The following is a 121,896-nucleotide window of genomic DNA, read 5'->3' as shown; positions in this document are numbered from 1 at the left end:
CTCTTGACTATGCAGTAATGACTTGTTCCCTAGCTCCCATACATCTTGTGTTGTAATTCCTCTCATGCTCTTATTTGACTGGCATGATTACAGCTCTCGGGATTAAAATCATTAGCAGTAGGTGGTCAATGCATAGGACACAATATCAAATAGTACACCAGAAGAGCAGGACCTCCAATCTGTCTACTGCAATATGGAACAAAACATTCCTACTGATACAGAGCACTATATTCATATATTTATTTTCATATATAAACATTGTATTGTACAGTGTAGACAAAAACTAAATGTACAAATATTGCATTTAAACATTTTCAACAACGATAGACTTCCCCTCATGGCCGTGACCCGTGGCCACTTATATCCCTTGTGTTATATTATGTTGCGACAACCTTTGCAACAACCCAAATCATCACTGAACGTCTGAATGTCCACCCTAGTGACGTGACAAAAGATGGCTGTGCAGACAAAAAGAAGGACAAAAAAACATTTAGTGGGAGGTGGGCGTCATTGAAAGTTGAAAAATAGCAAGTACTGGCACATAAACTTCTCCATGATAATGGCATGGTGGTCAAGAGGAAGACAGTGAATTTTATTATGATGGTTTTGCATATTTCAAGTGTTCACGAGCCACTAGAGCTCAAGCTCTGGAACTTCTCCCGTAAGTTCCTCACCAGATTGCGCTCCGTGCGTTTCCCCGAACTCAGTGCTGCAGACTTCTTGCCACAGTCCAGCCGCTCATAGAGGACGCTCCCTCTGTCTTGGACTTTGCCCTTTCCTCTCGTGGCGAGTTCACGTCCCCCAGTCTTCCCACAATCCTCCGACTTGGCTCCGGAAACTCTTTCCACTATGATGATTTTGTGTTCATTCGGCCCGGTGGCCTGACCCGCTATGTAACAGGTCCTCACGGGTTCTTGGAGGTTCTGCACCTCGTGAAGTGGCAGAGTTCCCAGCATGTGATCCAAGGAGCGCCACCTGCACAGCGAGGGCCGGGTCTGGGGCTGGACGTCCCCGGCGGGACTCCTAACACATCTGGTCTCGGGTGAGTCCGTAAGAGTTCTGTGGGCGTCTGCAGAACCATTGCAGCTGGTTGCAGCATATCCAGCGGGGTTCCACGATGAACTACCGAATCCCACAGTACAGCACTCCAGCATGCTCTCTGGGACCGACCAGCTACGGCACACTTTAGAGCGGCGGGAGGCCTCTGGGCCCAGCCTAGGGTGAATGTATTTGGAGCGCAGCTCCTGAACATCTGGCCAGTGGAGGGTCTCTGACTGAAGCGGGCTTTGGGGGCTGGTAGCCAGGGGCGGACAGGGGGACGTGACCCGTGAACTGGCCCCAGAACTGGACGTCTGGGATGGGCTTGGGGATGGCAGTTCATGGATGGTCACCTGCTCATAAATGTTGAAGGGTGGCGTAAAGCTGGGGTTACCTGCATTCATAGACAATAACAACAAATAGAAAACAAAAAGGTTTCAGTTTTATTCATTGGATGATAGGGATGTAAAAATAAATCTATGTATCATGATGCATCAGTATGAATCCAACTACACTGATCTGTAAAATGGATCATTCATAATTTAATACATCTATTTGTAAACACACTGCTGTGAACTAACACCCCGCTTTAAAGTAATAATCTCAAAAATGTTCATATGAATAAATATCTATTTTGCCACTCTCCATCTCCAATTGATATAACACAGTAGTGATTCTACCTATACACCCAGTTCATGAATGCTTTTACATTTGCTGTCCTCAGCTGTTGTCAACAGTGGTGTCTGGTAGGACACACCCGGGAAAACCATCGGGCACACGGGTGATACGTTTCACGTCACCAGCAGCAAAAGCAGTTTGTTTGGAATGAGTAGACGACTAGCTCAGTAGTTACCATGAACTTTTACGATGGAAAGCAAGTCAATAAAGCGTAGAAATGCAACGGCAATGGTTGCTCATCACCAATAGACGTCGTTAAAACCTTAAAACCTACTGTTAGCAGAAGACCATGAAAGTGAAGTTGTTGGTACCTTACTTACCCCTGTCCCTCCGCTGGGTCTTCTCCTCGAGGACAGCTGGCAGGTTATTGGTGGCGAGTTGATTCTCAGACTCTCTGTTCCTCTGCCTGATGACAGGCCTGTTGTTCTTGATGCGCTGGCTGTACTGGCGTGCCAGCTGGAAAACCTTGTTCTTCATCTTCCCCATGTCCTGCAGGATCTGGTCCTCCTCGATGCCTGATCGGAGGCTTATGATCCTGGGTAGAGGAGCCCGGGCAACCCTGCCCCTCCCGTGACACTTGGGGGTCTTACCCAACCAAGAGTCTAACACATATCCCTCCTCCCTGACTGGGAAAGGTGTAGTGTGCCCTGAGACCGAAGGTTCCTCTGAGACGGGGCTCATTTCGGACTCTTCCAAAATCCTCAATGGTTCCTCCCTGGTCTCGTCATTCAAGGTGTCTGAGTCCACCTGCTCCCCTTCTGCCTCCTGTATTCTAAGAGCACAGGGTGTCTCCTCCCTGGTTTCCGAAACCTCATGGGTTTGCTCAAGACATTCATTCACCTCCATGTCCTGCCAAACCTTGACCATGTCTGAAGCTGGTCTGAACACCTCATCTGTAGTAGAGGCCTCATTGATACTCTGAGATATAACCTCTGGTGTTGTCTGTGGTTTAGGTCTATCGTGGGTTTCTGTTCCCTGATTCTTATCTAAGCCAGGAAGGTCAAACACAGACCAAGAAGTTGGGCGATTATGAGAGGAGCTTTTCTTGTGGACTGGGACGGCCTGGTCCTGGGGAACACAGTTTAACTGGTTGCTCAGTTGCCTGACCAGGCCAGTGGGGATGTAGGAGAGACTTTCCCTGCGCTTGATGCTAAAGTCAGCATCCTGGTCCTCAGCGTGCTCATAGTAGCTCCTGATCTTGTGAATGAGCAGGCGGTCCTGTTGGGAGAGGGTCGACTTGCGTTCCGCCTCCACAAGGAGGTTTGGTCCTGGGTCATGGGCAGGGGCTGAGAGGTTAGCCTCTGGGAGCTGCTGGGGCTCTGGGGAAGGGGTGACCAACACCTGGGTGTCCTCCTGGAGCTGCATGCAGAGGGAGGAGGGGTTGTTGGAGGTCTGGCTGCCCATCTGGGGTGAGGGGCAGGCCAGGAAGTCCTCCGAAACCAGGCTGACACTCCTGGAGAGGCTGCTGAAAAAATGCTCAGCGCCAACACTGGCCTGGTCCAACACAGAGCAAGGCAGGATGTTCTTACGATCAGTCACCACCTCCTCTCCCTCCTCTGACAACTCCCCATTGGTCAGAATACTGGTCTCCGCCAGTTGGACACCAGAGCAGTCATTCTCTCCTTCCTCCTCCTCCTCTCCTCCTCCAATTCCTCTAGAAGAGGTCTCCTCAGGTTCTGAGCCCTCAGCCTCTGGCTGCCCACTGGGCAGGGAAGGTGAGGCAGGGGATTCAGGGTGTTGGGAACGGTCCTGTTCCAGCTGCTCGTCATCTGCCCGAGGGACACAGTCTTGACGCGGAAGCATCTCCACAGCGACCTGGGACAGGATAGGAGAGGGAGAATGTGTGTAGAGCAGGATGAAAGGGGTAATGGAGACATTATAATCAGATAAACCAGAAGCTCTCTCCACCGTCCATTAGGTTAATAGACCAATTCACAGTCAAATTGGCAGGGTAGTCTAAAGCCTCCACAATTTATAATGCATGCCTTATTGCACGTGGCGTCCCCTGCTACTTCATTTTATTGGCCTATTCTCATGCACAGTTTCCAAAGTGTGATACAATTATAAAGACATTCCAGTCAGATTCCCAGATTGATGGCTAATAATTCCACAGTAGGCCGTTTCCATTGCAGAACTAAACGGTGAAAAGTAGCAATTTCAGAGGTTTCAACAATGTCCATTACACCGACGTGACCCCGTTCCCCTCAGCTGCCCGGCTCTGGTGGAGTCTACGTATGTATTGGTGAAGGAGAGAAGCTTTAAGCCGCAGGGAGGAGATAGCAGGGGAGGAGCAGAATAACAACCTGTCGCACACAGGAAGCAGCAGCCGTCCCACTGGGTAACCAGGAGGATCAGGATCTATAAGAACAGGTTGTGTCCCCCAAAATCAAATGTTGCCTCTCCCAATGGGAGCGCCGACAACAGGGTACCAACAGTGGGGGGGGGGGGGGGGGGGGGGGCACTTTCATCTCCAAGATTAAAAAAATACACACCAGAGACCAATTCAGCCTCCAGCTTTCCTTCGATACAAATGGGCTTCATTAAAAATGACTGGGCTTGATGGTCAGGGTCACCTGCTGATTTGTAAACCAAAAAGCTTTGTATGAGGACAGTTTAGTAAATGACAGTTTTATAGGCTACTCTCCGCTCGCCTGTTCACAGATACGACAGGACCAGCAGACATGTAATTACCCATGTCAGATGTGGCTTTCAATGCCTGGAAACGACACTGTGTGTGGACATGGACACATTGTAAACTCATTTCAGGTGATGGGCCACATGTGCACATCAACACCCGCTGACCGCGGACCATGCAGATATAGCCTTTTGTATAATGGTGGTTAAAGACAATATTTGGTTGTACAGGTGTATTATGAAAATTGACCATCTCTGGTCAACGTCATTCAAATCAAGTCCCATTAAGTCCCGCCTCCAAACATCCCATTTAATTCCGAAGCGTCAAATCCCAGAAGCAACGACGAACTCGGAGTGACCTTTCTTGAGGTCTTGGATTATAACTACCTGGTTGACAACGGCCTCTTCCACACAGATGTCTCTTGGTTCCTCCGGCTGGGTGGATGTCTGCGTGTCCTCTCTCGGGGTCGCCTGCAGTTCAGTAGCATCTCTTTTCTGGTCTGCATCATCCTGTAAGAGGCACAGTAGAATATGTATGTAGCCGACTGTGAGGCAGTATAAAAACAAAACAAAAAAAAGTAAAAAAAACACTAGGTATTATATGGTGGTTATTAAAACAATGAGCTAACACTGACTTTGTAATTATGAATAATCAAAAAAGGAAACCTTTTAGGATGGATGATTATCAAAGATCAAAGCTCTAGCCCTAACAATGATCCCTTAATGAGACGCCTCCATTCACCTTTGAAGTCAAAACATCACATCTGAGGACTTATCAAGCCGATGCTACGGTCTATGGAGGACTTCTGGACAATAGGGGACTATTCTTTTTTTCTTTTGCTTTTTTTTTTCCACCATCCAAATCAAATTTAAAAACAAAACAATCATTTCACATTCCTTATCCTGGAACACGTGGTTATTGAACAACAAGAGACCAGACATGGCTATAACCAGACACAGGGCTAGACCAGACACATACAATCATAGCCGACATGAAAACACACAGTCCATGCGTCGAGGGGTGGATGGAATGATGGGAGCGACGACCCCTATGTTAGCGCAGACTAACCATGGGGTTTGGCTTGCGATCACCTCTATACATTTTGAGGACCATCAGGATCGTCCGTTTGAGATCGTTAGCAAGTCTGGGGAGGAGGTTTCAGTCCATGCAGTGAGTTCATGTCGGGGCATTCCACGTGCACAGCAAACGGTAGCTGGTGTTAGTCGATTTTGAGAGAGAGAGAAAGAGAAAGAGAGAGAGAGACACAGACACAGAGAGAGAGACACACAGACAGAGAGAGCGAGAGAGTTGGGAGAGACACACACAGACAGAGACACAGAGAGAGAGAGAGAGAGAGAGAGAGAGAGAGAGAGAGAGAGAGAGAGAGAGAGTTGGGAGAGACATACGCAGACAGAGACACAGACAGAGACACAGAGAGAGAGACGCACACAGACAGACAGAGCGAGAGAGACACACAGACAGAGAGTTGGGGGAGAGAGAGAGAGAGAGAGAGAGAGAGAGAGAGAGAGAGAGAGAGAGAGAGAGAGAGAGAGAGAGAGAGAGAGAGAGAGTCAATGGCAAGCCGGCGGGATGGAGCAGGAAGTGGGAAACCCGTGGTGGCAGAGAGCCTCACCGTTGTGAAGGGAGCGGATAGCAAAGCCCTGGCCCTATAGTGCCAACAGGAGATGGCTGCCAACATGGAGCTGGCAAAGTCGGCTACCTGGTCATCTGCCATCAGAATATCCTCCTTGTAACTCTCCCCCTCCTCCTCCGCCCTCTCCACCCTCTCCACCGCCTCGGTGGGTGAAGAGCCCAGAGTAGGGTCAATGTCACCGGGACCCAGCTGCTCCAGAGAGTCCCTCCCGGGGCCTAGACTCTCCACATCCTCCTCCTCCTCCTCCTCCACACTAGGCCCCTCAGCATGGAGCTCGCCTACGCTGGAGGCCAGCGTACTGACACTAGAGGCCGGCCGAAGGGAGCACCTGTCCCCCAGCAGTGCGCTCTCGCTGTCTGCGTGCTGTAGCGCGAGGGGTCAGAGATGTGGGTTGTTATTGCGTGGGGGGGCAGAGCAAGAGCTGAGCTGTGAATGCAACTGTGCGATTTGGAACGGGACGGAGCGGCTGTAAAAAGGTCTATGAGATATGATGTTTGTCATCCTGCAAGGTTAAAGGGAATGAATGAATAACGTTCAAATACATCCGACATTCAGTGGAAAATCAAGGGTTAGCGTTACTGCGTCGACCGGACCCCGGTGTGAACCGTATCTGACCGCGGCACACTGGAGCTACATTAACTGAATAACTTCTGCTGCATGTGGAAGAAAACACCCTGGTTTTGGAAAAATAAATGGTGTGTGGGAGGCTCACCTTCAGAACGGCTGCACGGACATCAGAGACGAGAGGAACGAGGAGGAGAGGAGAGGGGGAAAACAAACAACAATGTCAGCAACGTCAGCATGTTTCACTTGACTTAACACAACGACAGCACAGCACAGGCAACCGAGAGGGAACACTGAGCATGATAACACAACCGCCGCTGTCAGATCAAAACCTCCCAAAAGACAAGTCACCCCCTCTTAAGGAATTAAGAAAAGCGCCCCTTATTTTCAGATTAACACCGTTCCCCTTTGAAGTTCTACATTTGGCTCATCATAAAGAGACTGAGCATGTAACTGAGCAGCGATCAGTGAGGCAGCAGTTTATCTTGCCTCGGGTCGGGGGGAGGAGGAGGGGCCTTTGTGATCCTTCCTGATTAGATAAATGCCAGTGGGAAAACATCCTCCACTCAAACTACTTGTGATGCAATTAGCCGGGGCTTGATCTCCCTCACAACCAACAATTAGCTGGGGCATGATGACCCGCTCCCTCACAACCAACAATTAGCCGGGGCATGATGACCCCCCCGCTCCCTCATAAAGCGGGCATGATGACCCCGCTCCCTCACAACCAACAGGAGGGGTGGCTGACATGGAGATTACATCTTCATTACATTGGTTACAAACATTTATTTTTATGGAGGGGGGTACAGGGAAACATTGAAGAGGTGAGCGCAGAGATTCTCATAATAGCTAATTAGAGGGGATGAGAGAAGGGCAAGACAAGGCTGAATTTGACTGTTGAAAGGAGCTTGTGTATGACAAAGCCTTTTTCTTCATCTCTGCATATAACTGACTTAATGTCAGAGAGTTGTATGTGTGTGTGTTGATCCTCTAGTCTAGGTGGACTGAGGAGAAGTGGGGTTGGAGGGAGGGAAAGCTTTTATTGTGGCGGTGACCCTGACTAACATTAGCTGCTGGCTTACTGTGTCCTTGTTAATCAATGCATCTGCTTTTTCCCCTCTGAAAAGCATACATACACACATACAGTACATCCTATTACAATACAAGTAGCATAATGTACCAACCCTTTGTGCTCCTCGTGACCGGTTTTGCCGGTTCTAAAAAGGTGAAGAAAATGATCAAATGACAAGGGGTTAGTCACAAAATGGCCACAAATGACACAAATCTCATTTCTGTGGGGACTTCTCCGGGACAAAATAATATGAACTTTGAAATGAATACAATTGTTTTAAACATGAAACTATTATGATAGATATATTTGTAGCTATATTTTAAGGTGTGTGCGTGTGTGTGTCTCTCTTTGTGAGATGATGGACATGGCTAGATTCTACCACCAAAAAAAAAAACAATGGTAAAAAAAACACAAGACTAAACCGGACCCGGACACACGGAGACTGACACATGTGCGTTTCAACAATGGGGAGTCAGTCAGTCAGTTGGTAACCAACATTGGCTCGTATTGGGAAAATTCCTTTTTAAATCTCTTATTTTAGGTTAGGATTAGATGTGAGGTTACAGTTAGGGAGATGAAGTAGGTGGGTTTATAAAATACATTTTAGGACGAGTTCCATTCTCTCTGCTTCAGTAGAGATCAGGCGCACGGGGCCGTCTCACCTGATCTCCTGCGTCCGTTGCGTTTCCCCAGAGCGAAGTGGTCGGCCTGGCAGGACTCCGTCTTCTGCAGCCTCTCTGGGCTGTAGCGGTACTTCCCTGGATCTGGACGGACGGCACAGCGTTTCACTCAGAGCAACCAATTACAAAACCTACAGCCATTTGAGAATGGTTTAGAGATAATTCCCGGTAAATGTAATAGCAGTTCACATTTTCCATGGAAAAATGAATCATCCCACCTTTTGATGATGGCAGCATTTAAAAATAAGAATTATTGTTGTTGTTGTTGCTGTGGCAACAGTTAAATGAGCTGGAACACTTACAGGTGGAATCCATTTCCAGAATGGCTTCTTTTGCCTGGAAGAAAAAGATAATTAAAAATAAAAATAATATTTGTAATTTTATGTTGAGGTGATTGCCTTTCAAGAGCTGAGAAGATTGAATTCCTGCAAAAGTGTTTACCGTTTGTGGAACAATGGTGTGGTGGTTCTCGAGAATAAGCCTCTTAATGTGATGGGCCCAGAGGCGCTTCTCCTCCACGGACTTGGCCTGTCACAAAAACAAGCACTTATCGGTCACAAATGGCCCTTTTCCATTACATGGTACCAGCTCAACTCTACTCTACTCGACTCTACTTTCATGGTTTTCCATTGGACAAAAGTTGTGGAAAGTTCAAGCGACCAAAGAAGACCAAAAGGTGACGTGAAAACACTGCAGTCCGCTGATTGGTCAGAGATACGCAACAGCACCAAGAACAACACCATCATCTTCTTATCAACCAAGCAATGTGCTAATGTGAGAATCGTATTAGAAGTTGATCAATCTAGTGATCTATTCAAGAACACGATTATGTTTTGCAGCGAATCTCTTCAGCGAAGCTAAGCAGGGTTGTACTTATAGGTGAAGTATTTCTAATGTTTGTTATTTGCTATTAAGACGCCTGCTCTGGCCAGACTCACTACACTAAATGGTAAATGGTGCATTTATATAGCGCCTTACAATTTTGTTCCTCACATTCACCCACACAATCACACACCGATGGCGGAGGCAGCAATTAGGGGTTGCTCAAGGACACTTCGACACGCTGCCTGGGAGGAACGGGAATCGAACCAGGAACCTTCCGATGACCAGGCGACCGCTCTACCTCCTGAACCCTGTTCTACACGATGGTGGCCTAATAGGGAAGCAGAAAACAAAGCCTAACTTTACTTTTAACGTTATCAAACTAAGAGAAATGTCCTCCCCTCATCCTAAACGGGTCCTAAATCGATACTAGAGTACTTCCTTGTTTCATGAATGAAGCGGTATACAGACACACAAGTGGCTGTGCAGTGTCAATAACTGCGCCCCCATTGAAGACTTGACGGGGTACTATCTGCAGTGGAAAACGATGTACCTGGTACCAAAAGCGAGTAGAGTAAAGTCGAGTCGAGTTGAACCAGTAGCATGTGATGGAAAAGCCCAAATAATAGAGTCACTCCAGGTAACTGATTAGATACATCAGTGAACAGCATGCAGACAGAAGACACTACAGTGTCGACCAGCAGTTCTCAATCATTGTAGTGGTAGGAACATCCCTTGTTTTTTTAATCCACTTTTTCTCCCCATTTTTTTTTCTTTCGCCCATCCCAATTTCGTATATCCAATTCTTCCCTCCCCTGTCTTGAACGTTGCTAGACTATGCCTCCCACAGGTTGGTTGTAGTGAGGACAGAAGCCTTGCATCACGTGTCCCCTCCGGTACACGAGGAGGCAGCCTGTCGCATCTTTTCACCGCAGCAGCTCGAACTCTCAGTGGCGAGGAGTAACGCGTGGGAGGCTCACGCTGCCCCCGTCACTTCCTGCTTCCGTCGCACCGGCGTCACCAAACCGACCTGTAGGAGTCGCTGTCCACAACGCTAAATCCCCACCCACTGGCTTTCCCACCCTCTAACACTTGCCAATTGTGTTAGTATGAACGACCGGCCGGCCGGTAGCAACGCCGAGAGCTGGGCTCGAACCCAGCGTCTCCTGCGTTAGAGGCGAGCGACTTGCCCACTGCGCCAATCAGCCGCCCGTAGGAACATCCTGTGTGATTATAAATGAAAATTCAAATGAGGAAATAAGCCAATAACAATAAAAGGTCCACCCCCCCCCCCCCGTGACAGAAGCACAGTCTGGAATACTGCCAAGGATAGACACAAAAAGCATAGAGCTTATTTCCATTGTGGTCCTTGTAGGGGGGAGGGGAACAAAGTGTTCAGACATGCATCATACAGACATCGTAAAGACATGCTAATGGTTTCTGCCAGACCAGTGCTTTCTGTTATGTACCTATAGTCATCCATTCTACAGTGTTTGGTATGTACCTATAGTCATCCATTCTACAGTGTTTGTTATGTACCTATAGTCATCCATTCTACAGTGTTTGTTATGTACCTATAGTCATCCATTCTACAGTGTTTGTTATGTACCTATAGTCATCCATGCCAACAGGTTCTGCCAAACCAGTCCTACAGTGCTAAACAGAATGTAAAGAAAGACCTCTGGAACAGTAGTGCGAGACTAGGCTTCCTGTGACGTCTTCCAGCTTCAACATTCAATAACTCGCTGTGCTCTGGACGGACAACAGTGGGCACATGGTTCATATTGACCTGCACTGTGTGAGGCTGCTTGGGATGCTTGAAGTGGATCACGCTGAAGAGCAGAGGGTCCTTGGCGCTGTCGAGCAGCATCAGGGTGGAGCACTGCAATCACAATCAATCATTTACTCTAAAACACCCTAGGCACTGGATTTGACCTTTTACTAATTTTCTTATTTATTTATTTATTTATTTATTTATTTATTTATGCTTTACCCACCTTATTATTGATAAACCTTTCCAAGTAATTAAGTCTTTTCAACATAGGTGCATAGTATACTAGTACTAGTTTTTTTGTAACCACTACATCGATGCAATCAGTGGAACAACATCACTGACCAATATAATACAGCAAGAAGAACCAATGCAGATTTCCCAGAGTACAAAGAAGAATCCTAGACTTCCTCTCTTATAGTCGGTTCCGTACCGATATGTGGGTCTTGTAGACGTAATGTTCCCCTCTCTTCTTGGTGATGAGGAGCATCTTATCAAAGAGGAAGAGCGTGCGGGTGTTCTTGGCCCGCTGGACGTGGAAGGTTCCCTCCAGCGCCAGCTCTCCATAGGTGGTCAGGTCGGGGCCTTTCCAGTTGATCAGAAGAGACTGGATCTCCTGCAGGTGCACACAGACACACACAGACACACACAGACACGCACAGACACACACAGACACACACAGACATGCACACAAACATATCATCAGTCATATTCCTTCTTCATTCATGAAAGAGGGCAAGCTAAACCCTAAACAATTACAGTAGACCTACATCTGCTTTTATTTGCCATCTAAAAAAACAAGCAAAAACATCCAGCCTCAGAAAACCAGAGATGAACTTGTCATTCAATCAATGACTTAAACCAAGGCAAACTAGGAAAAAGCTGCAGCTACAAGCCCCTCACTCTTAAGACCCAACCAGACATTTAATAGCGTTCTTTCTGTTTGGGGAGATAAGATAAAGAAAGAGAGGTGGGGGAGCTCCCACTGCCGAGGCTCAGGGGTCAATACCAATCCGTGCAGGGTTATGGATTTGCTTCGGCCAATTCCTTTTGAAAGATTTTGGGGCTTTAGAACACGTCTGGGGGTGGAGGTCACAGAGGTTCACCTTTATTGTTGGCCAGGCCTCTATAGATGCAGATAGATACAGTAGTGAAGTGAGCTGAGACACAAGAGATGCGAGTGTGCACACACATGTGTGTGTGTGTGTGTGTGTGTGTGTGTGTGTGTGTGTGTGTGTGTGTGTGTGTGTGTGTGTGTGTGTGTGTGTGTGTGTGCGTGTGTGTGTGCATCCACGTCCGTGTGTGTGTGTGTGTATGCGTGAGCCTCTGCCAGTTAATGGTTTATGTCCTTCTTGTATTGATAAAAATAAGTAATTCAATTGCATCTGTCTGTGTGTCTCTGTATGTACGCATGAATATCTGTATCTCTTGTTTGCCCGTTACCCCGACTGTCACCCCGGCTGACCTGCAGTCTGACGGCGTGCTCATGTTTCCTCTTCATGTCGTTGATGTACCAGGCCACGCCCGTCATGGTGTCTATGGCCTCCTGCACCACCTCATAGCCCCCCTCCTCCGGATCAAAGTGCTTGGCGATCTCCTGGTGAAGAGATCAGGACACAGTGAGGATCAGGGTACAGGACAGGCTTGTTGCACACAGTCCCCATCAGAGATCACATCTACTCAGCGAGAGCGAGAGAGAGAGAGAGAGAGAGAGAGAGAGAGAGAGAGAGAGAGAGAGAGAGAGAGAGAGAATGTGTACCTGAAGCAGCAGGTGGTACTTGAGGATCCTCTGGACCGGCTTCAGGAGGTAGGAGCCCAGAGGGAGGGAGCGCTTCAGAGAGGCTTGTCGATCCCTGAAGAACTTGGCGAGGGTCTTGCTCCTCATGCAGTCTGTCAGTGCTGCCACTGAGCTGTAGCGTTGCAGAATGAAGGATCGTTCATCATTTAACGGACATAAAATACACCTTAAATTAACACGCTCAACATTTTGGGAAATATACTAATTTGCAATCTTCTCAGGTGAGAATTTTTTCATCTCTGTATGTCAGTTTTGGAGTTGTTGGAAGTTGTATTTCTTCACTTTTGACTGAGCTAAGCTAGCTGCTCCCTACGGCTTCCAGTCCTTGTGCTAAGCTAGGCTAGCATGCACCTGGATCTCTCTCTGGGGCTACTGGACACAAACTGTCTTAACTCTGGGGAAGATGGCACATTTTTGTTTGTTATTAAATTTAATTAAAATTAAATTTTTAAAATTTTTAAATTTTAATCAGAAATCAAAAAAATTTATTTAACAATTTTAAATGTTAGATTTTTTAATTCAAAATAATTATTTTTAATTTCTAAATAAATAAGAAATAAAATTTCTCTTTTTTATTCAAAATTCTAAAATGCTCCTTGCAAACGTATGGTATTGCCATTACATTTACATTTAGATTTACATTTAGTCATTTAGCTGACGCTTTTATCCAAAGCGACTTACAAGTTCTGTACGACAAGCCATCAGGAAGGGCACAACTCTATCAGCTGAGCAACAATGTTCATCAAAGTGTTGAGTGCTACAGTGTAGGTTAGTTTATTAGGACAAGTGCATGACAGTACGGTTAGTTAGGGTTAGATTTTTTTTTTTTTTTTTTTTTTTTTTTTTTTTTAATTCAGATAATGGTTGAAGAAGTGCGTCTTTAGTCGACGGCGAAAGATTGGACGTGATTCGGCTGTCCTAACTGGGGTGGGTAGTTCATTCCACCATTGTGGGGCAAGGACTGAGAATAGGCGACTTCTCTTTGATGACCCTCCCGGAGCTTGGATAGGAGTAGGTCTGAGGCGGCCAGAAGATGCAGAGCGTAGGGGTCTTGAGGGTGTGTAGTTAGAGACCATTGACCGGAGGTAGGCGGGAGCGGTTCCCTTTGCCGCACGGTATGCTAGGTCGAGGGCCTTGAAGCGGATTCGTGCAGCAATGGGGAGCCAGTGCAGGTCCCTAAGAAGTGGGGTGACATGGGCCGATTTCGGTAGGTTTGAGATCAGGCGGGCCGCTGCGTTCTGAATGAGTTGAAGAGGCTTAGTGGCAGTGGCCGGGAGGCCAGCGAGCAGTGCATTGCAGTAGTCGAGGCGGGAGATGACTGTTGATTGGACGAGGAGTTGGGTGGCTTCTTTTGTCAGGAAGGGACGTATCCTTCTGACGTTGCTCAGGAGGAATCGGCAGGTTCTGGTCGTCGCTGCGATGTGAGCAGAGAAGTTCAACTGGTCGTCGAGGACAACACCAAGGTTCTTGGCGGTCGGGGACGCAGTCACAGCTGCATTCTCGACTGTGATTGAAAGGTCGGTTAGGGGGGAGGATTTGGCCGGCAGGTGGAGCAATTCTGTTTTGCTTAGGTTCAGTTTGAGGTGGTTGGACGTCATCCAGGCTGAGATGTCGGACAGACAGGCCGAGATCCGCACAGAGACGTGGATATCTGAGGGAGGGAAGGAGAGGAAGAGTTGAGTATCGTCGGCATAACAATGGTAGGAGAAGCCATGAGACGTGATAATGTTACCCAGTGATTTAGTGTAGAGGGAGAAGAGAAGGGGTCCTAAAACCGAGCCCTGGGGGACACCCGTCCGCAGGGGGCGGGTGGCCGACAGGGTCCCTCTCCATGACACTTGGTAGGAGCGGTCATTGAGGTATGATGACAGCCATGTCAGCGCAGAGCCAGCCACTCCCATTCCTGCGAGGGCCGCAAGGAGGATCTGGTGGTTGACTGTGTCGAAGGCTGCAGATAGATCTAGGAGAATCAGGACAGAGGAGAGGCCTTTCGCTTTTGCTAAGTGAAGTGCCTCTGTGACCGCAATGAGGGCTGTCTCTGTGGAGTGACCAGTCCTGAAGCCTGACTGATTAGGGTCTAGGAGATCATTCTGTAAGAGATAAGTAGTGCCGGCCGTGTCTTCCTTTTTACCCCCTTGAATGCCGCCACCCACTTCAATGATAGCGTTAAAAACGCATAATCTATGTTTTAAATTATGGCTATGTGTCTAATCTGCCCGTCGCTTATCAATGGTTTGCAGTCAACATTGTCGAAACGTGTTTTTTTTTTTTTTTTTTTTTTTTTTTTTTTTTTTATAAATCGGTTCATATCCTTTTTATAGCATTTAGAAAAGCTATCGTTCTCTCGAAAACTTCAAGAAAATAGAAAGATTCTGTCATAAACGGCATTTATTGGAATATTCTCGAATACACTAGACACGTCGTCATTTGTCCGCCTATTTATGAATCGTTTTCAAATAAACGCTAGATTATCGATAGTATATGTGTACTTATGCACGCTATAGAAGCGAGCTGAGAAATCGATTCTCTTATTTCCTCAACAGCACACATACACACACACACACACACATACGGGACACGCTGTTATGTCAGTGAAAATAACCAGGGGTGCAGTCGTGCACACACGCGGTTACACGGCGTGTTATTCGTAGTCACTCAGGGCAGAAGTGCGCGCAATGATAAGTACCCGGCCGTTGTAGAAAGCTACCCGGCCGGCGGCCGGCACTTGTCACCTAGACTTTGCATAATAATAAGAACCTACGAGAAGGTGGGGGGCTGCTTGATCTCCATTGTTATGCATAATAATCATCTGTTCTGTGCAACTGAGTGAACATGTATGCACGTGCGCGGGAGCGCGCGTGCACGTGGCGTGTAACCAGTTCCCATCATATTACGACTGCACCACTGAAAATAACATAGACTCCTTACCTTAGATCAGATGTTCTCCAAAAAGATTATTCCAATTCCTGATCGCCATTCCAAATATCGATCGCGTTTATTGATTGATTATTGGCTGCTGTAAATATATATTCCAGGCTGCTTTCCATCTCGCAATCACTTCCCTCTTCATCAGATCCCTCGCCAGCATAGTGTAGCCAGTAGGCTCCCCCCCCCCCACAGATCCACCAGTCTAATCGAATGGCCTGCAGTTGCACATGGATAGACGATAGGGGGCGGTATTTTCCCATCGGAGCTCCTAGAGGAGCTGCTGTACCAACGGGAGACTCGGTTGATGAAATATGAATTCAGATTGCTAATAAAAAATAAAAAACGACAATTTGCGTCGTCAGCACTCAACGGGGGGCATGAAATAACGACATAACACGTCGCTGGCACTCAAAGTGTTAACAGACCACATACAAAAGAACATATTTAATGATAATTTCCCCGCTACTCACTTGGGATAGTTGGTGCAATACTGGGTGTAGATCTCGAAGTACTCACTCTGTGAAACACGAGACAGACAAACAGATCAATAGTGTGTCCAGACTGTTTCCTCATAGACCCGATGGAGTCATTATAAATCAGTGTGAGACAAGACAACTCCGCTCACCTTGTCCACAAAGCATCTGGCGACGGCCACAGGGTCGTTCTCACACATGTCCAGGGACTGCAGCAGCTCACTGAGACACACGGGACAAAGAGGACAGTTAGTGGACGGAGAGGACTCAATGCAGAAACCTTTATCACTGGGAAAACAAGAGCTCAGGCGAAGGATTTAAGGAGGGGGTGAGGGAGCGGGCGGGAAGGAAAGAAGGAGGGAGGGAGGGAGCGGGAAAGGGAGGCTGGAAGGAGATGATGGCTAAACTTTTAAACTATTATTGGCTTTTTTTGTTTTGAGCTTCATCTCATTGACTACGAGTCCCTAAAAATAACATCTAAAATGGAGATTTAGTGAAAGTAAAAAAAAAAAAAAGAGCTTTCAAGTTAAATGCTTGTTCTTTGATGTTCCCTTGTACATTAGGTCCCCATGCTTGGTTTCCACTTGGTTTTGACACTGGCGAGACTGCACCACTAGAGGGCGACATACATCGTTTAACACAGGTGTTTTGGACCCTGCCAGCTCCTGACCAAAAAGGTACATTTGGACACACACACACACACACACAATAAGGGAACAAGGGAAGTGAATGTGAATGAAGCAAGCATTCAACTTGGAATCAATACCCATAGTGTCATCAAGGACACATTGTTTTTTCTGTGCTGGAACCCAACAGGCCTACGGTTTTTAGGTATTACAACAGGTCTAGAGGTAGTTGTTAAGTATTACAACATGTCTATAGGTAGTTGTTCGGTATTACAACATGTCTAGACATATTTATTAGGTATTACAACATGTCTAGAGGTAGTTTTACAACATGTCTAGCGGTAGTTGTTACTTGTTATTACAACAAATGTATGCTTTGACCATGGTGATCCTGAACTCAACTACGCATGGCTGAATGAATAGCTTTTTTTCTTGTATTTGCTGAAGGCCATGCTTCTAAAGACTTCGAACAGAATGAGGTTAACTTAACTGCATTCGTACATGGAGAGAAGGGCCACCATGGAAATATACAACAATACAAAAACATGTGAAGTGCAGCCTACAAAAGCTTCTCATCATGATAGGATCAGTGGCGTCCTTTCACTAAAAGGCAAGGTATGGCGAGGAGGGGGGGGGGGGGGGGGGGGGGGGGTGAAGGGGGTTTTTCAGTTGTGCAATAGTCACTTTTGGTGAGTTGTTTCTATACAATTCACTTATATGACATTTAGGTATGACACAGGACTACACAAGCATTTTTTGTATAGAAATGTGTCAACAGACTAAAGCAGGGAACCACAATATTTTGCATATGAATTATGCAGAATGTAATATCATAACTGTCTATTACTTTTCTTGCAATTGAGCCAATTTTCCTTAGGTACGGTTTTGAGGTGTGTGTTCAACAGAATGTAGTATCAAAAACACATTCACAAAAAGTATTGGTTACTGAATGCTGAACTGCACTGTTATAATCACTAAGCCAGACCTTACCTGTGTCCCTGTATCACTTGTCTCTGCTGCCCTTTGATAAAAAAACGTCCCTATGTCCATTTTCCTTTTTTTTGGCATATTTCAGTTAGTCACAGCAAAAGTCACCTAGTAAAAGTGAGATAATTGACAATATCAAAACATGCTAGGGCTGTACCGAATAGTTCGAAGCTTCGTTCATAATGTTGACATTCGAATTCTAAATTTAATTTTTTTTTTTTTTTTTTTTTACATTTTTATTTGCCAAGGTATGGCGAGTGCCATACCTTGCCATACCAAATGGACGCCCCTGGATAGGATACCCACTACAAATCAATATCAAACTCAATCTATCACATCACGTCACATTCCATACCTCACATCAAAGAGCCTCCCTCCGAGCGGCTTGACTGAGATAACAGAAGAGCGGGCTCAACGTGTCAACATGCTCACGGTTGAATGAAAATGTAGTGTGGGCCATTTATTTTGGTCTGAAGACTCATATTTGCTCAAGACTTGTTTGTTTAGAAAGGTGTACCACACGATTACTCGATGAAAGATATTTGTTATGTGTACTTTTCACATGGTGGAGGGAATACTTACTGTCTGTGGTGTATATTCACATTGTGGTTTAAAGTGTGGTGTCACTAATTGGTGGTTTGTGATTGACACACTGTTTCTTTCTGCTGTCTTCCTTGTAATTAAAATGGCTGCTTTCCTAATCAGTTTGACGATGAGAGCCAGAGGAGAGAAACCCCTGCAGGTCAGCAGGGCCAAGCGGAGGTCTGAACGACAGCGAACGAATACAGTTTCCAAGTCACGCAAATCTGTTGGTTGAGTGAATGATACATGACGCAAATCTGGAAGGAAAAAAAGCCCTCTATGGACATTTTCTTTCCACTTCTACTGTGTGAGAATGTCTTCCATTAGCCAATACACCCCAAGAAGGTAGCAGAATGTCATTTCATGTTTCCAGAAAGCCAGCTCTGCTCGACTGCCTCTGTCCCCAATCACCTGTGGAGACTGAATCAGTGTTGCGCCTGTTTTTCGACCCAGCACGACAGAAGAACACTCGCCTCTTGCGTGTCAGTAATTTGGTTCCCCTGGGGGCAATTTCCTGCTAATTGGCACGACTCAAGTGCCAACATTTAGCAGACGTGTGTAACACACCGCCTCCCCCCCTGGCTCCTGCAACCTTGTGTCTCAATCAGGGGGTTTAAAATAGACCTTTAGTGTCATTAAATGCAGTCACTCACTGGAATCTAATTGCTTACAGGAATAGAGAATACTAAAAACCTGTTGAGCTCTCAGTCAAAGATCTTGCAGAACATTTGGCCCCCCTGAATCCAACATCTGTGTCACAATCTGTGTCAAAATCTCTCAATGCAGTCGGGTCTAGATGGGTAAGAATCTCATTGGAAGGCGACAAGCTCCCTTTGGGGCAATATAATGGCTTTCCTTGGCATTGCAAGACAGGCTTCTTACCAGGAGAGAGGAGAGGAATGTTAGTGCGTGTTTTGGCAAGCGGGATGGTCAGTAATAAGCCGTCACTTGACACGACAAAAGGGGCGAGACCTGGCTGCTCCATATTCGCTCTGGATCAATACAGATCATATTTCCCCCACTATCTTTACGTCAAACGTAACAAAAGGTAGGTAGTGATAATAACCAGGTAGTGTCAATAACCAGGTAGTGATCAGTATCAGGCTGGCAGGCGAGCCCCAACACACGCTTATGATTCCTAATGCATCCCTCTATTATCTCAATATAATATACCAACACATGAGTGCAGGAGGGACAGCTCTACTGTACTTAGTGATATTCAAGGTAGTGGAGTGGACACCAACACAGCCATTGTAATTTGACTAATTCCTCCCTGAGCCCAATCTATTGTTGTTTTGTCGCCAATCTCTCTGTTTGGAGTGGGCTTGACATTTTTGTGCCTCCTCTCAGTCCGTACAAATCCCACCGGAGGTCAGTGTCAACCAAGCCGGAGCTCCAGCCAGACGGCCTTGGAATCTATCTGCAGTCTTTTCAAAACAACACCACACAACCAGCAGTCACAGGGTCTATTTAATAGCCATCCACACAATGGTTAGATTCTAACGGCCATAATAGACCCACAGATGGATAGATGGGTCCGTCATCTCAACAGTTTCTATTTTACCATCCGTTTTCTTATACGTGTTCTCTATTCTGTGTGTGTGTGTGTGTGTGTGTGTGTGTGTGTGTGTGTGTGTGTGTGTGTGTGTGTGTGTGTGTGTGTGTGTGTGTGTGTGTGTGTGTGTGTGTGCACGTGCATGCACGTGTGTGTCTTACCTGTTGAACTCATAGATGTCCTCTATATTTCCAAACAGGGCTGACACATGCTCCGGCTGGATGGGGAGGTTGCCTACATCAATGATGTGAGCCAAGTAGTCCTGGAAAAACAACAACAACTGGGATTACATCTAGTAGTCTTGGATAAACAACAAAAACTGGGATTACATCTAGTAGTCTTGGATAAACAACAAAAACTGGGATTACATCTAGTAGTCTTGGATAAAAAACAACAACTGGGATTACATCTAGTAGTCTTGGATAAAAAACAACAACTGGGATTACATCTAGTAGTCTTGGATAAAAAACAACAACTGGGATTACATCTAGTAGTCCTAGACAAGCAACAAAGGCTGGGATTATACAATTCAGATAGGCTGGGATTATACAGTTCAGATAGACTGGGATTATACAGTTCAGATAGACTGGGATTATACAGTTCAGAAAGGCTGGCTATACAGGTCAGATAGGCTGGGATCACATTTCAGATAGGCTGGGATCATACTTCAGATAGGCTGGGATCATACTTCAGATAGGCTGGGATCATACTTCAGATAGGCTGGGATCATACTTCAGATAAACCTTCAACACACTGCTTTATTAATGCATTTATGTGATGCACAGGAGCCTGTGTTTTAGGTGCAGTTCCAAATTCTTGTCAGTAGAGGGAGCATGTGTATAGAGAAAACGTCACCGCTCACAGTGTGAGGTCCATGTGAATGCTGTTTTAACTCCGCTGACATTCGGTTTGTCATCCTAATCATCCCAATGCACAGGCAACAGATTATACAAATAAACTATGTAAAAAAAGGAAAGAGAAGAGGGAAAAAAAGGCTGTGTTCCGTGCATTTGCGAGTGAATTCTGTACTAAAATGAGAGTCACTAATCCAACAAGTGTGATCTTTTTTTAAGGATCCTATTTAAGCATCCTTTTAAGGATTTGTTCCATTTTACCAGGGGGCCAGTCTGACCATTTGGCAGCGGTTCCGCTTCAGCCCAGACCTCAACATTCAGACTGTTCTCCTGCCAAAAACCCAACTCCCTTCGGACCACAGGGGCATTCTGAAGGAGACACGGACAGGAGGTCCAATAGCCACACATGCCCAGCCCTTAGATGACCATTACTCCCTCTTAGCCAATTACACACTCATGTGTCATACAAACAACTCCAACCCAACACAGAGAGGAGCAAGTTGACAGGAGACAAACAAACACACAAGCTGAGACTAAACACGGAGGTACCAGTAAACAACTGTGCATATGCGCGCGCGCACACACACACACACACCCCTTTGATGTGGACACATTCTGCACGTATGGACTCACTCCCACTCTCTCTCTCTCCAACACACACACACCTTTGATGTGGACACATTCTGCACGTATGGACTCACTCCCACTCTCCTCTCTCTCTCCAACACACACACACACACACTCTCTCTCTCTCCACCCCTTGATGTGGACACATTCTGCACGTATGGACTCCCCCCCCCCCTCTCTCTCCAACACACACACACCCACACCCACACCCACACCCACACACACACACACACACACACACACACAGAGAGGTTGGTCAGTGGGCGCAGACTAAGTAGAGTCATCACTTCACACCGAACACTGAACTAAAGCATGTTCTGGTGGAAGCATTCCAGTGCAGTGAGAGCAATGCTGACTGGCATTCAGCGGGGCGTCTCACAGTCTCATGTAGTCATGGTCCTCACTAGTGGTAACACCACACACACACACACACACACCCGAAATGAGGCCCCAGCTGAGTGACCACACAACGTTATCTATGTTATCATGAATGAGTGTCAGCAGAGCGTGACAGCTAGGATGCTGTGGTGGAGAGGTACAACAACATGATTGATTGTACCTCTGCCAGCTACACGTGTAACTGTTAGGTCAAGTTGTACTTTATTCATCCCCGTGGGGAAGCCATTCCTCTGTATTTGACCCATCCAAGCCCCCTATGAGCAGAGGGGCAGCCGTAGACGGGCACCCGGGGACCTGCTCCAGTCGTAATGCCAGTACCTTGGTCAAGGGCAATGGCGGGAGTGTACCTAGCATGCATGTCTTTTTATTGTCCGTCTGTTTAAAGATACACAAGACAGCTTGGCGTCGCATCGTTGCTGTAGGAGTGGAGGTAGCCTGAGTGAGGAGTGGAGAGGGGTCGGGGTCCAGGAGCGCTGTGTTGACAGGGCTCGTCTCGTCAGGATTCGAGAAGCACTCCTCACATTCCTGGTGAGTAGAATGTTGAGTATGATGACTGCTCTGGGTGTGTTCAGGGGGCGGCCATGAGGTGGATGTGGACTAGTGAGGCCAGCTGGGCCACACAGCTGTTGTCGTCAGTACGTTCTATCGATAGATCCAGTGATTTAAAGTCCAGTCATTTAAAGTCGGGATGGACTCAAACCGCTGGTACCGAGTTCAGGGTCAATATCAAACGGAGGAGGATAAATCAGTTTGCTGAAGACTCTAAATGAAATGGGCCAGGTTCCTACTTTCTGTCAAAGTCAGGGCTAACGTGTAAAACATATTAAATGCAAGGAAGCGATTTTATTCAGTTTGTTAGCCGAGATATATTTTTTCGAGAGCTTACTGGTTAAATGTGAAGTTAGCTATGTTCCCACACAGCGGAGCCTATGGAAAAACTAGTTGCTCTCCCCTCGTCTGTGTTGTTTCTCCAGTTGGCGTCAAGATGGAGGTATTTGTGTTGGCTGAGAAGGACTGAGGGCTCAGCACAGTGCCTATATAGGACCGGGGCCAGACCAGGCCCGGCTCCTGTTCCTACCCCTCCTCTTGATGAAATGAGTTGGAGGTCCTATGGACGTCCTGGGATTGTCTGTCAGGACTGTCAGCGTTACCAAGGCCCCAGTCAAAAGACCTTCACAGCGCGGCAGAGCTCACTTTGGGCCCGTTCATTGTGGAAACGGTCCAACTTCTCAAAATTCCAATGGAGAGTCTGTCCGTTTACTCAGCGGGAACATCTTGATTAGAACGTAAGATTCGGGAAGTTGGAACATTTGAACAAGTTCAGGCTTTCATGTTTAGGTAGTAGTAGTAGGTAGTTAGGTAATATAACATTCTTAGTAGTAAAATAAGATTACATGACATCATTCAGACATACCATCGCCCGCCTCCCCAGGAGATCAAAAGTGAATCAAATGTCTATGTTCATTTGCGCAGCTGTGATATGAAGCAAGCAAAGCATAGCTGTACATATACAGCCGAGAACCAGCAAGGACTGGAGTAGGATTGCCGAGGTAGTCGGGTGTTCAGGCCTCCACAGAGTACATTTAGTTAATTTTCGCACATCAGTACCATTTGTAAAACCAATACTTAAGTCATCAGACAACATTATAAACTGAAAGTGTCAGCACTGGTCTGCGTGGAGAGTAGTTTTAACTTTCACTTCTCGAGTAGATTTAACTTCACATGAAGGAGAGAAAGAAGCCTTCCCGAGGTGACACTACAACGATGGTGGAGGATTTGGCCATCTTTCGGATTTAAACCCTGCAGCAGCGAAAGTGCGACTGGAGAGGAGCTCAGAGGACGAGTCCAGACTGGCATAACTTAGACGGACAGACACAGCGGATGTAAGCTCTCAGATATTGAGCGTCATCTTGTGAAATGCCGGGTGTCACCGGTAATGTCGGTGTTGTCCTGAGTTTAAGAAATGTCATGTCTTACCACGGCTGGAGGTGCTTTGGCAGTTTCTGTCCAGGATGTATTTGCTAGTGAGGCGGCGTGGCTCAGGGGTAGAGCGGGTCGTCCAATGATCGAAGGGTTGGTGGTTCGAATCCCGCTCAAGCCCATGTCCATCCCACTGCCGTTGTGTCCTTGGGCAAGACACTTAACCTACTTGCCTCGTATGAATGTGTATGCATGTGAATGAATGTTGGTGGTGGTCGGAGGGGCCGTAGGCGATGATTATTCGCCATGCTTCCGTGAGTCTGCCTCAGGGCAGCTCTGGCTGCAATTGTAGTTTACCACCACCGGTATGACTGTGTATGAACGAATAATGGACTCTGTAAGCGCTCTGGGGTTACTGGGGTGTCACAAAGAGCGCTATATAAATCCAATCCATTATTATTATTATTATTATAGTGAAAATGGCAGAGGAAGATGGTATCAAGCTAATTGATCCCTGGATGTCTGCAATCGGCTTGCTGCTATTGGTGTGAAATACATAGCTTAACACTGATGGTGGTGGGCCTGATCTCTGCCAACGACGAAAGGGCCTACCTGGAAGAGGTAGAGAACCTGTCACAGTGGTGTCAGGAGAACTGCCTCTCCCTGAACGTCAGCAAAACAAAAGAGATGATTGTGGACTTCAGGAGGTCGGGGGTCAAGGACTACAGCCCCCTCAGCATCGACGGGGCACCAGTTGAGAGAGTGAACAGTTTCAAGTACCTCGGAGCCCACATATCCGAGGACTTGACATGGACCACACACATTGACAGTGTTGTGAAGAAGGCACAACAACGCCTCTACTTCCTCAGGCGCCTAAGGAAGTTCCAAGTCAGTCAGAAGATCCTTAGGAACTTCTACTCATGTACAATAGAGAGCATCCTGACCGGCAACATCACCTCCTGGTTTGGGAATAGCACTGCACAAGACCGTAGCAGACTACAAAGAGTGACACGTTCAGCCGAACGCACAATTAGAGGGGGGCTTCCCACCCTCCAGAACATTTACAACAAGCGGTGCAAGGGGAAGGCTAAGAGAATTATTAAGGACTCGAGCCACCCGAACAACTGCCTCTTTGAACTGCTGCCGTCAGGCAAGCGATACCGGAGTCTTATGGCGAGCACAGAAAGACTCAGAAGGAGCTTCTATCCCCAGGCCATCAGGCTGCTAAACGAACAATAATCGCTAAACGAACAATAATCACTATGCAACAACCATCAAATGCACACAGCACACACACCCACACGCACACACACACTCACTCAAACAAACAACACACTGCAGCACCCACTCTCCACACTTTAGATCACACAAACACACTTACACTTTATATTTATTGATAAAGGATTTGCACTACAACTCGTACACCTACTGTGAATTGTACCTAAACTGCACCTCGTCCATTTATGCCTTGCACTATATAGTATTGTATATTAGTACACTGCACAGTATTGTATATTGTATGGTAACTACGTCTACGAACATTGTACATATGTCTAAACTGAACACTGTGACCTCTTTTTTTTTTTCTTCTAATTTTTACTATGTTTTTATTTCATACTTATCTTGTCATGCACAGTCTCTGGAGCGCAACAGTAAGAAGCATTTTGTACAAAAGTATTCTGTACTTCTGTATGACAACTATTAAAGAAACTTGAAACTTGAACTTGAAACTTGATGGTAAGCTACAGTGTATAGCCTATGCTACATAATTAATTCAAGAATATAACTTGAAGTAGGCTTAATGGCCAAAATCAGAATGGATCACCTGTGGAACTATTAAACAGACTAATGGTTCCACTTGCACTGTTAAAAATACCCTTGATGTTGTAGCTCAATGAGTCCCTCATCACTGCCCCGACCCTCCACCACTATCCCAACCCCACCTCCACGTAAATAAAGCATGTTCATATGAGAACTTGGGCCCACAATGTCAGTGCCCATAAACCACCGGTTTATCGGCCATTTTGATGCCATTTTGAAAGCCTTCTAAGTGGACGGCGAGTGGATGGAGCGAAACCATACGCGTCTTCTAGTTTTTAATATAGCTCTATGGTCGTTACTCAAGGCTTCTGTGAGGGCAACTAGCTCCCCCTCGCTCAGCAACACCCCCCCCCCCCCCCCCCCCCCTCCTTCTCCCCCCGGACGCCAGGCACAGCCAGTCAAAGACAAGGTGTGAAAAGGTGCTAGGTAACATACTGTCAGCCCCCGCCGCGGAGCTGTATCGTGTGTTTAAGACATTACACTCGGAATGGAGACGGAGTGGAGTGCTCCCGTTTCTATTTAAAGAACAGACTGAGGAAGATGAATGGCCAGGGCCGAGGGATGAGGATGATGAGAGGGGCTAATCGGTCTGCAAGTTGTTTTCAGACTACAAATACAGGAGATGTGATAAGAGGCCGGCGGGGCTGCTGATCGGAGGAATCATCCTCGGCTCATTTCCCATGCGTCCCAGAGCTCAGATAGGAACGACAAGCGTACACAGGTTCACCCTCATCTGTGACCGCGATTGTGAAAGTCTGAGACTTCTGCCGTGAAAGACCTACTCTGTGTCGCAGTTTTGACTCCGCGTTTGAAGACGTGAGCGCTGGAGTCCGAGATCCCAGACTCTGAGCTGTAAACTTTCACTATAAGATAAACACAAAATGATTTATATGCAATTCTATGGCTACAAAATCACGGGCTATTCCATAATCTCGACATGAACGTGCTAGAGAACTACAGTATAAACAACACAAACTCAACAGTTGTCAGATCTCAAATACACATTTTTCGTTTTAACCACTTTTATTTATTTTTTTGTCTCTGTTAAGACAATAAATGGATGTTGTATATACGTGCCAGACTATAAACAGAGCCTATAAACAGTTGCTTGGAACACAGAGGACTTTATTTGTGCTCAACAACCGTGAAGTCCCATTCCTTTGAGTCTCGGTTCTGGCCAAGTCCAGTAAATCACCTCAGGAAAATGCTAAAGACATGAAGTCATAACTCAACACCAGTCCAAGTGAAACACACACTTAATATACCTATAATTTTGCACTAACAAATCAAATGCTTGGCCCATAGTGAATGCTTGGCGAAAGGTGAAAATACTGAATGGGATACATTGAAGGAGAAACTTTAGTTAGTTAGTTTATAGAGTACCGAGGCCTCGGTTGGTATAAGCTTCGTATATATATCCACTCACCTCCACGATGCTGCGCAGGTCCCTGACGTACATGCGCTCCGTTTCGATGATCTCCATGATGACGCGGTCCACGTAGGTGAGCTTGGGGTTGGGCGCCATGGCGTCTGCAGCGACGGGCGAGGTGGGGATGGCGGTGGCGTTGTTGTTGTTCCACTGGGGGCTGAATACCCCGGGCTCCTGAAGCCACCGGCCCCTAAAGACCCCCGGGCTGGAGCTCTGCTCCCCGGCACCCTCCGCAGGGCTCAGCTCCAAGTCTATATCGTCCTCGCCGGGTAGGGGCGGGGTGGCGGAGGACGGGAGGGCCGGCGTGCTACCGTAGAGACTGTGACCGTCCCGGGACGAGTCCGAGGAGAGGGTGGACACCAGGCTCACCGGGCGCTCGCCCTCGCCGTCCGGGGGCTCCGAGCACAGCCGGCTGTAGCAGTCGGGCCCGAGGCCGCACGCCTGGCCATGGTCACCGTCGGTGGAGAGGGGTGAGCACAGCTGAGGAGATTCTGGAAGGGAGAGAGTGAGAAGTCTTTATTTGTCATGCAGATTAACATTAATGGATGGGGTTTGGTGGTCGCTCGGTACAGTCTGTACAGGGTTAGCTGAAATGGTTGGTGGGTTTATATTGAAGTTGTCCCTTGGCAGTGGCTCAGTGCTTTAAATTGCACTTGATCTTCTTGTGTCTCGGATTCTGTAAAAGGTAACCATGGCAGCCCCTAGTGTTCTTGTGTTTGACGTACGATTCACTTTCAATTCCATCAATTAAAAATTTCAAAACAAAAAACGACTCTAAATTTAATTTGGAGAAAACAACGTTTTCCAAAGGTTTTTCAGTATTTTGAGTTTTAAAGAAATTAAACTCACTGAATGGAAGGTGAATTGATCTGAACACTACCATGGTTACCTTTACAGAATCTGAGCTACATGAAGATCAAGTGACAACTTCAATACAATCCTACCAACCATTTCAACTACACTTCAACAAATAAGGCGCAGTGACAGCAGTTCCTATATGCCCGAGCACTGAGGAGTGCTTTACTGTATAGGGCCTCGCTCAAATCATTACTGACGTGGCCTAATTACATTGCTGCACGTTTGGTGGAAAACCCGGCCATTTCCTCTTGCTCTCCCGGCTGGTGAAGGCATAATCTTGGAAAAACACAGGCAGGGAAAACTGATGGCGAGAGAGAGAAGTGGAGAGTGGAGACCAGGGGCTTTTGTTTATATATCTTTTTATTGAGCTACGTCTGAAATCAAGATAAATGGAATCCATATTCAATTTCACATCCTTCCTGCCCAGATGGGGAATTTTCCCCACAAGTCTTTTTTCTCTCCCCACAAATACATGAAGTCATTGTGGTACGGGCTCCGAGCGCTCTTGTGGCCACTGCACCGAGAGCTCTATTTCCTTAAATATTTGAAGGGCAAAGGGGTCAAAACCATTTGGAGTCGTCTAAAGAAAAGGAGTCTTGTCTGGCGGTCGGACTTCAGACTAATAAATGGGGCTATAGGTGAAACGTTTAGCTCTGGTCCAGCGACTGATATTAGCTGGTGGAGATGGAGGGTGAAATATGGTGTTGAAAGAATACGGAGACACAGCATGTCATGTGATTCAATATGATCATTTATTGGGATCATATTGTGATGAAATTATAATATATATATCAGGATAACATAGTACACAATTCTGTTATCTAAATTGGTTTCAAAATCACCATGTAGATGTGATTTTGCACATGTGAGGAGATATGTTTGAAAATAAATTCTTAATCAATTTCCCCTTTATAGCCGAGCCCTAACATTGTGACCGGTTTGAAACGGTTTACACCACAGTGATGGTGACAGATTCTCAACCTACTCTGGATAAGGCCATCATTTCATGTGCGTCACTAGCAGACAGCCCACAGCTAATAACACAGGCCTGTTTGTTGGAGGGAAAACACACACTTGGGCCAGTTACAGTAGAACCACCGCAGCTGAAGAGAGCGTCATCCGCAGCTTGCAGGAATAGAGTTCCTCGCCCTCTACTCCCGATACAGGTGTAAAACATGCCAATAGTATGCGTAACACTGTGCCGTTCTCTCCTCGGAATTAACTGTTAATGAATGAGTCAAAGCCTTCATGTTAGAACAAGGGAAAAAACCTAAGGTTACTGTCTGATTAATCTATTGACTATTACTAATTGTAGGATTGACAGCATGTGTGCTGCAGTGGCCTCAAACGACCTCTCTCTTTACGAGTAATATTAGTCATTCAGCTGACGCTCTTATCCAAAAGCGACTTGTTCCAACGCTGTGCAACAAATCCAGTAAGGAATACATTTTCGGCAGTCGACAACAAGCCGTATTGTTCGTCTAATACACAGTGCCAAACTCAAAGTGCTTCACACTTGGGAGTGCACAGCGAGCATTGGACAACAAGGATTTCTTTTACAGAGTTACACAAACACACACTTCCTCCTGCCTTGTATCCTCGAAGTTTCCATGAGTCAGAAAACGACTGAGCTCAAGCCCGAGACCCCGTCTCGCTCTGCGCCGCCCCGGTCCACAACAATCACCCTCCTCTGCAGCGCTACATGGTTCCCAGGCCAAGCCTTACGGAGGGAGGCCTGTGAATGAGCTGGCAGCCGGCGGAGGGCCGACCGCTAGAGAGAAAAAGTCTGGTTGAAAGCAGCATGATAAATCACAGGGTTGATACACTAGGAGGGGAGAGTGTGGTGTGGTGAGCCGTTACTCTACTACTACACCACCACCGCCGTGTAGTAGAACTGAGGGCCGCTACATCGCTGGCTGCCCTCCCCTTTACTTTTGGTCTGGAGTTCTACCGAGTCAGGCATCCAAGGATCCCTCCCTGCCTCTACTCTGAAAAGCTGCCGCGCCAAAAGTCGATGCCAGCCGAGGGAGGAGGAGTTGGAAGAGGACAAGACGGTCAGGATGGTCCAAAACACCAAACGCCACAAAACACCCCGTTTCCACACGGGTTACATTTCATTGCTCAGATGCTTGGCCCGTATTCCGTGCACATGGTGTAAATAAAGGAACAAGACAAATGACTGAACAGACTAAACTGTTCCATGCGATAAAGCGGTACTGCAACGTATCTATTTGACTTGTATCCATCTACTCTACAGGGACCTGTTGAGTCACAAGCATTCTACTTGACGACAACAACAACCGCAAGCTTCTGTTCCTTTGATATTACACCCTTAAACATGGCCTCCACAGGCTTGTTCTATCTCTAGCTGATACCACACACACCACTGGGTTAAGGGCCCCAACACTATTTCACTAGTCACCCACAGAGTGGTTTTGTTGAAACAGGCCATGTGGAGGAATGCAAATGACTTTGTCAACATGTGGGTCTAAGATAAGCCGAGTGCTGCTAGCTAGCCCTCTGCGAGGCAGGGCAGAGAGTGTTTCCATTCTGCATGTGGCTTCGGACGAGGAAGTCAAATCTGGCCATCGGTGGTACCGTCTGCATCCCCGATTGACCATATTCACGCAGTGGCCATTTTGCTCTTATGTCATGCTCAGGTTGGGTTCCTTTACACGCTGTTCCCACCTTGGGTGAATAGACTCTTCTATTTAAAAAAGCATAAGCATGAACGACTGTAGAAGAGGATAAACGTCAAGAGTATTTGACTTTACTTTACTTTATTTACCACTTTAGAATCAAACCAGAAGAAAGTCATCTGTGTCCATTCCATCCTTTATATCAGTCAGATTACACGTATTCTCCTAAATTACATATCTGGAAGTACTGAATCCTATTTATCAGACTGCGGGGTTAAATGGCAGAATGTCTGGTTGCTTTAGCATCTGCAAACAGTTATCACTGATCTGTAAAGGATCTGTATCTCCACCCTGGAACTGCCCCCGCCCACTTCTACTGCCCTGCACTACTACTGTCGCCACAGCTGGATGGTACCAAGACATGCGTCAACTCTGCCACATGCAAGGAACTTTCAAGCAGCTATAATGGAAAACAGGTCACAGACTATTACCGCATTCTGAACTGGAATACGACTCGTTTATTTTCTGTTGGTGGGAAAAATATTGCTTGGAAATCACCCCTACAACCCATTCCAACTGGTCATTACCAGTGCTGCTCACTGGCAACAAGCTCAGGGAAAGCACTGTAACGGAAAGCAGCTGCACTGAGGGCCTTTTACCAGCAAAGTAGTAGTACACATTACTTCAAACCGATACATGTGTTCTCCGGAGAACCTATCAATCAGTTAGTGTAGTCAAAACACAACATCTGGCCACGCAGGTGAGCGCATTCTTCCGCATTTCCGTTTCATCTCTCGCCCCCTCGATGAGGGGGATAACAAGGGTGTTCCTCTAACCAACAGCGGCTCTTGTTCTAAACACTTGGGGCTGGCGGAGAGATATTTGGAAAATGCACAGAACGGACATGTACATCACACAGCAGGACCCGCGGAGCACAGACGGCGAGGCTCCAGATGATGTACTCATCAGAGGGAGGAATGTTTCGTCTCCGTCCAGACGGAACACGTGCAGGCAGGAAGCTGTGTTTTTGGAGTAGTCTTACTACATCTGCCGTGTTCAGAGGCGGACAGGATGGCGGCTACAAGGTGTCCAGAACTAGCGGCTGCCGCTCGGCTCCATCGCTAACACACGCTTCCAAACATCCCCTCACTGTATGGAAGAGAAGGTTTTCCATGCAGATTTGCATTCATTTACGATCACCTCCCAGCTTCCCCCTCGGCCTGCTGCTTTATAGTTTCATTTGGGGGGTTAAAGAAACACTCCAACATTTTGGCGCCAAGGCATTGTCCAACTAACACCTCTCCCGAAGGCTAACCGGCCATGTCCGCTTCCATTCATTGTGCTAAGCTAGGCTAACGTGCAGCCAGATAGCTTTCTACTGAACACACAGAGAGGAAATCTATATCTATGGTATCTATTTTATTGTCTCTCTGGAGAAGACGATAAGCTAATTTCCCAAAATGTTGGCATGTTCTTTTAAGTATATGCTCTATCTATCCACCCATCCATACACACACACACACACAGAACTCAACCACTTCAACCGAACACAGAACCCTCATTTGTTTCAGTCCTCCGTCGATACAATCATTAACTCCCAGACATAACCATTAACTAAGTCAAGGCTACAGAGATGGTATAGTATTTGGACTACGTTTCAAACCTCACTAACCCCCGACCAGAGTTCTCATAGCTCCATTGCCTCCAGTGTGACCTTTCTATTATGTTTCTAGTAGTGACCGTCTCGCAGACATGCCATGGCTCGTGGGATCTCATTAGATCAGCTGCTTGTGTTTGAACAGATTATAATTTATTAATGTCGTTGCTGAAGGAGGGAATGGCTGTGCATTCCAGACGTATTCCCTCTCTCACCCCCTCGTTGTCATTCTTTGAATTCTTTGTTCCCCGTTAAGCCCAGGTTAACGTTAACAGACAAAAGGCGTGTTAATGCAACGAGCATGACCTTTCCTTTTCCTCTTGTTGTCCCCCTGAAACACACAGCCACCGTTTCAGCTGCCTATAGGCTACCAGAAGTTAGAAAGGTTGTCAAACGATGTTAATTCGCGAGACGGCGCCTATATTTAAAAGAAAATTGGGCTTTTCAGTATTTTTCACCTACCCCAATTTAGTCGTTATGCCAATTCCCTTCCTGGTCGTTGCGCGCATTGCCCCACTGTCAGCCTGGGGAGGGTGTAGAAGTACCACATGCCTCCTCCGATACATGTGGAGTCGCCAGCCGCTTCTTTTCACCCGACAGCGAGGAGTTTCACTGGGGGAACGTAACGCATGCAGAGGTTCACGCTATTTCCCCCAGATCCCCTCCCTGCTGAACAGGCGCCCCGACCGACCAGTAGGAGTCGCAGTTTACAACGACCAGGAGACATACCCCACCGGCTTCCCACCAGCTAACACTGCCAATTGTGTTAGTAGGGACGACTGACCAAGCCGGAGGTACCGCTGACAGCTTGATTCGATCTCAGAGTCTCTGCGGTGGTAGGCGAGTGCTTAGTCCACTGCACTACTCAGCCGCCCTTAGAGGGGGGGAAGGGGGGCTTTTTTTGACGGGAATGGCGTCTGTGCGAGGAACGAGCCCAGGTGATGGAATAAAGCAGTGCTTTCATAGTGGAGGACAGGTGAGACGTTCACTCAGCGAGGGTCCTGGTGACTAAGCAGCCTGGAGACTGATGTAAAGTCTACCAGTGTTTCCACTTCGGCTTATCAGACCGTTGACACCGCGCAGACGGTTCATAAACTTGTCTGACTATGACATCATGGCTATGTGTGGATGTCATGCAGGGCCTAATAAGGTAGCGCTGCAGGAGAAGAAGAATAAAGCCTCTGAAATGAAGGCCCCAGACACCTGGTTATTAACCTTTCAGGCTACAGCAACATGGACTGTGCTCTCGATCATAGGCTGTCAACGGGTGTTTGTGTGTGTGTGGACATAAAAGCTACCCTTTACAAGGGAAACTCGGACCGGAGTCAAGATAATATTTGCGTTTCTGGCCGAGGAGACTGGTATCAAAGAAACTGTCACTACTGGACACCTCATCCCAATCCACTGTCATGTTCCTTGCAATACAATGGAAATACTTCAAAATGCATCACTTCCTGTGTGGAAAACCGTTTTCCCAATAATATAATCAGAATCAGAATTAGAATCAGATTTTTTTTTATTGCCAAATAGTTTGCACTTACAGGGAATTGGATTTGGTCGTTTGGTGCAACATTAACAGACAGACAATTAAGGTCGAATAAAATAAAGGGTAGAATAAAATAAAATGGAATATAAACTAAGTTAAAATAAAAGTACAATAGAATATAATACAATTATAAAACAAAATCAAATAAAATAGGCCAGGGCTGTACAATTGTGCACGATGTAGTCGAGTATACACTAATTCGAATACAAATAAGAATACAGTGGGATGTAATATTTAACAGGGCTCTGCATCACTTCCTGTGTGAGCATAAAAATTCCCAATAATATAATGAACCCAACCCAAGCCACAACATGTAGCTATTGCGTTAGCCGCGAGTTGCGACACATAGTGGGGTTGAGACCGGCCTCTGCCGGTGAGCTCATGCAAACCAGCTTCCATGTGACCATTATGCAAATTGTACCCTGGACAAAGATCAGTGTATTACACCTTATAGAACTCTTTGATTATACCCCAGTGTCTGTGACAGTGTGACGGCTGTCCAGCCTAAGTATGTAACATGGAACAACTCTTGCACTGAACTCACTGAACAGGCTACAGAGGTGAAGAAGACCGGTGCTTATAGTACGTGGCATGTCATGAGAAGTATTTAAATTACCGTACGGTATGTCTTCTTCAGGACCAAACAACACATAGGTAAGGGAAAACACGTGTTGACAAGTTACCAGTCAGCCACAGATTATAATAATCACTGTGACGTGTTACTGAAAATATGACAAAACCTTTGCTAGTAGTACAAAAGTAACATCTTTGTTACCAAGAAGCTCGGTTGAACAGACTCTTTTAATAAAACACTGTGAGGTAATATTCCATGGTATGTTAAAAACGATGTCTAGTAGACGAAACATTTTCTAACATCCCTGTCTGGGCCTACCTTGAAAACCACAGCGATGAGAGTCGTCCACCCGACTGAGCAACCCGATGGAACAAAGGTGAGAAATTCCGGCAGCTCAGTTTCAGTCAAGTCAACCTTTGATTGCCCTCCGCACCCTGCTATATCATCAGCTACGTTTAACTGCTCTCCCTATCACTGTGGTTAGATGCAGCCTAACACATTATTTTTTTTATATGATGAATGTGCACAAGGACAAAGACACACCTCTATGACTACCTTGACTGCAGTCGGCATTGTCAGTTCATGCATCATCAGCAACGATAAAACGTCCCCAATCATGGATACAGTGAGAGGAAAATGGACCCGGATTAGATGCTGCTGAAGTTTCCCCTTCGCTATCAGGATCTTGTTTAGGGCCTTTTGTTTTCTAACCAAATGAGGGGCAAGGCTTGAGGAAACCAACAGCCCCTATCAGCGTGCTGCATGCAAATGGCCATCCTCAAACTTTTGTCTCTCGACTGACTAACTGAGCGCAGAGAAAAGCAGTCATTCCATTGTCACTCCCAACTTGAGCCCTTGACCCCTTTCTTGCCGGGGGGGCTGACATTTGCATGCGAGTGTCACTGATTAATTGATTTATTGATTAATTCAATCAATCAATCAACTAGAAAGGTTCACTCAGTAGAGCACAAATATCCACAAGGCAGCAGTCACCCATTTATTTTCTAGTAGGCTACACATTAGGCGGGCTTAATTAATTGTAGGGGGCGGAGTCATAGGCGGCGCGTATATAAGGCCAGGGGAGGCAAATTCCGACCCAAATGCCCCAGTCTGTGCATTATTATAGGCAGCCTAGGCTACGATGTGTGTGTGTGGGCTGCTGCAGCCCGGTGGTGACAATACGCAAGGGTCGGCCGACCAAGGTGTCAATATTCCAGGTAGGTGTGGTGGCCGTTAACATTCCAGACTGCAGGCAGTAACCAATCACGCCGCATCATCAAACTAACCGATGCCAGTCTGGTCTTCAAAATCCTCCATGGTCCACTTTCTGATTTTTCACCTCCAGGTTCGCGTGTAGTCTTTTACCAACAAACTTGCAGTTCCGCGTTCGGGTTCAGAACTGTTGTACCGGGTGGCGTCTATTCGAATCCTAACGCTAATTTCCATTACGGACAAGTACATTTAGCAAATCAGCCCTCTCCGTAAGAGCTGCCAAGACCTTGAACTCCATTCCAAGTTACATGCCGCCTGGGCATAACACCGGATCACCTGAGGCCAAGGGCTTGCTCTACGAGGGCATGATGAGACTGAGTCAGAGTTAATCAAACCGTGGAAACTTTTTAGAGCTACTACGTACATTGTTTTCAAAGCATGATGAGATCCAAATTACGGAAAACGTTTCCTTCATTGCCGTCGGCACCGCAACTTGTGAACGGTCTTTCCCAATGAGGCGCATCCGAAACTGGCTAAGAAGAACAACAATATGCGCCAGGAGAGACGGTCAACTCTGAGTCCGCTTCACATTGAAAGTGATCTCACAGACAAACTTAAAGCAGAAAAGATCATTGATGCGCGAAACGTCGAATTTTTTTTTGTTGCATTAAGGTAAGACAATGGTTAATCATATTGGATGCCTTCATTTGAACAATTAATTTGCACTATATGAAATGAGTGGGGCTCGCTGTAGTAGCCTAGTAGACGTGGGTGAGTGTATTGTATGGCATCAGAACCTGGACAGCACCGTTTGCGTGCAAGCAAAAAAGAAAAAGGGAAAATTTTGCACGCTCGCAAACATAAACCAATGAAAGCAGATCTCCCAGCATTATTCCTAGTACACTATTACTGGTATCGGTTGATATGGGTAGGTAAAAATTGGTCATCAGTATCGGCATGAAAAAACACATGCATCCCTAAATGTTAACACTCTCAGCCAGAGATAAACAATAGAGAATTTTTTTTATAAAAAAAACGATCAAAGATGAGACAATAAAGCTTGAAAAAGTCCATTTCCATTGTGGTCCTTTGGCAGGAGGATGAGGTGGTGCGGTGGGGACAGCTAGACAGCAGAAAGACTGAGGAAGAGGAAGCATAAAAAGGCTTTGAAACAGTGACAGGCTTATGGACAGAACATCCGACAGCCAAAAAATAAAACAAGCCCCCACCTGCTCTCTTAGTAACCCTGCATACATATAGCCCCTCCTCTCTGCTCAGACTGACTCACGAGTCCGGACGAGGACATGCTGGAATACAGCGCACAGTGAATCAACACGGCCTTGTGATGTTCCACGAGACACTGACTTGATCATATGACGATGCGTTACGGATATGATCGTCTCGAGAGCGATAACAGATTCACTCTAGTATCATCGCTCTTCCGTCCTCCAGACACAAACGGTTTTACCAGACGTGATTATTTGGAACCACCGACAATAGCCTCTTTTCTTCAGCAGCGTTTTTTTTATAACTTCTCCATAAACATGCTCTTCACTTCCCTGTGACACGCGGACAGAACTCACTGTTACCAGGAGGACATTCCTGATGTCTCTCTGCATCTGGTTCTCTTTACTGTGCAACACACACACACACACACACACACACACACACACACACACACACACACACACACACACACACACACACACACACACACACACACACACACTCCCTCCCTCTCTCTCTCTCTCTCCCTCTCTCCCTCTCTCCCTCTCTCCCTCTCTCCCCCTCTCTCCCTCTCTCCCTCCCTCTCTCCCTCTCTCTCTCTCTCTGGGGATGCCCATTACTAGCCACACACTGAGCTTTCTCCCACCACATTAGGGCATTGTAACAAGCTGGAAGATCCTAGCCTCTAATTGGCTGATTAGTACTTTGTGTTGCTGCCATTCTCTCGCAGCAGGCAGAGGGGGTGGCGGGGGGGGGGGGGGGGGGGGCTCAAACTGGATCTTGAAGCGGCTAGTAATCTGTTAACTTATCCTTTCAGAGCCAAGGGCTCGGCCTCATCCTGTTTGCCGAGGGGGTCAAGAGGGGCATCGCATTCCGCCTCTATATCTTAATGAAGCACCTCCGTCCCTCCGAGAGCCTTTCTCTCACCTTCCCTCCTTGGCACTCCCCCGTCCCCCGTCCACCGTCCACCCCCCCTCTCAGTGGCTGACTATAAGGATGGAGAGTTTGGGGATGAATTCCCTTGGGAAAAACTCCTCCCCACCTGGGGATGGTGAATAGGTGCTCCTCAGGAGGGCAGGGGGGGGGGGGGGGGGGGGGGGGAGCAGAGGACGCCTCTGTGGATTAGGGGCCCAAGTCATGGCAGACCATTATCAAGACTATAGTCTAGTCTACCCATATAACTGTTTGATAGCATGTACAATAGTGCTGTATATACCATATATATATATATATATATATATATATATATATATATATGCATTTCTTTTTTTTGTATCCACTTTTTCTCCTCATTTTTCTATTTTTCTCCCATCCGAATTCTCCCTTCAATTCTACCCTCCCCTGTCTCGAACGTTGTTAGACCATGCCTCCCACTGGTCGGCTGCAGTGAGGACCAAGCCTTGCATCACGTATCCCCTCCGGTACACGAGGAGGCAGCTGTCGCATCTTTTCACCTGAACAGCGCAATCTCTCAGTGGCGAGGAGTATCGCGTGGGAGGCTCACGCTGCCCCCGATACTTCCTGATTCTGCTGTACAGGCGCACCAACCGACCTGTAGGAGTCGCTGTCCACAACGTCCAATCCCCACCCACCGGCTTTCCCACCCCCTAATACTGCCAATTGTGTTAGTATGAACGACCAGCCAAGCCGGTAGCAACGCAGAGAGCTGGGCTCGAACCCAGCATCTCCTGCGTTAGTGGCGAGCGCCTTGCCCACTGCGCCACTTAGCCGCCCACACACACTCACACTCACACTCAGTTATATATATACACATTTGTATATATATCTATCCACATCTGTCTGTACATACCTGTGTCAGTGTCTTTATACCTGTATCACTGTACATATTAATACTACAACTCTGTACATACATCTGATTATCACTATTACTCAGTAGTACTCATTTATATATTTTATATCCAGTTTAATCACCTGTACATTCATTGTATATTACTATTACACTTTACCTGTTGGGGCCTCTTGGACCAGATCGACATTGTAAATAAGAAACCTGTTATCTGGCTAAATAAAGGTTAAATAAATCAAAGATATTGGCACTCTGGTTGGATGCCAAAGTTCTTTTAATTTTACTGTGCTATGTATAATGTATAATGACATTTTAATCGAATCTAATCTAAACATCTTGCAACACAACACTGACAATTAAGCACTTGACTGGCAGCTTGCTTCCTTTCACCTCCCCATTCAAGCCGATGGAGACATTTGAAGCGCTCTGCTTTAAAACAATCCATCGTAATTTGATTAATGTATCTATTTTACGCCTTTTGACTTCAAAATGACTTAATATGTTAATGATCAACTTAAAGGTCAGTAAATAAAGCCCAGTGGACAACAGGGTCTGTGTACACACACACACACACACACACACACACACACACCACACCCCCCCCCCCCCCACTGGCAGTCAAGGTCAAAACAATGTTTGGAAAGCATTGGGGGAAAGTCTGTAGCTTAAAAGTTAAACTGTTTGTACTTGACTTGTGTAAAAGTGAGCCTTTACCTTCTGTATTTAGTTCAAGAAGTTGACTTGAGCCGTTAGATCACTGAAATACTGATGTACTTTTATATATAATGTACTGTATACTGCCAACTCGTATTATGATGGTGAAAAGTAAATACTGTCTAAGGTGAAGTAATTATACATCTCAGGTAAGTGGGTTATTGCATTTTATCTGAAGACAGAGACACGATAGTACGAGATTAACCTTCAAGTATACTTTAGAATTCAACATAGTCATTTACACAGAGAGAGAAAAAAGGGAAGATCAGATGAAGGACTAAATCTGCTCTGGCAGCTTTCAAAACCCCCCTCAGACATCTGAAACCATCCTTCATTCAGTAAAATCCATCAATCTATCATGTCAGTGTAATAATAACAGCATTAAAATAAAGGGCAGGTTTCAGAGCAGCGGGGAATTCCAAAGTGACCGAAAGACAAAAAGCGACTCCAAAAGGCTCAGCTTTAATCCTGTAAGTTCCTCTCTGCACTCCGGCCCGCTTCTTAAAGGGACCCCGCTGTGCCGGTTGACCTCAGTGCATTGGCATGTGATGATCCACTTAGAGAACTCCTCCATTCAACAAGCACCCCCACCAACACACACACACACACACACACACACACACACACCCTCCAATGAACCCTCCAGCCCCCAAAGACCCCCCCCCGCCCCTTCAGGCCGGCCCTGGGTCTATTCAAACTCCCATTTCCTCTGGACAACACACACACAGACACACACCCCCCATCCGGGGGCTAATGACGGTAGCCTGTGAGAGGTGCGAGTCCATTGTAAACGTTACCACCAGGCCGACAGTCCACAACCAGGCCACACAGCCCTGTTGGCACCTCTCCGTAGTGTCCACACCAGCTGACGCTAGTGGATATGCAGCTGTATGTGTGTCTCTGGAGTGTGGAGGAGAGAAGGTCAGCGGGGGGGGGGGGGGGGTCAGTCCAATCACCTCACTAGATAGCTCCTCATAATAACAGCTGCTGCTGCTGTGTGGAGGGCAGAGGAGGAGAAGGCGGAGGAGGAGAAGGGAGGGTCGGCAAGGGATGCGCCAATCGCCTCATTCGGAGCCGTTGATAGCATGCGGTGGAGTCGTGTAACATAACAGAACATAACAACAGAGAGAACTTCATGTAAACACGCTCCGTTCTCTTACAGAGGAGACAGGGCCATGTTGTTCTTTACGCGTCATTGCCATGGTACTGTTACATTATAACTGTATATCGTATGTAACTATCATGTTACTTAACATAGCATACATGCAAAACAACTGAAAAGTCGTTTTTTTTTTGGATTTAAATGAGATTCTAAGAAGCCGTTTGGCAGGAACACTCTAAGCAGAGCGCCTGGAACTAATGTGCTTAATCTACCAGAAGAGTTCTATAGGAGGAATGCTATTGTCCGAGGCAGTAAAATCATTTACATTGAAATAAATGGTTTAGTGGGGCGAGCGCGGGACTTTTGGGGCAAACAATACAACGAAATACAGTCAATGTGCCGCTGTGTAAACCCTACGACCACGGGTGCCTCGTTATATCTAGAGCTACCGCACGATTATGTGCAGAACCTGTAGGTTAGCCGCATAAATATCTAACAAGTTGCCCTCAAGTTTCAGTTAAAGAATGACTTAAGAACCCCCACTAAAAACGGTCACAGCCTACCGCACACCTGAGGCAGCCTGTGATCGATGCCACAGGCGATTAAGCAGTGAAAGAGTTCCAGGCCAGAGGTTGTGTTAACAAGCCCACTCAGGGGTGTGCGGCCGTCCCTGCCGTGGATCTATGCCCACTGGTCTGGAAGAGCTGCCGTGAATGGGGGATGATCCGTCCGTCCCCCCAGATCCCACTTTAAAGCTGTACATTCTGCAGACACAGCCACATTCCTGCCAAAGGGCTAAGTAGGTCAGAGGGAACCCTTATCTTTTGGGCTGCTGTGTGTTTTACGCATTGGTGCCCGGCCTGCCCCAAGTGTGTTGGTGTCTGGGTGAAGTCACCGGTTTTGGGTGGCGTGGGGGGGGGGGGGGGGGGGGGGGTCAACAAACCAGCTGTGACTGAATGAAGTACACTGATTATAATCATACTGGTTTTCCTATGGGGTGAGAAATAACACAATGACAACAATGAAAACAAACGAGCGCACATTCGAGGAAGTTGACAGAAAGTAAACTGAAGAGGAAACGAGGCGAGGGTGTGATTAAATTACACCGGTTTCCTTCCTCCAGTTGCTGAATTCAAAGTGGAATTGGCGAAGAATACAAGAGTGTATAATTCTACCGTACATTTCAAACCAAAACGTTCAAAAGATAACGGGAACAGAGTATGTCATGGAGCAGCAGAGTCAAACTATTTGACCTTGTTGTCTGTCCCATTTCTTCAGGTCATGCATGGTGCCGTTACAAGGTCGCTTGTGGGAAAGATAATCACCCTCGCTTCCCGTCTACCTGAGTGTTCACTTCATAAACCGTCGTGGCTCTTGCGACCCCTAAAGTGTAATCGCAGCTGGACAGTCCCCATAGACTTTTTTTTATTTTTTTTTATTGTTTACCTTGACGCAGAGCTGCGGCTTCCTTTCAGCGCGTGCATTCCTCCTGCCTCTTCTTAACCCAATCCAAACCATCGCCTCTCAGAGACGCAGCATTCCCAGCTGCTCCCCGGGCCTGAGCTAACCCCCCGTTCACAGCAGGGGAGCCGCAATAGTCACACGTCTACTCCAACCGGGTCCACACGACAAATCCGTCTGGAAATATTTCAGCCCAGAGCGCCTCTCTTCCTCGGTAAAGACTTGGAGGTTGTGTGTGCAGAGAGACCCGGGGTGCAAAGTGAGCTGTGAGAAGCGGAGCAAGAGATGCGCACAAATCTTCACAAGAGGCGGCACACGTCTCCCCCCCCCCCTTCCCTCAGCCAATGGCCTCTTTTTGGCCACGGCAGAACCAAAAGGGACAGGTTGGAAAAGGAGAAAGGGAACCATTGACACATTGGCATTCTCCAGCCAAAGTGGAAGCCCAGTGCCAAATGTGTTCAGCAGAGAGTAGAGGGGGGTGTGGGGGGGGGGGGGACAATGCAGACACACAGACACAAAGGGGCCCTGTGTCACTGCCGTGGTGGACTCTGTGAAGATAATGAACAGAGAAATAACATGTAATTTGCGGACGTGCCCCCTTAGCGTAAAGGGTCAGCACCCCTGGTCAGGCTAGGCATAGGAGTTGATTTGGGGGGGGGGGGGTTCAGAGACATTGTGGTTTGATGTTCAGGGATTCAGAAGTTTCAGCTGTGTAATAAAAGGGGGGCTGGCCCAGCTCCACAGCCGCACAAAGAACCACTCTGCTGTCCCAGACTGGGAGGAAGAGGAGAGTTCACTGCTCTCAGCTCTGCCTCTCAAAACCTCTGGATTTCCTCTACTCTGCAGTTTCCAACACTTTTCCACTTACCTATGCTGTACTTTGGCTTGGAATTAGTATAGGGTTGGGCAATATGGCCTTAAAATAATATCACAATTATTCATTGGTCATATGCCCGGCAACCGTATTCATAACAATATGAGAAGAAGGATAATGATCAATGTTTTATTGGGCGATTGCAGCAGCCTCTCTTTTATTCATTCATTTGTGCAAATAGTGACAACATTGAGTCAAAACATAAACATCACCAGCTGCTAAACTGTCCACCACTCCTCGGACTGTGTTTGGCGTTAAGTGGTGGAACAAGTTTCTTGTGTTTTCCAACCATTTTGCTTTGTTGGAGGTCTGACCTCTTGTAGCCAAACCACAACCACGTGTTCCACACGGCCGAAGTAGCTCCCCTTTTAGCCACTAAATCCTCGCCAGACGGCCGACGCGCTGCTCTGGCTCTCAGCCACGCTTGTATCGTTCTGGTGACCAGAGCGCTGTAGGACATTATGCACCGCACAGACACTTTTTCCCCCCCACGTACAAATTTATACCTGTATTATCGTGAATGATAGCGATATGGCACAGCCACCCACTTCACTGTTTAATGAGTCATTTGCCAAGAGGTCCAAGAGTTCAGATAAGTGTAAATAGTTTGGTCAGTCTTACCTTCCCCCATTGGGCCCTGGCTGGGAGCACTGTAGGACCCCTCTGGCATGGCACTCAGGCCTCTGGAGCTTCAGACACAGAAACAGAAATCAGACTCAAATAGAGTCAGACAGTACCTGGCACTTCATATCATTACAGAACATCACAATCACACCATTATTGATATTTGGTTGATATTAAATATGTTTATATATATATATATATAATGGGCTGATATTTTAGTTAATAATAAAACCTTGTGTTGACTGTAGGCTATTCTTTCTCATGAATGCATATCCATTTAAGGAGGCCCGATATACCCATGTATTCCCCATTCATCTAATGCAAACTAGTCTGGGTCTTATCTGAATTCAACAGGGACATTCCTTCCTTTTCACCGCTTGCATAGTTACTCGCTGTGCTGTGTTCACTGTGTGCCCGCCAACCCTTTTGCCGACGTACAGGACTCTGGAGCCGCGGGGTAACTGGGTTTGTGAGACTGTGGCGTGAGCACGCGTCAGGTTGGTGGAGAATAGGCAGAAGTGAGACACCGCAGGGCAGGAGAACGGTCCTTTGGTTGAACCCAAGATGGAGAGGTTCAAAGTGTGATGCCCCCCCCCCCCCCGAGAGAGCGGGTGAAGAGAACTTCTGTCACTGTCGTTTTAGTAGATCAAGTAGATCAAAAGACGTCTCATCATCATCATCTATCAGCACTGTCCGCAAATGAGTCGAAAAGGTCCGCCCTTCCTCAGTGGCATGCATTCCTCTTCTCCCTCATGCCAGGGTGTTTTTTTGGACTTTCTTAATGATGAGGTATGTCACCTCGGAGCTCACCTCAGAGCGCTGCTGGTTTCTCTCACATCACTGCCTTTCTGCCTCCTTACAGCAAATTAACACAGAAGACTGACTGCACTTGAGGACTTGTCTCCTGTGATTCTCGTTGAGCCCCTGGCCTTTCAAAACAATCACATACTTGGGCATAGCTAGATCACAGAGGCAGGAATTCTTCAGGGATTAGGATGGGCATTGTTCCTAGTGCGTTTCTTTGCTGGCCACTGTCCCGAGCCGACAGCCGCGCCGGCGGAGGCCCAAGCCAAACCTGCTGCCATGGGAGGTTCGTCAATTAAGATGCACACAGGAACACTGGGCTGGAATGATCGGCGCACTGAGGCCGCAGCTTCAGCTGTGGATTGCTCTCGGGGTTTGCGTATTAGCCACGAGGCCCGGGCAGCCGTACAAGACAAAGCTATCATTATTTGGTCCTTCTTAAGCACTGGGTCTGACTTGACGAGGCACCATCAATTTTCTTGTTGCATCATCGAGAGCGAACAGGGAAACAGATGCTGTGAGCCTGTATTTTAGGCTTAGCAAACAAAGTGCTACAGGAATGACGTTCTTGAAGATTGAAGCCTCTTCGAATACCTTCTGACCGAGTGGGGGCCAACCCGTTTTCAAGTGGTGAGGAGCCTATGTGAGCTGTGCTGCTCAGGATGAAGTGCAGGCTTTGAAGCTTCTCCCGGTGGGCCGTGAACCAGCGGAATCCTCTGATAATTCTGTGATCCTCAGGGCAAACCCTACTGAATGACCACAACACTATGCTAATCTCTCCTCTGGGCCATATTCCCCGTACCTGGTTCAACTAAATCGATCAAAAGTCCCATTAGCCAGATTCAATTAACCCGATGTTTGAATCCAGGCTTTCCCTGTTCCTCGAACGCTGATTCAGTCTCGTTAATTCAAACCAGACTTGATACTCAGGATAATTGCGTGCGGCCGCCTCACCTGAAAAGACAGCAGGTGTCGATCGCAAAAATCCTGATTCTCTAACGCCATTGATTGATTGATTGAAAACTTTATTAACAGATTGCAGAATGGGTACAATACAGTACGGCTCAATAGCCTTGCCGACAAGTTAAATGCATAATCTATAGGATAATTTTAAGTCCCTCATTACCCCCAATCAATCAGATTATATTTCTTTAAATGTGCCTGCTGGCAGTAGGCTTAATGGAATGAATAATCGAATGAGATCTTGCTAGCGAAAAGAATTAGTTCAACTCTTTCAGAATAAGTAGATAAAAACAAGCCCAAAGAGTATCTAATTCATACGAATTAATAGATACTTATGAGGATATCTGTACTGTATGTGCTTAGGTATCATGTACTATAAATACATGGTTCCCAAAGTTTTCAAGGCGCGACCCCCGAAATACCGTGTCAGAGAGGCTTGGAGGCTATACAGTTTCACTATTAATCAGGTTTTAATCTGTTTCGGACATCATCCATACATGCATTGAATTGATTAACCTCTGGTTTATACCAGTGACACCAGTCATGTCAATCACCCTCTTGTTCATCATCAGATAACAGTGCTTGAACAGATAAATGCATTTTCTCAAATGCATTCATCAAAACGTCAAAGGCTTGCAATTGCTCATTCATTTTCTCAAGTCACGTCCACGACGTCATCAAATCCGTCAAACAGCGCATCTCCTCAGACATTTTAATCCCAGTTACAATATCACAATAACGTGTGAGTGACAGTGATACAATTCAACAATCCACATATTCAGATTTGTCGTAATTCCCATCCACAATCCATGCATAAAGACGCTTCAATTTATGCTTGAATGAAACACAATCCAGGCGCTCCATTAAGCAAATACATCTACAGCAGAGAATATGAAACGAATCAGAGCCAAACGCCCGATAGGTTTCATTCATTAAAAATATCCCTGCGGGTTTCACATTTGCAATGCTCCGTTATTAAAATAACCACATAGTGTGTCACGACTCGCGAGCGCCGTATCCGTATAACTATGACGTGCATTATTTAGGACAAAGTAAATCCATAGGCTGAATATGATTTATTATCAGCATTTTAAGTCTATTATTTTACATTTCAAAAGCCCCCTCTAGAAAAACGAAGCACAAAAACATAATTCGGAATGGTATAAAGTTAGCCAGGTACGAGGAACAGGGCTCTGGTCAATGAACGGCTAAACTACAAATAAGAAGCTCAAAATATGACATAAAAGTCCAGATTTTAAAAGCGTTCTTTTCATTGTATGTGGATCAGTAGTGGTGGAAACACACTTGGAAAGGAAATATCTGTAAAAAAAGATATATATATATTTCAGCCCAAGAAAAATTATAGGTGCATAACTCTCAATCTCAATAATACGCCCAAAACGGAATTCTGCCAAACTCATTATCCATCATCTCCAGTTTGCTGAGCTAAGACAATTCCAAAAATCCCTGTTTTCCTTAGGAGGGAAGCATGGCTACATTAAAATCCTAAAGAAAACACTACATACAGGCTAACATTCATGCCGAACCGGCCACCTGTGCTTGAGCCAACCGGCCATTCCACACAAATGGGAGCACATTTGGTTCCCACAGCTGATGACTGCGTTTAGCCGCAACCTGAACCTCCCATGTGAGAATCTGGAGCTTGTCCCTTAATCGGAGACAGATGCTACTGCAGCCAATCTGATGGCTGTTAAACTGAAGAGCTGCAGTGGATCACTTCTTCAGTCTCCCTATTAGAAGAGCTGATAAACGTCCTTGTCCTGCTAATCGCCAGGGTTTAGATGTGATCCTCCCTGCCTGATTCTAGATTCCAACTTGGCTTTCTCTCTGAAAGAGCAACAAACAGATGACTTAAGGCGGACAGATGTTAGTTGGCCATGATAGTGGACTCTTGCTAATAAAGGAAATTCACATTGAGTCATCTAGTGACTCAACCACAAATGTATGAAAAAAGCCTCACCCTGTGAACATATACAGGCCCATGCACGCACATACGCACGCACACAAACACACAGCCATGTTTTCATGCATTGTGGGGAAATTCCATAGATTTACGTTCATTCCCCAACTCCTTGATCTAATAACTGTATGACTGACTACATGCCTAACCACCCTTACCCTATAACGTCAACTCTGACCTTAGCCTAACACTAACCATAAAATAGCTCCTTTACCTTGTGAGGTCTGGTCAATGTCCCCAGAACGACAAAATAAAATCTTGTTTTCATCACTTGTACAACGGTAGTAAAACAAGGGCACTCATGCGTGCGCACACACAAACAAGCCCACAAATGCATAAAAATGCATGTGCACACGGCACGTCTGCGCACACACACAGTCACACACACACATATATAAACAGTCCATGAACTGAGGCCTTAGCCACGGCATTGCTGAATTGAGAGGTCCCTGGGGAGTGATGACTAACTGGGGCATTTTACACCATTGACAGCCCATCAGCATTATGAGAGAAGTGAAACCTTGAACTAGTCCTCAGAGGTCGACTGTAGAAAGTGAGACTTCTCCTCATGGGCAGACATGCCAGTGTGTCTCCGTCTATCCAGGAAGGATTACATGGGACACAGACAGAACAGGAAGGACATGACATCATCATATTTGTCCATATGAGTTTCCCATTGGATACCAAGAATGCTGCCAATCAAGATCTTTGGATTCAAAGCCTGAGAAAATGTATTCTAATGTTGGCATCTCTTGAGGAAATTCCCATCAATCGCTGCATAGTATTTGATACAGAAGCAGCAAAGTACACATCCAACTATTTGCACATCCATTCTTATTTATCTCCAGTTATTATTTTTTTTATTGATCTTTTTCCACCTCCTTTTTCCTCAGATTTTTCTCCCATCCCAATGTTAGTCATTATGCCAATTCCCAATCCCCTTCCTGGTCGCTGCGCACTTACCCCCCACAGTCGGTCTGGGAGAGTGGAGGCTATCACGTGCTTCCTCCGACACACGTCTAGCCAATCAACCTCTTCTTTTCACCAGGCAGCGCGGACTCTCACTGAGAGGGTGTAACGTGTGGAAGGATCACACTACCCCCCTTAGATCCTATCCACGCTGAGCAGGCGCCCCGACCGAACTGTAGGAGTCGCTGTTTACAACGACCCGGACCCAACCCGCCAGCTTTCCCACCCTCTAATACTGCCAATTGTATTAGTGTGAACGGCCGGCCAAGCTGGTGACAACGCCGGAGCTGTGAGCTGGATTCGAACAGGCGAATCCAGCGTCTCCGGCGTTTGGTGACGAACGCAATCTCCGCTACGCCACCTGACCGCCCATTTATCTCCAGTTATAATGTAGAACACTGATCATACTCACTAGAATACCCACTGTACCTATACATTACTTATTTGAGTCTAAAACACAAAATGCGCAATACATTTCACTCACAAGTGTATATCTGAACAGGCTGTACATAACCAAAAATGATATTTTTACCATAACCATTAAATATGTATCTCTCACTCCTTGCACTCTTCACATCTTTGCACGGTTTCTCTCCTGTTTGCAGCTCATGGGAATGGTTTCAGCTGTATCTAGTCATTCCTTGTTGTGTGTATCTCTGAAGACTGTTGTGCCATTACTCTCTTTTTCTTCGAGAGAACCACCAAACCACTAAATTCCTTGCTTGAATGTGTAAACATACTTGGCAGATGATTCGGATCTGGGCCGTGCACCTCATTCATGCATACTGATAGAAATTCCTCTGCATAACCTGGAACAATTGCCATCACAATGAGTGTTTCCTGGTGCACGACGGTTTGATGAACCGTTAAACAGAAGCTAAAAATAGACGAGAGAAAATGTGCTCCACCCCACTCTCACAGTCGGGAGAGACGGACCACATCCTCCTCCCGTCATCTACCCCCAACAAGGCCCTGGGGGACGAGTCCACCTCGTCGCCTTCCAGTCAGACGCGGTGGGGCGGCTTTCTAAAGACAACCATCAGTCAGGAAGGATGTTTACGTTCAGAAAAGTGAAAAATAAAAAGCCATCCTGGGATGGCAGGCAGAGGTCTAGGGGGGGGGGGTCTACTGGCTGTGAGACAGAGGGCCCTTTATTATTTCAGCACCAGCACTGTGTTTATCTTGCTTGACCTCTCTCCTACCCTCTTACCCTTGTCTACCCCAGTACAAAATACCCTGACAAACAGCCTTTCTCTAGCCGCCCTCTTTCCCACATTACTCCTGCAGTTTGTCCCTGACACAGGGCCTGAAGAGACTTAACGCTTTTCATTCACTGAGGAAAACAATAAAACCCACTTAATTTCAATCAAATCCACAGCTCGGAGAATAGCACGGCTTTAACCCACGACTTCACAGACACCAACCCCCATGAGCTCCTCCTTCAAGTCCACTTGGTAATTGCATTTTTGAGCATGCTGCTTGGATGGGGTGGCAAGCGATCTATCCTGTCTGAACACCCACAGAGCGCCGTGAGGATAAACAGAGCTGCGCTCATGTATAGTGCAATGCAGTTCGGCCAGAAGTAGCCCTAATGGCAGAATAATAATTCCCTGCTGTGGTAAAAGGAAAGGCACAACAATTTCCCCTTCACCACCGACAACCTGCAACCACAGACTCAAGAAAGGCATTTTAGAACGCATACCTGGGACGGGAAAAGCGCCATCTTAATTGGCAAATGACCAGTGAAGACTTCAAGTGCCTAAAACATATCAACGGTAGACAACAAGCCGGGCAGCAATCCGCCATAATGTCCTGCAGTGGCATAAGGGGAAAGGAGAGGGCTGCTGGCTAAAATTAGATGGTCATGATGTTGTCTTCAAATAGAAAGGGAGTGTTGCTCATTTTAAAGGTGCATTGCGCAACATTTGCAAAGCAAGCGGCTCCTTAATTAATGCCTGGTTTGTGGCTTGTTTCAAAGTCTTAGCTGTCCACACTGAGAGGGAAACAAACAAGTCACTTGTGACCTCCCCGGGGTCTCTTAGAACACTGAATCACTCAAGAGCACACACACTCTCCACTCTCCATGGAGGCCAATGTTCATGTTTATCTTTTTACTTTGACCCCTCACTGGAAATGGAATCCTGGCTGTAACCTGCGGAACTTGTACCTTCAGGGGTCAAGTGAGACAAGTCGAGGTCGCTCAGAAGAAGAGAGGAATATGTTATTATAACATTGTTTAAAACAGCTTTGATGTCGCAATGAATAACACTCCAAAACAATGTTATGTCCCGTGGCAACATATCAGAGTGAAAAAACACAAACAAGCACAAGCCACAGAGACTCATGTTCAAGCAACATCAAACTAAGCCGCATTTAAACCACTAAATAACATTGGGCGCTTCGTTGTTGTTCTTTGGTGACTTGTGAAATACTCTAAGCGGTTTAGGCCACTAGTTATAAGCCTGAATGCGCTGCTGGAGTCATTATATGGGTGTGATAAGGAACTTGAGCTCAAGTGTGAAAGTCACCCCAACACTCTGTAGTTCAGACTGTGTCGTCTGGCATTGGCCATCAGCAAAATGCTGCAGCGTACAGAGACTACAGTGAATAATGGACAGTGATGCCAACTCTGATTCCCTCCCTCCCTCCTTCCTCCGAGAGCCAAGACGCAAACCCTTGAGCCGTTTCCTCTTTCTGGGACCACCTGGAAGAGAGTTCTGTTCACTCCATTGAGGAAGTATTTCATCTGCACCGCGGCTAAAATGTCATTGTCTGAAAGGTCGAGCAAGGTCAAAGAAACTAAATGGGACTTTCTCCGTAACAATTGATTGATTTTACACCATTCATTCTCCACAGCTGGTGAGGAAATTCATTGACCTATGAAAAGCCTTACTTTGTCGAATTGGAATGGCCATTAGAAGAGGTAATCAGGGTTTGTTCGGGTCAAGTGTCGACACCATGGGTAAAAAAGGAATGCAAGTAAAGGGGACATGTCCATTGACTCAGTTTCACTATAGAGTGAAATGATCTCCTGTTCACACACAGTCTGGCATCCAGACTACTAGAGCCTGTAGATCCCAGCAGCTGATCAAAGTTCACTCAACAGAGAGTGTTTTTCTTCTTCCAGTACAAACATCACTTATCAGACTGAAACTCATGCCCATGCCAGTGGGTCTAGCCTGACTGATGGTGGCTCGAGTTAAAGACAGATGAGGCAGAAAATATGCCACTATAGACATTTGCGTGAAAATCGACCAAGGGTCTATATGCAATGTAAAAAAATAAAAATAAATCTAAAATTTTGAAATAAAAAAGAACACAAACACACTCTCTTGCGTCTCTATACGGCAATGGGCTGTCATCTGCCAGAAAATAAAGGATCGCCAGCTCAGAGGCTAAATATTGATGTTTTGGAACATGTAGTATGATGTGATTTTTTTGCCCAGGTTTTTCCACATGTTGCATTGCCCAGACCTGGACTGATGTTGTGTTGTAGTAGTACAAAGAGTTAATAATATACACATCAACTGTGTGACACGCGCATTGAAAAGAACTGTCAGACAACTTTACACAACAATCAATCCCGATGTGTTTATCATCAGCCAACAATAATCACAAAATGCACAAATTAATTGCAGTAAGAACATCCCAAGAAAGAATACTTTTCTTTTTGTCTTTTTTTTATAAATCCGCGTGTTTCTCAAAACAAAACGACTTACCAATGTTTACAGGTTTAACTCCTTCTCCCAGCAAGCAAGCTCCGCGCTGTGGTGTAAATATTCTTTCGATTATTTTTTCCAATACATGAGATTACTCCGTTTGTTAACTTCATTTCACAATGTAAAACATCTGAGAAAAGATTGTCATCCAGCCATCCACACTCAACAGCGAGAATACGTCTAGTAGACGCACAGCGCGGCGGACAGAGACCGCCTACTTTAGGAGAACTCTGTGCGCTCACTCCATACCCACTGAGGGGACATCACATTGATTGATTGATTGATTGAAAACTTTATTAACAGATTGCAGAATGGGTACAGTACAGTACAGCTCAATACATACAATTGTTAAGGGGATGCAGACCAGAGAAAGACTTTCGTCTTGTTTACACCAGGGTCCCCCATTTTCAATTCATCATAATTCACATTATATGCCCCCACTGCAGTTGGCATCCATTAGCCATACCTGGCCCGTTCCAACTTATTGCCCACTAATTTAAAAACGAATTTGAATGAAATAAAATATTGGTAGCACTTTGTAAGTAGCCCTATAGGCTGTGTTGTGGTTTATGTACTCACGAGAGCCTGCCGCCCACAACAACCATAGGCTGAGTGTGAACCAACATAATAGATTGTCACCCAGCCATTTGTACATTTATGAGGGTCAGGTCAGTGAAAAGGATGGTTCACAAAGACCTTGAGTGAATCAATTTGGTGGATGTTAATTTATGTGTGGTGAATAGTAAAGGAGCCCTTTGCCATATGCTCTCTGTCTTTGTTATTTTGGGGGTGAACTCAAGATAGCTAGTTTTGTAGGCTATAAGTGGTTTCTCAACCTTTTTGGTGTCTAGGAACCCCCATTTGATAAGATGTTTGTCTCAGGGGCCATATCTGAGAAGGATTATGTTGTTAGATAGGATTAAATCCCATGAGTATCTAGGTGTGGTAACAGTGGAGTGAGTGAAACCCATGACCAGAAACCACTTATGTAAACAAGACATGTCCTGATTGGGTCATTTGAATAGTTGTATGACAGTCTGTCTCAATGCTATGCCTAAATCCTTCACTATATAGTAGGAAACAATGAGAGGTTGATTCAATAATGAACAAAACAGGTAAGACTTTCCATTCTCTACTACTGAGTGTAATGTAACACACATGTGTTTAGGTCAACATCAGCAAACTAATGTCTCCATCTGCTGGTAATAAAGAGGAATGTCAATGTCACTACTCTTCTATTTTGGAACCTTGGAACCGTCCAACTAGAGTCAAGTCAAGAGTTTTATTTGTCACGGCATACAAGTATACAATGACTAATTATACAGTACACCATTTCTCCAAATAGTTGCTTTGTAGCCTACTTCCAGTTTATACAATTCCTTGTACAGGCTCCTAAAGGCACAGAATAAGGCAGCTAGAATTGTCTCGAGATGTGCACACGACTGTGACTGAATTAATTTATACCTACCTACTGCTTTCACCGTCTACAACTGCCCTACACTGTAATCATAATAATCGTAACTACCCACCTCATACTATATAATCTGTATGATAGCATGTACAATAATGCTGTATATACCGTATATATATATATATATATATATATATATATATATATATATATATATATATATATATATATATATATATATACACAACATGTCTGTACATATCTGCAAATAATCCTTTTACATATCTGTAGATACTATATCTATATCTGTACATATCTCTTACCTACTCTTGATTACTACCATACTGTCACTACATACATCACTGCACATATTAATATTACAAATCTGTACATAGATCTGATTAGCACTACACTCCGTAGTACTAATTTATATATTTTATATCCAGTTTAATCACCTGTACATTGTATATTACTATTGCACTGTTACATTTGCACTCTGGTTGGATGCCAAACCTATTTTCGTTGTACTACTTGTGCTGTATAATGACAATACATTTCAATCAAATTATATAGTACTCTAGGTCTAGGGTGGTTGGCTGTGAATAATATCATTGACAAAAGCCTCTCGAGTTTATGTTATAATGTACATAATACAAAGAAACCAAGAGCTATTTATGACCGACTGCATTTGGTGACGGATAGACATTCTGCCAAGAACCTGATGAATTGAAAATGGGGGACCCTGATGTAAACAAGACGAAAGTCTTTCTCTGGTCTGCATCCCCTTAACAATTGTGTGTATTGAGCTGTACTGTATTGTACCCATTCTGCAATCTGTTAATAAAGTTTTCAATCAATCAATCAATCAATCAACAACTACAGGCAGAAATTATGTCTTACCAAGGCCAACATTAGTGCTTGGTAAGAGAGCATTCTCTTCTCAGGCTCGTATGTGAGATAATAGAAATGTGTAATGAGGATATGGTTCATTGTATGTAGGGTGGATAGTATACAGGGCAATGCATTGTTGTACTCTTGTTACTTCAATGTTTTAATGTTATTTTGTGTGTAAAAAGTGTTGAAAGATGTATGAGAATAATTGTGGGTTTTAAATGTTGTAAGATGTATGAGGATAATTGTGGGTTTTAAATGTAGTAAGACGTATGGGGATAATTGTGGGGTTTAAATGTTGCAAGATGCATTGGGATAATTGTGGGTTTTAATAGTTCTACTTGCACAAATGTTGGTCGTTTGCTTCTATATATTAAAGTGATGTTTTTAATGTTGAGGACTGGGCTAATATAACTAAACAAAAACAAAAAAATCTAGGCTGCATATTAAGCTCTAGAGTAGACTATCAGTGCATAAACTATTGGAAGAGGACCTGGCAGAGGATCCTAGCATAAGATGCATACTGTAGGATACAGTTCTCCATGCCTTTGAAAAACCTGCAAGCTCAAACAAGCTGGCCTGTAATACAGAGCAACAAAATCAGTAGTTTGCACACTGTCCAATTTGCTCCCACGGTGTGTGTTTATGGAGATATAATTTCAATCCCATAAGCATCTTCGTTTTGAAACTTTAAAAGAAAAAAAAAAAGTAATCCAAAGCAAACAAACCCATTTTCAGTGAACATTTTATTAGCATGACCATAATACTCCTAAAAAGAGTTATAAAACTATGTACAAGGGCTTTAAAAAGCCTCTAGTAAAAGCTTGAAACAATTGAAAGATTATATTTTCCCCTGGCGAGTTCTTAAAATAAAGGCACAAGCACCCTATCCTATGTTTGTTTCTCAAATACTTTAAACATTTCACTGAAAATAAAGAGTAAAATAGGATATTGCTTCCTTGCAATTCTATATACAACATATTTCTAACAGAGTACATTAACATAGAATAGAATAAAACATTAAAACTGACAGTGGGGAAAAAAGGGAGTGGAAATCTTTCAAGACTATAACCTACATAGACCAGTTTTTGGGGGTTGTGGGGCACGGACAGGGGATGTTTAGGGGGGTATACAAGGTCAACAGCAGATGCCACATATACATGTTTCGCACCATCTAAAAGCTGCGACCATAAAGATTCATCAACAGCTTAGCACTGTGTTAATGTTTTGATATGCGCTTATAAAAAATTTGAAACTTTAAAGTGTATAAGGGCTTGGAGCATTTTGATTAAAAAAAACATATGTCCATTCGCATACTTAAATGTGTAATAGATTGGTGCAGCACATTTTAGGTTGATATCATAAATTACAGATTTGGTGTATTACAGAAACATTTTTGAGACAAGACCTTGAACAACACTCGACACGTTGATACTGTGATTTGGTATCGATAACCTTTGACATCTGGAGATTTCGGCAAGCATTTTCTTTTTTTGACAAACACTTCTTTCTGAAAATGGCTAATTTTGAAAATGTATCTAGACAAACAATACACTCTCTTATTGGCCCTGTCTCTCTAGTTTATGGGTGTTAGGTTTCATGGTGCTGTGGGAGACCTAGAGGGCACAATTGGACATTTTATAGTGAGGTCAAGTAAAAAAGAAAGAAAAATGGTGTCATTCACATGGACAGCCACTGTGAGGACTCGCATGAATGCAGCTGGGCCTCATTTGACTTAGCGCTCTACTGTATGCAATTCCAAAACTGTTTAGGGGCCACAGTATGAAAAAATAGGTAAATATACATATGGTTTTGACCCTTAAGTACATGGCATGGAATAGCATGGATTGGGCACGGATGTAAATGTTAAGACTCTCACGGCTCCATTGAGATTCCATTCGGATGCCTTGATGGGAAAGATCAAGGAACCCCGTTGAAAATGGCACCGCTACTTCACCACAAAACTTTGCTCAACTTTGGAGCAATATTTCTGGTTTCCATATAATACCACTATCTTGGCTCTAGCTTTAATGTTGAGCCTGCTACAGCATCTGAAAGATAGCAATGTTGGGCTCAGAGGGTTAAGAGACTAGTTAAAGAAAAGTACCTAATTCAATACAAGTATTTACATGTTATTCCTATGAACTTGTGAATTTGAATATTCTTCCTGTAAGCAAGAATTCCAAGATTTTAGCAGACCACTGCCGGCTCAAACCACACCCTATTTTCCTTGATCTTCCTGCTGCGATGGAAGCAAGAGTTGTGATTTGAAGGTCAAGAAAAGAGGGTGGGGTTTGAGATCAATTCAATTAACGAAAGACTTGATTTTGAAGGCAAACAGAATCTTTGTTTGAGCTTTTTACACCCAGGTGAGCTGCACTACACAGTAGTGCAATGCAATCAGAAGAAATCATTCATCCGCAAAACACCATCTGTCGCCTTTTCCACCCCCAGTTGATTCTAAATAGTTATACATTCATCAATATGAATCATTGATTATTGTTCATGACTATATAGGAGAAAGTAATGAAAATGTATATACATACAAATCGAACCCTTGCAGAGCAAAAGAAAACACGTATTCCCGCTTTGACTTTAGAGCTTTGCAAGACCATTTTACCCTGAGAACAGAACTGACTGGCAATGTCACTTCTGACAGGCAGCTGCAGAAATAAAATAAAATAAAAAGATATAACATAAAACAGTACATTTCAATATTTCTCTTAAAACACAAACTTCTATGTGCAAGTTATACTTAAAAAAAAGAAACGCAAAAAAACTCAGTTGCATTATTGTTATCATACAGACCTGTACGTGAACAAGATAAAACAAGACTATCCTACCACTAACTCTCTAAAGTTCAAATATAGGAAGTGAACATTACGCTATTAATCAGAGTTTGTTCAGTATACCAGTCCCTCCAGGAAATTTTCAATTCATGTATCGCAATAATGAATGCAAATTCAACCAATCTTCACAATACATGATGCAGGGCCTTGCAAATCTCAGAGATTTTTTGCGTTAACGTAAAAAATACATAGCAAAATGCAGGAATGTAAACACACCACCAGCCACCGGGTGGAAGTCAAAGTTATGGGGTGGTCAAAAAGGATGATGCGATTAATTGTTAAAGGGGACCTGCATTGCAATTCCTTGCACTATTTGGGCAACTTTACACAATTCCTGTGAGTCTATGGAAGACATCTAAGTTTTTCAAAAGAATTCATTGTTTTATATTTCTAATGAAGTACTCAAAAGCATCATTTTTCAGGCTGTTATTGGATGGGCTCCGCCCATAAGCGCTTTCAGTGACAGTCACCCACACAGCATGATACATACGAGAGAGAGCGAGAGAGAACGAGCGAGAGAGAGGAGAGATGCGTCCCGACACACACGCAGTCAAGTTTGTGTGTAAATGCTCCGACGAGGGAGAGATGGTGCACACACATTTTTACACACACTTCTGCATGGTCCCGCTGGTCCCTCTCTCTCTCCCTCCATCCCTCTCTCCCGCTCGCTCGTTCTGTCAAAACCCATTTGAGGAAGTGTTGGGATACACTATGCGCTACAACCATAGAGGGGGCGTTACTGCACATCAGTACCCTTTTCACATCAGCAATACCGTCAAATCAGAACAGCTTAGTTGAGTGAGGGAAGATCTCGTGAACTCGAGACTAGACTGATGAGTCAATATGATAATTAACGACAGACCACATTGATATAATCTCCAATTGCTAGGAAAAGGCCATTTATAATGCATGGGACCTTTAAGGTTTTAAAATGTATCTGAAAATATTAAAGCGTTAATATAGCCCTAATCTTTTGCCAATTCCTGCAATTTTATATATATAAAAAAAAGAATCACAAAACTTTGCAAATTGCATCGCAATCTTTGAGAAAACCCACTGCAAAAATCAACAAATCACAAAAAAGAAACGCAGTGAAATCCTGAAAGGACTGATATACCACACATGACTTGGGCTGCGAGGGGTCACAGGTCAGGGGCCAATGGGGGGGGGGGGGTTGAGGAGGGGGTCAATTGGGTTTGGTGGTGCTGTTGTAGACCAGCCGCTCCGTGTCCTCCAGGGTGGTGACCTGGGAGCCGTTCACGGCCACGCGCTGGTGGCGCTGTGGCTGCCCCTTCTTGCCCTTCAGGTAGCAGTAAGCCAGGACGCAGAGCAAGATGAGGATGGATAAGCCCAGCAGCACGGCGACAGCCATGGTTACTAAGGGAAGGACGGGCAGAAGGAAATAACACACCGGTCACAATTAAAATCCGCTAGAGTCGGAGTAATATCGAAAATGTGCGTTGGTTGTTTTAAAAGAATGCAAGGCTGCAGAGTCCGGATGAAAAGATCACTTGCTAACTGAGCAGAATAGGTTAGCAGAAAGAAAAGGCTTCATTCACATTAGTACCTTTTGAACAGCAATGACCCCAGAGAAGCAAAAGCTGATGGAGCGTAAAATGGCTTTTGAGAGAAGCATTGTCGTGGTGTCTTCACGAAAACAATTAATTACATTGAGAAAAAGGTTTATTTTTCACTTTTAGGAAGGCTAAAAAGGGGGAACACCACCCAATGTAAGAATAGATGTTGTTGTGACTCGGGACCTGGCTCACCAACATACAGCCTGGAAAGGTCAAAGGGTCACAAATGATAAATGCTCAACTTGATGACGATAGTGTTTCCCTTAGCAGCAGGGTTGGGTATAATTTAGATTTTAGTTTCTTTCGATCCCGGTGCCAAAATCAATACTTCGAAAAGCAACAACAACACTGAATTTCTAATTTGAAGTTAATTTGGGGACATGCTTAAATTCATCAACAGGAATCCAAGGAATAACCTTTAGAAACCATAACCAACATTAACCTTAAACTACGGTATTCTTATTTATATTGCAAATGTGGTGGGAGGGTGGGACATCACAGCCAAAAAGATAATTAATAGGTCCTAGTAGGTCCAGGGATCCAGTTCTCCTCTTGAAACACTTATTAACTGAGTTCTAATGATATGTCACACTATCTCGAGTTGTCCAAGCTTCTTTCCTACAAAGTGCAGCTTTAAACTTGGCCAATTGCATCTCTTGTATCATATAACCATAGTAACCCACACTCACTCACTCTGTTCCTTCTGTCCGGCCTCTGAAAGCCTGCAACCAGGGGGACAACCCCTCAGCTCCAACACATGGCCGCACCAGACTGCTTACTGCTGTACAGTGTATTTAGTCTAGCTGTTGCACTTTAGTCATTGAAACTCTGTTTCACATTGAAACTACATTTCATTGGCTGTCCCTGTATCTTCACTCGCTTGTTCTGGTTCAGGATCTTAATTCTGTATTTCCGTTTCATCTGCTTGTGGTACTGATTAATTGGCATGTCTAAGTAAATAGGTGCAAAATGCGACCAATCATTTGCTGCTGTCATGGTCTGTTTCAGTAAAGTGAAGTCATGGGCTACTTGAGCGTTTTATTTTGCTTTTGACATGATGATGTTCTTCTTATTGTCTGTCACATTTGAAGTGCATGAGAGACTGGTTGGCTGGGCAGTAGGAGAGAGAGATGTTTTTCTGCAGCTTTCCCGACCACAAAAGGTCAATTGATGGTCGTTATGCATATGGTGCAGCACCGAGATTAATGTAGGGATTGGGTCCGGGTCGTACCGAGCAAGGTTGGCACCGGGACCACTCTGTGCTCGGTTGTCGTACCCAAACCTAGCAGACAAACAGTCTGACACTGCAAAAGAGAGGATGCCACACATGTGTGATACTAGGCCTTCCGCAGACCTCCAAGTGGACAGAACTCACCATGAACTGAATGAGGCAATGCATGGAAAATAGTGGAACTTACATCTGTAGGCTGACCAACAGCATGCCTTGTATGTAGTGGTGCACGATATATTAAAACAATAAGTTATCATGTTATAACGTGAAACGTTTTATGTTAAAACAATAAGTTATCACGTTATAACGTGAAACGTTTTATGTTAAAACAATAAGTTATCACGTTATAACGTGAAACGTTTTATGTTAAAACAATAAGTTATGACGTTATAACGTGAAACGTTTTATGTTAAAACAATAAGTTATCGGGGAGCTCCAGTAGCTCACCACGTACCGCAAGTGCTATTTCAGCGCCGTGGACAACCGCGCTCGCGCGGATCTGGGGCTGAGCGCGTTCGAATCCCGGACGGCAGCCGTGCCTTTCCCAGAGTGTCTTTCCCCCCCATCTGAACCCTTTCAGCCTGCTCCGTCGGTCGAACTTGACCAAGTATGAATGCGAAGAAAAAGCGATAAACGCTAAAAGAACCAGGTGACTGGTCAAAGTTAAAAAAAAAAAAAAACAATAAGTTATCACGTTATAACGTGATACTGATATTTTTTTCTGTTTCTGATGTGGCAGCAATATGCTTCCGTAGTTATCAGTGAAACTCTGCATTTCACTATTGTAACCAAGATAGGGAGACCAAAATAAACTGAAAAAAGTATCGCAAATGACAATTCTGAGTAGTCCTTGGGGGACTGTATATGATTCTGTGAGATCTAAGGTCAGACTTTATGCCTCTTCTCACCACGCTTGTCCTAAGGTTGTCTCTATTGCAAATTTGATAAGAAATGTTAGTATGCTAAACTATGCTTATCAAAACCAGGTAAAGAGCATTTCACACCAACGTTTAACTGAAAAACGTAGCCTAGGATTGTTTAAGGGCTGGTATAATTTAAAAGAGAGACTCAACATTTATAATTCTCTGTATTAAAAAGTGGAAGTTGCAAGTGCAGAGGAGCTGACCACAGACACCACATGTGATACTAGAGATTCCACAGACCTTCAAGAGTAGAGTTCAACATCAACCGAACGAAACACTTATGTTCTTATGACTTGCGACTCAACATGTATAATGTAAAGTTAAACAATTTGATTAGTAACCGCTAGAATAATAGATATGGAGGTATCGTCAAGGAGATTTGAGTGTCTGTCGATAGCTTGGAATACGCTATACAAGCTTCTGCATTATGAACATAGAGGTCTGTAGATTGTAAGTAAGACTGTAGATACATTAAGAGTTAAAAGTCGATGGCATGGGACTTTAATTAAGGCATATTCAAGTTCCTGGTTTATGGGGACTAGAAGGTTGGTCACAACATGTTGGGGGAAATTCCTAGGACAGTACAATCAATATTTGTGAACATGAGCATTTTCCCAAGAGCTACAACTCATCAAATGTGTGATGTCATCAGGTATAAAAGTAGGGAGCTGCTCCACAGAGAATGAATTGCTGAAGGATCAATTACCTGTCTCGTTCATAGAACCTTGCCGTTCAAACTCCCCCTTTCTTGCATATATGTCTTTCTCTATAAAAAAGAAAAAGAAAAGGCACATTAGCAACTTCACACAGTGCTTCAAATAAACCACGCGATAAGACTTCTGGATTCTGGAGTGGCCCGCGAGCGCACAGCAAGCCCACCTGTTACCCCATTGCAGTTCTTATTACAGGACTCCTTGGTGTCGAATCTGTTCTCGCTCTCGCTGCAGCCGCCATAGTTGAAGCGGAAGCAGTCCTGGTGGAGGGGGTTGTAGTACCACTTGGTGAAGCTCTCCCTGCAGGTGCCGGTATGGGGGGGCTGCGTGCAGCGCACTGTGGGAGGAGGAGGAGGAGGTTAGGAAGAGGAGAGTAAGAGAGGGTGATGGCAAGTATCCACTTGATGGTCGTTACCCTTTATGTCGGCACTTCACGTCTTTGTCAGGGCAAAATAATACAATTCTGTTACAGTGACATATACTGTACATATGTTTAAAGATATGAAAATAATAAGAAAAACACATGGTTAAAAAGAAGCAACGTACTTCACTGGTATGGTAAAAGTAAGTGGTAATATAAACACTATATCAACAAGCTGAAGAAACCAGTCACCTTTCTGCTCATCCAGTGGGATTTGGAGAAGGATCCGGAACTTGTCGTTCACTGATGAAGACAGACCAAAGAAGAAGATATTAAGTCGGGGCAAGTCTTCCCGGGAAACGTCTCATCGCCACCACTGAATGCATTTATAATGCCATGAAAGACAGTTCGTGGAGATTAGGCTGGGTTTGCATGTTAACTCACAGTTGTCACAGTTGGACTCGTCTGAACCATCGGTGCACTGCTGCATAGAGTCACACTCCAGACCAGGGTCCAAACAGCAGCCGTTGTCGCAGGTGAACTGCTCGGCCGTACATGGAGCCCCGCAGGTCTCTATGACACACAACACAGGGCAGAGAATGGTCACCTTTACCAGAGACGCATAAAGGGTCGAACAAATAGCATCAGAGCTGCCACGACCAGGGGGGGGCGCACAGATTCCTTGGGTCATGCCATCGGGAATGCCTCTGCAAAGTGTGCATAAATATGCATGCCTCTTTATGTGCGGTAGGCAGATAGGACATGCCTATGTGTTCAAACGTAGATGTATTTTGGTTGAATTTGTTTATTGCAGTTTGATTTTATAGGTTAGTACAAGAGTGGGTGTAATTGCATTCCCTTTGTTTTTCAAGAATGAAAAAGAATTGGCCATGAGGCCAATAACCTGTTAATAAGGCTCTACTACAGCGGATGATTGGTGGTTGATTTCATTATCTGATTCAATTATTCATTCAAATTAAAAAAGGGCAATTCCCATAACATAAACACGCAGTTGGCAACTTTTCACCAACATTGACCATCCTGCCAGTCTGTTCCATTATATATCCTTTATAATCATTTAATAAAGAAAAGATATGGATGACTGTTTAAAGGTTTCTATATTATAGAAAGTGGGTTTGGCCTCGTCCTGGTATGGATTTGGCAGTCTGAAATGTTATTCAGGCGCTGGAGAAAACTACATACCGGTAGGTACTCCTGAATAGCAACAGGACTTTGTTGACTAATCAATTTGTTGTTTTCATCAACAAATATGTAAAATTGTGTTTCCCACATGCAATAATGCAAACGGACCTCTTTAAATATTATGTTTACCAGAGATGTGCTTATAATTTTTCTGGAAAACCTATTGGCATGGGGAAAAGCACAAAAATCACTCAATCGACCTACAAAGCAAAACTAACCAATGAATTGACTAATACAATGTTTCAAGGAAATTGTATAAAATTGTTGAAAAGGTAAAAAAAAATTCAAATGTCAGTGCTCAAGAAAAGTCTAATCTACGGTAGCAAGTATAATCTACGGTAGCAGACAACTAAACTCAAAATCTCCCTGTGGTTAAACAATAGCAGTGTTGGTCAGACTAAGAGAATCTGTAGAGCTGCTGAACAAAAATGGAGGAAAACTAAAGGTCACAGTTCACTGTGATATATATATATATAAAGAAGCCATGACTGCCTATAACAAAGCAATATTGGTCGGTGGCAAGAAAGGACTACTTTTCTAAGATTATCACAGAGAATGCTGGGAAAAAAAGTGAAGAACTTGCATTATTCTTGAATTACATCAATCAGAGCCAGCATTAGTCCTGATGCAAGCACATCTACCATCTGTAATCAATCAATTCACTTGCATTACATCAACTGAGCTCTAGAAAACTGTCATGTAATGCAACTCCTCCACTTCCTGTATTGACCCTATACCTACAGTACAGCATTTTTTAAAGTGGATATTCTAAAGTATTTAAAATCATGTCATAATATTTTTCCCAGATGCATTCAAAACGGCCGTCGTAAACCCTTACTAAAGAAACCCAAACTAGATGGTAATGTACTGACCAACTATAGGCCGATATTCAACCTTCCATTCATCAGCAAGATACTTGAAAAAAATTTCTCAATCCAAATAAACTCCATTCTTAAGGAAAACAACATAATGGAGGAATTTCAATCAGGCTTCTCAAACTAAACTCGGGTGCAAATAAAGTTTCAATTCTTGTCCTGTGCAGCGTTCAGCATGATTGACCATGATATCCTAATAAATGATTGTCTAGAAAAGTTAGTTGGTCTTTCTGACTACCGGTATATACAGGTTCAGAACACAGCATATCAAAGGGAGAAAATATTAGGCCAGGCTTGGAGATCATGCTTCTGAGAAACATGACACCTACTTTGGAGTTCCACAATGGAGCTGCCTTGGTCCACTATTATTCTCACTATACATGCTGCCACGTGGGGACATCATTAGAAAACACAATGTATGTTTCCATAGCTATGATTCCGGGAGGTTTTAATATAAACTCTCAGCTCATTTGATGCCCATGTCTATTTTGTGTCTATGTCACTGCTGTGAAGGACTTTGGGCTGCAATTCTTGTATGAAAGGTGCTATACAAATAAAGTTTATTATTATTATTATACATTTTCCTGAGTGACAGAAGAACTACAAGTCAGAGAATGAATGGTTTATCTGCAGTAACTTTCTGGAGAATGACACCTACCTGTAGGTCCAGGAATTGGCAAACCTCTGGAAGAAGTTGAACTTCTTTCTGAAAAAGAGGGCAGCACAACATTAAAACACATTATAGCTAATTATCTTAGATCCTATACCACTCTGGTGGTGGGGGTGCTTGTATTTTTTACATGAATTAACGATATTGGCGGCTCTATAAATTGTATTTAGAAATAGCTTCTTGTTTCAATGTTGTATGATTTTAATTGTTAATAAAAATGTAAGTAAAAAAGAAAAAAAAAAAAAAACCTATGTGATCTGGACAAGTTTAGTTTGTTTGTTCATTTTAGTAAAAACGATGTTCAAGTACAAGGCCACAAACCACCAGAGGGCGTGGCTGAAGTACCTGAGCCGAGGCAGGCGTTGGCACACTCCTTGGGGGACAGGTAGTTGTTGAGGTTCTCTCTGCAGCCCCCGAACGTGAACTGTTCACACTTCTCTGAGGCAGCGTTGTAATGCCAGCGAGGGAACGAGCCGCGACACGGGCCGATCTTCATGGGAGCCATGCAGTGGTCTGGTGGAACACAGAAGCATGAAGAGGATCCGGTTCATAGACAGATGAGGGCCGTGCTCAGACATTACCCTTCAAGATAAATGTTGATTTCTCAAAAAAGCTGCCGGTTTCATTAAACTATTTATGAATGAATGATAGTTACATTTATATAGCGCTTTTCTAGACACTCAAAGGGCTCCGCCCACATTGTAGGGGGGAAATTGCCTCCTTCACCACCACTGGTAGCACCCAACCTTGGGCTACACAGGCTCAATGGCTGCCATACACTGGCACCAGGCACACATCACAATACACAATGGCTAGTTAATAAATGGTAAATGGCTGCTTTTTTATATAGCGCTTTTATCCAAAGCGCTTTACAATTTGTTACTTACATATTACCCATTCACACACCGACGGTGGAGGCTACCATGCAAGGTGCCAACCTGCTCATCGGGAGCAATTAGGGGTTAAGTGTCTTGCTCAAGGACACATCGACACGCTGCCCAGGAGCGGGAATCGAACCGGGAACCTCCGGATTGCCAGACGACTGCTCTACCTCCTGAGCCACCCATACACTTAAAACACACCAACTTTTTTCAAAAAAACAACAGGGTTTGAGGTGATGAAACCATTGCGCCCAGGCAGCAGTGGTTCTGCAAAAAAGAGTATATCTGCTTAGAAAACGTCTAATTATTTATTTTTGTGGTAAATACACAGGTCACAATATGTTTACAGGAACGTTTTGAAGTTTTATTTGGAGTGTAATTCGTGACTGTTGGGAACTAGGCTACACTGGCACACCTACTTCGAGTGAATGACGCTCAGCTAGGCTAACGGTGTGGCTGTTCCCTAAGCCTAATGCATGCACAGAAAAGAAAGGGGTATGTATCTGCTTGTCCAACTCCAGGGTAGATGGCAAATAAGCAAATTTCCCCAAAAGTTGGCGTGTTCCTTTAAGAAAAGATAAGAGAACCAAATTATTCCTGAAGGAAAAGTTGCATCATTTTCAACAGCACTACACAGCATAGTTAAAACGAGAATGTACAAAAGAAAAAAAAGAAAAAAAAATATATATATATATTATATATTGTAACAAGGTGAAATTAGACTTCACAAATCCTATCATAAAAATGCCTGTACATGGGCGGCTGGGTAGCGCAGCGGACTAAACGCCTGCCTACCACCGCAGAGACACTGGTATCGAATCCAGCTGTCAGCGGTACCTCCGGCTTGGTCGGTCGTCCATACCATCCAATTGGCAGTGTTAGCGGGTGGGAAGCTGGCGGGTGTGTATCCTGTCGCTGTAAACAGCGACTCCTACAGGTCGGTCGGGGCGCCTGCTCAGCGACAGCGAGGGAGGGAACTGGGGGAAGTAGTGTGAGCCTCCCACGCGTTACGCCCCGGGCACATACAACGCACACCGAGTCCGACTTCAGAGCGCACGGAAGCGCCACGGAGGAAGGCACATTTACATTGGGACAGCTGTAAATGCCTAGTCTATATGCGAAGTCAGTCCCCGTTGGAAGATTTTTGCATGTATAACCCGTTATTATATAATTAATTAGAATGTTAGAATTCATTTTAGAATGATGATCAGTGTGACTGTACTCCTGAAAAAGTATAGTACTATGGTTTATTTGTATTGGGAAAGATACAGACACATTAACTGGTTGAACAACAACATGTGTGGTAATAATGCAGATAGTGGGGTGGGGGGGACACTATTATTATTATTATTATTATTATGCAACATTGTAGGTTATTATAGTATAGTTCTTCAGACGGATTCCTACGCCACTATAAAACTACATATCAATGGTTTGGCTGAACAGACAGACAACCAGATATATAGACAGATAGCCAAACAAACAAACAAACAAACAGACAGACAGGCAACCAGATATGACAGATAGACAAACAAACAGACAGACAGCCAACCAGATATGACAGATAGACAAACAAACAGACAGACAGACAGGGGGGGTTGGGCGGCGTCTATGCTTTTACCAACGCGTTCGTGTTTCCGGGTTCCCGTTTTGCGCTCTGATTGGCCACTGACCTACGCTAGTACGCCCCCCTCATAGACGCGTCCGGTTCTGTGCTTTTGTTTTGAGCTGACGCTAGTTTTCAACAGAGACACACACACACATCGCGGCGCGAGTGCAGCTTCACAGGCGAGGCTTGTGAGGAGGAGGAAGAGCTGTGGATTTAATCGGCAGGAGAGAGAGAGAGCTCAAGGCCGTATATAATATAATAGCCCCATGGTGCGGTCAGAGGCTGCTCAAACTACCGGTGTTGTAATAAATTAATTGATTGATGTTTAACTTGTCCGTGTGTGTGTCCAGTCCTAACCAGAGTTACCAGACACATACGCATCAACAAGTCGAATGATCACGTACGCATAAACGTGACGTTACATTATCACAATTTTTATATTTTAATATGCATCAAATGTAATACGACTGTCTGTGAAGTGATATAAACGAATGTTCACTTGTTCTCCCTCTCTTACTTCTCCACTCTCACTTCCCCCCTCTCTCTGGTCTCTTCTTCTCTCCTCTCTCCCCTGCTGCTCCAACCATTTTCTCTCTCCTCTCACCTCCTCAACTCTACCAACTCTACCAACTCTGTGTCACCCTATATCAGTTTATTCTACTACCGGTAACTGGATGTATCCATATTGTAATAAACTATCCTCCTTATTGAACTATAGAAATTGTGTTTAATTGTCTCCTTTATTTTTCTGATATTCATTCCATTCCAAAAATTCCTACCTCTCGGACCACAAAGTGAATTCCATCAGTTTTACATGATTACATAAAATAATAAGTGCAAACACAGGATTCCTATTTACACACCGACTTCTACAGAAGTCAACAGATATCTAGAGATATTAACAGAATAATTAAATTAATTAATATATTCCAATAGGGAAAGTCAATGAAAAGGACATTCCACCTGAGACTCTGCTCTGAACCACGTATGAGGAACAACTGGTTTTAATGCTCGGAATGGTTGCGGCCAAGAATATTATGCTAAATAATTTTCCCCTCCCTGCTTTCTGAGGTGCCTCAACGAGACGGTTACAGTTGCACAAATGGAGAGAATACAACTAATGGATTAATGAAAACATGGGGCCGATTCATAAGCCATCTTGAAGAGAACTAACTTAATTGTAATCCAATTGATATATTGTCTGACAGCTATGCGTGTCTTTTTTCCCCCTTTATATATATATATTATTTTTTTTAGATTTTGTTGTTTATTTATTTGTGTTGAATGTGCACTTTATACAATTTTACAACTGAAAATCAAATAACATGCAAGTGATTCAGCTTAAATAACAATGCAGGTGTGGACTTCAACAAAAACAAAAAAGTAAATCATTATCATATACATGTTTTAAAAGTAGCTCTAGTTAGTTTGTTCGTTTACATATAATTATTAACCAGTTGTTTTAAAAAAAGTTAATCATATTTAGTTAGTTTCCGTTGCCAATATATTCTTGCTTGCTAATTGTAACTACCAATTACACTTTTATCGTTTACGTTAACCATAAACACGTTCACTCTAAAAATCTGACACATGGCGTAATTGTCTCTTTCGTTTCTTTAGTCCCAAATCCACATGTAGCACGTCTGCCTTGTGAGTGTACAGACGAGGTGGTTGCAGACGTGGTTACACAACAGACAAGACGTGAGCAGACAGATGCGACTCAGGAGGAGGAAGTGGTGCCGTCTCTTGTGAAACACAGAGCTGTTCGGAGCACGTCCAGGTATTCCGTCTGTGACGCACAGAGCCGCCAGTGAACTTGATACAAGTCATTACATTATAAGGAAGCGCCCTGAATGCAACATTAACAAAAGTTATTTGAAGTGCATCAATACACAGCTGATGCGTTTTTCTATGTTAGTACTCAAGTAATAGCTGCTGGTGACTGCCGTCCCCCGAAACGAGGGTCCCTGACTCCCTGTACTACTCACTGTCAACCACCATCTTTAACTGTTATTAATGAGTTATTCACAAGTTGTTGATTTGCTTGGCTTTTCCCTGTTCACTGTTATTTTTAGCTACGTATTTCTGGCCACTAGCCACGGTCCGTCAGTTTGGCCTCGGTGCGGTTCATTTTGGCGGTAAAATAATTCAAGCCAACTCTACAGCTGCACTCTTAAATTGCACTGGATAAAATCACCTGCTAAAGTGCCCAACATGTAAATGTTCTAAATGTGATGTAAATGTGAGAGTCCTCCAAGCCACTTCATTTATTTAGGTGCAAATGCCCGGGAGTGAATACACTGCAGACCCCCACTGTGCCCTCCTTACATGTTCCACCGAGTCACATTCCTAACACTGTTCAGGACACAGGCCTGTTAATGGGTAACTAAACCTATGAATGGTTTATAGTCTATTTTCCTTTTCCTTTTAGTCTCAATGGGCTTTCAATCAACCGCCAACCTCCACAGACACAGGTCTGGCATACAGAAGTGGCTTAAACAGAGCACTGTCTTGTTTGTGTATCAATCAGTGTGGAAGAGTATCACGACAGTGACGGGCACGATCTTGTTTGTGAAACCGGAGCTGAAACCAGACGGACAGGTTTTTGAGGAGGAGGGGTGGGGTGGGGAGGCAGCAAGGGAGAGAGAGAGAATCACAACGGCTGCTCTACTCATTTCCTGTGTCTCTGGGCTGAGAGAGACCTTAATCGGCTTCACAGGTACTCCACGGATCACTTCCCTGGAAGGATACCAGTTCACTCACCTCACCATCACGGAGAGAATGCCAAACTATCCTTCCCTAGCAAAAAGTGCCTCCCATGTCAAGAGTCATGAAAAGAGGGAGCACTGGGCAAACAAAAGAACAATAGCCTTCTGGTCTGCAGTCATTACTATCCCCGGTTGGCCCCTTCAACTGCCCCAAGCTAGCAGCAGGCAGTAATCTTCTTATAAAACATCTTTATCTACCCACATCTGTGGCATTTCGTCATTCGGTCTCCAGGAATCATGGCGGCAGGCCTAGGCAGGCCTGGTTTACCAACTAACCAACTAAACGGGAGAGCAATGATGTTCTCGTGTGACAAATGCAAATGTTGCCGGAGTAGTTAACGCCACTTTCACAAATAGACGGTACCTCTTTTTCAAGTTAACATAAGAAAATAGATATTTCCTAATAGTATCTCTAATAACAAAAGAAAAATAACAATTCATAATAATAATAATCAAGTAAAATGTATATTAATTAATCAATTACAAATATATAAATAATATTAAAACAGTTTGTGGAAAGGAAATAGGGGTTATTTGGTCTGGGATTATCAAATGAGGTCCTGTGGTCCGCTGTTATACAGAATATGCTGTTTTCACAAGTTTGTGTGGCTGGATTGTGGTCAGCAGCTCAGCAGGCAACAACACTCACGTCTGCGTGTTTCAACAAGGCCGATGCCAGATCACACTGGGTTATCTGCATTTTATTGGGGGTAGTCAGTCTTTGGCCAAGCTGCAAAGCCCCAAGTCGTCACCGAACCCTAACCTTAGGCCTTGTCCGTTTTCGTTTAGTTTTCATTTAAAAACGAAAACGTCTCAAGAAATAAGTGCGTGCCACAAATCTACAAAATAAATGTCTTTCTCGTTTTAGACGTCGCTTTTATTTCAAAAACCCCCGACCGGAAGTGTTGTCGTTGTTTTCGATAACTTGTCGCCCCATGCCGTCCGGTTCTGTGCTTTTTTTTTTGAGCTGACGCTAGTTTCCAACGGATAGGAGAGAGAGACAGCGGCTCAAAGGAGGAGGAAGAGCTGCGGATTTTAATCGGCAGGAGAGAGAGCTCAAAGCCGCATATAACATAATAGCCCTGTGGCGCAGTCGGAGGCAGCTCAAACGACCTGTGTTGTATTAAATTAATTGATTGATGTTTAACTTGTCCCTGTGTGTCCAGTCATTTCGACTAGCAAACATTGTCTGTATTTAACGTTACCTCAGGATACCACTGTAATTGTAGCAAAAGTTGTCTGTATTTAACGTTACCTCAGGATACCACTGTCGATTGTATTTAGTTGGTTAGCTATTTAGCTAATGTTGATAGCATAGCATCAACGCTAGCTCGCTGGCTACTGTTCAACACCAGGCATGGGAATACTATTTACTAAATGATGGAGTATTTTTTTTTTATCTTTTCCCCCCTCCCTTTTCCTCCGTTTTTCTCCCATCCCAATGTTAGTCGTTATGCCAATTCCCAATCCCCGTCCTGGTCGCTGTGCACCTACCCCCTACGGTCGGTCTGGGAGAGTGGAGGCTATCACATGCTTCCTCCGACACATGTGTAGCCAATCAACCGCTTCTTTTCACCTGGCAGCGCGGACTCTCACTGAGAGGGTGTAACGTGTGGAAGGATCACACTACCCCCCTTAGATCCTTTCCTCGCTGAGCAGGCGCCCCGACCGAACTGTAGGAGTCGCTGTTTACAACGACCAGGACCCACCCACCAGCTTTCCCACCCCTAACACTGCCAATTGTGTTAGTATGAACGACCAGCCAAGCTGGTAGCAATGCCGAGAGCTGGGCTCGAACCCAGCATCTCCTGCACTAGTGGCGAGCGCCTTGCCCACTGCGCCACTTAGCCGCCATTTGATGGACGCTTTTTAATCGTCAAGGTAAGAGAGGATTTGTCATGATCAACTGAAGGTGTATGCTATGGAACAGTATGTGCTTGGCTACTACTTGGGTTTTCAGAAAAAGTACATTTAGCTGTAAAAGCCCTGTAACTGTAAAATAGCTTCTGTAACACTGTAAGGGATGTCAATCTGTTGTCGACGGTGGTTGTGATGTTGGCTGAGTTTGCACATGCGGGTTAAGGGAGAGGTGGGCTATCGCGTCATCTGTTCAGGAAAAGACTCGTATCGCTTGTAAAGATGGTGACGCAAGGGGGGCGTCTTCAGAATAGCTCACTCTGGAAGCCGGTCTCAGAAAGTAGCGTCTTCAGGCTGCCAGAACGCAGTTCCGTGTGGATGAAAGGTGCATATGATCAAATACTTTGACTGATACGAACGAAATCGGTTTAGTCTGGACATGGCCTTAAAGGTAATTTATAAACCTAACCACTCCCTACAATTGTTTAATAAATGTAAACATTTTCACCCGGGCTGTGGGATCTAGCATCCACCTTTCAACAAGTCAGTCAATAAGGGAAATTCGCTATTGTAGGCTGGTCACCCGGGTCGGGCAAAAATAAGTTTGTAGGTCTCTATCTTAAAAGGAACACACCAACATTCTCTCCAGAGAGAGACAGGAAGATAGATACCAGTTTCCTCTCTGTGCGTTCAGTAGAAAGCTATCTGGCTACACATTAGCCTAGCTTAGCACAATGAATGGAAGCGGACAGTGCCGGTTAGCCTTTGGGAGAGGTGTTAGTTGGACAATGCCTAGGCTAACCGGCACTGTCCGCTTCCATTCATTGTGCTAAGCTAGCCTAACGTGCAGACAGATAGCTTTCTACTGAACACAGAGAGCAAACTAGTATCTATCTTCTTGTCTCTCTCTGGAGAAGACAGTAAGCTAATTTCCCCAAATGTTGGTGTGTTCCTTTAAGAAGAAGGAAAACATTATTAAGGGTGTTGTGTTGATTATTAGGTTACTGTACATTCAGACAGAAAACGTTAAAAAATGTATCCTGGCTTGAATTGGTGTGAAGCTAAATCTGTTTGGTTCTGTCTGAACGTACAGTTAACACTGCATTCACTTCCATGTATTTTAAGGGCATCATCCTTTCTCAGCTAAGCTGCGTCCCGACTATAAACACAAGCAGGTGATTCCTGAATAGGTCAAAAGATATGTCAACAAACGTCAGCAGGGAGACATGACGTTTGCTCTTTGATGCGACTCAAAAGTGAGTCAGGAACAAATCTGCTTAATACTACTATCCAAGTCAAGTCAAGTCAAGTCAAGTCAAGTCAAGTCAAGAGTTCCTTTATTAATCCCCTTGGGGAAATTCAGGTGTCATAGCAGCATGGGCAAGGGGAGGTACAGACCGGAAAAAAGATAGTAAAACTAATAATAGTAAGAGTAGAACAGAATAATAATAATAATAGTGGAATGGCAGTACATTATCAATAATAATGGGGATCACTTATCACTGAGGGATCATTATAAAGACACTTAAAATACTACCATTCTTCTGAGGGATCACTATTAAAACACTTAATACTACCATTCTTCTGAGGGGTCACTATCAAACACACTTTAAAATACTACCATTCTTCTGAGGGATCACTATCAAACACACTCTCATTGTCTGGTTTCATTTCCACTAAGTGTCTCACCGCAGGGAGAAAGAAAAAGGTTCCCTCCCTCACTATTTCCCAGCAGATAAGGCTGAAAAGAGGAGAATTTTATAGCTGACATTTGTGTTCTAAGAAGTGAAACAGTTTATCCCCATTTTAGTAATCAGCAGTAATTCAGATAACCAATTTGCATTGGTTCTGTAGTTCCGTGAGTGATTGATAGACCAGGCCCATTGCAAGTTGCTGTACTCTGTCGTCTCATGGTTACACTGGGGTAAACAGCAAAGTTTTTGTTGCTGAATGATTACGGCTGCGGTTACACTATCGCCAGTTTTCGTTTAGTTTTCAGGGCCAGTTTCGCTTTTCAGAACGCAACGTAATGGCAGGCAAGTTAGACATTGTTTTTGCCTCCTGAGCACAGTGATGTATATACATGTAGTACAATGCCAAAGCAGTAGGTGGCAGTAGGTGGCGATGTAGTTCAAACATGAAGGCAATTTTCAACCAATCAGAAAAGTTGAATGTGCCAATACACTTCCTGCTAAAAATCAACAATCCACCATCTTTAAATGCCTCACGTGAGCCATTTAGCCAACGTAGCATTTATTTTTCAGCAAAGAAAGTGCAATAAACAAAACGGATACATTCACTGTGTGTTCTGCCTCTCATTTGTTGATGAAACAAAACTAACATCAACACAATTGACCACCAAGAGCGGAGTTTAGTCTCACAAAAAGATCGTCGCCGATTTTGTTAGCTTACATGCTAATGTGATTGGGATATGCCAGTATAACAGTATAGCATTGTGGCTAGCAGCGAAGTTTGTTAGCTTATGTGCTAACGTCAGGGTTAGAAATTAAAAAAAAAATTCAAGGGCTTTTTTTGCCCCCCTTAATTGATTTTCGGGGGCTTTTTTTTGTATTTCGGGGGCACTGAATTTTTATGATAAACGGTAGGGGTGGGACGGTTCACTAAATGGACGGTTCGGTTCGTATCACGGTTTTGGGGTCACGGTTTTCAGTTCGGTTCGATATACGTACATTTTTATAAAAAAAAAGTTTACAGTGTTACAGTGTTTACAGCCTTAAATAATGTTTGGCACACAAAGACCGAACTGACTGAAAAATATAGGCTACATTAGTATTAACTTAGTGCAAACAAACAATATGCTCAGCCAGCACTAGACTTTCCTTTCTTTAATATAAACACAAAAAAAACATGTTTAAATTCCTTGATTGTCAGTTCTTAATGAAAAGATTCGTGTTCTGCTTGAAATTATTATGTATCTGTCTACATTTATTTAGACTAACATTATTTAAATATTGAGTGCAACTGTGGTGGATTACGTAATTCGGTGAGTTGGAACTATCTATGGGTTGGCGCCGGGTCCCCACGGACATTTTAGTGTCACGCACCTTCAGCTCAGGCAATGTTATTATCAGCTCCGGTAGCTCCGGTAACGTTAGGAGGTGATGGCATGCAGTGGGAAAGCGGCAATAGTCCCGGTTGGAGTTAGTAAAACACAGTTGTATGTTAGCCTTCTTGGATGTTGAATAAACGCCTATCATTGTCTTTAAACACCCCGCCTCTCAGACTCCCATTTCCTCCTCTGCTAGCTAGTAGCTACGGTAACATTTCATTGACTGTATTACCTCGCGGGCTGATTCTATAGTTAAAACGTGCGTCGTGTTGTACAAACTGCTAACGCTATGGCAAGATGTGTGTATGCCTTTGTAATGTTAATGGCTAAGTTTTTAAAGTCGTAATGAAGATTGATTTAGATTGTGCTTGCCATTTGTACACAAACTGACTAGCACCTGGCTCAGCAGCAGCAGCAGCCAGTGCTCACCTCCGCCAAATGAATTTTTTTTATTTGCGCGTCATCTGAACGTACGATACACAGACGCGCCATTACCGGATAAATATATATATATAATTAGTAAACTGTCGGGGGCATTTTGTGCCCCCCTTAACTGATTTTCGAGGGCATTTTGTCCATTTTCAAGGGCATTATGCCCCAAGCCCCCGTTAATTTCTAACCCTGGCTAACGTAGTTGGGATATGCCATTATAACAGTATAGTATTGTGGCTAGCAGCTTGGTAACGTTAATGCTAGCAGAATGAATGGATGTAAACTTTATTTAACAGATTGCAGAATGGGTACAATACAATACGGCTCAATACAAACAATTGTTAAGGGAATGCAGACTGTTGTAGCTTGGACTGGGCTCCAACACATGGTAGCCGCAGCTACTTGGGACGGATCGCTATCCAGTGTGTCAAGCTCGAGTCCCGCGAGCGATAGCGAGTGGCCGGACCGAATATGGATGAGCACCACTTCCTGCCGCTCATTTCCTGTTTGGGCGATCGGCCACCAGATGGCGGTCTTGAACCGTTGGAGAGTTGAGAGGAGATCAACAGGAGATCTCAAGTCTCCGTGGGTGAAATATGATTGACATGACAGATTTTTGAAATATTGATCTCAAAGACGCCTTACGGCGTCATTGGCAGATTACGCATGGCGGAGAATGACGTGGCAACACGTCATTGGCGAATAAAGGGTTAATATAGAGAGATGAAAACAATGTTATTTCGATTGATATGAATTGGATAATGCTGGCTGCAGGCTGTTAGCAGAACTAGCGTAACGCGCTGTTTGGGCGTAGAGTCAGTGGCCAATCAGATCGCGCAAACCGAACGCGGAAGTGCAACTCCGTTAGGGAAAATATACACGCACTTGGGACAGCTCTGCTGTAAACACTGGAAATAACCGTGCAGGTCTCTACTGCGCATGGGCGTTGAGCAACAACGGCTCCGTGTCACGCAGATTACATGGCTCCATTGTCTGCGAGTTTTGGCGAGTATCCAAAGCGGAAACACCTTTTCAGCGTTGCCAGTAGGACAACGCGTTTTCCTGCCAAAACAGCGTTTCTTTTTAACTTGGACAGCAAACGTAATCATTCAGCAACAAAAACGTTGCTGTATTCACCAGTGTAACCATGGCCTACGTTTGCATGTCAAAGTTAAAAAGAAACGCAGTTTTGGCAGGAAAACGCGTTGTCCTAGTGGCAACGCAGAAAAGGTGTTTTCGTTTTGGAAACTCGCCGACAATGGTGCCATGTAATTTGCGCGAGCCGGATACGGAGCCGTTCTGCCCAATGCCCATGCGCAATAGAGACCGACGCCAAATTCTCCCCCTCCCAGACCCACCCATGTCATGTCAACAAACCCTTACCACACAAGAGTCGACTGAATGAGCAGCTCAGAGCTCCTCTTTCAACATAAGTATTAAACAAAATGGCCAAGTCATCTATTCACTTTTGTTTAATACATGAGGCATTGTCTAATGTTATCTAGCTACTGATAGCTCCTGATATCAATGTCTGATATCATCAGTTTGGTGGCTTTTGAGATTTTGAGCAAGATGTGGAGTGTCTGGTTCAACCTTTCTGATTGGTTGAAAATGGCCTTCATGTTTGAACTACATCGCCGCCTACTGCTTTGGCATTTTACTACATGTATATAGTAGATGAGACAAAACGACGTCTAACTTAACTCTTACTTGCCTGCCAATACGCAGCGTTCTGAAAAGCGAATGAAACTAAACGAAAATGGCCCTAGTGTAACCGCAGCCTGAGGGTTGTTAGGTAATCTGGTGTTGGTTGGGTCATTCAGTCCACACAGAGAGAGTAAAGATCCCTAATCCTTGGGTTATATACTTCTTCTGGAAACGTAATAATAAAATATTAACAGGGAAAGAATTTAAATACTATGAGAATAGTACTATAAAGTCACCAGTTCACAGCTAGAGCAGTTAGTGGAGGGGATCGAACCAGTGACATTCCGGTTACTCGAGTCGTGGGCCTTTCTACCTCGCTCTAAGCCACATTTTTTGTTCTTAATGATACAGTTCTCTTCATGGCCCTGTTCGGACCTGTATTCTTCATCAAGATACATCCATATCGTGTCTAGATGGATTTCAGTTTGCACCCGGTATAAGAACGAGTCTCCACATGGATCTTGAGTGACCACTTGTGATCGGATTTCAAATAAACACGTAGGCCTATGCCTACATCACTGAATCCGCATGCGAATTACCCAATGTAATAGAGCAGAGCACACCCAGTGTTTCCACTACAATGTGACATACTTTTACTTTAGAGGGACCACACAACCATTCAAATGCTTCCCAAATCCCAACAATGAAAAAGGTTGGGCATCACGCTAAATAACTTTCACATATTTTCATAATGCATAATGTAATTCTCCTCGTCTCGTTTAATGCTTCAGTGATGTTAAAGCGAGAGCTGTGACCAACCTCTTGAAATAATTGAAATTCTTAATGATGTTTGGCGCGTCAGACATCCCTTGGTTGGCACTGCTCTGAAGCACTGCTTGTATCCTTTGCCTTTCCTTGTTCATTCGCTTCTAACACAAAGCATGTAGTTTCTTTTTCAATCAAATGGTTGCGGAAGCTCTGCAGTCGACACTTACAAGTAACTCAACTCAATGATAAGGAAACAGTCCCTATAAGACAAGGTATTGCTATTTTTTTTGTCTCATTTCATGGTGCTATAATTACTGAAACACAACACAAGAATTGAATGTCCCCGATGACATCACTGGTGGCCATATTCAAACTAATTTACTCTCAATAACTGTCAAATTACTAATCCACCACTCCCATGAAAGGCCCATCACCCTGGCGACTTAAGCCTCTCTAAGGGCATGGTCATAGCTATGATTAAAATGGTCTGAATTACAGGTGAAATATTCAATTTTGCTGCAGTTTCCACTAGTTTTGTTTCACATTGTGAATCGACAAGCAAAGCATACTTTATAAACAAAGCCATGTGATAATGTCAAATTATTTTGTCAAATGTTAAATCCTAGTGAACACAATATATGAACAAACAATCTTTTCATTTGCACTTTGGCTTGCCCAAATGTTGCAAAATACTATTTAGGTTGTCAAATTCACTACCGGTTATTAATTATGCACAACCGTCTATTGTCTCCTTAATTATACATGTGATTAGGTATTTGTTAAGATAACATAATTGAGCTATTTTGAACCTGCTAAAAGAAAAGATTATGACCGTTTTGATGATGTGAATTATCTCAAGCTCAAGTTAAATGCATGATTTTATAACAATGTTCTGCTTTTGGTCCGATTGCATTCTCACTTCATGCAAACGCCTTTGGGGTTCACTCTGAAGCTAACCGAGACCGCCTCGTACAGGCGGACCAGGGTGCAGTTGTTTGGCACTGACCAGACAGGATGTCCTCGCCTCCCCATATGAACCGAACCAAGGAGTTAACAGGATATATCCAACGGACGGTGTGCCAGCAGAGCCTGCAGGATTATCAAAGGCCAACTACCCCAACAACAAACTATGTCAGCTGATGCCATCTGGCAAGTGGTACCGCAGCCCCAAGGCCCGGATCTGCAGACTCAGGGACAGTACTTTCCCACAGGCAATCAGACTCATGAACATTAGTGGCCTGCTGCCTGTCATACACACAGATATAACTATGAGCACACAACACACACAAACATGCAAGAAATCTACATGCATTGTTATGAGGCCTGGGGGGGGGGGTTAACAAATAACTGTGTTCAGGACAAAATCCAGACTGTGTTTGTTATTTGTGTGATGTGACAAATAACAAAAAAAGATTGATTCCGAACAGTCCAGGGTTCGATTCAACCGAACCAAGCGAAGGCAGGTGTGCAAGCGCCCGGCACCCTAAGGGGGCTTTCACACTCAGCCTTTTGTATCGAATCACCGTCCCGGAGCACGGGGGGGGGGGGGGGGGGAGTGTTCTCACTCACCCCTTTTGGGGTGCGAAACGGCGCTGAATCGTTTCACCCCCCGCTGAACGGGATCAGCTGGCAGAGGTGGTCTCGGGGTCGGTCCCGGGAGAACGGGGGGTGTGGCTTTGCGAGCTTGTACCTTTTCACGGGCGTGGCGCCTGGTGCTGACATAACGTCATACATTTTGTTTGCCATTGCTATGTCTATACATTGTTCGAATGCATTTATTTCTATTAGACCAGTGGTGCCCAACCAGTCGGCCGTGGTCGACCAGTAGATCGCTCAAAACGCTCAAAAGCGGACTCTACAACACCATCCATTCGTGATAAAATGGGGTGGGTTATATTGACAAGGCTTGACAACAGAGGTTCAAATATAACTTCATATTTATTGGCAATTTGTTCATTTTATATCAACATCCAGAGTCCGCAGTCGTGTTAAGACATTCCCGTTTACATTTTCGGTCGACCAGTAGATCAATGACATTCAATATAATCGATGCGAGCAATGTTACTAGTAAAAGGTTATAAAGCTAACTAGCGGTAGCCGTTAGCTTAGCGTTATTGTTAACCCTGCAAAACGATCAAAAGCGGACTCTACAACAGAGTTCCATTCGTGAGAAAAGGGGGGTGGGTTATATTGACAAGGCTTGACAACAGAGGTTCAAATATAACTTCATATTTATTAGTTATTTGTTTCTTTATATCAACATCCATTCTCCAGTCTCCGTGTTAACACTTCCTGTGTTTACATTTCGAGAGTGACATCATCGACTACGGCAAGCTTACAAGCTCAAAACGCAAACCGTAAACAAAACCCAGAGCGCTCCCAGACTGAAGTGTGTACACAAACTAGAGGGGGGGGGGGGGGGGGGGGGGGGAGTTCGAATCAGATCTCGGAACGGGCAGAACGGAACGAAATAGAAACAAATAGGGTGAGTGAGAAAAGGCCCTAAATAAAACATGGAAACCCTTGTTGCGTGTACCATGTGGACACTAGATACTCACGCTCAGACTGCTCTGGGGTGAGGACCAGGACCGTGATGTCAGTGGAGTCCGACTGGCCACCGCTGTCCACGACGGTCAGGCGGAACTTATACACTCCAGATGTCAGGTTGGACACGATCACTTGGTCGTCGTATTTAGTCGTCTACAAAGCATGGAAAGACAAATCTGTCACTTTAGCAGCACTGACAAATATTTACAGCTCACAGATGTTGAGAGGGGCACATTGCCAGGTCACGAGTTACAGAGTCAACATCCATGCCGTTCCTCATACAAGCTTCAGATCGTTAGCCACAAATCAATTCAAAGTCAATGGGGTCACGCTCCCGTCTGTACAAGCTGACTTCAAAGAGCCTCAGGAAGCTTAAACAGACAGGAGCTTGACCCCATTGAATTTGAATTGGTTTGTGGCTAACTATCTGCAGCTAGTATGAGGAACAGCATGGATTGTGCCGAGAAAGGGACTCTTATCAGTCAACATCATTGGAAAGTCAGAAATACAGCTAGGGTTCCAAAAATCTGAACTATCCCTTTAAGTGACAGTGAGGTACAGAAAGAAACAGAATGCCACCAGACATACAGACAGAAAACAGAAACTAAAGAGACAGGTAAAATTGAATTAGCCCAATTCATTCAGCCCAACGTACCCAACGTAGGAAGACTTCACCTGAAATTCGGACAATGTTGTTGGGAGTGTGACCCGATTTTAGAAGCAGGTGTATTTTTAGCTCACGTTTTAAATCCTCATCTCACCATCAGCACTGGTTTAAAGACGGACATTAGAAAGACTTCATTTTGGCCCCTTTTTTGGGCCAACGCTTGGATGCCAATAGATGGCTAAGTAAGTAGGGTACCGATTCATGCTAGATCAATTGGTACCAAATTTCAGTACCTTTACATGTTTAGTATAAAGTACAAGAGTGTAATAATATACTAGACAAGAGGGATCCTTTTCCACAAATATAAATATATATGTATATATTACTGTCCCATCTTTTGGGTCTTTAGAAAGACCAGATGAGGTCAAGAGCAGTTTGATAATATTTACTGAGGATGGCCGGATAATGTTGATATTTTAAACAATTTAAAACATGATACATGATCATGCGATGAAACATTTTCTAAATAAATAACAATGTTGAAATCGAGAAGTTTGTACTTATTTTACAGAGAGAGTTAAGTACCGAAAAAAGTACCATTGGGTACCGATTTTCCGGTTCAAATGTGAACGGTACCCAACCCTACGGCTAAGGAACATGAACATGTTTGCTTGGGTTCCCAGACGCTCCGAGAGTGCTGTGGCGTCTACTCAACACCTGATTAATTAAATAATAATCTATGTCAACACTGTCCGCTTTACCTCCCAAGAATTCCCCAGACTCACCTCTATGACAGCAGAGGTTTCTCCCGACACCTGCTGCCAGACGAAGGACTCTATCTTATGATCATCACGGCTCTCCATGCCGTTCAGCGTCACACTGTCCTGGGGCTGGACCACACGGTCCTGGCCTCCATTGGCCTCCGGTGGACGGTCATCCTGATCTGGGGGTTTGATGGACATCACAGATCAAACACAAAGTCTACAGGATTATGAGAAGTATTATTGGGGTACAGCTAACATCTAACCATTTGGGTGGCTATGAACAAAGTAGATGAACTTCAGTAGTGGAATGGAGGAGATTTATAAAATTTACTTTTTACTTGCTTGGCTATGTAAGATCTTGTCCTGAAGAATACCCCCCCCCCCCCGCATTTCATTGTATACTTGTATGCCGTGACAAATAAAAACTCTTGACTCTTGAATACCCAAACACCCCAGGGCAGCATTCTCCCACAGTCCATGTAAATAAGAGGACTGAAACACATTACCATGTGACAAAGGCCATAATGATGCCTATAGCGTGTGTGAACATGCACAGGGATTCTCCACTATAAGCCAGTGGCCTCATCTCCTCCAGCACAAAATTAGAACCAGTGTTTTTAACCCAGACCACCAAAAGGAAAGGACCAGCCTAAATTAATTTAGCTTATTCTGTGAGGGAACAACAGGCAACAAAAGATCAACAAAAAATTTAGCCGGCCTGAATGCATACAAATGTGAATCACCACCCACTTTCAAAAACACTCTCAAAGAACACCTACGGGAGACTGCAATTCGAAACTGGCCCCTGTAAATGTCCTAACCCAACCCCCTCCAATGTACAGTAAATTACCAAGTATGGTTGTCAATATTCCAATGTACAGTTTTGCTTGTAGTTGTACAGTGTCCCCCACCCACCCAACCCCACCTCCTCCAATGTACCCAACCTCCTCCAATGTACAGTTTCTACATCAAATGTATACTCTCTTTTCTGGACTCTTTTTGTATCACAAACAGTACTGTATTTGCAAATCTGGTAGGTCATAAATGTATAGATGTAGCAGTACTGTCTATCTGTATGTCGTGTATGTCATATTATGTTATGATGAATTGAAAATGGGGGACCCTGATGTAAACTAGACGAAAGTATTTCTCTGGTCTGCATCCCCTTAACAATTGTATGTATATTGAGCTGTACTGTACCCAATCTGCAATCTGTTAATAAAGTTTTCAATCAATCAATTGTGTTATTGTTTATATCATGCTGATGATATAATGAAGTGGGGTGATGGTGGCTTACTGGCGCCAGGTCGATCCACTGCCAGATAACTCTCGTAGAGGGCCTCCCGAATGTAACTCATGTATCCCTTTTTGCTGACAAATCGACAGATGTATTTCTGCTTGTATAGACAATCGAAGAGGAAGCACGACTTGACCAGTCCCTCTTCCTCGCCGCTCTCCATGAAGGCGACGTTGCACCGCGGGTCCTTGCAGCAGGAGCGGACGCAGTCCTTGTAGCGCTGCACCAGCGGCGAGGCCACGAAGGTCGCCCCGTGCTGCACCGACTCGTCGGTGTCGAGGATGAAGTCGTCCCGACCCTTCTTGAACTCTGCCAAACACTGCTCCCCGAAGTCCTGGGAGTCCGTGAAAAGTATTTGGAGGAGTAGCAACGACGCCCCTAACATTCCGCTTCTTTCGAGAGGGATCATTGTGTTGATAAATGTTCAATTATAAGTTTCCCCCGATACAATCCAGTGATGCCCTGCGGAGAGAGAGCGAGAGGGCGATATCACACTGAAACAGGGAATATTGTGATACAAATACGTTCTCCTCCCTTCATAAATCAACCAAAATGTGACGTGGAAATCCAACCTGCCGACGGAGATTTCTACCACTTCAATTAAGCTCTAAAGGCGTGTTTGTTTGTCGTCTGAAAACCAAACTCAGAAACACTTACCCGTTTGTTGTCGTCGATTATTCTACGCAAACGACGAAAATCTTTCCATTAGGTTCCTCAGGTGAGTCACTCTCCGCGGTACCTGTGAGATACAGGAAGTGAAACTCAACTCCACTTCGCACCGTGATGCGGAGCCACTCCCTACAACCTGGCTCCCTATAACCTGGATACATACTAACCTGGCTCCCTATAACCTGGATACTAACCTGGCTCCCTATAACCTGGATACATACTAACCTGGCTCCCTATAACCTGGCTCCCTACAACCTGGATACCTACTAACCTGACTCCCTATAACCTGGATACTAACCTGGCTCCTATAACCTGGATACTAACCTGGCTCCCTATAACCTGGATACATACTAACCTGGCTCCCTATAACCTGGATACCTACTAACCTGGCTCCCTATAACCTGGATACATACTAACCTGGCTCCCTATAACCTGGCTCCCTATAACCTGGCTCCATACTAACCTGGCTCCCTACAACCTGGCTCCCTATAACCTAGCTCCCTATAACCTGGATACATACTAACCTGGCTCCCTACAACCTGGCTCTCTATAACCTGGCTCCCTATAACCTGGATGCATACTAACCTGACTCCCTATAACCTGGCTCCCTATAACCTGGATGCATACTAACCTGACTCCCTACAACCTGGCTCCCTATAACCTGGATACATACTAACCTGGCTCCCTATAATCTGGCTCCCTATAACCTGGCTCCCTACAACCTGGCTCCCTATAACCTGGATACATACTAACCTGACTCCCTACAACCTGGCTCCCTATAACCTGGATACATATTAACCTGACTCCCTACAACCTGGCTCCCTATAACCTGGCTCCATATAACCTGGCTCCCTATAACCTGGCTCCCTATAACCTGGATACTAACCTGACTCCATACTAACCTGGCTCCCTATAACCTGGATACTTACTAACCTGACTCCATACTAACCTGACTCCCTAACCTGGATACCTACTAACCTGACTCCCTATAACCTGGCTCCCTATAACCTGGACACCTACTAACCTGGCTCCATACTAACCTGGCTCCCTATAACCTGGATACCTACTAACCTGACTCCATACTAACCTGACTCCCTAACCTGGATACCTACTAACCTGACTTCCTATAACCTGGATACTAATCTGACTCCTGGCTCCCTATAACCTGGATACCTACTAACCTGACTCCCTACTAACCTGGCTCCCTATAACCTGGATACCTACTAACCTGACTCCATACTAACCTGGCTCCCTATAACCTGGATACCTACTAACCTGACTCCCTACTAACCTGGCTCCCTATATGTAGATGTTGTTCAACCAGCTAATGTGTCTGTATCTTTCCCAATACAGACTATATAATGCATCACTGTGCCTCACTGCATCACTGAGCACAGAGCGGCAGCTCAATAGTGGCAGGAGGACGCGACTAGCGGCCTCCAGGCTCCACAACAGGGGGCAGCGACGGCTGCCAGACATTGATCTAGGTCTTATTGGAACTCAAGGAGGACAATACACTACCTAAAGCATACTGCACCTAGTTACACTGAGTTACACTGAATACTGGAATATATATTTCATATTTCATTTAGTTAGAATTAAATTATAATTATATTGACCAAATTGTTTACCCCATGCTCAGTATGCTCAGTATATTCTTACTGTATGTATTTCTGTATATTTTATTTCATTTAATTTTATCCTATTTTATTTTACTCTACTATTATCCTAGGCAACTTGATTTGATTTGTGTTATTATTCTAATTTGTGACCTGTCCTGTCTAAATGTTTAAATGTTGAGCGATTTGCAGTGTCTAATTTCTCACGGGATAATACAAGTATTTCTATTCTATTCTATTCTATTCTAATACAAATAAACCATACTATACTTTTTCAGGAGTACAGTCACACTGATTTATCATTCTAAAATTCATTCATCTAATTCATCTAATTAATGAGATAATAACGGGTTATACATGCAAAATGGACAATTACAGAATAGAAAACTGGAACTGGAAATCTTAAAAAAAAATACTTCAAAGGGGACTGACTTCGCATATAGGCATTTACAACTGTTCCAATGTAAATCTGCGCACTTCCACCCGCTCCAGGTTATAGGGAGCCAAGTCAGACTCGGTGTGGATGGCCACGCGAGCTGTTCTCCCACGAAGAGAACCGGCGTAAGACCTTTCTGCAGCTCGACTTTGTACCGATTGCAGATTCTACTTTTTACGCACAAGCCCTATTCAAGGTCAATTGCGGCATACCAACTACAAACTGCATAAACTCATTCCAAAGAAATTGGAAAATATTGTGTTTTGCTCATTCATTATGACCATGCAGAAAAAAATATCATTCCAGACCAACCACCATTCACCGGTTGTTTATATTTCCTATTGTTTGTTTGTTTGTGTATTCCAAACACCTTTCATCCACAGTCCAGTCCTTGTGGAGACCAGCACAAAGCAGCTGTCTGTCGAAAAAACCCAGTATCTGTATTATTTGGTGTTCATATGTAAATAATGACTAAAGGAGTTTGATAATTCTTCCTTTTATATTCTGACAAAAGCAATACACATGACTCAATATTTGTTCTATTTTATTTTTTAAGTTTCTTTTTGTGGCACCTGTGAAGCCTATTGTGTATAACCTCAGACTGTTGTGAAATATACTATTAATAATAATAATAGTTGTAAGTAAATATTGTAAGTAACTTTCATGAGTGTGTGTGTGTGTGTGCGACTGTGCGTGTGGCGTGGTCGTGGAGAGCATGCAAACCAGGATGCTGTCGTGTAAGCTCCACCTGGGTTGACATTAACTAGTTTCTTCAAAGGAGCTAAAGGCAAACTGCTCTACTCAACTGGACAGGCAAGTCTGTTCTCTTGCAGAAATGATGGTTCGGTCGTGTGTGCTGCTTTATTTGCTATCACGGGGACATGACATCAGGTAGGTTTTCAAAAGATTGTTTTTAGGATTTCTATTCAAGGGTAGCACTTTTGGTGGCACAAGGATGATGATTAAGTACCTAGGAAATTGATTAATCAATCAGTTGCTGAAGTCTCAGACCTACTTAATAATTGTTTGTGTTTTTAGTTAGCAGAAATGTTGGATGTAAAGGAAAGAAAATATGATTGTATACTGTACAGCAGAATATTTTACTTGATTAATTTAATCCTTAAATATACAATATAATTTCATTCTTGTTTTTTATTATTATTGATTTCAAATACAAAATGTTTAACAAATTCATTTTTCACTTTTCACATTATTCACAAATATTGAGTGATCGCCTTATCAAGCCCTGCCCATCACAACTATATCAAGAATAGTATCAGAAGTATATTTTCTTCATAGAAAACGAACAATAAAAGAGGGCAGGGTTTGAGACAGGTCAATTGACCAATACTGCATTGACCCCCCACCCACCCAACATCCTCCAATGTACAGTTTTTTCGTCAAATGTATATACTCTCTTTTCTGGATTCTTTTTGTATCACAAACAGTACTGTATTTGCAAATCTGGTATGTCATAAATGTATAGATGTAGCAGTAGCTACTGTCTATCTGTATGTCTGTATGTCTATCTGGTAAACAAGAATACCCTGAAGACTCTGGCAGGAGCACTCATTCAAGGGTACTACGACTATGCGTGCACCTCATGGTACCAAAGCACCTCAAAGGCGCTTAAAACAAAATTACAAACATCACAAAACAAACTGGTCAGACTACTACTTGACCTGAACCCCAGAACCCACCTCACCCCTGCCCACTTTGACAACCTAGGATGGCTTAGAGTAGACGACAGAGTACAGCAACTTGCAATGGGCCTGGTCTACAAGATACACTATACGACTACGGTACCCATGTACATGTCAAAATACTTCCCAAAGGTCAGTGAATACCACAACCACTACACCAGAGGAAGCTCAACAAATCATGTTAAACCCAGATTCGGCTCAAACAAGGGACTAAACACGTTTTGCAATTATGCCACAACAATGTGGAACGCCCTACCCAAAGCTGTAAAGGAATGTGAATCCCTACCCACATTCAAAACCGCTCTTAAAGAGCACCTACGGGAGGCTGCAATTCGAAACTGGCCACCGTAAATGCCCAAAAAAAACCACCACCTCCTAATAGACAGTCTCCTCCCCACCGCATGTATATATTCCCTCCCCGCCGTATGTATATTTCTCTCCCACCCACCCACCCCCTCCTAATGTACAGTCCCCTCCCCATCATATCTCATATGTATATACTCTGTCAGGATCTAGGGGTAACAGTACTGTATATTTGAATACCGTTTATGTCACAAATGTATCAGTACTAAATACCTATATGTCCCTATGCCATAAATGTCATGTATGTTGTGTATGTCATAAATGTCTATATGAATTGAAAATGGGGGACCCTGATGGAAACAAGACAAACGTCTTTCTCAGGTCTGCATCCCCTTAACAATTGTATGTATTGAGCCGTACTGTATTGTACCCATTCTGCAATCTGTTAAATAAAGTTTTCATTCATTCATTCATTCATGTCATATATGTCCTGATGAATTGAAAATGGGGGACCCTGATGTAAACAAGACGAAAGTCTTTCTCTGGTCTGCATCCCCTTAACAATTGTGTGTATTCAGCTGTACTGTATTGTACCCATTCTGCAATCTGTTAATAAAGTTTTCAATCAATCAATCAATTCAATCAATCAATTCAATCAATCAAACCTGGATACCTACTAACCTGACTCCCTACAAACCTGGCTCACTATAACCTGGATACATACTAACCTGGCTCCCTATAACCTGACTCCCTACAAACCTGGCTCCCTATAACGTGGATACATACTAACCTGGCTCCCTACAAACCGGGCTCCTTTTGGGGAGCAGAACAACAGCCAGAACGCAGTCCCGATACTAGGAAGCCGGTCTTTATCGCAGAATTATACAACGGCATGCAAATTTCTCGATTCTGATTGGCCATTCACACGTCTTTATTGGCAACAATCCACGGTCCTGGGCTCAGGACCCGCCCACAACCGAATCACATACCCCTCCCCGGCTGAGATGCTTCCAGCTGCAGACCTTCAGACCAGCGCTTACAAGCCCCGCACATACAAGCACCGCACATAGCAACCCCTCGCTTCCATTGGCTGATTTTGGTGACGTGATTTTGGGTCACGTTGCACGTTGCACTGCGGGATTGATTGATTGATTGATTGAAAACTTTATGGTGACGTGATTTTGGGTCACGTTGCACGTTGCACTGCGGGATTGATTGATTGATTGATTGAAAACTTTATTAACAGATTGCCGTATGATTTGGGTCACGTTGCACTGCGGGATTGATTGATTGATTGATTGATTGATTGATTGATTGATTGATTGATTGATTGAAAACTTTATTAACAGATTGATTGATTGATTGAAAACTTTATTAACAGATTGCCGAATGGGTACACGTGACCACAGGCCCTGATTGATTGATTGAAAACTTTATTAACAGATTGTAGAATGGGTACACGTGACCTGACCGATTGATTGATTGATTGATTGATTGATTGATTGATTGATTGAAAACTTTATTAACAGATTGCAGAATGGGTACAGTGACCGATTGATTGATTGATTGATTGATTGATTTATTGATTTATTGATTGATTGATTGAAAACTTTATTAACAGATTGCAGAATGCAGTACAGCTCAATACACACAATTGTTAAGGGGATGCAGACCATGCAGTACTGTTACATTTGTGACATACAGTAAATATATACAAGGGGGAGGGAACTGTACATTTATGATGAATTGAAAATGGGGGACCCTGATGTAAACAAGACGGAAGTCTTTCTCTGGTCTGCATCCCCTTAACAATTGTGTGTATTGAGCTGTACTGCAGATATATTTCAATTGCCTTACTTATTTACATAAGTATTATAGGCCTACAGCAGTATTGTACAGACAGTCTGTGTGAAGTCTGTGTGGTTATCCAGCTGCACAAAGGCAGAGCAAGAGGCTCTACAGAGGGTGGTGAAGGCGGCAGGCAGGATTGTCGGGACTCCTCTATCAAACATCACCTCCGTCTTCACCTCCCGCTGCCTCCACCGCTCCAAGTGTATCATCAAGGACCAGTCTCACCCAGCACATCACCTCTTTCAGCTCCTTCCCTCAGGGAGGAGATACCGGTCCATACATGCCAAGAGTTAAAGATTTAAGAACAGCTTTTTCCCCCAAGCAGTCAGACTGTTAAACGCTCATTGACTGTCCCCTCACGTGCACCATGCACTTACCTGGACTTGATAATCACTGTTACCACTCATCATGCACTTTATTTAAAATATTCTGTTATGTACAGTGTTATATGTGTTTCATGTATGTATATATTGTACTACGGTCTGTGGGAGCTCCCCTGAAATTTCACTCACGGTCATATAAGAGTTTTAATGTAGAAGGTTTTATTAATGAAATGTTGGGTATAAACTGGGAGGAGGTATGTTGTGAGGATGACCCAGAGGTTGCACTGGACTTATTTATGTCAGAAACAAATCAGCCCCATGGATAGATAGTAGCTTTTAATGAATTTTAATGAATGAGAGAGACATACTGTAGCCAAAAAAGCATCAGTGTGTTCCAGTTCTGCAGATGACAGACAAAAGTACCGTTCCTTACGTAATCAAGTCACAAAGTTAAATAAGGTGAGAAAAAGGGAATATTTTAAACCATGGTTATATGATGTGAGAAATGATGGTAAAAATCTATGGAATGTTTTAAATCAAATTATGGGTAGAAAATCCAATGTCTGTACACCTTTTGTTGAGTCATATGGAATTGTCCTAACCAAACCATGTGATATTGCCAACCATTTTAATGATTTTTATGCAAGTAAGATATCTCAGCTCAGGCAGGGAATGCACATCTCAAACAATACAAAATCAAATGACATAATTAAGAATATCATAATGAAAGATAAAGGGTGTACATTTGATTTTCAACAGGTTGAGGTTAGTGATATTGAAAGGTTACTCCAGGCTCTACCTGACAGCAAGTTAGCTGGCACAGACAACTTGGATAGTAAATTATTGAGAATTACTGCTACGATCATAGCAAGTCCAGTGTCATATTATTAATAGATGTATACAAGTGGGACTATGTCCAAAGATATGGAAGGAGGCTAAGGTTACTCCTTTACCCAAAGACTCCAAATCAGTTTTTAATGAGGGCAACTCCAGACCTAATATAGAAAATGTAATGTACATATACGTTGTATACATCTATTAATAATATGACACTGGACTTGCTATGATCGTAGCAGTAATTCTCAATAATTTACTATCCAAGTTGTCTGTGCCAGCTAACTTGCTGTCAGGTAGAGCCTGGAGTAACCTTTCAATATCACTAACCTCAACCTGTTGAAAATCAAATGTACACCCTTTATCTTTCATTATGATATTCTTAATTATGTCATTTGATTTTGTATTGTTTGAGATGTGCATTCCCTGCCTGAGCTGAGATATCTTACTTGCATAAAAATCATTAAAATGGTTGGCAATATCACATGGTTTGGTTAGGACAATTCCATATGACTCAACAAAAGGTGTACAGACATTGGATTTTCTACCCATAATTTGATTTAAAACATTCCATAGATTTTTACCATAATTTCTCACATCATATAACCATGGTTTAAAATATTCCCTTTTTCTCACCTTATTTAACTTTGTGACTTGATTACGTAAGGAACGGTACTTTTGTCTGTCATCTGCAGAACTGGAACACACTGATGCTTTTTTGGCTACAGTATGTCTCTCTCATTCATTAAAATTCATTAAAAGCTACTATCTATCCATGGGGCTGATTTGTTTCTGACATAAATAAGTCCAGTGCAACCTCTGGGTCATCCTCACAACATACCTCCTCCCAGTTTATACCCAACATTTCATTAATAAAACCTTCTACATTAAAACTCTTATATGACCGTGAGTGAAATTTCAGGGGAGCTCCCACAGACCGTAGTACAATATATACATACATGAAACACATATAACATTGTACATAACAGAATATTTTAAATAAAGTGCATGATGAGTGGTAACAGTGATTATCAAGTCCAGGTAAGTGCATGGTGCACGTGAGGGGACAGTCAATGAGCGTTTAACAGTCTGACTGCTTGGGGGAAAAAGCTGTTCTTAAATCTTTAACTCTTGGCATGTATGGACCGGTATCTCCTCCCTGAGGGAAGGAGCTGAAAGAGGTGATGTGCTGGGTGAGACTGGTCCTTGATGATACACTTGGAGCGGTGGAGGCAGCGGGAGGTGAAGACGGAGGTGATGTTTGATAGAGGAGTCCCGACAATCCTGCCTGCCGCCTTCACCACCCTCTGTAGAGCCTCTTGCTCTGCCTTTGTGCAGCTGGATAACCACACAGACTTCACACAGACTGTCTGTACAATACTGCTGTAGGCCTATAATACTTATGTAAATAAGTAAGGCAATTGAAATATATCTGCAGTACAGCTCAATACACACAATTGTTAAGGGGATGCAGACCAGAGAAAGACTTCCGTCTTGTTTACATCAGGGTCCCCCATTTTCAATTCATCATAAATGTACAGTTCCCTCCCCCTTGTATATATTTACTGTATGTCACAAATGTAACAGTACTGCATGGTCTGCATCCCCTTAACAATTGTGTGTATTGAGCTGTACTGCATTCTGCAATCTGTTAATAAAGTTTTCAATCAATCAATCAATCAATCAATAAATCAATCAATCAATCAATCAATCAATCAATCAATCGGTCACTGTACCCATTCTGCAATCTGTTAATAAAGTTTTCAATCAATCAATCAATCAATCAATCAATCAATCAATCGGTCAGGTCACGTGTACCCATTCTACAATCTGTTAATAAAGTTTTCAATCAATCAATCAGGGCCTGTGGTCACGTGTACCCATTCGGCAATCTGTTAATAAAGTTTTCAATCAATCAATCAATCTGTTAATAAAGTTTTCAATCAATCAATCAATCAATCAATGAATCAATCAATCAATCAATCCCGCAGTGCAACGTGACCCAAATCATACGGCAATCTGTTAATAAAGTTTTCAATCAATCAATCAATCAATCCCGCAGTGCAACGTGACCCAAAATCACGTCACCATAACATTTTCAATCAATCAATCAATCAATCCCGCAGTGCAACGTGCAACGTGACCCAAAATCACGTCACCAAAATCAGCCAATGGAAGCGAGGGGTTGCTATGTGCGGTGCTTGTATGTGCGGGGCTTGTAAGCGCTGGTCTGAAGGTCTGCAGCTGGATACTATTGCAGCCGAGGGTCGTTAGACCCCCCTAGGCATGGTTTATTGGTCACAAATCACGACTGCACGTGGTGTAAAGCTTTTATACAACTGCCAGATTCATCCAACCTTATTTCTATACAATAAACACACATTAATCGAAGATTTATTGAAAAAACCATCCGCCAGAAAAAGTAGTTCCCACAACTCCATGTGGAAGCAGCTTGAAGTGCATCCAACCAAACTAACACATCCAACTGTGTATTATTGGAATGATTGAGAGAAGTTGCCTCATGTGGAAGCAGCTTGAAGTGCATCCAACCAACTAACACATCCAACTGTGTATTATTGGAATGATTGATTGAAAATTTTATTACCAGATGCAGAATATAAAGTAGGTAAAACAAATTAAAACGTTTTCTTTGCCCTATAGGAAAAAAACGTTTTCTTCGCCCTATTTTTTTATTTATTTCTTTTAGCCTAAACTTAACCAGTTGGAAACCAGGGGTACAGTAATAAAATTAGCAATCAACCAATCAATCAATTCAATAGACCATGCTCACTTAAAACAGCGCTGCTTCTCTCTCAGTCTGACTCCCCCGCTGTTGCAGACAGGAGTGTGTGTGTGTGTGTGTGCGTGTGTGTGTGTGTGTCACAGTGTGTGTGTGCGTGTGTGTGTATGTGTGTGTGTGTGTGTGTGTGTGTGTGTATGTGTGTGTGTGTGTTTGTGGGTACGCCAGCGTCGGACAGTGTGTGAGAGAGAACGCTGCAGTCAGTAGAAAGTAGGAAGGAAGAAATTTAAATCAATCAATTAATCTATCAATCAATCCGCGATTTTTCTTTTGTTCTAGATTGAGTCAAGACCCATCAATTACATCATCCAACATTGTTTAAAGGACTAACACATTCCCCTTGACAGAATCGCTTCATATTTAGTCGTTATGGTGCTTTCAACATAACCATTTGTTGTCCGCGATCTTGTTTTCTCCCGGAGTGAGCCGGGGCAATAGTATCCAGCTGCAGACCTTCAGACCGCTGGTCTGAAGGTCTGCAGCTGGAAGCATCTCCTCGGCTGCGCCTCGGGCCTAACAACCACCCCTAGGCATGGTTTATTGGTCACAAACCACTCCTGCGTGTGATGTAATGCTTAAGTAGTGTTGTGTATAGGGAAGTGTTCCAGGCCAACCCCCTACAACTACAGATGCTTAACGATTACGACTTTATAAAGAACCGAAAGAGGATGATTTCTTTTATTATTATGGTCCATTATGGTTAGGTTATTATAATAAACCCGAAAGTCAAATAAGGTTGTAACACTAAGCACCCAAAATCCTCAGGTCCTGTTAAATTCATGCGCTGCCGAGACCATTGCTACTTCACTCCACAAGATGGCAGTGTGATACTAACTATGAGGGACCGGTTGAGGATGCTATATTTGGACTTGTTTTGAAAGATTACCGGTACAAAATGTGCCCATTATTGGCCCATAATTTCATCGAATTCAAAGTAATCAACTCATCAAATTATGTAATGCGTCATTAAGTAACTATGGCTTCCCAACCGTGTGTCAATCAAAAAAACATTTATTTATGAACACTGACACACACCAGGGGAGAAAATAGACATGCTGATCCAAGTCAAATAGGCGTTAACCATGAAATAAATTAAATGACTGGTTATTTATGTATCCATTGCAAAGAAGGGGAGTGCATGGACTCTTTACCTCCAGCAGCCTACAGGCCTAGTTTACATGGTTAGATTCACAGTGCAGGCAAACCAAACGAATCAAGGTCATGTTCATTATCTTTCCTTCTATGGATGAAAGTTTCGGGCGAGACAGACAGCCCTGCTGCATCACTCAGTTTTCCAAACCACCTCATTTTTTTGTCTTTTCTTCAGACGGGCCGATGTTGCAGAACCAAGTATAGGAGAGGATGAGATGAATGCATTTGTTTGCCCGGAAAGGTGAGCTGCCACAGAGGTGTTCAATAATTCAGTGTTTGTAACAGACGGTGCATCAGCAGGGCGAACACGCGCAGCCACGGCTGATTGATGCTCCCCGCCACAACAAAACACAACTCCCAACAACATTGTTCATTTCGTAATAGGATCCGTGGAAACTCTATGGGCCGTTGTCCCCCTTGTCTGCATTTATAATAATGTTGGCACCGTCAGAGCAACATAGTTTGTACTTTCTTTTTTTTATATTGAGTTATTTTACTCCCATTTGACATCTGCTTTGGAAAAACGTCAATAGTGTCGCCCCTTTTCATCATCAAAGTCGTCGTCTTATAATAAATCACTATGACCTGTGTCCGCCCTGTCCTCCCCGGTCGTCTCCTTTCATCTATCATTTATAGGCAGTGAAACGGAGGATTCCAATTCGACTTCGAGGCTTATTAAACGCCTGATGAAGTGTGTTATAAAGAGCTGGGAGGGTGTCACAGCGGAGGAGCCCAGGCTCACCTGTCAAGAGGCCGGGGGGAGACCCGGCCATTGTTCCGAGTGTGTGGACGGACAGAGAGAGGAGCACATATTACACGTGAATCCCTTTCCATTTGTTCTGCTATTTAGTTAAATCCTGTTGGATTTAGTCTCTGTGGCTACTATGGATAGTGTATAGCCTACACTACAGTATAGGTCCACCGACCACCGTCCTATACCTTGATTTAAAAACATCTCTTCTTTTAAAATATAGAGGCACCCCCAATTAGATCTGGCAATTTTTAAGGTATTTCTACGAGGTCTCTATGAGGTCTTGTTCTATATTTATTGTGTATATTTGTACATGTGTTTATATGTATGCGTGTCCCCTATGTGGGGTGCTGGGTTATATATAGGTATACATTGTTTGTATTTTCTGTAATTTTCTGATATTCTGTCACATGGCATCTGTATACCTGTCTTTATGTCTGAAGAAGAACTAAATAAAATGTAGTATTACGTCTTTCTTTCATGTCGACCACTTTATAATCTGAATAATTGTAAATTCCCGGTAGTGAATCATTAGGTACTGAATATGTTTGACAGGCATTCTAGACATTTGCCTATATCGAACCAAAACACGTGTAAGTAGTAGTATTATTTATTAGTTTGTTTTTCTGGTCACCAGACAAGATAGTGGTTAACTGTCAAGCTGTGGAATATTCCTTGTTTTGTCCTCTCACCCTTTTCCCTGTGTTTTATCACCCTGAAATTGACCTATGCTCTCCTGCCTGCAGTAGGAGGGAGCAAACAACACACACACACACACACACACACACACACACACACACACACACACACACACACACACACACACACTATAAAGTGGATGCACATACACACACAAGCGGATTCGCACACACACACACACACACACACACACACACACACACACACACACACACACACACACACACGCACACTGTAAGATAGAGGCACATGCATGCTCACACATGGGCGTATCTCATTACCATCCTCCTGATAGTGCAGGCAGTGGGTGTTTCAAAGGAGGAGGAGAAAAGGAAAGCAAGAGACAGTGAGCTTAGAGAGAGAGAGAGAGAGAGAGAGGGAGGGTGAGCAGACAGAACAGAAGCCAGCAAGACAGAGTGCCTGCACACAAGAAAAGGAAAGAGAGAGGAGAGAGAGAGAGAGAGAGAGAGAGAGAGAGAGAGAGAGAGAGAGAGAGAGAGAGAGAGACCTCATGATATCAGCAGACAGTTGTGGGAACAACAAGCACAGATAGGGACAACGGCAGAGGAAGCAGAGCTTGTGTATTAGTCTACGTGTGTGTGTGTGTGTCCACGGATCTCCTGAGGCCGTGGCAGGCATGGCGTCGGATCCGAGCACCCAGTCCAGGGTGATGTTTCAGTCGGCGGACAAGACGGAGGAGCCGACGCACCGCAAGCTGGGCAAGCTGACCGTCAAATACAACCGCAAGGACCTGCAGAGGAGGCTGGATATCGAGGAGTGGATCGACGGGCAGCTGCACCTGCTCTTCGACTGTGAGGTAAGGGAAGGGTTTGGCTCAGGCTACTGCAGGCAGCACACTCACTCACACACACACACACACACACACACACACACACACACACACACACACACACACACACACACACACACACACACACACACACACACACAGATAAGTGCTCACACACAAGTTCTCACGCTCACACAAATTCTGTGTCGAGTCCCCAAAGGAGAGGTGTGGAAAGAGGGGAAATTATAGCAACCTGACAGAGGAGGGGGCGAGGGGGGCAAGCAACTCAGCCTCATGGCTGGCTGCAGTGTGTTTAGACACAGCCTTCTGTTGGGGATGTTGTTATTCCACAGCTATGAGATAAGATAAGCTACCTGTATACAGTGCAGTAATTAGGATGTACCTTGTTCGTGCAACACACAGGAACAGTCAACAGAAATTCCCACTGTACGGTGACACCCCCCCCCCCCCCCTGTGTGTGTGCTGTTGAAGCTCGCAGGCTCGCTCCTAGAAGATTGACCATCTCCCCCCCCCCCCCCCCCCCCCCCCCCCCCCGACTGTGACATGGGTTCAGACAAGGGCGTAAATCTCTCTCTGGCTGGCCCGTTTTTGCAGTCTGGGCACATCTAAGGTTTACTTCCCCAATCACAGCGGGGGGGGGGGGGGGGGGGGGACTGCTTGATGGAGCGGATTGCACCCCGGCAACCCAGAGGACCGTGGGGTGTGTGATTGTGTGTATAATTGATTCATAAAGGAGGAAGTTGTTCCCATTCTGTGTAAAGACCCCCCTCCCAACCCCCCTTCCTGTTATAACTGTACTCCTATTTGGTGGCGTGAGAATCCAATGACGTCAGGAGCTCAGCATCGATTCGCTTGACAGTCTCTGAGGGAAACCATGGCAACAGATGTCTTGTCGCCCACGTGAGGCGGAGGGGGGGGGGGGGGGGGGTTGACGGCGTGGCACAGGGGGAGGGTTTGGAGCATCATGGGCATCCCCATTACCATGTGGATCAGAGGACACAGCATGAGGGGAGGAGGATGATGTTTCCTATTTTATCCTCTTACCATGCAGGGGACACTCTAGGGTCTAGGCTGAGTGACCACAGCTGGCCTGGAGCAACCTCAGTCCATGGTGTCTCCTAAACCCTGCCAAGAAACCGCCTTTACATATCTATGCGTGCGAACACTGATGCCGGAGGGCATGAGAGCGTGCATCATGAGAGCGTGCAGCAAGAGAGCGTGTCAGGTTGTCCTCGCAGAGGTTGAAGCTGGTCTGTGAATAACAATGGGGCAATGAGAGAGGTGGTGCAGTCTGGGTAATGGAGTAACCTGTCGTAATTATGTGGTCGGGAGGACATGCAGCCAGTGGTACGTCTGACTGGGAGGACATGCAGCCAGTGGTACGTCTGACTGGGAGGACATACAGCCAGTGGTACGTCTGACCGGGAGGACATGCAGCCAGTGGTACGTCTGACTGGGAGGACATACAGCCAGTGGTACGTCTGACCGGGAGGACATACAGCCAGTGGTACGTCTGACTGGGAGGACATACAGCCAGTGGTACGTCTGACTGGGAGGACATACAGCCAGTGGTACGTCTGACTGGGAGGACATACAGCCAGTGGTACGTCTGACTGGGAGGACATACAGCCAGTGGTACGTCTGACTGGGAGGACATACAGCCAGTGGTACGTCTGACCGGGAGGACATACAGCCAGTGGTACGTCTGACTGGGAGGACATGCAGCCAGTGGTACGTCTGACTGGGAGGACATGAAGCCAGTGGTACGTCTGACTGGGAGGACATACAGCCAGTGGTACGTCTGACTGGGATGACATGAAGCCAGTGGTATGTCTGACTGGGAGGACATACAGCCAGTGGTACGTCTGACTGGGATGACATGAAGCCAGTGGTATGTCTGACTGGGAGGACATACAGCCAGTGGTACGTCTGACTGGGAGGACATACAGCCAGTGGTACGTCTGACTGGGAGGACATACAGCCAGTGGTACGTCTGACCGTGTACAAAGTGCAGTCAGTCGCAGTAGAGGACAAGCCACGGAGACCAAGGGGCACCAGGTTCACTAAGATTCCTTTCCACACTGAGATGGGAGGTTCCCTACCGTAATACATTGTATACTGTATACTGGTCTGGTGACAGACGACCAGTATCTCCAATCAGATTTTTTTCCCCTGGGCCAACGGATAGTACGTTAAGAGAGATGTCCGGTTGATTTAATGGACCTATCTCAAAGCCTGCCCTCTTTTCTTGATCCTCCAATCAAGTAAGCAACAGCTGTGATTTTGGACACAAGTCGGTAGTTACATCAGACTGGGACATCCGTGTACTTTTATCTTTTTTCACAGCCACGCCTACTTTTGGGACGCTATTCCGATTAAATTGCATTTGGCATGTATATAAAAACTAGAACTGCAGAACGCTTACATTGTTTGAAACGTTTGTTTTGTCAGTGCATCATGTTAAGTCAAGCAGTTGCTTTCCAACACTGGCTACCATTGTGAAAGGTTTGATCCGTTTTCCGGCCTATTTCCCCAGTCAGCTGTGGGAATATTTCCTCATTTCCCTACCTGGACATTTAATATTACACTTATGAATCTCCAAGTGACCTAAAACTAAAAGATAATGACTACTTCTGGGCAACAATGGTCTTCAGCTTCATCTATGTGTGTTTTGTCCTAAAGTTGTAGTTTATGAACAAACACCATCTTATTCCTGTTGTTTTCCCACCAAAAGGGGCATCGTGTGGGCAAAATAGAGGGGTGGCGATCAAAATTAAGTGTAATTGATATATTGCCTGTCTGATGTATGTCAGAAGTCTCTCTCTCTCTCTATGTGTGTGTGTGTGGGTCCCAGCTCCTATGGGGGAATCCCTGATTGGATGAGGCCTTTCAGGCACTGAAGTACGGGATCCTCAAATGATTGATGACTTGACAACAGATAGCAGTGACACAGTAAATCGATCTGTTCATGCGGTTATGGTGCCTGGCACATACAGACGTTAATTCATTATCTCATTATCATGATGAGCAGTAGGATCTCTGAGGATATTAAGCTCCAATTCCATGTCAAATACCAGTAACGGCTTTACTGTCTAGGAGGCGTAGATTAAATATTTGATGCACCACCCACCAGTGTGGCTTATCCATGCATGTTGGCAGAGATGGGGAATAATTTTAATTAGCTCACTCTAGTTTATTGAGTAGATTTGACAGTTTTTGTAGCACTTTTAAAGCCTGTACTTTTATTCTTGTGTCATTATTTTATGTACACCTACTTTTACGTTTTATTTTTAGACATTAGATTAGTGATGTATTTGTAATGAATCATGTATGTAAATTCTGTATTTTATTATGACAAATAAACTTGAACTTGAAACTTGAACTTGAGTACAATGCAATCTTCATTTGCAGTAAAATACAATACCTCACATGGCTGATATATAAGCTTTGTTGATAGAAAAAGAAAAATGTGTGTGTGTGAAGGGGTCATGCATGTTATTCCTCTAAGCCTCGAGTCTAAGGTATAAGACATTCCAAAGAATGTCTGGAGTGCTGAAAGTCAAATTTGTGAAGTCATCAGGTTTAAGGTCTGAGGCTGCTCCAGACAATTAATGTACTGTGTTTCCCACAGGATTTTCAGAGACTATGGGGGGGCGAACCTCTGACCCTCTAGGGGGGGTCCGGGGGCAGACACCCCCAGGATTTTTTTTTGTACATTTTAAAGTTAAATGCATCAATCTGGTGCACTTTGAGAGCAAAATAAAGAGCCTAGATCTATGATGAACTTTGTGCTCAAAACACAAAATCGACTAGACTAGTGCTTCCCAATCCTCTCCTCGAAGCACTCCAGCCGTTCAATGTATTTGTTAAATTCCACCTCCAGCACACCTGATTCAACTTAACTAGCCCTTTATTAGTTGAATCAGGTGTGCTGGTGGTGGAATTTAACAAATACATGGAACGGCTGGGGTGTCTCGAGGAGAGGTTTGGTTTGGGAACCACTGGACTAGAGCATACATTTGAGCCATCAAAGAAATGAAGCAAAAGTGGTTACCTGTGTTGAACTGGTTTATTTTTTAGAAAATAAAAAAATATAGTGGATTACTATTACGACTACTACCACTGCCAATACTACTGATACATCCCTATTGGCAAACTTTATATTTAAAAAAATAGTAAAAAAAAAAGAACATTTTGGTTCATTATACAACTGTGGCAGGACTAATTAGACTGGCGGGCCGCCACAGTCTAGGTAATTAATGGGAAACCCTGCTGTATATATGTTATATAGATGAGATCACCCCAGGGAATGCTCTGAGTATACAGGTACATTTTCTGTTTCAGAACTGAAAACACTATTATAGAATAAAGCTAACTTGGATATAAAAACTCCCAACTGACATTATGTGGGGCCCCACAAAATCAGTCCCCCATTCATCGCCAACGGAGGAGCTTCAGCCTTTATACCAGATGACATCAGACAAGTTTGAGTCTTTACTTCTCTGGTTTCTGTCTTCTGGAGAGAGTAGCTCACGTTACGTCTTACTGTCCTACTCGCTTACATTGAGTGAGTCATTTTCCCGACACCAAAACTTGAGTTAAAACTTGTCGGCAGTAACGGAGCTTCTGCTTCAGTGACATTATTTCTGTCCTCTGGTTCCACCTCTGTGTGTCGGGGGCAGTCGGCGTGATGAATTTTGCATGGGCTTCGGGGAAGGTTACTCTGTTGCTTCGCAGTCTTCCAGCGTGGAAGCATTTACATTCAGGCCCCCGTGTCGCCCACCTGAATTATTTAGAGCCATCTCTAATTTACACAAGTGCTGCCCGAGTCTGGAGTGGCGGTGGACGTCGCAAACTTCACACCTGTCAGATGATCGGTAAACTCAATAGTAGTTTGTAAGACAAAGTTAAGGGTTCAAGTTAAACATGTCTAGCTAGCATAACCTCGAAATGGACAGCTCTCAGCGATTTTAGATCTCGAGTAGGCTAGTTTGTGCGTTTTCCAGGAGCTTCGGTGGTGTGTTTTTCGGGGTTTATCTCACCCCCATCATAGTAGTGTACAATGTCGTTATCTCGCAGGGAAGTCCCTTCAAACTCTAGCACGGCTCACTGGAGGAGGTTAATGAACCGTGTTCTCTTTCATTGCAATGTTTTGATTTGTAGACGGCTTACGCCTGCAACAGGAAAAAATAGAGCGAGTATCTGATAAGTTAAACACGCATTAGCTTCTTCTCAAAACAGCTTCGTTTCCTGGGCATGGTTTCCTTTGGGTAATCTCAAACATAACATAACCAGGCTAATTTAACCCTAACCTACTATGTTATAAACATTTTCTATTCACTTATTTTTAATTTCTTTGTAATATCTAAACTAAATATAAACTTGGATTATCACTAGTCTACCATAATAAACTGGATTTGTTTCATATTGTTGGTCGTCTCGTTCGGACTTCCCATCTCGCTCATAGACTGCAGCTCAATCCCATGTCTAAAATGGCGCTCCTCTTAAAAAGCTCTTTGATATTCATGACTTCAAACATTAGCATTCATTTTAGCATCGACTGGTGGTCATAACTTCAAGTTAAGTGCTGACCACATTCCCGGCCCAGAGGCCATATTATGGTACCATTTTCCCTTTGACAATGAAGGCAACTCTCAACAGCACACAATATGAAACATTGAGGAGTTGCTGGTGACGCACTCTGCACTTTCCTCACAAAATGCACATATTCCTCCCAGCACAGTGAAAATGTGTCTTGTTGATATCCAGAACAGTGCTTGGTTTGGGCCTGTAGTGAGTCATGGGGCAGACCTGCTTCGGTGCTTTTCTGGCGTTTGCAACACAATAGCCCAGCTGAAAACAGCCCATCCAGCCTCAGCCTACCCACTACAGCATGGAACAAAAACATGAAACAGCTCACAAGCCCTGTGCCGTCTGTGATACAACACAACACGTATAGACGGACCTAGGAGAGCACAGCGTACAGGCCAAGACTACACCGTTTAACCCACAGCTGTCAGTACAACACATAGACATAACTAGAGTACAGTGTATAGGTTGAAACTACACCGCTCAACACACAGCTTTCAGTACAACACGTATAGACAGACCTATGAGTACAGCGTACAGCCCAAAACTATACCGTTCAACCCACAGCTTTTAGTACAACACGTATAGACAGACCTAGGAGAGTACAGCGTATAGGTTGAAACTACACCGCTCAACCCACAGCTTTGAGTACAACACATATACAGACCTAGGAGTACAGTGTACAGCCCAAAACTACACCGTTCAACCCACAGCTTTCAGTACAACACATATAGACAGACCTAGGAGAGTACAGCGTACAGCCCAAAACTACACCGTTCAACCCACAGCTTTCAGTACAACACATATAGACAGACCTAGGAGAGTACAGCGTACAGCCCAAAACTACACCGTTCAACCCACAGCTTTCAGTACAACACATATAGACAGACCTAGGAGAGTACAGCGTATGTTGAAACTACACCGTTCAACCCACAGCTTTCAGTACAACACATATAGACAGACCTAGGAGAGTACAGCGTACAGCCCAAAACTACACCGTTCAACCCACAGCTTTCAGTACAACACATATAGACAGACCTAGGTTATTCAAGTTCTTTAATAGTTGTCATACAGAAGTACAGAATACTTTCATACAAAATGCTTCTTACTGTTACGCTCCAGAGACTGTGCTAGACAAGATAGTATCAAATAACATAATAACATAATATAGCATGAATTTAGAAGAAGAAAATGAGGTCACAGTGTTCGGTATAGACATATGTACAATGTTCTGAGTTACCATATAATATACAATACACAATACTATGCAGTGTACTAATGTACAGTACTATCTAGTGCAATGCAGAAATGGGATGAGGTACAATTTTAGGTACAATTTACAGTAAGGTGTACGAGTTGTAGTGCAATCCTTCATCCATAAATATAAAGTGTGGGGAGTGGGTGCTACAGTGTGTTTGTTTAAAGTGGGTGTGTGCTATAAGTGTGTGGAGTGGGTGCTACAGTGTGTTTGTTTAAAGTGAGTGTGTGCTATGTGCGTTTGGTGGTTGTTGTTGTGTAGTGTTCATTCATTGTTCGTTTAGCAGCCTGATGGCCTGGGGATAGAAGCTTCTTCTGAGTCTTTCTGTGCTCGCCTTGAGACTCCTGTATCGCTTGCCTGACCGCAGCAGTTCAAAGAGGCAGTTGTTCGGGTGACTGGAGTCTTTAATGATTCTCTTAGCCTTGCCCTTGCAACGCTTGTAGTAAATGTTCTGGAGGGTGGGGAGCCCCCCTCCAATTGTGCGTTCGGCTGAGCGTGTCACTCTTTGTAGTCTGCTTTGGTCTTGTGCAGTGCTATTCCCAAACCAGGAGGTGATGTTGCCGGTCAAGATACTCACCTAGGAGAGTACAGCGTACAGCCCAAAACTACACTGTTCAACCCACAGCTTTTGGTGGATAAACACTCCTCAGCAGAATCACAAGAGTCCAACCTTGGCAGTATTTATCAATTAGTGGGGAACACAGGGGACTCTGGGCTCCTCCACCACTCAGCACTCGCCACATTGATTAGTTCTCTCTTCATCCAGGAACCCCCGCTCCTTTATATAAGACCCGTTATTAAAACTCCCAGACTGGAAAATCCTCTTTGAAAGAGCCCCCACTCGTCAAATATGAGTGTGCACCTGCTGACTCCAGATATCGTCCTGTTCGGCCCTCTGCGGTGCGCCGCGCAGTCATCATTTCCTCTGAGCAGGGGGATGAGCTTCAAATACACATTTATTACATTTTCCATTATATTGTTTTTATAATGCAAAAAGTTGGCAAGCACCCGTTAAAGCCCCAGCGTCCTGGCTGCCATTGCTGGGATTGTGTGTAAGGTAATGCTAACAGGGGTGTAAAATAAGTAATGAGTAGGGATGTCCGATATTATCGACCGATATCGGCATTAAAATGTGATATCGGTTGATATCGGTATCGGAAATTAAGAGTTGGACAATATCGGTATAGCGGTATCGGTAAAAAAGCCAATATCGAGCATCCCTAGTAATGAGTGTTTTCTCACTCCATAGGTTTTCAATGATCCGTGGCCGTTTGCTACATCTTTATTAGAACGTTAAAATCCTCAAAATGTCTACAGTACCTCACACGCAAGACAGTTGAAAGGGTTAAGACAGCGAATCCAGTTTTTCATATATCAGCGATCACACACGTAGAAACCTTCTGTGTCTTCATTTCTGTTTACCAGTAAGCATTATTCACAAAATAACATGGAGGCCTCAGAGCTCAGTATTTGCCAATACAGGTGCAGTTAGTTTCAGGAAATCAACACCGAAAGCAGAAATAAACTCTCACTAATGGTTGAGCTAAAAGCCAGCTAGGCAAACCATCCATGAAATCAGTCAGCCTCCTGGTCCCTTCTTGCCTTCATGCCTGGGCGCTCAACTGAGGCTTGTGCGCACACACACGCACAGCACAGCACATCTATCTCATTACTGTTATGGAAGAAAGTATTCAAGAAGGAAATAAACACAACCACCACAGTTGTAACTTGGGGAGTCTTGACAGCTCTCGTTATAGAAAAAGTGTTGGCTTTCTGGGAATTGATCGCTGTCGAGTTTACACTGAAACTGTTGTGTAGTAGTGAAAACGCTGTGTCGTGCAGCACCGTGGTCCAGATCTGGCTTCACATCTCAATGGGAGTTTTCTTTTTCCGTGTCTGAGTGAATATGTGTTAAGGGGGTTAGACACCGTTAATGTTGTGAGGGAGGAATGCCAATTTAGTACGGGTAGTAGTGCGGGTGTGTGAATACAGTGATAGACGGCCGTTGTCTCAGACTAACGCTCTCTCCCTCTCTCTGTGTAGGAGGAGGAGATGCCAGAGTTAGAGATTGACATAGATGAGCTCCTGGAGCTGTCGGACGCCGAACAGAGAATCAGGCTACAGGTGAGCTCACACAGGATGAGATATTCAAACAACACTAGCCTAACATCGCTTCCATTACTGCACGCACTAGGATAATACTGTATGAAATCCTCTATAAGACTGACTCACTCAGTCATCTCTACTCACTGGGGTGTGGATTTCTGGTGACATACTGTAGCTACGAGCTGTTCAAATATAACCTAGTCCTAGTTCATAATTCACACATAAACCTGGGTATATATCTACAAAGTAGGGTAATAGTTTTACAAGCACTTGACCCTGCCTTGCGCAATGTTTGCCGTGAAAGAGCAATGTCCACCTTTCTTACTAAGCCCTGTTTGTTTATGCCCTTTTATAGGAGTTGTTGCAGGAATGTGGCAAGCCAAAAGAGGTGAGACGCAAAGGAATGTTGCATTAGTTACACAAAACTAAACATTAAAAAGAATAGTCCGCAATTTCTGAAAAGCTTGTACAATTTATCACAAACTGGGAGTCTCTCCAGTCTATTCAAAAAGCTACACCAGTTTCCAGTCCACGAGAGCACCGGACAGGCCTACGCTCTCTTCATTTACACCAGGGTTTTGGTTTTTGAGTTACTGGACATAGATACTTTCCAAATCTCAAAACATCCCCAGTTTGTGACGAGTCAGATAGGCTTCTTTAAAGTGTGGAGTATCACCATTAACTGGTCCATTGCTCCTGCTGTCTCTAGTTACCACCAGTAATCCATTTTGTCCACTTTTCCTTTAGGACTTTATCAACGGGCTGCTGTACAGGATGAAGGGCCTACGCAAAATGTCGGGGCCCTTGAAGAAGTAATGACAAGTCAAAATCAAGAATTGAGAGAATGTGAAGACCCCTCACCCCTCTCCTAAACATAACTACTTTGGATGTCTGTATGTACGGTTTACATGTCAACAGGGCCCACTTCCTGCACACATGGGTCAATGTCAGTCTAATACCAGTTGTTTTGATTAAGATTTTTTTTATGGACACTTACAACCTTTTGACTTCCTTCAACATACCAATAATGCACCAGTGATAAAGTAAAGTATTGACTAATATTCTGATGAAATTTCTTTTGTGTAAGATTGTAAATCTTTGGTTGCCTATTTATGTACATAGATGTTTTTGTTCTCATAATGGTGTTGTACGTCAAAATAAAAACAGCATTTTCAAGACAAGGCGGTGGATGGATGGTCACAAACAGACAACAAAGTGACTTCTCTACAGTACTGTACCGTTCATTCTACACCCATGACAACCAACAACAAGATTGAGAGCCTCTGTTTGACCGCCATGGACAATGTTACTCCCTTCACTACTAGTCTAAAGGCACCAGGGCTGCAACAACTAATCCACAACTAATCAACTATAAAAAAAATTGTTGGCAACTATTTTTATAATCGATTAGTTGGGTCTATGTTATGATGCATCTCCATGGCCTGTTGAAGCCATTTGATGTATAGCAAAGCCTGTTAACGGTTTGTGTTTTATGTTTTTCTTTATTATTATTTAAACCCTTCATCTCCTTTCAAACTGAAGACTCAAACAGGTTTTTATTAAAAAAGGAAAAATACATTTTGCACTCTTGGTGTATAGCATACATTTACTTTTTGTTTTATAACCTTCAATTTGCAAGGTATGCAAAGGTTTGCAACAAGACAAGGAATAATGTTTCGTATAAGCCTTTTTATTTTTATCCGATTAATAATTTAATCGAAGTAATAATCAACAGATTAATCTATCATCAAAATAGTTGTTAGTTGCAGCCCTAAAAGACACTGGTCTCAAAGAATGATTGGAGAGTGCAGCAGAAAACGGGCTCCAAGGCTCGGAGAAGCAACTAAGCGTTTCCTAAATTACAATATTTTCCATAGTATTCCTGGGACGTGTGTTACTGTAGATAACAACTAAGGTCCGTTTTCCGTTGGTAATTTATCATCAGTCAATATCTAGACCGACAGACAGATATACAGTAGAGTATTTGACAGAAGACATAAGCATGTCAGTGCTTGGAGTAAACACAATGAAATCAGGGCCAGGGAGGGGAGCCATTATGTATGCGTCCATCCATTATCCCCATCCATTTCCTGTCCGTGGTCGGTGTATACAGTATGGCACAGCCGGGCTGGGCAAACACGGAGAGAGCCTCCATCTGGGCCTTAATGGAGCAAGCCCCTGGAGGAGACCATCATTATGGCCCCTCCTCAGTTAGCCAGCCAGTAATGCACACTGATGTAACTGCACTCTTGCCCTCTCCCTGTCATACACACAGGGCAGTTTGGCTAAGGGCTCCATTACAGTGATTTGCCAGGTTCTACCCCCATCTTTGACACAGAGGGCACCCATACAGTATGAGAAGATTTGTAGGGCTGCCATGCTGTGAAATTGTTGTTAAAATGATGTTATCTGTGATAAAAAGAAAATGGTTTTATGGACTCTGTGTGTGGGGGTAAAAAAAAGTGTCTTATGACTTCAAAGCTGTCACATAGGCAGCACTCCCACCATGTGCATCCTTTAAATTGATATTAGGACAGGAGAGGCAATAGTGACATCAGAGTCTCAGCCAAAGACTAAAATAGCGACTGTGCTGCCAAAAACAACAACAACAAAGCCCATCCATAATCCCTTTTCTACCGCTTCTTCTGTTCTCCAGTCAGAAGTTGACTGGTTGTCGGGACTTCAAAATCAAAATTGTGAAAAGGTGGTAAACAAGAAATCCTCAAAGAGTCTTTTTCATGGCTTGGACTTGGACCAGTTAAAATCCAAACAATCAGTGTTACAATACTGCTAATGAAGCCACAATGTAAAACCGTCCCGTCAGACTGTGAGTATACATACATACCTCTTATTACATACAACATTAACACAGAAAAATAAGACTGGTATTTGAGATATTACACTTCCTAACATGACATCGCTTGTGCTAAGAAAGCATAGACAGAAATCCCTAACACATCATCTCATTTACATTACAATATGAATGTAAATCATTATAACGGAGATGTATGGATTTTTGGCGGAGCAGTGTTCTGTCAATTACCGTAATGTTACCCCCCCCCTGGCCCCTTTGAAGTGGCATATAACTACATTTGCCAGATTACAATAGATTAGCAACACAATCACAGGTTCCCAAAATACTATGACGCATAGTATTTAAATCCGCTTGGCCGCTTGTCCTGTGATCCCGCTAACTTCTATAAGTAGAGTGTAATTGAAGCTAAAATACTGGTATATGTCAGCGACACCTGACGGGGAAATTTCTTTTCTTTTCTGGCACCTCCAGTCTCACTCTCACGTTTTCTTCTTCTTCTTCTTTGGTGCAGTGTAACTAGCGGTGCGATGCTCCTTCCGGTCGTATTTGTCGTGCCCTTCCCTGGGGGGATAACAAGAGTGTCAACTCATCACACTAAATATTTCACACACATGCCGTAGTGCAGTATGGCTGCAGCAGACTCCACGTGATGTATTGTACAGTCAGGTCCATACATATTTGGACATTGGACACAATTTTGGCTCTGTACACCGCCACAATGGACTTGAAATGAAACAATCAAGATGTGCTTTAAGTGCAGACTTTCAGCTGATTTGAGGGTATTCACATCTAAATTAGGTGAACAGTGTAGGAATTACAATGTGGACCCCCTTTTTAAGGAGTTCCTGCTTGTTCATGGGGCATTTTCCTTCAGGTTTGTCTTCAGCAAGTGAAATGCATGCTCAATTGGATTCGGGTCAGGTGATTGACTTGGCCATTGCATAACATTCGACTTCTTTGCCTTAAAAGACTCTTTGGTACTCTTTTGTAGTATGCCTCGGGTCATTGTCCATCTGCACTGTGAAGCGCCGTCCAATGAGTTCTGAAGAATTTGGCTGATTATGAGCAAATAATTGCCCGAAACGCTTTTGTCACTTTTGTCAGCAGTCACATCATCAATAAATACAAGGGAACGAGTTCCATTGGCAGCCATAGATGCCCATGCCATAACATTACCACCACCATGCTTCGGATCATGAGCAGTTCCTTTCCTTCTCCATATTCTTCCCATCATTCTGGTACAAGTTGATCTTTGTCTCATCTGTCCATAGGATGTTGTTCCAGAACTGTACAGACTTTCTTAGATGTTTTTGGGCAAATTCGAATCTGGTCTTCCTGTTTTTGAGACTCACCAATGGTTTCCATCTTGTGGTGAACCCTCTGTATTCACTCTGGTGAAGTCTTCTCTTGATTGTTGACTCCTGTAATGTGTGTAATGGCTTTTCTTCACCAGGAAAATAATAATTAATTATGTCATCCACCACAATTGTTTTCTGTGGTCTTCCAGGTCTTTTGGTGTTGCCGAGCTCACCAGTGCATTCTTTCTTTTTAAGAATGTACCAAACAATTGATTTGACCACACCGAATGTTTTTGCCATGTCTGATAGTGACAGCTCTTTGGACCTCATATTGAGAGTTGCCAGCAACAGATTACAAATGCAAATACCACACATGAAATTAACTCTAGACCTTTTATCGGCTCCTTGTAAATTAAATAATGAGAGAATAAACACACACCTGGCCATGACACAGCTAAGTAGCTAATTGTCCAATTACTTTGGGTCCCTTATACCCTCAAATCAAAGCTGAAGGTCTGCACTTAAAGCACATCTTGACTGTTTAATTTCAAATCCATTGTGGTAGTGTACAGAGACAAAATTATGAAGATTGTGTTGATGTCTAAATAATAATGGACCTGTCATTGTATGCATACCAAATCACTTTGAAATCATAAAGGATTTCCACGTAGAACGCTAATAACGACAGAAAGAAAACAACTGAATTCGGTTGCTTATTAGGACAAACTCATGGGGTGCTACCTGAAGCAGCGGGTGCAGAACAGGTCTCCGTCACAGGTGTGACAGCGGAGGGTGGCGTCCTGATCGCAGATGCCGCACCAGGGAAGTTCATCGCCGTCGCTGTCCGACGCCTGGCTCACGGTGGCCCATGCCGGGGTCCTCGTCTTGGGTGTCGGAGCCGGGGCCTTGAAAACCACATCAGGGAAAAGAAATTATCAATAAAAAGGATTCTATATTTGTTCTGTGTGCTACCTTGGGTAGGTATATCTGGGAAGATTTAATACCGGTGTCTTAGAGGCTGCCTTCCTTTCCGTGTTCCTCGGGCCACTGCACTCCTCTAGGGGGATGTTGTAGCCACTGGCCTCGTCCAATGCTGCTTCTTCTGAGAGCTGGAACCCAAACCACCCCCCAAAAAAAAGTATTTTGTTACAAGTTTGTTAACATACAGGACATAGCAACTTGTGTGAACATTTTTCAAATAGCAGCCCCTTGTGGTTACTACAAGTAACATGAGTTTGATTACTGTCAAGGGTGTGTCAATCTTAAGGCATCACAAACCAAACTGGTTCATAATACCATTGAGAAATGATGTACTTGGAATAAAGTTTAAGATGAGATGAGCACTTAAAAAGGGGCACTTCACAAAAAAAAACAATGCTGATTGATTTTGCACATAATCTCACACACATCCAAAAACTCTAAACCGTTTTGCACACATTCATTTAGTCTATACGGCCACCAGTGATGTCATCGGGACATTGAATCCTTGTGTTGTGTTAATTACAGCACCATGCAATTATGTAGATAGAAATAGCAATATCTTGTCTTATAGGGTGTCTGCTACCTTATCACTTCATTGAGCTGTAATTAACACAACACACGGATTCATTGTCCCCGATGACATCACTGGTGGCCATGTTCAAGCTAATTTACTCTCAATAACTGTCAACTAAATGAATGTGCACAAAAATGTTTAGAGTTTCTGGACGTGTGTGAGATTATGTGCAACATAAATCAGCATTGTATTTTGGTGAAGTGCCCCTTATATAACAAGGTGACATTGTGTGAGTAATGGTTATAGCCTATATTGCAGTGTGTAGTTTCAGTGTGCCGTCTGTTTCATCCAGACCAGACCTGTTTTAATACTCTCTTCACAGCCTCTTCCTCAGTCTCCTCCTCACTGTCGGGGTGCTGGAGGTCCTCCATAGTGACTAAAGGACGAAGTGAAAAACAAAAGCTGCACGACACAACATGACAAGTACGCAAATGACAAATCTCTTCAAGGTCCCATATTGTAGTGCTTTCCAACAGGTTAAATGGGTCTTTGAGGTCCCCTAAACATAGTCTTCAAATTATTTTTGATGGGGGAAAAACACTCAGATTATAGCATGCCTCTATACAACTCTGTTTCTGTTCTCAGCTGACTGTTTCTGTATCTGTAACGAGCGAGCCTACTTGATGGTACGAATACAATAATTATTGCACTAACAATGCTGTATGAGCCTGTTCCCTCGAATTAAATTCAGATCAAACGATCAAATTAGGTGGTGGAGATCAAATATGACTCAAGGTCCAGCAATATCAAATTTAACACTAAAGATGTTGTCAGAAACATATTTGAGTTTTAAATGTAGGTACGAAAAGATACATTTTACGAGGAAGCCGTCATTTTGTACACGCATGTCTTTCACATGCACACAAGTCAAGGACGTGCATTGCAATGAGTTTTCCGTGTCACATGACATCACATAAAGACAAAAGTCCAAACGACTTGTTTAAAGACACAGTTTAGGAATACGAGCTGGGTGCAAAATCTGATAGTTTTGAGTGTTAGTAGTAGGCCCATCAGAGACCCAAATGTATGTGCACACGCAATGAAAGAGTGAGCTTGTCACAATATGTAACCTTTAACTAATTAAGTACCCAGATGTGTGGTCACGCAGAGACATTATCAGTGAGAACTCTTTTCAGGTGAGAGGAATGGTCCCTCCTGGCAGTCTGTGACCAAAGTTTGAATCATGGAGGAGAGACACAGAAGTGACTTGTGGAATGTGGACAACTCGGCACGCCAAAGGTCAGGCTGGAGGAATTGAGCATGTTTTTGTATCATGTTCTTCTACTGGCAGCAATAGGCATGGGATGATTCAACCCAACAATGATTTAATTAAATTCTGATTTGTTAAGGTAAAGATTTGATGCATGATGAAATCTTACATTTTGTATTACATTCTGATCCGATTCATTTAAATGTATAAAACTGTAATGGGTTGAATATATAAATGTGATGGTCCTAATTCAGCAAATATTTCATGTATGCAATTTCTTTAGCATTATGTTTATAAATTAATACTCAGATGAATTTACATATTGATTTTACAGATTGACACTGTTTAATTCACATGTTCTTTGTAACACCACAAAGCAAGGTGCATCGATAACACTTTTTCACTGCCGACATCGATTCTGAGTCCTAAAATCTGAATAATGGCTGATGTGGAGTACAAATCCAATCCATTACTGTAATTGATCAAAATAATCTTAAGTGAGCCAAAAATGAAGTTACATTTGCTTTGATTTTCTGACAAGTTTCACCTTGGTATGGTCCCAATATCGGACACAAGTATCTGTGCATCACTTTAAATTATTATTTTTTTTATTATGTTTTTGGTAGATTTTTATTGTTTTTACTACCGGGCAGTCCGGTAGAGAGAGAGAGAGAGAGGAAGGACGGGAGACAGAGCGGGGGGGAAGACATTCGGCAAAGGACGGCGGGTCCGGGAATCGAACCCGGGTCGGCCGCTTCGTGACGCAGCACGTTACATGGTTCACCACTTGGGCGCCCCGTATCTGTGCATCTAGGCAACAATAAAATGCTTAGTCAAACTGTGACAGAGTTACAGGTTAAGTATAGCGGTGGTTCTCAACCTTTTTGCCTCGTGGCCCCTAAAAATAGGATGCCTGTTCGTGACCCCCCCCCCCCCCCCCAAACATTGCCAAGAATAAACCAGTGAACTGTAGTGTGTGACGTACCTTTGTCTGGGTCCTGTCCCTTGAGTTGAGCCAGCCTCTTGGCCATCAGTAGGACCTGCTCCTGGGTGCTGTGCTCCTGCCTCAGCTCCTGCATGGCCTCCTCCAGGAGACGGTTCTTCTCCTCCTCCAGCTGCCCGGCTGCCTCCTGACCCTCCTCCAAGTTCTCCTCCAGTGTGGCCTGCTCCCCCTTGTTCATGTCGTTCAGAGGGCCATCCACACCTGGAAAAGTGGAGAGAGGTTACGGGCATAACACCATGGAGGTGGGGGGGGGGGGCATTGATTCTATGCTCCAAATAGAATTAAGCCAAACAATTTGCACAGAGAAGAGGTGTGCTTCTTCATACATCCTCCTGATTGGTGCTCAAGCTATAGATCAAGACAAAGTCACAGGACTAGGATTTTCATGGATTCTTTGAAGTTAAATAATGTATACTATTTTATTTAGTGATATATATATATATATATATATATTTTTTTTTTGTACTATTCCTGCAGTAGTCTGACTATTTAGTGTTATGGCATAAGTACAGTGAAAAATGGCCAAAAATTTAATTCAAGGGAAATGATTGATGTGGATCAATAAGTACCATCACGGTTCGATTGTTGGTTGTCTATGGCTGCCTCCTCAGTCATCTGAGTGATCAGGTCATTGGCCTGTTCTGTTTGGGTCCTGTTATCTGGGGGCTGGTGCACCTGCACCCAACAATACAACTTCATCATGTTAGGGTAATATGATCATCTGACTAATTCAATCTACAGTTAGGTGTCAGTTATTCAAAAATAAAATGTCATATTCCATGCTGTAATAGAGACCTTACAATATCAGGTCAATAAAACATTATACAAGTGGTACAGGCTTAGCTCACAGGTGGAAGGGCATGTGAGGGTGGAGGTCTGCCCTGTAAGGCAGCCAGACGGTCCTCCATCTCCCCTGCAGAAGGCACCGACTGGCTGGGTGTTTTCAGTGCAGCTAGACGAGACTCTATCTCCTTCTCTGATGGGATGGACTCTGAACAAGAAAAACATTTAAAGATATTAGCAATATATATATATTGTAGATCAATATAAAATGGTGTCTCTTCTGTTAAGATGTTCATTACTAGGCTTGGTGTCCTCTTTTAGCTTCTGAAGCCTTGCAGCGATGGCCTGGTCTTCTTTACAGAGGCCTTTGGTCGGTATGTGGCCTGCTTTGCCATTTCTATTGCTTCCATGTGCAGGAGGCTGTACCGTCTGCCCTTGCTGCTGACTAGCCTCAAATGCAGCAACTCGTCTGGGGAAGAAAGGAGCAACATTTAACAGATTATGAAAATGATAACAAATTCAAATAATTAATAATCCAGCCATAGGCCTTCTTACTTTTTGTAGTTTTCTGGAGGAGACCACCTGCCATCATTATTTTGAGGCCCACTGGGGGGGGGGGGGGGGGAATAAATCAAAATAAGACATCTTCTAAGTAAATCAAACCTGTAAGGTTTTGCACATTTTCATATAGATATAGACAGCACTCTCTTTAATTAAGGTCTAAAATTAAAACATAGCGTGGCCACTCAACCTTGTGAGATTCCCATGACACTGCTTGCAAACCTTCTGCTGGGTGTTGCCACAGCGAGGCACCACAGCATTGAAATTGAGGCACCCTGAGCAGAAGGAACGCCCGCAGTGTTTACAGCCCAACTGTGAGGAAGAAGAAACAAATAATCCTGTTTAGTTCACATATGCTTTAAAAAAAAATTAATGATGATGAATCACTCACTGTTGGTAGCGTTGGTGGCTAATACTAACAACAAAAGCTAACATGTTAACGTTACCTCCTTCCTAAAGAGGGTGAACTTTGATGCACAACAATAGCAGCGGTTGTCCATGTCGGTGCATTTAGAGAGTCGTGTGTTGCTGCGATATGAGTGATACTGGTATCACCTGTTCATTATTTAACATTCAGCAAAGTAAGGTTACTGAGTCCAGACGGACCGACTAGTCTCTCTCTACTCAAAACAGGAAGTGTTCCGGAAGTGGAAAGTGGTGACATGCGCACACGTTTCCTGTATCTGATCCTCCAATCGGCGTTGTTCAACAGCTCTCGCGATATCCCCTATTGCTCGCGGTCTCCGTTCAAAAAACAACTCCGTCCAGCAGCAGCAGCCATCTGGAAGAGAAGAAGCAGCCATCTGCAGCTCCCAGTTTGATCACAGTTCGACGACATTTGTAACTCTATATCCGCGAAAAGGCGAGAGAACGGTTTGTAAAGTACAAAACTATTGCGTAACCTTCATGTTTTCATAATTTTATATTCCAGTAACGAGGGGGGAAAAAAATCGAGCTAACGATAGCTAACATTATTATCTCGCTCTTGTCAGACTATTTTGCAGAGCCAGCCGAACCATTGACGTTGATTTTTCTCTATAATATTTTGTTATTATCAGATAGCCGGTTATGTCCTATTTCCTAACTGCTTATTCGTTACGATTGAGTGATTATGGCTTGTGCATGTGTGTTAGCTTCTAGTGGGCGTTTTGCACGATGGCAGAAGGAGGAGAAGAAGCAGAATGGGAGCTGTGCAAAGAGAATGTCCAGCCGCTGAGACGGGGCCGAGCCATGTCTGCTCTACACCAGGCCCTCAGTCAGCAGCAGGAGGGACTAAGCTCTGCCAACATCAACCAACGGAAACAGTAAGACCAAGGAGTTTAAACATTTGGATTCAGAGATCAGAGATGAGACAACAAGTCCTGATGTTTTCCTTTCAATTGAATGGCCTGTCACAGCAGTTATAGTACTCCTGATGAATTGAAAATGGGGGACCCTGATGTAAACAAGACAAGTCTTTCTCTGGTCTGCATCCCCTTAACAATTCTGTGTATTGAGCCGTACTGTATTGTATCCATTCTGCAACTGTTAATAAAGTTTTCAATCAATATTCTATCATTTGTATTGAATTTCCTTTTCTTTTCCCCCCAAGGGCCTTTGAGTCTGAACTGCGAATATATGAAGGAGATGATCCACTTGATGTTTGGTATCGGTAAGAGAATTTAATTTGTTGCTGTATAGATTATGATACTGGTAAAATAATATAATTGGCAAATTAGTCTGGGATTAAAGCTGCATAATTTCCTGTTCAGTGCAGCCTCACATGACTCTGTTTTTTGAACAGGTATATAATGTGGACAGAACAAACCTTCCCTCAGGGAGGCAAGGAGAGCAACCTGACCTTGCTGTTGGAGCGAGCTGTGAAGCGATTCACGGAAGAGAAAAAGTATCACGATGACATCCGTTATGTTGACCTCTGGATAAAATTTGTAAGTGATGTGAATGTTTTCTATTTTGATACTGTTGACATGTTTTGATGCAGTAAACATACAGTCATGGAAAGCAATTGTAAAATGGTTTTCCATGCCTAAAAAATTAGAGGAAAATAATACATGCCCTAAAGCAGGGGTGTCAAACTCATTTTCACAGAGGGCCACATCAGCATTATGGTTGCCCTCAAAGGGCCAAAGACCGTATAAATGTTAATGTAATGTAAAATAAATGTAGCTACTCATTTACATATTGTTAAACATGTTGTTTCTGTATTTATTACTTATTCAAGTTATACATATTGCATATGCATTTGCATAGATGTAAAAATATATGATAGCTTGTTATTTTAACAAATAATTTTAGTTTATCAGAACCCCATATTACTCCATCAATAAATGATCAAACCATTCAAGTAAATAACAAAGAAGAATATCATCAAATACAAGCTATGACATTAAGTTTGTTCAAAACCTTTTTGTCACAGTCAAGAGGGGCAGAACTAACACCTGTGAGCTGCAAAGAACACGTGGGACAGATGTAGCAGATGTTACAAGAAACAAATGGCTGCACACAACCTTGCAGAGGCCATACATCCAACTAATGGAAGATAGTTTAATTAACTTTAATTAACAGATTGCAGAATGAGTACAGTACAGCTCAATACACACAATTGTTAAGGGGATGCAGACCAGAGAAAGACTTTTGACTTGTTTACATCAGGGTCCCCCATTTTCAATTCGTAATGAAATTGCTATTGTGTCTGCATGAACACACAACTGTAACTGTACTCAAAAATAACAAAATAAGGGTTGTCTCAGTTCACAACTATATTGGTCAAGTTTTGGGTGGGACTTGTTTGCGTCCCTACAGCTTCTTATTCAATTGAGCGAGATGCTCGGTTATGTCACACAGCCAGCTTGCATCTGACAGTTCAGACAATATTTCTTCAACCCTTTGTTACCTATTCCGCCTCGATCTTTTTTGTATTTTGGGCTATACAATTGTCAAAGAATGTCTGAGGAGTAAGTGCTTTTGGCTTTTTTCCTTTGTTACTTCATCAATACCTCAGATGTTCAACACACATGAATGTGTAATAACTAAGGCTGTCAAAGCTTTATTAACGCATTAACCCACAATTATTTTAACACCGCTATTTTTTAACCCAGATTAATGTAACATTTTTTTTTTTTTTTTTAATATAACTAGAGCTCTTGGGGGGCCACATCAAATGACGTGGCGGGCCGCATTTGGCCCGCGGGCCGTGAGTTTGACACCTATGCCCTAAAGCATTTTGAAAGTGTCATGTAAATATTTGTATCTTAAACATCAAGTTTGGCTGCGTAGACCTTACTGTTTACCCCCCCAAAAAAATTCTGGTTTTTACACTACATTAACCTGTCGCTGACTGGTTGGTTTCCTTGCATACATCACCATCAAGGCCATTGATGGTAACTGGCCTTTCAACTGCTGCTCTCAAAAACTCTTCTGATTTCTTCATATTGTACCATTTTGTGGGGTCAAGCAAACCCTATACTCTATAATAGTAATCAACCAAGAATTTGAATGATACATTAATAATTAAATTACCTGCGTTTATTTATTTAACAGAAAATTTAAATTCATAAACAATTGCTACACATTGATGCAATATTTAGCCCCTTTCCTGGTAAGCTAGTGTGACCTGGTTGGTATCTATTGGATTCCTTGTGATCTCTAGTTTGGTAAGATACCTATATTTGCACTCTAGCCTTAAAATGTAGCATGCCAACATATTGCTTAACCCCTTTATTAGATTTATTTCACATCATAAATATATCAATACAGTCCGTATTAAGTAATGTTGTGTTTCTTTTTTAAATGTAGCAAAGAGTAAACTACACTACCCAGCTCACACCAGCCGCTGTCAAAGCTGCAGCCAGCTGACATAAAAATAAAAAAATATATATTGATGTGATTATATCTCACGGGTTGAACAAACTTGAACGTTATTGCCATAAAATACAGCGTATATTGTTTCTTTACCTCCCTGTGAACGTCTCTGGGGGGGGGGGGGGGGGAACATGTTGCAATCTGGTGAAAAATGGCAGGGCTATGGACATTATACAAAACTAACTGTACACAGTAGATTTCATTCACGGTCTTTGCTGCCCTGTAACGGGTACCTGGTGGTACTTAATCCAGATTCAACTCTGCCATTGGAAAGAGGAGGCCTGATCCATAGATGTATGGCTTGGCCATGATAATACGGTCATTTATAGACCCGATATTCTATATTCATATTTCAAATGGCATGTGTCCGGATGGCAAAATTCAGTACTGTATCTACAAAACTCCCTGTAAATCATCTGCCGTTTATTCATTTGCTTAGATTTTTTTTTCACGTCTGGTCAATGTTAGCATGGTGTTATTCACTGTCACAGATGGGACGGGGGGGATAAAATATATATTCTTCTTTGGTTCATTACAATTTACTCAAGCATAGTAACAGACACAATATTTATGACACTGGGAATACATACCCTTGAGGTCCATAGATGTCCCTAGATACCAAGAACATGCAAATGGACCTTGTAGAAGTGGAGCAATCTTCCATTTACTTGGGTATGTACTTTTAGGCAAATTAAGAGGTTAACCATGGAGTTCAATTTAAAACCAGCAACCTTTCAGGCATGCCCGCTTCTCTAACCTTTAGGCTACCACTGCCCCATAGATGCTGACAAATGTTAGGTGTGGAAATTGTGCTACATGCCATGGAATAGTTAGTGATTTGCGATAGACGTGTAGGGGGCCGCCCTGTTGATGTGCAGTTGTACGTTGTGTCTCTCCCCACCAGGCGGAGAACTGCCCAGACCCCCTGGATGTCTACAGCTACATGCAGGCCCAGGGAGTAGGTGTGACGCAGGCGTCCTTCTACATCGCCTGGTCAGAGGAATATGAAAAACTGGGCAACAACCGCAAGGCGGACATGGTCTACCAGGAAGGCTACAAGAAGTGTGCTGAACCGCAAGAGAAGCTCTTACAGTTTCACAAGTATGGAGATCACTCAGATCAGTGATGAGCATAAAGGGTTACTGTGATATTTTAAATGTTAGCCAGTAAATGACCGTCACCAGGCATCTGTCACAATGCAGAGGGAGAATTTCTGTATTACTGGAAAAACATCACGGTAGTATTTTATATATATATAATTTTATTTGGTTCTCCAATTTAGTTGTTGTGCCAATTCCCTGTGTGTGTCCTGGTCATTGCGCTATCCTCTGTCGGTTTGGGGAGGTTGTAGATGACCACATGTCTCCTCCGATACACGTGGAGTCGCCAGCCGCTTCTTTTCACTGCCAGTTGTGTTTGTTGGAATGTCTGACCACGCCAGAAGTACCGCTACCACGAATTTAACCCGGGTCTCTGCTGTGGCAGGCAGCGCTTTTACCTCTACACTACTCTCAGACACCCCATGTTAAAAAAAAAATTGCATTCCTCATTCAAACCGAGTGGCACCGTTAGCCGCAAGCTAACAAGGTCCCTTTGTTCCTGTGAAGAATGCGTGCAGGCCATTTAAAGTCGAATATTTTTTCTCACAATGTGACGAAGTGTCTGAAGAAAAATAAAGATTCTAAATGTTATGGCCAACCATGCCATTTCCCAGCCTAACCCCTGCGTTTCCCTTCTCAGGGCTTTGCAGGCGCGTGTGACCCGGCAGGTGATGACCAACATGGGGGAGGAAGACAGCGACGAAGAGACCAAACAGCCCGAGAGAGTCTCTCTGGTGGAACTCAAACACAGAGGGAAGAAAAAGGCCATCGCACCTGTCAATAGGATTGGGGCTGCTATACTCGGCAGTAAGTACATACTAGACTAGAGTCCGGCAGATGCATGTATATCTGTGCATTGTAGGGCTGTCTTAAATACTTCGAAGCTTCGAAGCTTCGTTTGATGGCATGAGCTTCGAACATTAAAAAAAGAAAAAATGGAAGTGTAAATAATTTTTTTTTTGCCTCAAATGCATGTACACGACGGCGACGCCACACAAATGACTAATGTGTTACCAAGTTGGCTAATTTAATTGTAATCATCTGCTTTTGTAGGTGCATTGTCTGATATAATTATAAATTATAAATTAAATATAATATAATTGTTTGCTTGATAGACGAAGGTTGCAACATAATTATGTAATGTCATGTCGTTGGCTGTGAGAGCAGCCCCACTGCACCCAGGCAGCGCAGCCGAGTGAAACCTTGTTGGCCGCGTCACAGTCACGAAAGGGGCTACTTAATTAATCCAATCCACTTTATTTATAGAGCACATTTAAAAACAACAAAGTTTACCAAAGTGCTGTACAAGTCCCACAACATAAGATACAAAAAAAGCTTCTCGAAGCTTCGAATTAAAATCGAAGCTCGGCCCCGAAGCTTCGATTGCCAAAAAAAGCTTTGAAGGTCAGCCCTAGTGCATTGTCTCAAGATTCAATCATTTATTTTGGCTACGAGTAACAAGTACGATGGAATGCTTACTCCCTGCAAGAATACTGTGAAAGGAAAAATAACATGACTTTCCCATAACCACCCATTTTTTTCTAGTAGCCTACACGTGTAGGGGCGGGGCAAACATTGACCAATGAAAGCAGATCTCCCCACATTATTCCTATTACTATTGGGTGGAATAAATCTCAAAAGTTCCTTGACACCTCCCATATGTCTCTATGACAAACGGTTCATGAGATATGAAAGGGTGAGGGCTTATTCCATTTATTTCAGTGATTACGAATGAATTTGTAAATGTTTTTAATGCATAGGTATATCAATGATAATGGGTTCACTATGGCATGATGTAAACGGGTGCCAGAGAGCTTATTACCAGCAGACCTGTGTAGTATCGCCCTCTTGCATTCAAAAGGTGTAAGTTCATACTGAATATCTATTTCAATGGACAATGATGGAAATTAATTCAAATGAAATACTTGTCTTTGACCAATCTGACAAATATTCCAGAATCCATGCCCCTGTCCTACTGTCAGCCTATAATGAGCAACGTTTCATCAGCCTTGTAGTTTGCGAGATTAGCTAGCTACAGACAGACTCCCAGTCGCACCCAACTGATTACATGATCTCCCCCTGGACCTCCACCTGGTGGAGATAACATAGTATGCAGTATAGTCTACAGTTGCTAAGAATGCAGCTGAGTTGTTGTGCATGGTACAAATTCAGGTTATGAGTTGGGTGTGTTCAGTAGGTGCACAACCCGTG

The 121,896-nt window shown here is 43.9% G+C and overlaps 5 protein-coding genes across 6 annotated transcripts in view; 2 read left to right on the top strand and 3 right to left on the bottom strand.

The window, feature by feature from the left end:
- Window positions 1–223: 223 nt before the first annotated feature.
- LOC311225753 (pleckstrin homology domain-containing family G member 3-like) lies at window positions 224–51,791 on the bottom strand. The gene is made up of 19 exons (XM_084311147.1): window positions 51,645–51,791; window positions 43,206–43,273; window positions 26,911–27,404; window positions 20,025–20,125; window positions 16,266–16,335; window positions 16,111–16,157; window positions 12,674–12,824; window positions 12,380–12,511; window positions 11,348–11,530; window positions 10,933–11,025; window positions 8,763–8,849; window positions 8,624–8,657; window positions 8,304–8,405; window positions 7,754–7,786; window positions 6,718–6,728; window positions 5,985–6,368; window positions 4,738–4,860; window positions 2,037–3,531; window positions 224–1,432 (listed from the first exon to the last, which is right to left on the bottom strand). The coding sequence occupies exons 2-19, from the start codon at window positions 43,252–43,254 to the stop codon at window positions 624–626; spliced, it is 4,398 nt and encodes a 1,465-aa protein (XP_084167273.1). The 5' UTR covers window positions 43,255–43,273; window positions 51,645–51,791; the 3' UTR covers window positions 224–623.
- A 2,889-nt stretch (window positions 51,792–54,680) lies between these two features.
- spint1a (serine peptidase inhibitor, Kunitz type 1 a) lies at window positions 54,681–83,365 on the bottom strand. Its single transcript, XM_084310776.1, has 11 exons — window positions 83,253–83,365; window positions 82,596–83,057; window positions 81,320–81,477; window positions 79,939–80,080; window positions 64,694–64,861; window positions 64,337–64,384; window positions 62,045–62,173; window positions 61,853–61,903; window positions 61,406–61,576; window positions 61,233–61,292; window positions 54,681–58,172 (listed from the first exon to the last, which is right to left on the bottom strand). The coding sequence occupies exons 2-11, from the start codon at window positions 83,002–83,004 to the stop codon at window positions 57,982–57,984; spliced, it is 1,527 nt and encodes a 508-aa protein (XP_084166902.1). The 5' UTR covers window positions 83,005–83,057; window positions 83,253–83,365; the 3' UTR covers window positions 54,681–57,981.
- A 12,811-nt stretch (window positions 83,366–96,176) lies between these two features.
- ppp1r14d (protein phosphatase 1 regulatory inhibitor subunit 14D) lies at window positions 96,177–107,934 on the top strand. Its single transcript, XM_084310784.1, has 4 exons — window positions 96,177–96,552; window positions 105,437–105,517; window positions 105,855–105,887; window positions 106,247–107,934. The coding sequence occupies exons 1-4, from the start codon at window positions 96,373–96,375 to the stop codon at window positions 106,313–106,315; spliced, it is 363 nt and encodes a 120-aa protein (XP_084166910.1). The 5' UTR covers window positions 96,177–96,372; the 3' UTR covers window positions 106,316–107,934.
- Window positions 107,935–108,064: 130 nt separating this feature from the next.
- Window positions 108,065–115,342, bottom strand: zfyve19 (zinc finger, FYVE domain containing 19). 2 transcript variants are annotated; one of them, XM_084310780.1, is made up of 11 exons: window positions 115,171–115,342; window positions 114,915–115,036; window positions 114,719–114,769; window positions 114,463–114,632; window positions 114,229–114,371; window positions 113,950–114,055; window positions 113,363–113,581; window positions 111,467–111,543; window positions 110,617–110,721; window positions 110,354–110,517; window positions 108,065–108,875 (listed from the first exon to the last, which is right to left on the bottom strand). In XM_084310780.1, the coding sequence occupies exons 1-11, from the start codon at window positions 115,222–115,224 to the stop codon at window positions 108,794–108,796; spliced, it is 1,293 nt and encodes a 430-aa protein (XP_084166906.1). In that variant the 5' UTR covers window positions 115,225–115,342; the 3' UTR covers window positions 108,065–108,793. The 2 variants fall into 2 exon arrangements, with proteins under 2 accessions (XP_084166906.1, XP_084166907.1); XM_084310781.1 differs by lacking the exon at window positions 114,719–114,769.
- Window positions 115,343–115,479: 137 nt separating this feature from the next.
- The window catches only part of bub1bb (BUB1 mitotic checkpoint serine/threonine kinase Bb), a 14,228-nt gene continuing 7,811 nt past the window's right edge, over window positions 115,480–121,896 (top strand). The window contains exons 1-6 of the mRNA XM_084310782.1: window positions 115,480–115,597; window positions 115,858–116,028; window positions 116,316–116,375; window positions 116,508–116,652; window positions 119,490–119,686; window positions 120,326–120,492. Coding sequence (XP_084166908.1) covers window positions 115,880–116,028; window positions 116,316–116,375; window positions 116,508–116,652; window positions 119,490–119,686; window positions 120,326–120,492 — 718 coding nt within the window. The 5' untranslated portion in view covers window positions 115,480–115,597; window positions 115,858–115,879. The remainder of the gene's footprint in view (window positions 115,598–115,857; window positions 116,029–116,315; window positions 116,376–116,507; window positions 116,653–119,489; window positions 119,687–120,325; window positions 120,493–121,896) is intronic.

Source organism: Notolepis coatsorum (genome assembly GCF_963971535.1).
Source record: "Notolepis coatsorum genome assembly, chromosome: 3".
Classification (NCBI taxonomy): domain Eukaryota; kingdom Metazoa; phylum Chordata; class Actinopteri; order Aulopiformes; family Paralepididae; genus Notolepis; species Notolepis coatsorum.
The sequence above is the reverse complement of the archived record's forward strand: the minus strand, read 5'-3'. Positions and strand labels throughout refer to the sequence as shown.

Bases quoted from the DNA above. Each gene is read 5' to 3' on its own strand.
- LOC311225753 (XM_084311147.1), bottom strand. From the start codon at position 43,254: ATGCCAGAGGGGTCCTACAGTGCTCCCAGCCAGGGCCCAATGGGGGAA. The intron at 27,405-43,205 runs GTAAGACTGACC...TCTCCCTTCCAG, and splicing joins CCAGGGCCCAATGGGGGAAG to AATCTCCTCAGCTGTGCTCA. The intron at 3,532-4,737 runs GTAGTTATAATC...ATCCTGTCCCAG, and splicing joins AAGAGGCCGTTGTCAACCAG to GTCGCTGTGGAGATGCTTCC.
- spint1a (XM_084310776.1), bottom strand. From the start codon at position 83,004: ATGATCCCTCTCGAAAGAAGCGGAATGTTAGGGGCGTCGTTGCTACTC. The intron at 61,293-61,405 runs GTGGGCTTGCTG...TCTTTTTTATAG, and splicing joins GAACTGCAATGGGGTAACAG to AGAAAGACATATATGCAAGA. The intron at 58,173-61,232 runs GTAATTGATCCT...TCCTTCCCTTAG, and splicing joins AGGTTCTATGAACGAGACAG to TAACCATGGCTGTCGCCGTG.
- ppp1r14d (XM_084310784.1), top strand. From the start codon at position 96,373: ATGGCGTCGGATCCGAGCACCCAGTCCAGGGTGATGTTTCAGTCGGCG. The intron at 96,553-105,436 runs GTAAGGGAAGGG...CTCTCTGTGTAG, and splicing joins ACCTGCTCTTCGACTGTGAG to GAGGAGGAGATGCCAGAGTT. The intron at 105,888-106,246 runs GTGAGACGCAAA...CTTTTCCTTTAG, and splicing joins AATGTGGCAAGCCAAAAGAG to GACTTTATCAACGGGCTGCT.
- zfyve19 (XM_084310780.1), bottom strand. From the start codon at position 115,224: ATGGACAACCGCTGCTATTGTTGTGCATCAAAGTTCACCCTCTTTAGG. The intron at 113,582-113,949 runs GTACTTATTGAT...CCACTTTTCCAG, and splicing joins CCAACAATCGAACCGTGATG to GTGTGGATGGCCCTCTGAAC. The intron at 110,722-111,466 runs GTCTGGTCTGGA...TTTGGGTTCCAG, and splicing joins TGAAGAGAGTATTAAAACAG to CTCTCAGAAGAAGCAGCATT.